We start from the raw sequence: 138,645 nt of genomic DNA on the forward strand, positions 1-138,645 counted from the left end.
GTGATGTTAGTGTTGAAGCAGGTTGCCCTGTGCGTGATGTTAGATCTGAAGCAGGTAGCTCTGTGTGTGATGTTAGATCTGAAGCAGGTAGCGCTGTGTGTGATGTTAGTATTGAAGCAGGTAGCTCTGTGTGTGATGTGAGATCTGAAGCAGGTAGCTCTGTGTGTGATGTTAGATCTGAAGCAGGTAGCTCTGTGTGTGATGTGAGATCTGAAGCAGGTAGCTCTGTGTGTGATGTTAGTGTTGAAGTAGGTAGCTGTGTGTGTGATGTAGCCAGGACACACACTGCACCCTTACATAAACCTGCAAGTCACACTTTTATATCCTGCTTTCAGGGAGGACACACACACACACACACACACACACACACACACACACACACACGCCCATGCCCACACACACACAGACACACGCACAGACAGACAGACAGACAGAACCAGGTGGATGCTAGAGAACGCTCACTGTTGGGTTTGGCATCACAGTGATAATGGTACGTGCGGTTTCTCTGTTGTTTTCCCCCACTGAAAAACAATGTCAGGCAGCGCAAGCTTCACTTGTGCATTCATGTAGCTCTTTTTTCATAAAGATAAAATACTGCTTTCAAATGAATATTTTATCGCTTGACAATATTTTTTATTATTCCAAATTTAACAACGCGGGACCTGACTGAAAGGGGGCATGTTTAAAGAATGCACTTTAACTGCCTCTTTCATCATAGAGGCGCTGTGTTCATTTACTGTTTGACTGCTTCTGGCCCCGAGGAAAGAAACCCATGAATGTTGACAAATGAAGGCTGGCCAATTATATGATTGCATTAAAAGCTGCACAGACGCTACATTTTGTTGACACACAATTTCGCCCCGATTCCATTTGGATGTAAATTATTGTAATTTTCCGTCAGCGAGCCTTTTTCCCGAAAGTCGAAAGGAACTCAATCTGAAGGTGTTTTATTTCATTATTTCTTACATATATTTTCCAGCAGTCATTTAAGAGCACATAATTTAGGTACTTTATATTGAAAACGTTCCTTAATAGAAAATCACAGTACTGCTGGCCTACAGTAAACAGCATCCTTGTGTTTCTCTGAAAGGTGTAAGAGCAATTATGTGCAATTTTACAGAAATGCAGGGTATTGTGAAGGGAGAGGTGACAAGAATAAGTGAGTGACGGAAAGAGAGCGAGAGCTGGAGAGAAAGGTATTACAGAAGATGAAAGCTTTTGAACAGATGTGGAAGCTTTTAGCCAGTCACTGGGTCCCTTAATCTTCTGCTCTCCCCTCCTCTTCTCTTCTCTCCTCTCCTCCCCTCCCCTCTCATTGTGTAGAAGTAACATCCATGTCTGTGATGATGCGACAGCTTCAGTGTCAGAGGTCAGAGGTCAGAGGTGTGTGTGACACTGAGACTCTCTCCCTGTTACAGCCTCCCAAGCAAGCCGGAGAGGTGCCTCTGGCCCAGCTGAGGCTGACTGACACGCCGGCCGGCCCCGCCCACACCGCCGTGCCCGCCTTCCTCTGGGAAAGGCCTGGGGGTGAGCGAGCTCTCTCACCTGCGTGCTTACAACTGCCATCTCAAACCTGTGCTCGCATACACACCTGGGAAAAGGGAAAAACTTTGTTCATTTGACTTGCTTGTAATATCTGTTCGGCAAAGCCATTGAAGGGATAATCAACTTTCTGGGTTTTTAATATTATTTTAGTTTGATGTTTTTGTGAGAGATGAGGGACATTTTAGATATTTACATGAATATCTATTCTTTTTTATTAGGCACAGCTAAACTGCTCACTCACTCAAGTTACTTATTTACATAATTACTAAATAACTCATTTTGAGACATACTCGCTTAATTGCTGATTTACATACTTCTTATACGGTCCTGTCTTGGTCCAGTTCCATTTGGCATAACTAATGGGCATCATGAAAACGTGCATGGACCAGATGACCATGAAAAGGACCTCTCTCCTTTTCCTCCCAGACAGTCAGGGTCTGATCCCCTGCATCCTCCCCTCCATCAGACTGATGCTTGAAAGACTGTTTATATACGCTTATCATACGATGCCTATCACTATACTCAGGACTACGATGGTACTGAACAATGGATTTTAATATGGTATGATGGATAAAAACATTGAAAGGGGATATGAGGCTGTATATACTAGTCACTGCTTTTCTCTGTCACAGCTGCAAGCTTTGAACACGTATGTGATTTTGGTCCGATCCTGTCTCTCTCCAGAGCGGAGCTGGCCCAGGAGCCAGGCTATGGCGGTCCCCCCCCACCCAGGCAGTCTCGGCACCCACTCCCCCGAGCACCCGGGAGTACGGACCCGGGTAAGCCACAGAGCGTTCCCCTGACCTCGGGCACATGAGAGACAGCGCTGCTGGCCATATCGCCTGTGTATCCATAAAGAGCACAGACTGTGCTGGAGGAGTCAGGGAATAAGCATGGGTGGGGGCGGGCGGGCGGGGGGGGGCGGGGGTGTGTGATTGAATCTTCCCAGCAGCAGAAGGGAGGATGGCCCTCTTCTCGCCTGATGTGCAGTGGTGATACAAAAATAGAAAAAAAGAGAAAATAGAGGACTGATACAGGAACTCAATGTTTCTATTTTCTCTCTTTGATGTTAAAAAGAGAGCAGTGTGTCTTTCTGCACATGCTCTTACGCCCACATGCTCTTATCAATCTGCATCTTGGACACAGGTCATCAGTTCATCTGCTTCACCATCACCACTCTAAAGGGGCTCCAGTGATAACAGTTGCTGTGTAGATACATAATGAAGCACATGATGCAAGCCCAGTTTAACGCACAGCACCATCATGTGATGCACCTACATTTTTTAATACAGCAGCATCATGTGACCTGAACTTATTTTAACAATTAGCTACCTCGTGTGAAATAAGGGCATTTGAACACCCAGCTGCATCATCTACACTAAACATATCACGTAATTTTAATGCATTTAACACGCGTGTGTTCTATAGGCCCGTCCTCCACTCCTAATAGTCGGAGAGCTCTAATGCCGCATTCAGACGCTGTTCGGTAGGCGGTGGATGGAAAACCGGCAACTTGTTGTTCTTGACGGGAGAACGACGGCTAACACCGCCAACGCTGCGGTGAGTGGGGCTTGTCGCGGTAGCAGACTGAGCCTCTCGCGGTGGCAGAAGGAGATTCCTGCGGTGGCAGATGGAGTTTGCCGCCCCTATTGGAAATTTCTCAACTTCTCCCGTATGCCACTGCCGTGGACGACAAACCGGACGTGGATTTATCTGTTTGCAAAACGAAGTCCGAGCAACATGCGGAGCTTCTGGAGCGCAGCTGGAGGGTGTATTTGATTTAGTCACCATAGCAACCAGTAGGCATATACCATCACGTTTTTTTTTCGGTCTACTGTAGAAGTTGCCTTTAAAACCGTTGCGGTTGACTGTCATCCAGTAATACCTACACGTATGGATTTTTACTTTGTTGTTTGAATGCTGAATAAGAGCCCAGAACCTATATGTCCTGTGGTTCAAAACGTCACATATGCGTACAGACTGTAATAATGCACACATGCACTCAGAACGGGGTGATTACGGTGATAGATTTACTATGCATATATGTTTATTGTATATATGAAATGTGTCATGTGAAAGTACATTGGCTGTTTATCTTGATTTCTCCAGACCCAGAGTGAAACCTCACATCCTGAATTTTAATATGTCTCTACTGTTTGGCACTTCTGCTTAATGAGCGTGAATGCTGTCCAATGTGGCTCTGAGTTTGCTGCAGTGTCAACACTGCATAGGTCTTACAGGGCATCATTTGTCTGTATGTGGCATTTGCGTGATGTCTGTGGGTTGGTCTTTAGCTGTAGTATTGAACTCGAGTCCTAGAGGGCAACGTTGCCTCGCAGGTTTTTTTTGTGGCTTCCTTTCAATCAGAAGCTAAATTAGACATCGTACACAAAGTGTGTGGACACACTCGGTGCCATTAATGTAATCACCGAAGTGCTGAAACGCACTAAAAAGCAGCAGATGCTGCAGATCTCCAGTACTGGAGTCTGACACCCCTGCTCCTCCAGCTAATTGTGAGACACTAGGTACAGATGAAGCCGTTGCAGTTGTACGCAGCTTAATGTTGATTCTCTGTCTTCAGCTCCTCCCTGTCCGTGCTCATTGCTATTGCTGTCCGCGTTGCTTCTTTAATGCACTCAATAACTTATTTTAATAAATTCCCTAATGTCGTCTGCTGTATGAATTAAGTCATTAATGAATGCTGCCCGTAGAGCTGAAACACAGAGGAGTTTGCGGTATTATTTGAATGCCCTTCGTTTCCTTTGATTGTATTTTAAATCACTCTGGCAGACCCGAACACTAACGCACAGCTTCTGTGGGCTGTGCAGATTAAAGACCTTTCTACTGTGGGCATGAATCAGTTTTTTTTTTGTCACACAAAAATTGCTTTTTCACTTCATGGCGGCCCTCTTAGTAGTCTGGTCATTAGTCTGGGCATTATAATTGTTGTTATTAATAATAAAGCGTGCACACCATTAAAAAAGTATACTGCAACACATTTCCCCATAATGGCTTGGGATGACCAGATTTATTTTTTTCCATTAGACAGAGGGTGAGGAACACTGTATTTCATTTTGTTAAAACGTGAGACGCAGCAGAATTTCAGTTACAGTTCATTAGCTTCCCATATTGGCTTCCTCCTCTGCATCGGAGGTGTCTGAATGCGTTCCATTTGTCTCGTCTCACCGGAATGAGTGAAATGAGGTCACAGGGGGAGGGGCAAGGGGGAGTGGTTATGGCGGTTTTACTCTGCTCACCCTGAGGAGCTCCGAGTGTTGCACAGTCCTCCAGAGGGGGCCCTGTGTACTGTCATTGAGAGGGAAGCTCTGATTGGTGCACTCTCCAAGACAAACTCTTCTGATTGGTTGTGCTTTTTCTCCACTTCCCCTGCCTCCTTTCTTCTCCTGCCTTCTGTACCTCTGGCATAAATAAACCACCTCATCAGATGGAAAAAAAAAGTCAATTATGCTGTTATTGGGTGCTGGTAACTCCCTAAATAAGTAGCCATTAAGAACACTTGCTAATTATTTATATTGCTCAGAGTACAGTCCAGAAACCTTGGCACCATATTCTAATGAAACTACAAATTTCGGAAATGCTAAAAGCTCCTCTTTAATGGTTTGCTTTATCAGGCTAAAACACCCACGTGAGTAAAAAGGCAAAATAAGCATCGGGGACTGCACTTCTGCCTGGTTTCTGAAGGGTTATGTCTGCACGCTGGAATACTGAACATGAGTACTGTTTTTACGTACACATATTATACTGTGCGTCTGTGGATGTGATTTCATTTAGTACATTGGGCATTTGCAATTTGCAGCTATAAAGCAGATTTGTATCTGAGTTTTATGTAACAGTGCAACAATGTCAGAGGTCAAGATTCATTTTGGTTTTAAAAGGGGAAGCTTCAAATCCCATCGCATGTTTTTCTGGCTTTTATTGATGTAATAAAAACAAATGAAAAATCTATCGCCGTGTGTCTCTGCCTATCTCTTTTTCAAATCCAAACTCCAAGCTCAAACTCATTTGAATCATTCTGCTTTATGTGCTTCTTGTATCATATTGCCAAAGCAGCGATACCATGTGAGAAAAACATTAATTTAGCCTCTTATTTACGCATGAATATTAATATTCCTTATCTTGCCTTCTCTTTTTCTCTCATATTTCTCATCTATCTGCTGTTAAAATGGATGGCATAGGGAAAGAAAGTATTTTAAAGAAATTGCAGCTTAATGAAAAGCTGTTATTGCATCGGTGTGGCCGATGCCAATTCCTTGCTGTTCCTGTGTATCTATATCAGCTACATTAGCATGCAGCAACACTCCAACATGTACCAAAATGTGCGAAGCACTTTCAGTCTCATTAAAATTACTGGACAGATGATGACAATGTGACGTCCATGTTCTGCAGCACAGCAAAGACGAGAACAGCAACGTACGGTGTCAATACAGAAATGGAAACCGTGTAGATGTGGGCTGCATGTTAGACAGGGAATTGTGATGCCATAGGATTTGGTGCAGGATGGTACCAGGCCTCTGCAGGTGTGAATGGAGTGTGTGTTGTTCCTCATTCTCTGCCCGGTTTCCTGATCAATCTCCAGCGGCTGATTTTGTATTAGAGTTTTTGCTCCTCACCTGACCCCCTTCCCCCCCCCTTTCTCTCTTTTGCGCTCTTTCTCGCTCTCTCTCTTACCATCTCCCCCTCCCTCCCTCTCCCCCTCCTTCTCCCCAGATGAAAATGGCATGGGACCTCTGGAGGAGCCAGGTGAGTCCCTTTCTGCACACACACACACACACACACACACACACACACGCACACGCACGTGAATATGCACCACCCCAGTAGAGTGCTGGGTTCGCAGGGGAAAGGGGGGCTTATTCATTCTTATGGCTAATGTTAGATCAGTTAGATTAGTTTGATGAATGGTTTTTATTTCCTCTCCTTTATATCAGCATATCATGCACACATGATCACGTGAGATTTCTATAGTTATTATCTCTACTGTATGTTTGTTTTGATTGGTAGATTAAATTAGCGTTGAATCTCAAGGACGGCCTTGCTTTTGAAATTATTCAGCGCATGAATGATGTGGATTGAACACAGACATACACACTCTCTGTTTCACACACACACACACACGCAGATACAGAAACCATGACTAAATGAAGCTTTGGTCCCCTGAACTGCAGAGACCAAAATAAGCTGAGACCTGAAAGGATTTTCTGTCGGACGGTGTGATTCGGTCTCCGTAATGTGAAATCTGGGTGTTAATGTGTTTCATAAAGGGGTCCATTTTCCTGAGGTTTTCGCCGGAGGGGCTAATGGTTATTGCCAGGCTGACAAACACTTTACTTGACGCTGTGAGTTCAGCAGGGCCAAACTCCTTTAAGGTTACTTTAACAGCATGTTCTTAAGAGCTGCCGCTGTGAAACCTCTCTGAAAGTGTACGCACACGACTCGCGTCTCTCCTCTCCCTCCCGCTCCAACTACGTACTGCCACCCTCCCTCCTTTTCTCTCTACACCACTCCGCTTCCACGCTCCCTTACTCTCTAGTTACCCACCTCCCGCCGCTCCCAGGAGCACTTTACAAACCATCCTCTGCCTCTCCTCCTCCTCTCTTTCTCTCTCCTCCTCCTTTTTTTCTCTCTCCTCTCTTTCTCCTCTCCTCCTTTTCTCTCTCTCTCACCTATCCTCCCCGATTCGCTCACATCGCTCGGTTTTGCGCTCGCTCTGCTTGGCGCTTTAGTTCAGTTCCTCCTGCAGCGCCTGCTCAGTGCCGCTCCCATAATGCACTCTGCGCGCAGGCTGCAAATAGCAATGCACTGGACCCAGGCCCCAGCAGAGTGCCGGGCTGATTGTTGTCGCGTCTTGTTCCCCCCCCGTGCAGTTTTGACTTCGAAGGCAAGGCGGTCGGCTCTCAGCCAAAAAGCAGGGCCATTGAAGCCGCTTTCCTCTGTCTCACTTTGGGAGTGAGAAGGAGCTCGTGTTTGATTGGAGCTGAAAGCAGGCATGCTGGGGTGATTTGGAATGATGGATTCTTCTGCTTCAGGGAGAACCATCTGCGCCCTGTGTTTGGTCCTCAGGAGGAGCTTAGGGTGCAGCACAGTGTTGGTGTCTGGAAGCTCAAGGTGTCCCCACCAGGCAACCACCCCTCGTGTGACTGAACATGCACTGAACATTCACATGAACCTGTAGCACACACAATGTTAGTCCTGCGGTCTGACCAATCACAGTGTTAGTCCTTCAATCTGTCCAATCAAGCTGTTATGCTGGCATTCCATCCAATCACATTGTTTGTTCTGTGGTCTTTCCAGTCACAATGTAAGTCCCACTTATGTGTGCGTGAAAAGATATGTACTATGTATGTGAGTATGGAATGGAGAAACGCATTCACATTGTGTTAACGGATACATTTGAAGTCTAACAGACTAACTGAAGTCCTTAAGTTAAATCAGTACCTGAGGTAAATCTGTTTTTATGAATGTGTTCGTAAATAGAAACGTGACAACTGATATATGAAATATCGATATGATATGAAATAAGATTTAATATACCATACGTCTGATTGTGCAGCCTGTGATCTGGATAGAGACATGGAGACAGCCTGACAGTAACCAGCCTGTCGCTGGCTGCTATCCTTTTAAATCCTCTTCCTCTGGAGGAATGGTAAATGGTAAATGGACTGATTATAAGCGCTTTATCCAAAGCACTTTACAATTGATGCCTCTCATTCGCCAGAGCAGTTAGGGGTTAGATGTCTTGCTCAAGGACACTTCGATACGCCCAGGGCGGGGTTTGAACCGGCAACCCTCCGACTGCCAGACAATCGCTCTTACCTCCTGAGCTATGTCGCCCCACGGAAGACTGCGCAAAACGGGCACTCGCTCTACACATCATGAGGCCCCCACTGACACAAACACAGACGCCCACACGCAGTTTACACGCTACCGGGAGCACATTGATTTGTTTTACATTTGTCCTTTCGTGATATTCCATGTTTCTCACATGCATGTGGAATCTGCGTGACCATTTACCAAGGTAATCCAGAGCTAATCCTTTCTCTGAACACACACACACACACACACACACTACACTTTCTCTCAGGGCTGCACTGGGGAACCAGTGCCAGGTGTAACTGCAGGAGCCAGTCCAGTTTTGTGAATTCGCTCAGTTTGGGTGTGAGAGAGACATATGCACGCACTCTAGAACTCCACAGTGTGGAACTCCTAAAAGCTGTTTAGCTCCGTCTGCCTGCAGTGGGACGGCAGCAATTACATTCATGACACAAATCCCGTTTATCCAAGCTAGCATTTCTGCGGCAGAACTGCTGAAGCCTCTCCCTGCTATTTATAACTCTTAATAAATCCCATTTTCACAACTTAATGTTTACCACTTGCCAGCTCTGCATGCATCGCTAAGCAACTTACAGATTGATGTTCTTAACATATGTTGCACTGGTCTCTTAAAAAGCATCAATATTTTATCATCACTGTGAATATTGATATCATAGAACTTGGTTTATTTAGTTAGAGCCTGAAGTCAGCGTCAGGTTTCCTGTGGTTGAGGTTCAGTGAGGATTTACTAAACTTTTTTTTTTTTTTTAGAACATAATTTTGCTATAGCATTTTGCTTTGAGTTTTCAAACACTGTTACAGTGTGCACGTGTGAGGCAGAGAGAGAGGGAGACTTTTTGGCATTGATATAGTTAGTAGTAGCAGTAGACTGGCGCTGTCTTGATTGATTGGGGATTGAGAGGCAATTTCTAAGTGACTGATTGTAGGTGATTTGTAGGTGATCTATAGCTGATCAGGCCGCAGCTCGGTGGTCATAACTATCACTCCCAGTGTATTTAAGAAGTCTTCCTGGGCCAAGTTACCCCTCCCTCTATCCTGCACATTTCTCATGCAGTTGATCACCCTCCTTTCCCTACCCAGGGAGATGTGCCTTCCCCTACATCAAACGGACAATTAGTGTATTTCAACTGCACATAAAAAAGCTCAATATCCTTCTGGAATGGCTTCAAAATGAGTCTGCCAAGCGTCATCATTAAATAGATCCTTTTGTCAGAGTTTTTCAGGAGTAATAGAGGTTTGTTAAAGAACCCCCCCCCCCTTTTCAAAGTGTCTGAGGGAAAACCTCCATCGGTTGCCTTGTTGGGCCATAAGTCCTCCCTGTGAGGCTCTGCTTTAATGCACCGGAGCAGAAACTCTGGCTGGCTCCAGAGCCTGATGAATGACCTCCGCGGTTTCCCTCGGAAGGAAAATTTATGTCTAATAAAACTGTATCGATCACTGAGGGCAAGTGTTCAACTGGCCTTTCCTGTTTGTGTATGCTCAATGCATTTCTGTTTCTCAACTTTCTTTCTCCTCTCCTCTCCTCAGCCTTTTTTGATTTCTCCTTCCTTCATCTCTTCTCTTATTTCATCCTCACACTTGTCTTTCTTCACCGTCTTCCTTCATCTCCTTTGCATTCTCCCTGTTGCTTTCCTTCAACTTCCTCTTTCTTCTCTTCTTCTTTTGTTCTTCCTCAATAGCCCGCTCCTCTTTTCTTTGGTCCTTCCTGGCTTTTAAAAAAATCTCCTCCAGTGCAGTGACCATCCCTTCTCCCATCACCCCCCCCCCCCCCCCTCCAACTGCAGTGAAAGATCATGGGAAGGAGTCAGACCCAGTGTTGGAGATTCAGGAGCCCAGCTCTGTGGAGAGCCAGCAAACTGGTGTGTCCGAGGTGAGGAAGAGCGAGCTGCTCTTCCTCCTCCTCCCGCGGGCCCGCATGGCGCGAGGGCGTGGCTGCAACCAGAGCTTCCGGGCGGCCGTGGACAAGTCCTGCGCTGGCCCTCTGGAGCACGGTGAGGGTGAGGCCTGAGACTCCTACGCTGGCCCTCTGGAGCACGGTGAGGGTAAGGCCTGAGGCGTTAGTTAGCCTTCTGTTTAGTTAGCGTGCACACAACACATTTCCCCTGTGGGCTGCATACGTGAGGCAGACTTCATTAAATCCCTCATGTACCTATTTGTAAAAGGGTCCACATTTCCAAATAGGATGGCAGCCATACTAATTTTGAATGGGATTTAGCACGTCGGTAGGAGAAATGCGCTCGTGTTTGTGCAGCCAAAGTCTTTCCTGGGACATTTTCTACACACAGATAAGCATATTGTGGCACAAAGCAGCACCAGAACTGGGCTTTCAGTTAACAAGACAGTGGGTCTCTCTTCCAATGACCTTGCCTCCTGTATGTTGGACTGTGCGTCTCAGTGGTGTTGGGCACACCCCACATCCGCACTGGATTAACACTGATGGGTGTAAACGGCCGGAGTTACACTGAAGAGAGTAAATGCTTGCATTTGTTCAGAAAAGAAGAGTGTAAAAAAAAAAATAACCATATCCCTCTGGCAGTCCTCAACAGCGCACAGAGTGATCATATTAGGGAGGGTTTAATCCCGATTCCCAGTTTCCCATAGCGAAAAAATATTAATAATAGCATACGGATAAAAGGAAAGTGCAAGATGAATGGCTGGAATCTATTTACATTAGACGACAATAAGACAAGTCCTTGTGGGCAGTCTTCTTGTTTTGTTTTTCTATTTTCACGCAGCGTTGTCTTTGCCTGTGAGGCTCTTGCTCAGTAAAATGTCGGGTGCTACTCCAGCTCTAACAGAGTACGTACAGTGTGAGTCCGGTAGGGACCATATGTACTCTGTAAGAGTTGATTTAACACTGAACATTTTACCCGTGCGATGGTTGTGTGAGCGCGGTGTATTCTGCGATGAACGCGGTGTTCTCTGCCATTCCAGCTGACCTGTGATGCAAATTCACGCCAGCACACGCACACAGAGGAATTGCTGCACACCCATGCTGCCCTTTATAGAGCTAGGATTAATAAGGAAACTAAGCATTGTTAAGCGCTTGTTGGAACAAAGGCGCTTCTGATGAATATTAGTCTGAATCGACCCTCGGAGGACATGGTGAATGTCTGAATAATACCCGGGAACTGAAGGCATGAGAGCCGCACAGGTTTCCTCTCGCATTAAAAACTTCAGGTCTGCTTTTGTTTTCTGTTTGCGTTTCATCTCCTTGTGCGAATTGCCTTGGGGAGTCAGCGTTCAATTGAAGTCTGCCTTGTAGTGTGTTCTGAGGGATAGATAGAAAGTGGGGGGGGGGATAAAGGAATAGAAAAGGGGGTAGGGGAGAGAGAGAGGGAGGGCAGGAATGAAAGAAAGACTGGTCAGTAACAGATGGTTCTGTCAGCAAGGCTGTCTTCCTGTCCATCTGCATGCTATTAGTCTGTGAAAAAGTGCTTAAAAAGAAGTCCTGATTGTGAGGTTTGAAATTGCCATGGTTTAATTTTTTCCAGAATAAATTCAGTTTCCCTCTAACTGCGCAGTTATAATCCCTGGTTTACGATGCATTAGCAAGGCCCCTAGTTTAACATTTAGTGAACAGCGTGTGATGCTGGCTTTCAAGGGCTTCAATTGCAGTTGCAGGTGAATTGTGAAGATTTTAATATATTTGTGGATGACTTGTATTTGTGCGTGTGTGTGTGTTTGTGTGTGTGTGCGTGCGTGTGTGTGTGTGTGTGTGCATGCGTGTGTGTGTGTGTGTGTGTGTGCGTGCGTGCGTGCGTGCGTGCGTGTGTGCGTGTGTGCGTGTGTGCGTGTGTGTGTGTGTGTGTGTGTGTGTGTGCGTGCGTGTGTGTTTGTGTGTGTGTGCATTATAGATGACCTCTCAGATGGAAGCTCTGGACAGGGCAGCCCCACTAGCGCCACCTCTAGGCAGGTAAAGAAGAAGACAAAGGAGAAGAAGAGAGAGAAGTGGAAATTCAAAGGGCTGGGGAAAGATGGGAAAATGGAGAGCACAGAGGAGAAAGACCAGAGGATGAGGAAGAAAGGATTTGCATTCTTAAGGTAGGGAGTTATCCGCGTTTCCTGGATGCAACTCTGTGTCTGTGTCCTTTAATGTCAGTTCTACCAATGGGGTGCCGGCTCCACATTACTAGTAGTGTGTTCTATGAAGAATGAATGAAGTACCTACTCAACTGACCACCAGGTAGATCTTAACCTGCCACTCCCATCCAATACTTATACATGCAGACATTACCGGTGACAGCACTGGAAGGGAGAGGATGACAAAGGGATTTTATTCATGTAATAAAGAGATCACTCTCTTTTTTCTGTTGTTTGGTTGCTCCATAATTTCCTGTCTTTCCTGCTGAATTTCCTTTCCCGCTGAATTTAATTGCTTTTTGCAACATAACATTTTCTGATTGTCACCCCTATAAAGCTCCATTATGAATATGGATTAGAATATGAATTATAATTTCAGAGAGAGGGTGATGCAGACAGCACTATTATCTTTGCTAAAGCTTAGAACTGCTTTACACCTTTGCTATATGTACAAATATACTTGAATATTTGCATTTTGAATTTGGAGAGAGGGGGAAAGAAAGAGAGTGACTACCATGAAGGTGTGGTGCAGTTTGAGCATGGGTGTGTGTGTGTGTGTGTGTGTGTGCATGAGAAAGCGAATGCGTGTGTTTGTGTGTGTAGTTGTACTAGCGTAGTATAGCGCAGAACACAGTCTTCCCTGTGAATCTCTGTGGGCGAGTGTGCTGTCAGACGAGTGGAAGTTTTCCTTCATCCTGAGTTCCAGCTGGAGAGCTTCCTGTTTCCTGAGCAGCCTGAAGGAGTCCTCTCTTATTCTTAAAACATCTTTTTTTTCCCCCTGTGAAGTGTTTCTTCATGCGCTGCGCCATAGACTTATGCTAATTTCATCTGCGCGCTTTAATATTCATTAATGTAAACATCTCATGGCCAGTGTGTAAATTATAGATGAAAATGTGAAATGTATGTTTTCAAACATTTAAGCAATGATGGTTCAGCAGAGAGTTCCACAACATTCCACGACATTGCCTTGTAAATGCCTTGGAAAAAATGCTTATTAAAAATAGGAATGGCACTATTGAAAGTGATTTTAAAAAGGATAAAACTAACTCTATCTATCAAGAATATGCAGTAAAAATAATTGATCAGTGTAGTCCAGTGGTAAAATAAAGAATTTTGTTCAAAAGTAGTTAAAGGCACAGTACATAGAAGAGCGTACGGTTTGTATTAACAATAGTTTGTGTTAAATCAAACTTTTCATTTAACTGGGAAGACATGAATGAAGATGGTTGTGGAATGGTTTTACTGGTCATGGTTAAAGAAATGGTAAATGGACTGCATTTATATAGCGCTTTTATCCAAAGCGCTTCACAATTGATGCCTCTCATTCGCCAGAGCAGTTAGGGGTTAGGTGTCTTGCTCAAGGACACTTCGACACGCCCAGGGCGGGGTTTGAACCGGCAACCCTCCGACTGCCAGACAATCGGTCTTACCTCCTGAGCTATGTCGCCCCCTGAGAAAGGTCACACAAAACGAAAAAAGTCAAATGAAATGTGATGATTTATAGAAGACTGCAGGCATCAAGATTTGAAGGGTGTATGATGAGTGCTGCTGGTGTAAGCTCTGCCCTGTAGGAACCTACTCCAGAAATGCTGTTTCCCTGCTGAAGGTAACAGGAGGGAGTTTCTCTGGCTGTCCAGATCTCTCAGGAGACTAATGCAGTTAAACTCTCCCAGCAGTATGTCTGTAGCTCTGCTGGCTGTGTGTGTGTGTGTGTGTAATGTGCGTGTGTGTGTGTGTGTGTGTGTGTGTGTGTGTGTGTGTGTAATGTGCTGTGTGTGTGTGTGTGTGTGTGTGTGTAATGTGCGTGCCTGTGTGTGTGTGTGTGTGTGTGTGTGTGTAATGTGCGTGCCTGTGTGTGATGCGCGTGTGCATGTCTGCGTGTTTGTGTGTGTGTGCCCACGCACGTGTGTTTACAGTATGTGTGTGTGTACGTGCGTGTGCATGTATGTGTATTCATAGTATGTGTGCGTACTCTGTGCTTGTTTGTGTATAGTATGTTTCTGTGTTTGCCTGTGTGACTGCAGTGCATGTGTGTGCATGTGTACATGCATGTGTTTTCTCAGAAACTGACCTTCCATCGCACACAACTCTCCCTGTGCGTGTTGGTGCAGTGTGTAATGGGCAGTTAGTGTCTTGCTCCTACTCTGGTTTTTAATATGCTTGTACACATGAAGTACTTACTGGAGCACAGGCACATTTAAGCTCACTGTAAGAACGGTAAGCGTGCACTGTGACACCACGCTTTTGCTTTTCCAGCTTTGCTCTGTCCTGCTCTTTCTCTTAGCTCTGGTGCAGTATGAAAGTCTGTACTGCGATTACCACGAGGATTCAAAGCCCTCGATGTGATTCACTCCCCCTGCCAAACTTAAATCCTCTAACAGAACACTGCAACTGTGCCAAGGTTTAAGCACTTCCAGATTTTCTACAAGACTGTTTTTTCCCCCCTCTTATCAAGACTATTATTTCTTGGACTGGACTTCAAATATAATTTAATTAAGCTGAATTTTTTTTTTTTGCGATTTGGTGCAATCGTAGCTCCTCAGTTTGACGCTATACTGTCAGCAAGAAATGGGACTCAGTTATAAACCTTCCCATTATGCAATATGTTTTTGAAGGACAAAATTGGAGCCAGAGATATGGTTTTCCTATTACGTGTATTGTTTTTCATTGGTTGAAGGACATTTTTGAAGATGTCTTGTGGTTGGTTCTGGTTGTAATTACTGGGCCCATTGTGAATCCTTACAGAGGCTATTTTTAATATGAGAAAAAGTGAGCACTGGATATTTTTAATGAGATACTTGGCATGCATCTCTCTCTCTCTCTCTCTCTCTGTGCTATAAAGAGCCAGCACTGCCTTAATCCTGTGTGAATGTTCTTTCCCTCTCTCCCTCTCCATCCCTCTCTCTTTTTACATCTCGCTCTCTCTCTCTCTTTCTCTCTTTTGCTCTCTCATTGCTAGATCAGGATGATCCACTGAAGTAGCTACCTCGAGCTCCGGGCGGCATTATTCTATGCTGCGTGATGCGGTATTGCTCTATCACAGAGTGTATTGTATTCATCTGAGTTTATTCCCTGGCCCAGTGGCTGGTGCAGTACCTATATGAACTTGATCTAGTTTTATTGGGCTGCCCCTTATGTAGATATAGCAGCTGGGATGTGTCTGTACCTTAATGCTCAGCCCTAGGCATGAGTTCCTCAGACTGATGTTTCCCTGTGTCACCAGGCTCTCTGCCCCTCCTCCTCCTCCTCCTCCTCACCAGTGAAGGGAGAGGATGATCTGATTCTCTCCTCGCTGTTTGTGTGTCTATTTCCCCAGGCTGTGCTTATCCAGCCGCCAAATAGCGCGCGCTTCTTTCCACTTCTTCCTCTATATCGTGTGCTCATATATTTGCGGTATATTGCGGTGTGACCTGTGGGATGTACAGTGTGCATTTGAGAGAAAGAGGCGAAATGTGCTACAGCAGAGATTGCAGAGTGCGGAGTCATAAGGGAGGGCTAAGCTGTCTAGACAGACTACCATTTATTTTCTGTATATACCATACATATCGCATATTATCATATACACCTTGAAGAAGGGAACAAAAAAAAAAGGATAAAAGGCACCATATGCAGTAGCACTGCTCCTCCCGTATATGACCAAAAACATCATAAAAGGCTTCCTTTAGAATTAGGCCTTTTATGATGTCATTTGGAATGAAGCTTTTTACGATGTCAGTTGGAATGAAGGCCTTTGTGATATTCACAGTGTAGGCCTTTATGATGTCATTCAGAATAAAACCCTTTGTGATGTCATTCAAAAGGCAGAAATAGTACGGGATCGTGTGCTTTCTAGTATTGGTTGCAGGGGGTTCAAAGTAATAGAAGAGGTGTACCTTAGCAACTTCATGACTTTGTACTTTACTTGAGATGAAAGTCTCTTGCAGCTGGAAAAATACAATAAGAAAAAAAATAAATAAATAAGCTGGAAATAATTTATCACACAGAAAAGCTTTTTTAAAAAAACAATTATCTTTGTTCAGGCTGCCCCGGCCTTAATGGCTGAGAGTAGTTTATATTTGTGCAGTTTTATATCAGCCATTTCTGGACGGGGGGGGGGCTAAAATGTCATTTTCCTCTGGAAATGAACCGTTTGAACTTGGAATGAAAATATGATGTGAGCGAACAAGAGTTGTGAACTGCAATGATTGGTTGGGCCCTAAGGCCCAGTTCCAGGTTGTGACTGAACAACACGCACGCGCACACACACACACACACACAAACAAACATACACGTACGCACGCACCCACACACACACACGCACGCGCATGCACCCACACACACACACACACGCACGCGCATGCACACACACACACACACACAGCAAGAGTCTTTCTGAAAATAACCCAGTTGAGAGGTGCACAAGAGGAAAGAATGTACCTGTTTTATAAAAGGGGGTTAAACCAGTGGTACCCCCCCCCCTGTGTCTGCTGGTTTTTATTTGTAACAACAACTGCAGTCCCAGTTTTTTTAACAAGCTGACATTCTGTTCACATTCTGCTTTCTGTGCTATATGGCAAAGAATTACATAAAAAAAGAGGTATCAAAATAATTTAACTGGTCAAATTAAAGATTGAAGTGAATCAATAGGCTCCTACCTGGTGAAAGTGTGAACACGTGGCCAAAAAAAACGAACCATTTGGTGGAAAATGAAGAATTCAGAGACAAAGCAACTGATAGAAGGCAATAAGCAACAGCAGTGCCCTTTAACGATCAGCTTCAGCTGTGTGTGCCTGTGAGACTGATGCTGTCCGTGGTCCTGAAGTCTGCCCTGGCTTCTGCAGGGGCAAAATTACTCGTTTGGAATCTGTCTGTCCTGACCCCATCCTGTTTCTGCACGAACGATTAGAGGACCCCTACCCAGTCTGCTCAACCCTCGTGTCTTCAACATTCGTCTTTTCATAGCGGATCACAGCCGCACCCTCCACTGTCTCTGTCCACTGCCTGCATTTTACCTGCTCTGATTGCAGACGACAACACAGATCCTGGACTCTTTCCGTTATGCTTTCTTTACTTTTGAATCTGCATCAAGCAGGGTTTTTTTTTTTCCCCCCCTGTGTGTGCTTCACTGAACAACAAAATGTTCTCAGCAGGTATTTTAATGTAGATTAGCTGAAGTGATAGACCACTGTAACTTCACACACACACAGGGGAGAAAGTTAAACAAAAACTTACAGGGAAATCCACAAAAGCATGGTGATGCTTTTGCACGTGTTAAGCTGTGACAGGTACCAGAAAACTAAATCACAGCAGATTTGCAACGTACCCGCAGTGGGTCGAAAGCACATAAACCTACACTACCAGGGAAATGGTGCTAACACTAAAATAGGTGTGTGGTCAGGGTAGTGCCTAATTAACTTGTTACATCTGCATACATTTTAGACCAAAATGGCACGTTTAATGCAAACAGAATCAGTACAGGTTATGGACAGTGCCCTCAAAATAATGGTAATGTCAGAGTGAATTTGTTATTTTTGCTACAGGATATACTTAAGGCCGTTGGATTTGAGATCAAAAGACGTATATGAAACAAAAACGCAGACAGTCAGCTTTTATTTCATGGTATTTACACGCACATGCGTTTTTTAAAATTGTTTTTAGGGAAACAGTTTTTTGTGTTGAGTCGCCCCATTTTCAGCTGTGCAAAATTAAGATAACAGATGATTGACAGGTGCTAACCGTTGCTCAGGTGTTTACTTTTGTACGGATTGTTCACACTAAAGAGCAGTGAGTGTCTAGTATTGGGTTTGGCCTTTGTTTTAAACTGTGGATATTGGAGTCAGCAGGCATACTCAGCTGAGTTCAAGTTCAGTTGGTGGATTGTTCATTTTAGATTGACTGTTACCACATGTTATGTGTCACCCCAAAAGGCGCATACACAGTAGCTGGCATTATTGTTGTGGGGGTTACCAGAGAATTTATAGAAATCCATATTGTTGCTTATTTTGAACAAATTGCACATTTTTCTTATTGTCAGCAATACGAGCAACACATTTCTGAGCAGATTTTGCATGCAGGAAGACTATTTTTATGAAACGGGTAATTTGTATTAAAAAGAGTGGAAATAATTGTAAAGATAACAAAAAGTAAACATTTCAGCATGACCAGTTTTAAGAAATCTGTATCTTCACTTAGCCTATATGTCGATACTACTACCCCCTCAGGTTTTGGAAATATTTGATTTTGCTGTACTGTTTCCATAGAGAAGTTTTGAAATGACAATATGAATTGCTTCCGTAGGTCTTGAGTCGGACAGTAATTTAATTAATAAATATTAAATCGCAAATGTTTAAATTATAGCCTATGCATGCAGCGATGGGGTGAGAATGGTGTTTGGGATGCCGGGTACGGTCAGGGATGGGGACAGAATTTCGCCCCCGTTCAGCCCTCTGGTTTATTTAAGAACACAACACCCTAGCCAGCAAAGACTGCCGCCAGTCATATTGGGCACTTTGGAGGTCGCATTCAGATTCACATTTTGACATAATTTGGGACTAGCGAACGTTATAAACTTGTTATCGTAGGCTATTTGTTAGCCTTGCACCATTATTATCAAAATTAATCCCTTGTAAAGCGACAGACACATTTCCATAATATCACTGAAGCAGCGCTTGCTGAATTGACTGCATTTGTGCGTTCGGAGATAACACTAGGACGTGCTTTTGAGAGAAAATAATTTTTGCTCAGACATCTGTAACGGGATACAGCCTAAAACGTAAACTACCGCAGCACAGAAAACGAAACTTTGGCGTGATCGTCGGTTTACTGTAAAAACACCCAATGAACCTGATGGCCGCACCGTCGTGTTTTGCACAAACGACGTGAAACATTATTGTACTTCTGGGCTGACCTCGCGGGCAGTTTGGGCGTGGATCCTCGGTTACTTGCTGTGCATCAGTAGATAGGCTACTTTCACGAATCAGGTGTTAATGTGGCGCGGGTGTAATGTGTTCGCAATAAGCGGCAGTGTTTGCTTATGGGATTTTTTCCAAGTCTATTTACCCTTGTAGTCTGAATAACCGTAAGTAGCCTATATCAGTGCTTGAAAGTTTTTTTTTTTTCGCAGTATGAAAATGTGTTCGGGTAAAGTCGGCCTGAGGGACATGTCCCAGGGGAATATGTGTATTATTGAGCTACAGCCAGATGCGTCTGCATTGGTAAATAATATCCTGGCTTACTGCAGCGGTGACCAGAACTGTGCAATTTATTATTCTGGATGTAGTTATGACGAGTGATTTTTACCGGGGTTCCAGCGCACTAAAATGGCCAGCGGGGTATCTGTGATTTGTATTTACTATACAGGACAAAATACTGTGGAATATTTATGTTTACTATTATTGACCGAAATCTTTTTTGTTTTAGAAATCTACAAGTCTATTTAAATCTAGTGCTTCTGATCACCTCCGCCATTTGCACTTTTCTGCATTTTTATTATATATTTTAAAATATACAGTATATACAGCATATATAATATAACTATATTTTAAGTACATATTTATTTTATAGGAAGTGGAAAGTTCTGTTAATTTATTCTCCTGGCCGCTTGGTCTGTTTAATTTATCAGCCTCTGAATTCAGAGAGAAGCCTGCTACAGAAAACTTAATTAAAAATTCAAATTGGGCCATTTCTTGAAACGATTTACTGATTTATTTGCGCCAACATGCTCTGTCATTCACGTTTTTGAGGGTGAGAAAGTGTCGCGAGTCAAAGAAACATAAAGCATGTTCACGCATATTTACCCAGCGATGAAAGTTCATCCGTCATGGCGGGTTTTCCTGGTATTGCATCAGTCATGGCCGTAGTGTGAGAGGCCCTCTCCTCCCATCGTTTCCTGACAGAAGCAATTTTCTGCCTGGTGTGAGCCTGCGTACAGTGAATCACTTATTACCTCTTTGATGGGCGATACCGCTATACGCTATATCACTTTATGGTGTGAACCTGTCGTACAGTGAAACACTTAATAGCAGTATGGTGTGAACGTCCTGTACAGTAAAGCACTGATTAACTCTATGGCAATGAAACCACCGTGCAGTGAAATACATAGTAGCCGTTTGGCGAGTGCCCTCCCATTCAGTGAAATACTGATTATATCTATGGTGTGAGCCTGACACACAGTTGAAGCATTGATATGGTATTTTCTGCCAGTTATTAGCTCTGGGTGTCAGCCTAACACTGAAATGTTTTGTTAGCTCTATGGTATGAGCCTGCTGTGTAGTTATATAATGCTTCATAATGCTTTTTTAGCTCTGTGTTGTGTGAGCCAACTGTACACCCCCCAAACTACACGACTGCCCAAACTGCTTCACCCTGGCCTCCATCTTTGGCTGTTTCTCCAGTCCATGCTGACACCAGCTCGTCTCCCTCAAAGTCCCCGCCGATGCAGATGAAAGGTGTATCTAGCAGTAGTTTTAAAAAAGGGCATTTAACACACGAACATTAGCCTTCTGGCCCCTCTTAGCGCCCAGCAGCTCACCTCTGCAGGGCTGCGGGGATGCGGAGGCGAGGCCTGCTGCGGGCTCCTCACGCGTGAGACCGCCCCGCGATCGCAGAGGTGCTGACGGGGTGCTGACACCTTCGCCATGCGCGGGAGGGGCGGCCTGACACGCCGGCGTGGGGCTACTTTAACGGCCCGCCTGTTCCCTTCTCGGGGCGCTGGGGTTCGGGGGGGGAGTGGGTGCCTTTCTGCAGCTCTCTCACCCTGGCGGAGGGGCCCTGCTCCACACCCGAGCCCAGAACCTGAAGCACAGTGATTACAGCTATCTCAGAGAGCACAGGAGTACCTTTGCATCTCTCTCTCTTTCTGTCTGTGTCTGTCTCTCTCTCTCTCAATTTCATTCTCTCTCTCTCTCTGTCTCTCTCTCATTCTGTATATGTCTGTCTCTCTCTTTCTCTGTCTGTGTCTCTCACTTTCATTCTCACTCTCTTTTGCTCTCTCTCTCTCTCTCTCTCTCTCTCTCTCTCTGTGTATGACTGTAGACCCCCCTGTGCTGATAAGCCTGGCGTCTCTCCCTAATTACACAGGCAGAGGCAGTGGGACAGTGTGCAGTGGCCGTTCCCCCTGCCAGCCCTGCATTATTAAGGCCCTTTCATTAATCAGTGCGCCTCTGCCCAGGGAACCCTCCCACACCCCCTCTCAGTCACACAACATCTCTTTCCAGAACCTGCGCCCAAATAAGCTGTTCCTGTGACAGGGTGTGGAACGTGTGTAGAGGCAAAGGTGTGTGTGGCCTGTAGGTAGCTGTGAAATGTGTGGGGTGTGAGTATAGGTACCGGTGCTTGGCCCTGTTCTGCTTGTTTGTTTACCTCCCACAGGCTTGGCCTGGAGAGCCACGCTGCTCCTTCTCCTCTTGAAATATTCAGCGTTTTCCTGCCCGTTCCTCCTAATTACTGGAGACGGGGGAATTAATTTGTCAGACCCGAGCCCTTAATCACTCCAGCTGTGCAGCCCCACTCTGCTCTCGGCCAATAGGTGTCCCTCGCCTGGACCTCCCTCAGCCAATCAGAGCGCCTCGGCATTTCACTCTAAATGGGTTCTTTGTTTTGTTATTAAATTGAGAAAATCGTCCCCCCACAATAACTGTAAAACATGTAAAGGGAGAAGATCAAATGGCCTGTGATTGTAAACTGAGTGCTTTAACTCCAGTGGGTGGTGGGCTGGGGCTTTGATATATCAGGGTTGTGATGACTACTAATTGCAAGTGAGGGAATATTTAGCTTCAACTGCAGACTGTGTCACTTCTGCTTATTTTGGGTTTTATTTATTCAGTTTGTTCAGTTTCATTATGCGCCTGGAGTTTCCACGGAAACGGCGTCGGGCATTCGCGTGGCAGGGGGGGGGCGAGGCGGTGACATCACCCCCCCTGCATTAGCGTGGGTGTGGCTTGGAGCCCGCTCCGTCTAAGCCGGGGAACCTGGGCCACGGGAACAACTGGATAAGCGTCTGCTCCTGAGCCACAGGAGAGCGAGGGGGAGACTCTGATTAATACGGAATGGCTTCTGGGGAAGATTATTACTGCAGTGAGGCTGTGCTCCAGACCGCAGGTGTCCTGTAAGGGAACATCTCCACCTCACGCCTCTCCTGTCTCCTCTCAGCTTTATTTTAATGCTTTACTTGGTTCACTCAGACTCCTCTCAGAAGGCGGAGTTGGGTGCATTCCCGCCTGGATCCTCTACTGGGGAACTCTCTGTATGACTGACTGTTGCTCTGCGCCCGAGCACAGGGGGCAAATGCACATTTGTTCACTCTCACCCTTTGTGTTTGTGCTACAGGTCTGTGCGTGGGGGTTGGGCACGTGTAAAGTACAGGTTGTATGTGTGGGTGAAGTGTTGCGTGTGTGTGTCTGAGTGAGATGATGGTTGTTTTAAAGGTGTATGTGTGTGTGTGTATGAGAGAGGCAGTGAAAGAGAGAGGGAGAGTGTGTGAGAGAGGTGTTGGATGGGGTATATATATGCATTCGGGCCTCAGTGTAGCAAGCTTTAATGAGGACAGAATCAATGTGCAGCATTAATGAGCTAAATGCAGTCATCAAGTCACATGACACCTGTGATTTAAATGCAAATGATGCACCGGTGATGGAGCTCTGACTTAAGGTATGTGATTGGGGGTGTGATCATGCATTCACCTGTGTGTGTGTGTGTGTGTGTGTGATTCTTTGTATCTGGCGTGACTGTTCTTGCATGTGTTTTCCTGCAACTCAAACATGCTTGAAGTAAGTGGAAAAACAATGTGCCTTCAAATGCATGATTTATGTTTCGAAGCTTACAAACACAGCCAAGCAAAAATGATGACCAATGGTCCCAAAAGTCGTGAGGAGACTGCCCCTTAGTGAGCTGTAACCAAAGAGTCTTGTACCCTGCGCTCTGATCCCCAAAAAAAGGCAAACTGACACTGCGGAGCGAATTCAAAATGAAGATTGCGCACAAGAGAATATTGAAAGTCGGCGGCGGAGATTAGAAAGTCTATTAAATGGACTGAACGCCTCACCTGGGGAATGGAGGCGAGGGGGGAATTTAATCACACAGAAAATGAAGACTTTGTCATAAGATTTTCAATGGGAACTGTGGAGAAAAAATGGCTAGATGCCAAGAGGCAGATAAAAAGAAAAAGAGGGGGGGGGGGGATTTTTTCGAAAGCCCCTAGCTCTCTGGTACCACCTGAGCAACGGCTGTTAGCGGGGCATCGCTGGCTGGCGGCTAGGCGGGCGATGGGAGCTGTTGGCATAGAAACGGCCGAGCCTGTTACATTTAATAATTTGTTTTTCAGTGAGATGGAAAAAAAGCGAAGCTATTGTCGGCAGTACCCATCTTATATATCTAACTTGCTTATGGTGTTTTTGTCCTGGAGCAACTACAGTTTGCCGTAATTGCATTCCGCATTGTATTAGCTTCACGAAGGACCACCAACTCTGCGCTGCATTACCGACAGCTTTCTCGAGTTCTTTTCTTTCTTTTTTTTGTTTTTCCGTTTTACAGCACCGCATAATTAGCACAGACGTTTGCTGTGAATTATTCTGAATACTTAACGAACCTCATTTTCACAATCTGCTGGCTTTGCACGACCATCTCTGGAATCCATATGCATATAGAGATTTAGATACCTCTGAACTATAAAACAAACTGCCTTGTTGTCATCAGAGTGTGGTTGTTAATTGTGAATTTGACCCTTTCTGAGTTTTTTTTAATTTTATGAATCCCTTCTTAATGATTTCCAGGTGTCTGCAGCTGTTCTGCAATCACAAAGAAACATGCGGAGGGCCTGTGTTACTCAGAAAAGCCAAAGAGTCGAAGCAAGCTTCCCCTGCTGTGCTCCTTACAGTGTGCAGTGAGAACAGCAGAGGCCAGCTCCCTTTGTAAGGAACGATGTGTTATTCTCAACCCTGAGGTGAAAAAAAAACAGACTCCGCCGCTGATGATGTGTGTATTTATTGTTCCGGCTTTCCCTCTCGGCGTGAAGTTCTGTGCGACGGTGAAAAACCCGCTCCTCTCCTCACCTGATAGACTTCGCTGCCGCGGACGTCACCCGCCACTGCGGCGCTGACACCATTAGTGCCATCGCGGCTCAGTGCCGGCTTTGCGATAAAGACTTTTCCACCTTCTTCGCTAATGGAGGCCAGAGGCCATAGATGTAGCCGGGTAGCCGATATGGAACCTCTGTGCCATTTCAAATGCGTTTGTGTTAATGTTCCAAGCCAAAGTACAGATTTTCTTTTCCATTTCGTTTGTTTTGCGAGGCCTTATTTTCCTGTTACCTGTACATGCAGTGTCAGATATGTATGTATACACAGGACAATTAGAAGAATGCTGTGATGATGAATGTGAGAGTGGTTATACATCTAATGTAAAAATGTTTGTGAATAAATTGCAGGCTGTGCGCTTGAAGTTGAGGCTGAATCTTGCTGAATCTATGCTGATCATGGTTCTCAAGCCATTTATTGTTCATCTGAAAAGGGGGCCATAATTGTAGGAAAGTAATTCAGGGTAATCGCTACAGTTGCTATGGGGTAATAATCTGGGTAGGGTAATCTCCGGCGTTACGGTAGGGAAATGTTAGCAGGGTAATCTCCATAGTGACGGTACAATAATGTTGGTGTGGTAATCTTCTAAATTACCTACTGACTAATTGTGTCACCGGGGAGTGTAATAAAACAACGCGTTCAACATTTTCCTTCTAATTTTCGTCAGATCCCTCTGCTCCTGTGCTTTTAAAGCCTTACATCATTCCTCCGTATATTTTCACTCTCTCTCACCGCTATCAGGTTTGGGAGGAAGAAAGAGGCGGAGTTGAAGGTTTTATCGCTGAAAAAAAAACAATGCAGGAGAAAAGGTCAGCGGTGCCACGTGAGGAGAAGCAGGAGAGGCCGAAGGAGGAGCGGGAGAGGTGAGACTGCTTCCTGCTTCCTGTTTCCTGTTTCCTGTTTACTGTGTGTGTGTGTGGGCTGACCCAAGGTTCTGACTGACTCACTCAGATGCACGGGGGGGCCAGAGAGATCTCGGCTTCACTCCTGCATATTAAACATGCCAGTGAGAATATTTTAATCTGTCCTGCTCGGAGTGATGATGGCAGTGCGGATGAATTACATGTAGGATGTGAGTCACAGATAACGCTGGGACGATCTGTCAACACCCTCCCCTGTGCGGGCTGTGTGGATGCACGTGGGGGGGGAAGGGGAGGGGGGGGGTTATGGGGTGGAGCTTTGAGAGCTGAGAAGATTGAGAGAGAGGCTGAGGAAGAGAAAGATTGAGTGATTGAGAGAGGGAATGAAGGAGAGAGGGAGAGACTAAGTTTTTGCTTTAGAGGTTATTTGTTATTTTCTGTTTAATTGGCAGAGGCTGGTCTGTAGCTTGAGACAGGAGTGGGAGGCAGGCTTTTCTCAGTGTTTTTTTGTTATCATTAAACATTTGTGAACAAAACGAAATGGCCTGAGGTGTTTTTCTGTTTGCAGTGTTGAAGGCAGGCATGTGGCTCGTGAGGCCTCGGGCCTAGAGAGAGAGAGAGAGATGGGGAACGCAGTGGGAGGAGGACCTGTTTGGGGCGACATAGCTCAGGAGGTAAGGCCGATTGTCTGGCAGTCAAGGCTGCGGTTCAACCGCCCTGGGCATGTCAAGTGTCCTTGAGCAAGACACCTAACCCCAATCCTAACTGCTCTGGCGAATGAGAGGCATCAATTGTAAAGAGCTTTGGATAAAAGCGCTATATAAATGCAGTCCATTTACCATTTACCTGTTTGCTGCGCTGTGTCACTAACCAGCCTAACCGTGCTGTTCAGCAAAGCTGCTTCAGTATGCACGATCAGCAGCTTGGTCAGTTAGGCCTGGCCAGTAGTCCTGGGAAGTCATGGGTAGTTCTGCTCAGGCCTGGGCGTTGCTGGTCAGTCCTGATCTATTCTGACCGGGTCTTGGCAGTTTGGGTCTTAATCTACCCGGCCTGTGAGTAATTCTGTTTATGACAGGGAGCCAAGCACCATGACCCTGCCTATGTATGTATCAACAACTTCCATGACCCTTCACCCCCAGGCCACGCCCAGCACAGGCCCCGCCTCCTGCCTGCACAGCAGTCAGCTCGCCCCCTCTCTCACAGGCCTGAGCTGTCTGCGGAGGAGCCCAATGTCAAGGTCACCAAGCACAGAGCTCCGCCCCTACACCTGTTCAACAGGTGAGCCACCGGTTAATGGCAGCAACACAGGCATGCATGATCCACACTGCGTACACACACACACACACACACACACACACACACACATCAGCCCATAATACAAGCAATTTCAGGGCAGGTCTGAGTGCACTGACGTATTTGTATGAAACGCCACATGGTGCATTAGAAGTCGTACCGAGATAATACCATGCCTTTAAGAGTTATGGGATGTGCTTTTATTTGTCTGAAATCCAGTTAAAGGTGTCTGTTAGAGATACTGTTTAACCGGTTCACCACGAGGGCCTGGAGGTCCCAGATTTCCAGTGAAAGTGCCAGCGGGTTTGATTTATCAGATTAATTATCCTCCACCTTGGACACGTACTGCACAGACTCACGAGGGGTCATTTTTATTTTTAAATTCATTGGCGTATTGATTCATTAATGTTCATATTCACGCAGAAACACCGGGGGGGGGTTGTTTAGCTGCCTTTTTATGAACGTATGCTCACTGACACGCACGCACGCACGCACAAAGACATGGTAAAAACCCAATTTTAGTGTTGGAATTGACACGTTAGATATCATACTGTGGAATACAGGGCAGTGAATTTTTACCATATATTTATCTCCAGTGTGGTTCCTTAGTATACATTCAAGCCTCTTTTAATGTGTTCTCAGATGCTGTTGCGGTAGCTTTGGGTTTTGAGCAGTGGGTGTGAGTGCTGGGCGACGCGGAGTCGCCGGTGTTAGCTCTCCGCTGCGGAGTGTGGTGCGTGTGAGATACGCTCTGCTGGTTTAAAGCGTGCTGCGGAATCCCTGGGAGCAGGCCATGCTTATTTAGGCAGAGAGCAAAAGAGGCTTTGGGGGGGGATGGAGGGCGGGGGGGGGGGTGGTTCTGAAGTGAAGCATTTGCTCTTCACTGCTGCTGGTTTAGCCAGTGATTATTCTGTATACACACCTGTGTGTATTTGCAGAGGACTGTACCCGTGTGTGTGTGTGTGTATGCATGTGCCCAGTGCATGTATGGGGCTGGCTAAATGGAAAGCAAAGCAACTTGCTAAATATTATTCAGTTTCCTTCTTTATTTGCAGTCACTGTATGTGGAGGAGAAGATGTTTTTGTATCCATAGCTCTCCCTGTGACAGTGCTAATGACTGAGGTGCAGATTTTTAAAAATGTATATCTCTGTTGGTGTTTCTGTTATATCTATTGTGCTGCTACACAAGTGAAGGACATCAGACAGCAACTGAAATATATTTGGGCCTTCTAATGTATTTTATGGATATTTCTGTAGGAAACCGTGAAAAGTGGAAAACTCTTGGCGCTGTATAGGCATGGGGCACGCCACCCTGCCAAGGCATAACTTGGCGGAATGGCATACCTGCAATCCCAATAAATGCCAATCTAAATAAATAATTCTAAATTTGTTTGTGAATGAGAGAGAGAATGGGCTTGTTACTTAAACTAAATGAGTTACTTAACCTAAATTATATAATTGCTTACAGTTTTAATGCTCCTGATTTGGGTATCTGTTGAATACATACATCATATAAAGTAATGGGTGTGAGTTAGGATGGTCACTGCAGGTAGGTGGCGCTGTGTACACTTTCCTGAAACGAACACATTTTATGCATACCTCAAAGCCTGTTGAGAAGGAAACAGACGGGCTGTCTAAATAATGTCATCTCGGCCAAAATCATTTTCATTATTAATCACTTCCTCAATTACAAATGGCATTTGAAAGGGGGTGTCACATTTGTTTAGGAAGGCTGAGCACAAGCTTATCTCACCAGCCCGCTTTCTGATGTCATTTTTCATTTGAGAAAACGTCACATATCTGGAGATGAGATGAACAGCGAAGAGAGGACATAATTCAGAGAAAGGTATGGGGCCAGAGAACAGAGGTGTGTGCGTGTGTGTGTGTGTGTGTGTGTGATTGAGAGAGAGTGTGTGTGTGTGTGTGAGAGAGAGTGTGTGCGTGTGTTTGTGTGTGTGTGTGTGTGTGTGAGTGAGAGAGAGAGTGTGTGTGTGTGTGAGAGAGAGATAGAGTGTGTGCATGTGTTTGTGTGTGTGTGAGTGAGAGATAGAGAGTGTGTGTGTGAGAGAGAGAGAGTGTGTGCGTGTGTTTGTGTGTGTGTGTGTGAGTGAGAGAGAGTGTGTGTGTTTGTGTGTTCGTGTGAGTGTCAGTGTGTGTGTGTGTGTGTGTGAGAGAGAGAGTTTGTGTGAGTGTCTGTGTGTGTGTGTGTGTATGTGTGTGCGTGTGTGAGAGAGAGTGTGTGTGTATGTATATCAAGAGAAGAGAGTGTTTATGTATGAGAGACAGTGAGTCACTGTTATGCAGGGTGTGTTTCTGTGTGATCAATGGGACAGCGCTCAGAGCTGTGTTTCTCACAGACCTTATAAGGTTTTCTGACCCCTGACCTTTTTCCCAGGATGAAACTGTTCTAAGTAAAATGGCCTCTAAACTGTGAGGTGACAGCTGCTGATTGCACAAGCTTGGAGCTGAAACCGTGTGTGCCGGTTACATCGGCCCTTATCGATCCCCACACCCCGCTTCCTCATTACGTGCAAATCCTGCAGAGTCCCCCAAAGGTGTGGCTCTGCTCCTGGAGTTGGGAAATTATGGGCAAACACGTGTAGATTAATTGAGCTCATGTAGCCTACTGGTTGTACACTGATTTTGGTTTGGCAGAGTTTGACAAACGTCTCTCTTAGTGAGGGAAATCGATAGTGGTCTCTAGTGTGTATGGGCCTGTCTGACTGCTTGGTGAGGGGATAGATATCTGTGGCCTTCGCTGAGCTCTCTTTAAATCATCTTGCGACTGCAATTTCTGGAAGCCAGTGGATTTTGGGTAAAGTCCTTGTCAAGTCCTTCAGCATTTGTGGCATGCCCCTCTGCCACACACACACACACACACACACATATGCATTCACACACACAAACACACACACATACACATTCACAAACATTGTTTTTTATTTCTTGTGGAAGATGTAATATGTTGGCCGGTCATACACAAACTAACCAGTGTCCTTTAGAAGTTATGACACTCTGGTATTGCTTCATTGTATCACTGACTGCTGTATTGCATGGGTGTGCTACTGTGTCACTGCAGTCATCGTTATGCTGCTGTGTCATGGTGATGTAGCGTCACTGCGTCGGTGTGACAGCTTCATTGTGATACTGCATTGCCTGTGTAGTTTTGATTGAAGGAACGGTTTGAATGGGCATACATAGCTTTAGGATCCCTCGATTATTCTCTCTGAAAATAATCGAGGGATCTGCGTTGTGCTTGGCTTCGGTTAATGTGTGTGCAAATGAAGGCGTACCGCGGTGGACAGTATTGGCATGTGCGATGGCTTTCCGTTCCTCTGGGGTTTGCGAGAGGAGGAAAGAGAGTCTGAATTTAAATGAAGGCAAGAAGTCGTGTGTGTGAGACGGGCTGCAGCGCTGCCCGCGCCGTCTTGTCACAGGGATGAAATATAGCGCGCTCAGATCAGCTAATGGCGGTGCCGGGCATTGCCATTAATTACTGCTGGATCATTAAAAATGAATGGCTGGAAATCGTGCTATGATGGAGCACTGTTGCCATCCTTAGTCAATAGTTGTTTGCTAGGCAATTACTTAAGTGTGTGCATGTTTGTATGGGTCCATCTGTACATCTGTGTGTGCTTTGTGTGTGTAATCATATATATATATGTATACATATGTATGTATATATCTATATATGTGTATATGTATATATATGAGAAAAAATATATATATGGTTAACACAAGACTGTTGAAAGCCTACAGGTGGACAGGGATAAGTTCACCAGGGAGAAGATGAATGGATGGATGGATGTTAGGAGAGATCGTTCCTTCCGGCCTGGATGAGGACAGTGTGGGTGGAATTTAGGGAGCTGGTATTTGAACGGTGGTGCAGCAGAAGTGGAGAGAGGTCAGTGTCTGTGATGGGAGAGACTGTGGGGTGGTAGGGGTAAGAGTAGGGAGAGGGGAAGGGTCGCCTGGGAAGAGGACAAACTGAAGTGTTGATGTACTCCAGAGAGAAGGGCGAGGTAGGTGGTCAGCTCAGCAGGCTCTCTGTATTTTGATATGATTTAAATGTTATATTCTTTGAGAGGGTAGGTAGGGATACAAGGCATGGAAGTAAGGAAGTGAAGAGACGCAGAATTAAGCTTGTTAAATGAAATTGATCACATACTTGAATGCTTGATCACAATAAGGGTTTTGTAAAACCAGAAAATATATAAGGACTTTCTGCCTTCTGCCACACATTTGCAGTAAAGGACTAAGTTAACCTGGTAATCTAGTACGCCACATTTGAATATAAAATAAAACCCACGATAATGGAGAATAAATATAGTTTATATATGAATGTACTGATTAAAAAGGTTTCATTAATTTGGTGATTTGTTGCTGTGTACACATTTGCTATCGAGGCATTTTGGCAGTGTAATCATCACACGCTTTGAATAAAGAGAGCAGCTTAAGTGTGAGTAGGCCTGAACAAGTGACAACCAGAACAAAAAAAGTACTGGTGAGAATAAGAGAAGATTAAATAAGAGAAAATTTAAATAAACTGTATTTGTGTGTAAAGAATTGGAATCCGCTGTAGTCCCCTAGTGACAGCAGAGGAACGGTCGACCATGCAGTTCAGGAACGCCAGCGGTCTGGCTGCCGTTTCCAGTGACGTTCTGCAGCGCTGTAGCCTGCCTCCAGTTGGTGTAGGTGCGGCTAAGCTGTTTATTCAGGTTCTGAGTGTCCCCTGATGTCTGCAGCTGAAGGACTGATGTCATACATTTTTTAAGAGAGCAAACAAATATTACCTCAACAGCTCCAAAGACGTGTGTGCAAACTAATCTGGTCTTATGAAGGCTTGCTGACACTCTTAATGAGTCCAATGTCTTGAGTAAAATTCTAATTTGATTCCTGCCAAAACTTCATTCCACAGTGTACCCTATTTCCAACCTACTTGCCGTCATAGAAAAACATGAAAAAAAGAAAATATTTGCCCATTTTCATTTATCACTTTAGTTAAGTGTTATTTCGGCTTTTTCATTTCTTTTATTGCGGAATATTGTATTGTGTTTTTTTCTGCAGTGTGCATATGCTTTAGCAATATGAATGTCATTCCAGAAAAGATAATTAAAGCTGAAAAATGTGTGGCCTTCAGACAATGTGAAGCACTTTGGCTTCCCTAATGAGATTTTTTTTTTTAAGTGTCTTTGTGTAATCATTTGTTAATCGTAGTGTTTCCTACGCACTTAATAGCTGAATCTGCCAAAGATAAAAGAATGAAAATGCAGTGCTCTACCGTTGGAGGGAAATGGGTGGGTGGCGGTGCTGGGACGTTCTTTTCTAAAAGTGAGCTTAGTGTCTCTTACGCTCATGTAAAAGGTAAATACATAAAATGTATTTTTTAAAAGAGAGAAGTATAAAAAGAAAATATTTCCTGTGTTCCGCCCTGTGCTCTAAGTTTACTTAAGCGCTCGCTGTAAGGCAAAGCCACATATTGTTTTTTAAAATGATACTGTATGTAATGCCAGAAAATGTGTTTGCAAGTTGCGAGAACCTTTTCCAGTGAACACCCATGTGAAAAATTGCGTACCTGAGCATACTAAGAGTATAATTATATAAACTTTAATTATACTTCAAGCATACTAAATTATAAAACAGTGTATTTTAAGTGTATTTCAGCATCCTATTTTTTCACATGGGCAGTTCTCTATGTGTTTAGGCTTTTTTTGGAAGGGATTCGCGATTCCAGCCAGTGGACTTCAGTTCCACAACTCACATTTCTCACGATTGGCATATGGATGGCATTTAACTTTACAGTAATGCGTGACAAGGCTATTTGTTAGAAGGGAAAAGTTTTCTCTTTTTCCCTCTCTCTCGGTCTCTCCCTCATACTTGTATGGTTTACCTTTTTTCTGACCCCTCCTCATAGCACGAATCTGTACAAATAAAACCCACACGGTTTCTTTCTCCGGATTTCCTGACTGACAAGCCATGAAATGAGTGTTTTGTGTCTGGAACGGCTCTGAGTCTGACTCTGGCTCTCAAAGCTGCAGTCTGTACTGACAGACGATATGCAGTGATATGGAGACGGAGGGTGTCTGTCTGTCTGTGTCCGTGTGCTGTGGGAAGGATGTTTCTGTCTTTCCCCGTGTCTCTCTTTCACCGAATCTTGGTGAGTTTCTCTGTCTTTGTGTTTCTCCGTGCATTTTGCTTCTGTGGAGGGGCTGCCTTGGGTCAATCCAAAAAAAATACTGAGTATCTGGAGAAATGATTAAAACATCCCTGGTATTTATGAGAGTCCTCATAAACAAGGTAAAGGTGCCACTAGTAAAGTAGTTTCACTGGGCATGCTGATGATTGGGGGGGGGCAGGGCAGTGTCAGAGGTGTGTGTATGCTCAGATTTCTTAAGCTGGGTGCCCGTCGTTGTCTTCGCAGAAACGCTTACTTCTGTTGGAATATATTACTGTCATTTTATATGCAACTGCCTGACAGGGTCTAGTAAACATTGTTCATCTTCCTGTCACGCCATCTCCCAGCAGCCTTCAGTCCCTGCATCAAGTCTGGAGATAAAGGCGCTCTGCGAGAACCGAAAACATTTCCTGCTCAACTTTTGTAATATTCGGAGCTCACGCTGCTGTCACAGGAACCGGCTCGTAGCCGGCCATCTCTGATCTGAGAGCAGCAGGGAGTGACTTAAAAAAGATTCATCGCAGGGTTCGCGTTTGAAGTCGGGTTTACACTTCTCTGCTTTGACCCTAATACAGTATTCGGTATTCAGTACAGTAACGGATCACAAGTTACAAATGATGTATCTGATCTGGAGCTTGTCTGAAATCAAACCCGGTTCTTGGTTGTCACCAGTGTGGAGCTGCTTGTCTAAGTCTTACACCGGAGTGAAGTGTGAATAAGGAGCTCTTACTGTTTGATTAAAAGGGAACAACTTTTCAAACACAAAATTATATTTTCAGTGGGTGCTAAAAAACACAGCTTCAGAATAGCCCTTGTGAATAGTTTGCGATTATGACAGCTATGATAAAGTTATGGTTCAAAAGATTATAATATTGTTATTACTATAACAACTGTGTTGTAATAGCTGTCTATTTTAACTATTAAATTGTAAAATACACAAAGCTGTGAAAGGGTTGATTATTACAGCTGTAATAATGGTTTTATTTACAACCGATGTAATAGCATTAACAATTTGATTAAATTAGTCTTGGTCAGAAGCTGTGACCAAATCACTCTTGAATTCTCAAATTCTGTTATTTTACTGCATGTACTTACCTTATTTGAACACAGGGGGTGCTGTGGATTCAGGTTTTGGTGTCCTGGTATTGGGTGGGCCTGTATTGTTCTGACTGTCTTTCCCTGCCCATGGTGCAGTTGCAGGGCGGGGCTGGTCCAGCTGGAGCTCCAGGAAGGAAGCAGTGGCGTGCCTGCCTATGAGGAACTGGAGGATGGGTGCAGGGACCAATGGGAGGAGCCATAGTGCTTAAGTTTGACCTTCAAGCTCTGACTCCCCTTGTGCTGCACGGCAACAGACCAGGGCCATGTTCAAAACAGCTTACTTGCCTACCATTGAGTGTACAAGTTGTATGCAACTTGTATCCTTAATAGTAGGCAGATGAGCTGTTTTGGACATGGATCCAGGCTTCATGATGTGAGTGATTTCACGTTATAAGAGACTCAGAGCGCCCCATATTTGTATGAGCCTGGCACGTGATAACAATCGCACCCGCACAACCGATCGAAAGCATTAGTTAGGATATCCAAGGAGTATCATTTAAAACAGGAAGCCAGTATCATTCATTACAAGCTAATAATAAAATCTGTAATGTAACCGCCCACAACAACAGTGTGCATGCATGTGTGGAAAGGACAGGTAATTGCTAGAACTTCTCCTGAACGGTCCTCCACATGTTTAGGCTTTTCGTTACAGGAGTGTTCTAGATGAAATGTTACTTTTTAAAATTCGGATAATGTGAGGTTAGGACAAGGAAGACGTGGACATGCTCTGTGTGGACTGTTTAAGTTGGGCACGGAAACTGCACATTTAGAGTGCTTGGTGTGGTCGGGGCTGTTTAGTGTACGTGATGTACGGTGCGTTTAGTTTGTTTGGTGTGGCTTTGGCTGGTCGGCCCTTGTGTTGTTGCCATGGTTTCTTGCTGGATTCATTTCTATATTTATTTCTTCGGAGCGGCTCGTCGAGGTTTCGAAGCCCGCTGCTGTAAACACCAGGCCACCGAGTGCGCCGAGCCCAGGCTAATCTGTCCCTTTTTCTTTTCTCTGTTCCCCGTTCGCGCGAAGGTGCGTTTCGAGCGCTCTCCCGCTACGCGGTCGCGCAAACGCTCGCCTTTCAGAGGGGGAACGCGAGCTTTTCAGCGGCGGGCACGGATCCTCAGAGCCGCAGCGAGTCGCACAAAAAGGGCTCCTACACCTGACGGATTTGCGAAGGTACCGCGCGTAAGGGATTGACCCAGATGCATAAAGCCGCGGACTAATTTTGTGTTTTTGCGATATTTTCAGATGCGCTCGAAAAAGGCGAGGATGAGAGAGAGCCCCCCTCTGCCTCCGCCCGGTGCGTTTTGGATAAATACCTGTCTGCCGGGGCGAGCGCTGAGAGAGGAAGGCTGCGCGCGCGCGGGATTAGCGGCGCCGCGAGGCTAACGAACCGAATCGTTCAGCGCCGCTCGGCTTCGGGGTGATTCGATTCTTCGTCCGTATCTGCAGCCGAGCGCCTGGATGAGAGGCGTCCGTTCGGGGCAGCGTGAAGCATTCCGGTGAACATTTAATACTGTAAATACGTCGCCCGCGGCGGCTGTGTTTTTTCAATCGGTCGTATTCAAGTTTATCACGACAATAGCGTCACCCACATCAGAAAACAAATGTAGATTTTGATGTGAATGAGTTTATTTTTTCTGTTTGGTTTAAAATGCCAACAGAACTGCTAAGACTGGGTAAACTATTATTAATTATTTAAAAATTGAATGGCAATTCTTGTCACAAAACAAATACGGTAACTGGCCCTGTTTTACCTCGTACTGCTACTTCTTGTGCTGGTGCTGCAACTCTTGTTGCTGCTGCTGATAATAATAATAATAATAATAATAATAATAATAATAATAATAATAATAGTAAGAACAATCATCATCACCATGATCAGAGATATGTTATACTTTTCAGTCAAATATATCCGTATAAAAACTAACAATTAGCAGATAACACAGCCGAGCACACAGATCAGACATTTTGAAAATCGGGATAAAGCCATCCCTGGAAGGAAGGGGGGGGGAGAGGGGCGGAACGTCCCAGGTCTGCTCAGCGCATTACTGCGGCCCTTCTGCCAGATCCACTCTCACGCTCATTAGCAGAGTTTCTCAGAAACACGACCCTGCGTCTATAAATACCTCTCCACACAGGCGCAACGCTCTGCTCCCCCCCCCCCCTCCCCCCACCACCTGCCCATTCACCCGGTTCCTCCGAACCACGCCTGCCTCCCCAGCTCTGCTTTGCTGCACTCTTTCGGTTCACTTTCCCCTTTAATTTCATTTTTTAAATATTTCATAAATTTGGTGACTCTCCCCGGCCAGCTCTACGACGGAGGTGGGGGTTAGCCATCGATTTATCAGTGTGTCATCTCAACTTTGTGTTGACACTTTAAATGGTACTCTAATCCTGTGTCGTATATATTCAATAATGAAGAATCAGATTATGTATCGAAATTGAGACGTTTTTTATACTTTGGTAAACTCAACTTAAAAAATATATCTCCTGTTAAAACCATTAGGTTGGTTTTAATGACAGGTATGACCCTCCAGAGTCGTAGTGTTACATTTAAGGTTAGGGCGAAGTCCTGAGACAGTGTTCGGATACTGGGACCTGTAGAAAGGACGCAGTCACCGGACTGTGTCCCGCCCAAACTCTTTCACAACGTGATACCTGCTCTCACCTCCGGGGGCTGTAGCAGTTCAAGCATCTCTTCTACGCGCTTATCACCCCCCCCAATCCCATCCCCTCGTGCTCTGTGTTAGATCATGTACCCTGTGATTTACCCCATGCTCTAGTGGGTAGTGGGGCAGTGTGTGAGACAGAAACAGGGTCCAGTACACACGCGTGGAGACGCAGGCGAGCACACGCTACATGTATGTCAGTAAGTTTTAGTTCACGGGCACTGGGATCGTGAGAGTAGCATGTGTGATGCAAATCCAGGATAAACTCATTTCTGTCTTGGCAAGGGACGCTTTTTGTAGGGATTAAGGGTTTCCAAGCAGTATATGTGTAGTTCTGTACAGGCTGTCACGTGTCACAATTGCCATATGCATAGCATTCATCATTACAGTAATTCTCTCTCACACACTCTGACTCTCACTCGTATGTGTAGGATAATAATCCTTTGCTTGGAATCTATTTGGCAACAGAAAATCATTTCCAGTGGACATGTACTTGTTGTAACATGAAAGTGAAGGAGTTGTGCGTGGGGGCACGACCCCTGCTTGACCTCCGACCCTCAGGGAACCCCTGTGCTCCTGAGAGGTGTCCCCCTCCAGCATGATGGATGGGGGGAGGGGGGGGAGGTGAGGCTGTTGACGCCATTACCAAAAGGGAATGTTTGGCTGGCTGATACTGGATTCAAACAAGAGCTCTTTGCCCTTTGACTCCCTCCACTAAGGCCACAGCTAGGAAATCGGCGCACACAAACAACCTAAAAAGATTTTACGTACTTATATCATTACAACAAAATGAGCTATTTGTTCCAATGTGAATATGAAATATGTTTGCCTTTTCATAAACATTAGACATTTTTTGGAACGCTACCATGTAGTTTCCACATAATTATGCTTTTACTACTTTCAGAACGTTTGGGTTGGACACATTTATTAGTTTAATAATAATAATAATAATGGCTTCACTAGTGGAAAATGTGACAATCGCATGTAATGTAGCCATGCTTATTATAATACCAGCTGCAATAAAGCTGTATTTATGAGAAGAAAAAACAACAAATCATGGCTCTATGGAGCCTCATGCCTGAATCAGGGCATGGTTGCCTCACCTTCGAGGAAAAAAAGGCCATATTTGGAATCACAAAGGCTTGCCCTAAGCAGCGCAATCTCTGCCCTCCACCACCGTCAGGCTGCAGTGAGATTAAAGGCCTGGAGAATTCATTTGTAGCCTTGAATCTTCCCGTTAATTGACTCAAATTGCCCGTTCCGTGTGCATGGTGGAATTGCGGCCAGCCTGCTGAATGGGATGGTATTTTTAGATGATTGCTCATTCAGTGTGTTCTTTGATTTGGAGAAGAAAGTCTTTTGTCTGAGCTTGTTGATGTGGTATGATGTGTAGTGTAATATAGTAGAGGGGGAATAAACCAAAAACCAAATCAGAGATTCAGACAGAATGAAGGGAAATGTGTAATTGTTAGCATTGTAGACTACTGTAAAACCATAGCATCTGTTGTGTAGTGACACTGGACATGTTTCTTATCTTGCCCTGAAGATGATAAGGAAGGAAGAATGTGCCTTTGTAATGTATACATTTAAACCCTCGCAATAGAAAATGAGCTTGTTGAAAGATGAGGAGGAGGGAAACGGAACTTTCTGAATTTTTACTCCGATCCGGAATGTTCTCTCAGTGGCCGTGGCCTGCGATCACGAAGCCGCACGTCCCGTTTTCTTCGTGAGCGCGGGTTTCTCGCCGTTCGTTTTTTAATCCCGGAGCTGTCGCGGTCGATGATCGTGTCCTCTTAACGGTGGAATCCCGCCGAGCTCTGCCTGTGTGTAATTATCAGGTCTAAATGGTAAACGGACTGCATTTATATAGCGCTTTTATCCAAAGCGCTTTACAATCGATGCCTCTCATTCGCCAGAGCAGTTAGGTGGTCAGGCGTCTTGCTCAAGGACACTTCGACACGCCCAGGGCGGGGTTTGAACCAGCAACCCTCCGACTGCCAGACAATCGGTCTTACCTCCTGAGCTATGTCTGTGTGTAATTATCAGGTGTGTGTTTGTCTGTCTTGCTCTCAGAGTTTTTCGCGGGGGAGGCGCGCACCGTGAAGCCTGTCGCCGCGGCTCCGAGAGAGAGCTTCCTGTCGTGCGGCGGCGCCGGTCTGGGCTCGCGGCGAGGCGGCGGATCCGAAGCGGGAGATTTTGGCTACTGCCGGGTCACACGTGGACGTAGATAAAGCCGGACCTTTTGAGCCTGCACATGAAGGTTATAACTATAATGCACAAGCTAGCACTACAAGGTAAACGAGAAACTGGCTTATAGTTTACTGGCCGTCATGGGTAAGGTATAGTGTTTCTAATTGCATTTTCATGAGTATTATGGCCAAACCTGACGCTGGCCAGTTAAAACACTTTAAGCCATTCTAGTACCTTTGGTATTACTGCACTTGCTTTTAGGCTAAGCGCTGGTCCTCTACCGCTGTCCTGCGATGGCTGTGATGCGTAAGCAGTCATTCGGGGGCCCGCGTGTGCCGTTCCCTTGGCGATTTTCCATTTTGGAACGACAGGACCAGGAATTGTGACACCCAGCACTTCACATGTACGCAGGCCATCCGCTGTGCTTTTTAAAAAAAATTTCTTTCTTTATTTATTTTTAAATGTTTTTTTTTTTTTCCCCCAGAAATGCACTCTCTGGCCTCTGAGGTCATACTGTACCCTGCCCAGGGAGAACCTGAACACGGAACACGGAGAACCTGAACCTGATTTAATGACGAAGTGCGCGCTGACCGTGGACCTGCAGTAAAAATACGAACGCGTCAGAGCTGAACGCGGACTTGGAAGCACTTCCCGTGGTTTATGACGCGTCTTTTGTGACAGACAGCGTGATATTTATGCAGATCCGCAAATAGCCGGCTAGTAAATCAGGAATATCCATTATGTCCTCGGATGATGGACGAGTCTTGGCCTGGGGGAGGGGGAGATTACCAGAATAAAAAAATATGTAGCTGCCAACAGTTACGACCGCAGGCTAAGCAGAAAGAGGGGCCGGCTAAAATTCACAACAGGTGTGTGCTACAGTAAGTGCGGTGAGCTGAACGTGTCGTTAAATTTAATAGTACGGCGCAGTTAATATTGCAAGAATACAGCCTCTCACAGTTTGACAGGCTTGCCAGTCCCTGATAGGTCGGAGAGAAATAGGGGCTGGGCTTTATAAATCTGTTAAAGAATGCAGACATGGCATAATGCTGGCCTGCTAATTCCACCCTTAAACCCCCTCGCCTCCTAGTGTGACACTTACAGCCCTCGAGATGAGATCAGGGAAACGTGAGAGGACTGTGCTTTGGGTTTAAGACTGCTCTGGTGGGGGGGGGTGGGCCTGACGGTATATTCTGCATTTTAATTGGCCGGAGGAGAAAGGGCTGCGGAGGAGGAGGAGGGGGTTGGGTGGGTCCACAAAAAATTCTCAGGAGTGCATCTTGGGATTGTGAGCCCAGCAGCAAAGCAGTAGCAGCCCAAGCTCCTGCCCCCCCCCCACTTTGAAGGGGTTACCTCTGGTTCTCCCGCCCAGAACACTGCTGTAAAAAGAGTGTTTTTAGTCAGGGACATTAAATGCAAACACATTGTGTGGGATTCCTTAAGATTGCAAATGTGCTCTTTCTTACAGTACACATAATTATGGGTAATGTTCCGACATGGAGCCTTTTGGGGCTTATGTCTCATGGAAGCCACTGTGCTATTATACCAGGGGAAAAAAAATGCAGTGTAATTTCACCAGCAAAAAAAAAGGAGAGACATTTGGCTTCCAACCGCTAAAATGGGCGTTCTGAGCGGACGGCTAAAAATGGACGTACTTGGGAGGCGGCGTGGCGCTGTCCGCAGGGCGGCCAGCTCACTCCGTATCTGAATCCCCCCCCCCCCCCTACGGGCGGAGGCTTGATTCCCTTCCACGGCAATTTCTGCACCGCCACCGCGATCCCGTCAGTAAGTGTAACCCCTCTCCGCTTTCCCCCCCTGTGTAAATAAAGTGGGGGAAAAATTACACAGGGACGGATGACTGTCTGCCGTCCTTTGAGGGTAAATAAATGAATAAATGAACGTGTATTTGGCGCTTCCGTGACTGGGGCTGCAGGGGATGTGTAGCACAGCGGGTAAGGAACTGGGCTTGAAATCGAAAGGTCGCAGGTTCGATTCCCGGGTAAGGACACTGCCGTTGTACCCTTGAGCAAGGTACGTAACCTGAATTGATTCCGTACATATCCAGCTGGATAAATGGATGCAATGCAAATGCTGTGTAAGTTGCTCTGGATAAGAGCGTCTGCTAAATGCCTGTAATGTAATGTGATGGATGTACTGAGTTAAGCTCAGCCGTGTGGTCGTTAGCACTGAGCCTGAAACACGATCAGAGCCGCTCAGCTGAGACCCTCTCCACAGGCTGGCCCCGGACCCAAGCTCAGGGCGGACTGGTCAGTACTTACTGTGCACTGCTCAGGTCTCTGCGGTCGGTGGGTGGGTGGGGCGTTTGTTTATGAACGTAGGAAATGACTCCGCTCAGACGCAGAAGCTATCATTTGAGACTGCAGGGAAGCCTAAATTTAAGGTCTGGGCTAAATCCGAAGTGCACCTTCCGCAATTACACATCAGGGTGTGCGTTTATATGCTGGAGATTATACGGTGGAAACAGACGTGGTTTTTGTTTTCCCTAAAGAAGCAGAATGTCCGTGAACATGGATCGGCTGCATTTCCACCATGGAAAAATGCCTGAGCAAAAGGGGGGAAAGAAAAATCTTTTTTTTTTTTGGGAAATGCCCCACTTTTGTGGAACCCCTGAAGCTGACTCTGATGGAACAATGTGGACGCATCATTATCAGTGGATGGGGAAGGCAGACTGTGGGGGGTGGGGGGGGGTGAATCAGAGTTTAGTGCGGCTCAGGAGGCGATGGAACGGATCAGACTGCTGTAACTGGATCACATGTCTGTGCCCAGAGGGGGGGGGGGGGGAGGAGGGGGGAGCAGTGGGGATAGAGGCATGCATTCAGTAATAATCAAGTGATTGTAATTGGATTATGGCTCAGGATGACCCCGTGTGTCTGCTGCCTCTTTGATGGCCTATGCATCCGATGAGCTCAGCGCACTGAGCGCTCTCTCTCTCTCTCTCTCTCTCCCTGAGGTGGAGGGGAGAACTCGCCCCCCCTCCCTAACAGAAGCCGGGGAGCGTCCTACTAGCGCCTGAAGTTACGCGTCAGGCTTGAAATAACTACAGCGTTTCCACAAACAAACACGGGGGAAAATAGAGCCTCTCTTTATTTCTGTGAAGTTCAAAGCCGCTGTTTGTCTCCAGAAGAGGAGAAAAAACCCCCCATAAAACAGACATTTGTCCCCCCGGCATGTCCTGCAGCGCTTCAGATCTCAATCAGCGCATTAGACAGGGTGTCGCTGATAGGCCTGGGGTCAGCCCTTTCTCCCCGGCCCGCCACAGGGCAGGCGTTCAGGAGAGCCCGGTCAGGCGGAGTTCATTTCATTAACGAGTTCCGCATTCCCCCCAAGTGTGGGACCTGGTCTTTTCATTCCGTCCACTTTTTTTTTAGTTTCTAAGTTCCATCCCGTGTGTGTTCTGGCTGTGTGCCCTGCTCAGTGTGCTACGCGCGCTGCTCCTGGCCTCGAACCCAAACCTCCTCTCACCGCTTCGGTGTGAGGGTTGTCCAAGGACCCTCATTGGCCCGGAGGAGCGGGAGCTGGACGCTGATGACACGCGCAGCCAGCGCTGGCGCCGTGGCGTATGCTGGGGCCCCTGGGGCCCTCTCTCTCTCTCTCTCTCTCTCTCTCTCTCTCTCTCTCTCTCTCTCGCTTCTGAGAGTTACGCAGGGAGAGTCCAGGCATGAAGGTGCTCTGTTCTGTCCTGTACATTACTGAACATAAGGCTCTCCGTCCTGTTTAACGTGGGGGCCGTTCTGTTTCGACGACTGTGCCAGCCACCCCCCCCCCCACCACCCCCCACCCCCCGCCTGCTTTACCGTCAACAGCAGCTTCGCGCATCGATTCACTGCAGCACTGGCCATCTCTCGCACAACGTGTGCGATGTGTGCGCGGTGCAATGCGAATGTGAACCTCTGCCATCTTAGTGAAATCTCCCCTTCCTCATTTATTGTTTTGGCTGGTTATCATGACAATACATGATTTATACCCAGAATCCATTGTGTATTATACAGGTGTTTCTGAAATAATGCGGGTATTCTTAAAAAAAAAAAAAAAAAAAAGAAAATTTTGTCTAGACCTCTGCTTCATATCTACGTGCTCTATCTGTTAAACAGTTTTTTTTTTTCCCTGTGTGACTCAATTTTGTCATTCTGTGTGTATGTGTGTGTGTGTGTGTGTGTGTAAAGAAGGGCTGTGTGTTTGTGTCTTTACAGCATTGTGGTGTGTGTGTCTCTGTGTGTGTGTGTGTGTGTGTGTGTGTTTGTGTTTTACAGCGTTGTGGTGTGTATGTCTCTGTGTGTGTCTAATAGCCATTATCAGCACAGGGCCCCAGCACGTGTTCAGAGCTGATAAGGTGCCCGGTGTGATGGCCGGTCCTGAAAGCAGACGTTGTCATTTTTCCCAGCTCAGCCATGCAGAGCGTGTTTGATTAATGCGCACAGCATTGTGGGTATAAGGCCATGCTTGAGCAGAGGACATTAGGAGCTGCGTTAAAGCACGAGTCCATAAGACCTTTGGTGCTGATCTATGACATCAAACCTCTGTTGTACTGAGTAAAGTGGGGAAGAAACTACACCACAGACAGCTGAGTCATTCTTTCAGTATACTCCAAGGCTTCCTTAGGGGATTCAGTCTGTGTCAATGACTAGTGGCATATAGCCTTATTTCCACCAGGCTTTGGCCTATCAGGTCACGTAGAAAGCTCTGAGCCAGAGGATTACATTGGTTTCTTTATCATAGTAGTGTTTTCTGGCAGCAGAAAAGGCCCCACCTGGGAGGGGGGGGGACCAGCTGGCCTACCCTAATTAGCCCAATGAGGACCACCTGAAGATCCAGACTGTTCATAGGTCACTGGTACAGAGCCACAGCAGACGGTTGTACTGATGTGAATGACAGCCACCCCTGCACCTCCACCCCCCCCCCCCCCCCCCCACACACACCCACGACACACGACACACACACACACCCACACCCACTCACACTCACTCACTCACTCACACACACACACACACACACACACACTCACACTCACTCACACACACACACACACTCACTCACACACTCACACACACTCACACCACACCCACTCACACACACTCACACACACACACACACACACACACACACACACACACACACCACACACACTCACGCACTCACTCACACACACACTCACACACACCACACACTCTCTCACACACACACACACTCACTCACACACTCACACACACTCACACACACACACACACACACACACACTCACTCACACACACACTCACTCACACACCCACTCACACACACTCACACACACACACACACTCACACACACTCACACACACACTCACACACACCCACACAGGCGTGTTGTCTCCTGTGCCTAACGAGCGCTGGGAGCTGAGGGATTAGGTCTGGGGCTCGTTAGGGGAAATTAGGGGCGCACATTAAAACAGTGGATTACAGCAGCAGCGCTTGAAAGGGCTGGTGCCACCCAGAGAGCTCATTTGCAGGAAATGCTCCACATTCAGTTGGGACGTGTGGGATTTCCCTGCCCCCCCCACCCCCCATGTGTTGACCTCAGTCCTAAACTGGACCCCTGCACGCAGTCTCATTCCCTGGCTCCCCTCTCTCACCGAGGACCGTAAGCAGATGGAGAAACACTACACTCGCATGAACAAGATCAGAATGCAAATTTGCAGGGTTAAAGCCAAAGGTGTTTAAAATGCCCCTTTATCAGCTGTGTTCTCACCAGGTTATTGTGGCCGCAAAAAGCTAATTACAAGTCAATTAAATTCATTAGGTGGACTGTATCCTTTTCATAATGGATTGTTAAAGCACTGCCACTTGTGCAACGTATTTGTATATCTGCAATAGATCTTTTAATGGATCTTGGTGAAGAGGAAAATTGAACCACAAGCCTTGCTCGTGTGGTCACAGCTGTGTGGTCACAACGCCAATTGTTGACATTCCAACTATTTTAATTGCAGGAATGGTAGGACACATTTGGAACCGTTTGAATGGTTTTAGAGTCCCATAGGATATTAAGTGCTTGCCCTTGACTTCATGTTTGACCTCAGGCCTACTCTCCGGAGACCGCCTTGTTCAGAACATACACACACAGCTACACTCCCTGAAGGGTTAACTATGGTACAAAACTACATATTTTCACACGGTGGTTTCAAAATCTTTGATGTTTTTTTTTTTGGTTTTTTTAAAAAATGTGACATTGTCTGTGGTTATATAACACAGGACAAAGGTTCAAAGTGTAGGACTGTCCTTATGAATTTACGTTCGTCCACCTCATTGCTAAGCTAAGCAATGCAGATCAAGAAAGGGAGAGTGGGACAGCGATTTGGCTGGGGAGGGGAGGCACCGATATCACTACAGATGCAGACTCCTCCAGAATCAGGTAGAAAAGTGTACTTTAATTAATTTAACCTGAGAAAATTTGATTAAATTACATTAACAAGCAGTTTAATTTCCCAGTACAATTATAGTTGCTGTAGTTTTTCTGCAGATCAGGTTCAATCTCATCACTTCTGTTCTTACTGCTTAAAAATTCTGAAAAGCGGGGTGATGAAGTGAAAATAGGGGAGGGATGACGGAAACCAGAGAAAGGCGAAGGAAACGTGGAGCTAAGATGGAGGGAGCATAGGGGAGGGATGAAGGGGAAAGGAAAGGGATGAAGAGAACAGGGAAGAGATCTTGGAAACGAGGAAGAAATCAAGAGAGCACGAGGGAGGAGTGCAGTGAACTGCAGTGGCTGAGGATGAATGGAACAGGAGGAACGAAGAGAACAAGATGGAGGGATGAACAGAACGGTGGAGAGTGCAAGCCAATCAGGCTCCGCGGAGTAAGCGTGAGATTAATTTTTGCCTTCTCTGTCGGTTATAAGCGCTCGTGCGCTAGATTAGGGGCGTGAAGTTGCATCTCCCCCCCCCCCGTCAGGTTTAAATTTGTGTCCTGTAGATTTTTTATAAAGCCGTTGATTTGTCCTTGAAGGTCCTCAAGGCACCTGGCTGATGAAAGGAGAGTGTGAGCGGGGAGATAATTTCTCTGAGCCCCTGCTGCTTTCATCACATCCTTCCCCCCTGCTCAGGAGTTCCTCTGGGGGATTAGGAGAACAAGGAAGAAGGTGAGTTCCTCGGAAGAGAGGGAAGTCATCCACTCTGAGAGCGACGCTGCCCCAGAAAGGAGTGCCATGCGAAGTTTTATTTATTAAAATAGTGAATATCGCGGGAGCTTTAACGTAAGAACATAAGCGCGGGAGAGGTCGTGGGGGTTGCAGACTACTGCTGCTGCACTTCAGAGAAATTTTAATCCTCTAAATGGCGGCCATTTTTTTTTTTTTTTGAAAAAACAGGTTGAGGTAGATGAAGAGGATATTTGGGGGAAGAGGTTGGAGATTTTCATTTGTGGCGAATCCAAAGTGAAGCAGTGAGTAATGTATGCGTGTCAGTCGGGGCTGCGGGTTGCTGATTACCTGCGTGCAGTTGACACGGGGCATTCGTTTCCACTGCGTTTGGTGTCGCTGCGCTAATGGCTAATACTTAACATTTGGAAATGAGCATTATCGTTCTTCTCCGCGGAGCGCTAATGAAGACGTCCCAGTGCAGAGTGGTTAGAGAGGCTAGCGCACAGCTAGCGGCTCGGCCAGTGCAGAGTGGTTAGAGAGGCTAGCGCACAGCTAGCGGCTCGGCAGTGCAGAGTAGTTGGAGAGGCTAGCGCACAGCTAGCGGCTCGGCCAGTGCAGAGTGGTTAGAGAGGCTAGCGTACAGCTAGCGGCTCGGCCAGTGCAGAGTCGTTGGAGAGGCTAGCGCACAGCTAGCGGCTCGGCCAGTGCAGAGTGGTTAGAGAGGCTAGCGCACAGCTAGCGGCTCGGCCAGTGCAGAGTGGTTAGAGAGGCTAGCGCACAGCTAGCGGCTCCCCAGTGCAGAGTCGGTAGAGAGGCTAGCGCACAGCTAGCGGCTCGGCCAGTGCAGAGTCGGTAGAGAGGCTAGCGCACAGCTAGCGGCTCCCCAGTGCAGAGTCGTTAGAGAGGCTAGCGCACAGCTAGCGGCTCGGCCAGTGCAGAGTCGGTAGAGAGGCTAGCGCACAGCTAGCGGCTCCCCAGTGCAGAGTCGTTAGAGAGGCTAGCGCACAGCTAGCGGCTCGGCCAGTGCAGAGTGGTTAGAGAGGCTGTCGCACAGCTAGCGGCTCGGCCAGTGCAGAGTCGTTGGAGAGGCTAGCGCACAGCTAGCGGCTCCCCAGTGCAGAGTCGTTAGAGAGGCTAGCGCACAGCTAGCGGCTCGGCCAGGGACCAGAAGCCTGGCCACTGCCTCGGTCCTCTGAAGAGTTCAGGTTTCACATTTCAGTCCCAGACCGGTGGATAGAGGAGCAAACAGAATGGCGGCATGTTGAGAAAGAGGAAGACCCTTCCTTGCACCTGTGCACTGGGAAAAAAAAAACTTCCTGAGGCCACAATGCACTCTGGAAGCAGAAAGACTGACACCACACCTGGTGCATTGCAAGCTGGGAAACTTATGCACCGAGTCTTGCAGGGTGCACTGCATGCTGGGAAAAACACACCGAGTCTTGCAGGGTGCACTGCATGCTGGGAAGAGCCTGGGCTCTGCCAGCTGCCGCCTCTAAGCCAGCCCTTCCCCGGTCGCCACCAAATGGAACATCATTATAGGAAATTATGAAAAATGAAAACTATCTGCCAAATCTTGCTCCTGCTTGCCAAGCGTCTGTCGGCCGCCAGCGGCGGCTGCCAGTAGGGGAGGGGACCCGAGAGCCGGTGGGAGGGGCTGGGTCTGGGGCTAGCCGTCGCTAATTAGCGCCGCAGAGTCATTGCTTTCAGGGGCGGCGGAGGTAGCCGCCGCGGAGCGGGTCTGCTCGGACGAGGTTTGGCGCTTCGCGGCCTCCTTTTCCGGGCGCTCTGCGTTTGCCGGGTCCAGTGAGCGTCAGGTCGTGTGTTTGTGTGTGTGTGTGTGTGTGTGTGTGTGTGTGTGTGGGGCTGAGAGAAAGTGAGAGAAACTGAGTCCCCTGGAACGCGGCGTGTGCGTTAGCAGGACGCAGCTGTGCTGTGATTGCGGTCTGAATTGATCTGATTGGGCTTTTGAGGCGGCGCAGCAGACGCTGAGCGTTGGCGCGTTGGTGTGTCCGATGTTCCTGGGACAGCGTCATCTGGAGGTGTGCGCGCCCGTCGGGGGTTAGAGGTGGGCGGCTGGGTGTTATTGAGGTGCGGGTGAGATTTAATTTAAAACACACTGCTTATTAGATGACTTCTATGACTGCAGCTGGTTTTATTGCCTCTACCTCACAGGAATGTACACTACAGCTGGCAGTAGTTTTCATGGGGTTTGGTTTGTTCTGAAGCTCGCACGTAAGTGTACCCCAGAATTCAGATGAGAGACAGTGTGGAATTTGTGGGTGTGGTCAGCCCAACTCTGTGTTCTGGACTGTGGGTGTAGTCGCCCCCCCCCCCCCCCCCCCGGCTGCAGTATTTGACCCACTGAAGCTTGCGCTTTTGCTCTCTCACCCCCGGCCTAATGGCCAGTGGAGGGTTAAGGACCCCTCCTCCTCACCTTAATGCTTAATGCTTGGCTCTGTTAATTGAATTGGAGAGCTGCTGTGCTCCATGCGCCACTCTCAGCCTCCTGCCCGCCCCCCTCTCAGCCTCCTGCCCGCACCCCTCCCACGCTCAGTTCTATCCCCTGACCCCCCCCAGCGTTCAGCTCTTTCCCCTGCCCCCCTCCCAGCGCTCAGCTCTTCCCCTGCCCCCCCCCCTCAGCAGTCAGTTCTTCCCCTGCCCCCCCTCCCAGCGCTCAGCCCCCCCCCCATCGGTCAGTTCTATCCCCTGCCCCCCCCCAGCGCTCAGCACTTCATCCCCTGCCCCCCCCCCCCATCGGTCAGGTCTATCCTCTGCCCCCCCCCTTCCAACGCTCAGCTCTTTCCTCTATGAAAAATCAATGGCACTGCAAATGCCTCTTATAATCCATAACTCATATCACTTCTGCAATGCCAGCACTTTGGCTAAACTCAATTAAGTGGCAGACGGGGGGTGGGCGGATGTGGGGGCGTGTGCGCTTGTGACTGCAGTCTTTCATATTTATTCTCCTGTCTGTTTTTTTTTTTTTGTTGGGGGGGGGGGGGTGTTGGGGAGGAGCAGAGAAACACCCAGGGGACCAGTTAGAGTCCGAAAGGAGCCCATCACCCCTGCTTTCAGATTCACCTCTTCAGTCCTCCCTCCATTCCTGGGGTGTGCTGGGAAATCCTGACACAATGAGACATGATGTATTCCTCGTTTGTTACAACTGGAGAAACAATTGTATTCTCCTAATTGCTCTTTATCGGAAGACAGGAAGGTTCTCTCTGTAATGTTGATTAAGATCCTACAGTGGCAAGCTCATGGATGAACGGTTGATCTCTTACATTCCCAAACATTACATTTCATTCACTGAAAATATATCATTTGTGGAGTACCACACTTGCATTATCCCCACTTACATGGGGAAGTTTGGGTTTTTTTACCCTTATTTTCTTCAGATGGCTTTTTTTAACACCCATCCTAGATCAGACTGTGGTAACGTGCAGAAAAGCAAAGATTCATAATCAGGACGAATGCATCTGAGGACGGTGTTGTTGCGTTTGTGTCACACCTGTAGCCCTTGTTGGCTGTGCTGCGATCTCACCTGTGCCACCGCAGAGCCTGACTCCTTTGACCAATGCGCTTGTTCTCCAGCCGTGAGCCTGAGTCAGAAAGTACACATGCTGACACCCCCGTGCATTAATCTGCTGATTATGCCCAGAGCGCCCCCAAACTGCAAGGAGGGGTATTGCTTCGTAATAGCTTCTTCCTAAAGCGCTATGGAATGAGACAGAGACAGAGAGAGACAGTCAGAGTCAGAGACCAAGACCTGATTGGCTGAGTGAGTTCTCCAGAGGCACAGGCAGTGTCAGAGTCTGAGGCTCCTGTTCTTCCCCAGACCTGAAACTGGGGCCTTAAAGACAGGCTGTTTAAGATCTTAATATGCAATTGGCACTATGCCCTTATGAGTGTGTGTGTGTGTGTGAGTGAGAGAGCGAGAGAGTGGGGGAGAGAGAGAGAGAGAGCATGAGAGAGCGAGAGAGTGGGGGGAGAGAGAGAGAGCGTGAGTGAGTGAGAAAGTGGGGAGAGAGAGAGAGAGCATGAGAGAGTGGGGGGAGAGAGAGAGAGAGCGTGAGTGAGTGAGAAAGTGGGGAGAGAGAGAGAGAGCGTGAGAGAGAGCGAGCGCACACATCTGCAGCAGGGAGCCAATATTTCTCTCATATCGCTCACCTTGCCAGTTTTCCATAATTATTTTAACTTCCATCTGTCAGGAACTGCTAAGTCGGCTTGTGTAACTTTTTCCACAGATAGGGTGCACCATGAGAGTTGGAATCCTCAAAGAAATGTTCAGTTCTTCAGGGTTTTAACTAATAAATGTAATTTCTGAACCATACTGTTCATAACTTGTATATAAGATCTTTCCTCTGTATTACAGTGACAGAAAAAAACAGTTACCATAGCAAAGTTCCTGACACATGACTTTGTGAATGTAGGTGTAGTCATCCTGGTTGTCTGTCTGTCTGTCTGTCTGTCTGTCTGTCTGCCTGCCTGCCTGTCTGTCTGTCTGTCTGCCTGCCTGCCTGCCTGCCTGCCTGCCTGTCTGCCTGTCTGCCTGTCTGCCTGTCTGTCTGTCTGTCTGTGCTGACTCATGTCTCTCTTTGCTAACAGGTGGCAATAAGGGGAAATAAGGCCGGACAGCCCCAGGTCTCTGAGGACATGCACCTGTAACCAGGTAAGCCAGTTTTCGGCCATGCCCGTGCCTGCTACCGTCACTAAACACTTCAGGTTGATGTGAAGTGACACACTCTTAACACTTACAGCAGACAGTATGGAGGAGAGTAACCTGCTCCACCTTTATCTCCTCTTTGAACGGACTTCATTCCAGCGAAAGCTTTTTAAAATTCCTCAGCACAGAACTTGGGGGATTGGCTTTTAAATACTGCACACCAAATACCGTTCCCCTGCTTTCAATCTCCTTTACCCCACCGTATAGTGCGACAGCCTCTCTCTCTTATAACTGCGTGTGTGCGTCAGGTCTCCCTGGAGAAAGGCGTGTCAATCTCCGTGGGCCTTTCCTGGTGAAATGAATCACAGAGAACAATAAAACTTCCCCGCTGCTCGCTGCTCTCGCTGCTCGCTGCTCGCTGCTCGAGCGACTGAAGTGTGGTGCAATAAGCCACGTGCCTGCGGGCGTTCTCCTCTTCCTCGCTCCGCTCCGCCGCTCTGCTCAAATATGCGGTCAGACAGACAGACAGGCAGGCAGAAAGACAGACAGACAGGCAGGCAGGCAGGCAGACAGGCAGGCAGGCAGGCAGGCAGGCAGACAGACAGAAAGGCAGACAGGCAGGCAGGCAGGCAGGCAGGCAGGCAGGCAGACAGACAGACAGACAGACAGACAGACAGACAGACAGACAGGCAGGCAGGCAGACCTCAGTCTGCTGCAGGACGAACAGGTTTCACGTGAAGGCGCCCTACGCATTTCAAACCGCGGGCTGCAGCCCTGACGCTACAGCACATCCGTAGCGCTCGGGTTGGCTGATGTCACAGGTTCCTGGTTCCTGGCAGACGTGAGCGTTGCGGTGGTTTGGAAGGATGCCGGTTCTGCCATAAAGAGGGAGAGGAGGGTTCCGGAACACAGACTCTGAAATAACTCCGCCTAAAATAGCTGCAGTGCGTTGAGGGGGTTTGTCTTGTTTTGATGTTTTGGTGTAATAAAAACATGACTCTGCTGTTTGCGCTCCTCTTGTCCCCTGAAGCATCAGCACCACACCGCGCTGAGGCCGCTGCGAATTCATTTCTAGCGAACGCGGGCGATTCTGCGGTCAGCTTTGCGTAAAACCACCGGGGCCTCCCTTCTGAGCCGCGTCCCTTTCAAATGACTACAGCGCTCCGTTTCAGCTCCCTTACTGGCGTGGGTTCTGCAGTGCGACTGCAGGGAGGAGAAACCCGGCTGAGGGGGAGAGAGTGCCAGTGTGACTGCGCAGAGAGGAGTGTGACTGCGCAGAGAGGAGTGTGACTGCGCAGAGGGGGCAGTGTGACTGCGCAGAGGGGGCAGTGTGACTGCGCCGAGAGGAGTGTGACTGTGCAGAGGGGGCAGTGTGACTGCGCAGAGAGGAGTGTGACTGCGCAGAGAGGAGTGTGACTGTGCAGAGGGGGCAGTGTGACTGTGCAGAGGGGGCAGTGTGACTGTGCAGAGAGGAGTGTGGCTGTGCAGAGAGGAGTGTGACTGTGCAGAGAGGAGTGTGACTGCGCAGAGAGGAGTGTGACTGCGCAGAGAGGAGCGTGACTGCGCAGAGGGGGCAGTGTGACTGCGCAGAGAGGAGTGTGACTGCGCAGAGGGGGGAGTGTGACTGCGCAGAGAGGAGTGTGACTGCGCAGAGGGGGCAGTGTGACTGCGCAGAGAGGAGTGTGACTGCGCAGAGAGGAGTGTGACTGTGCAGAGGGGGCAGTGTGACTGTGCAGAGGGGGCAGTGTGACTGTGCAGAGGGGGCAGTGTGACTGTGCAGAGAGGAGTGTGGCTGTGCAGAGAGGAGTGTGACTGTGCAGAGAGGAGTGTGACTGCGCAGTGAGGAGTGTGACTGCGCAGAGAGGAGCGTGACTGCGCAGAGGGGGCAGTGTGACTGCGCAGAGAGGAGTGTGACTGCGCAGAGGGGGCAGTGTGACTGCGCAGAGAGGAGTGTGACTGTGCAGAGGGGGGAGTGTGACTGCGCAGAGAGGAGTGTGACTGCGCAGAGGGGGCAGTGTGACTGCGCAGAGAGGAGTGTGACTGCGCAGAGAGGAGTGTGACTGTGCAGAGGGGGCAGTGTGACTGTGCAGAGGGGGCAGTGTGACTGTGCAGAGAGGAGTGTGGCTGTGCAGAGAGGAGTGTGACTGTGCAGAGAGGAGTGTGACTGCGCAGAGAGGAGTGTGACTGCGCAGAGAGGAGCGTGACTGCGCAGAGGGGGCAGTGTGACTGCGCAGAGAGGAGTGTGACTGCGCAGAGGGGGCAGTGTGACTGCGCAGAGAGGAGTGTGACTGTGCAGAGGGGGAGTGTGACTGCGCAGAGAGGAGTGTGACTGCGCAGAGGGGGCAGTGTGACTGCGCCGAGAGGAGTGTGACTGCGCAGAGGGGGCAGTGTGACTGCGCAGAGAGGAGTGTGACTGTGCAGAGGGGGCAGTGTGACTGCGCAGAGAGGAGTGTGACTGCGCAGAGGGGGCAGTGTGACTGCGCAGAGGGGGCAGTGTGACTGCGCCGAGAGGAGTGTGACTGTGCAGAGGGGGCAGTGTGACTGCGCAGAGAGGAGTGTGACTGCGCAGAGAGGAGTGTGACTGTGCAGAGGGGGCAGTGTGACTGCGCAGAGAGGAGTGTGACTGTGCAGAGAGGAGTGTGACTGTGCAGAGAGGAGTGTGACTGTGCAGAGAGGAGTGTGACTGCGCAGAGAGGAGTGTGACTGCGCAGAGAGGAGCGTGACTGCGCAGAGGGGGCAGTGTGACTGCGCAGAGAGGAGTGTGACTGCGCAGAGGGGGCAGTGTGACTGCGCAGAGAGGAGTGTGACTGTGCAGAGGGGGAGTGTGACTGCGCAGAGAGGAGTGTGACTGTGCAGAGGGGGCAGTGTGACTGCGCCGAGAGGAGTGTGACTGCGCAGAGGGGGCAGTGTGACTGCGCCGAGAGGAGTGTGACTGCGCAGAGGGGGCAGTGTGACTGTGCGGGTGGGGGGGGGGTTACTGTGACTGTGCAGGGTAACAGAGTGGATTGGGGTTCTCTCTCTGAGTGCAGGCTCAGCGCAGCTGTGCTGGGATACAGTCAGACCTCCCTCTAGCCTTCCTGTAGTTTACTGTATTATCCCACTGAGCCATTAGGCACTGTTTGACAGAGCCTTAATTGGCTGAATGAGGTGATACGGTAGTTTAATGATTAATCCGCAGCTGGTGACGCCATACATGAGTTCAGGCGAAGCTCACTATCTCTGTCGCTCACTTAGGCCCGATCAGAATCCAAGCTGGTTTCCTTTAACCCAATTGGAACTGACCAGAACCAGAACCGGAACCGGAACCAGAACCAGAACCAGAACCAGAACCAGAACATACTTTTTTTTTTGTCCAATCAGAATTCAAACTTCCCCCTTTAGCTCTACCACATGATGTCATAACCCGAACGTTATCGTTTTAGCCCTTCACTTGAATTACCCAGAATGCTTCTGTCTCCAACGGGCAACTCTCATCAATTTTTTCAGCGGATGTTTTCTGTTGTCATTAAACCGTGGTTATAAAAGGCTTGTTCGCTTCTGCATGATTTAATTAGCAGCTACGCTTATTCCCCTTGTGCTAATAAACAGATTCGCATAGATTTACATGCTCATTGATTGTGGTTTTGTGTGCTGTACAGCAGCCATCCAAGCTTAGTAGGGTAGCTAAAGCGCACACTTGTACATCTGAAAAGAACATACTGCACTGCATACTGCAAGACTAAGTTCTTTACTGCTGGCTTTGCGAATGGCAATCTAACATTTCCACTAGCAATGAATAAACAGAGGAAGTGAGAGAATAGCCAGAAGAGAGAGAAGGAGTGGTTAAGACGTGTTTGATGGGATATCAGCCCCCCATGATTCCGCAGTTGTGTTTTCTGTGTTGCTATGGTATCCCTCACTCTAAGACTTGTGTTGTACACACACCCGCACATCCACATGTGTGTATACCTTCTCAAACCCGGATTAATACATCTGCTCTTTCAGAACTTTTCCAGATCCGTCTTGAGAGTGCACCTCAAACAACCTGATGTTTATTCTCCAGGAATGCACTCCTCTGTGTAGTCTGCTGTTTATTCTCCCCGAATGCACTCGTCTGTGTAGTCTGCTGTTTATGCTCCCAGAATGCACTTCTCTCTGTAGCTTGCGGTTTATTCTCCCTGTGTCCCGCTGACCTGTGTGCTTGCGCACGCATTTTGGGCGTCATTATCTGCGGAATGTGAAGTCACTGACGCGATGTGCAGCCTTCTGTAAACTTTGCATGAGCAGAACCTACAGGGAAACCTGAGCCGCTGTAACCTTTGGAAAGATTTTTGTAACTTTGTTTGGGTTTGAAGGATGCAGTTTGTTTGCTTTTGTGTTTTTGTTTGGGTTTAGTCCCACAAGTCAAGGCATGGGTAGAAGTAAGATGAATGAAACATCCAGCTTTGTAAGAAAATGGATGAAGTCACTAGGGGGCGCTCTGTCTGTCTCCATCTGTCCTGCTGTCAGCTCAATTTCAAAAGCTGTAGGGAAATGCCAGCGCAGTGTGTGTATCCCACAATGCTCAGGTTGGGGGCGATGCAGTGAGGTCACGTGACCCTTCCCATGGGGTCAGCTGAGGGTGTCTGGGGGCCGATTTCCACGGGACAGCTGAGAAAACACGTTTCTGCGGACCGGGCCCCGTGCTAACAGCCCCCCTGTGGCTAAATTCAGGGAGCAGAGTGTAACAGACACAGCATGCCTCTCCCTACCTGCGCTGTGTGCGACTCTCCTGCGCTGTGTGACTCTCCTGCGCTGCGTGTGACTCTCCTGCGCTGTGTGTGACTCTCCTGCGCTGTGTGACTCTCCTGCGCTGTGTGCGACTCTCCTGGCTGTGTGTGACTTTCCTGCGCTGTGTGTGACTCTCCTGGCTGTGTGTGACTCTCCTGGCTGCATGCGACTGTCCCTGCGCTGCGTGTGACTCTCCTGGCTGCGTGTGACTCTCCCTGCGCTGTATGCGACTCTCCTGGCTGCGTGTGACTCTCCTGGCTGCATGCGACTCTCCCTGCTCTGCGTGTGACTCTCCTGCGCTGCGTGTGACTCTCCTGGCTGCGTGTGACTCTCCCTGCGCTGTGTGTGACTCTCCTGGCTGCGTGTGACTCTCCCTGCGCTGTGTGTGACTCTCCTGGCTGCGTGTGACTCTCCTGCGTTGCGTGTGACTCTCCTGCGCTGCATGCGACTCTCCCTGGCTGCGTGTGACTCTCCTGCGTTGCGTGTGACTCTCCTGCACTGCATCTGACTCTCCTGCACTGCATCTGACTCTCCTGTGCTGCATCTGACTCTCCTGTGCTGCATGTGACTCTCCCTGCGCTGCGTGTGACTCTCCCTGCGCTGTGTGTGACTCTCCTGGCTGCGTGCGACTCTCCTGCGCTGCATGCGGGAAAACCGCCTCCCCGGCTCTGCGTTTGCGGGAGCGGTTTTGATCCGCACGGTTAAAGCAGCTCAGATGTTTCATGTTCTTTGGGGTTTCAGTGGGAAGGTGGTGATGAAATCGATGCTTATAAATGAAACTTGATTGGAGTGCAGATTCATTGAGTGCTGCTTCAACAGAGCCGGCCACAAAAACGCTACTGTCTGTTATTACTACAGAGTTCACAAAGCAGTTTATAAGAAACAAGCTTCTATGACATTATATACAATGATTCAACAACATTTATTTTCTTCTACAATGCTTTATGGCTGGATTTGAATGTATTTCTACTTAAGACGCTGTGAAACTTTGATTCAGATTCTTTCATGGCTGATTTTAACCTGGATTTCCCAAACTGGGAAAGCAGGGGATTGCTGCAGCTGTCCTAGTGACATCCCTGTGCTTCTTTGCAGGGGCCCTAATGGATCCACGTGATCACTCTCCACCAGCAAGGGAATCTGGCTCACTACATTCCTGAGGAAGGGAGTCATTCAGCCCTGAGACTACAGTAGTGTACGGTCTAGACCCATTTGGACATCAACTCTAATACCTGCAGCAAAAAACTAATACCTTTCACTTGGTTTTTACATGTGCCTGTAAGTTATTAGCATGTATTTCTTCTTTGCCAGGTGTGTTCTATATGCTTGAGATACTTGAGTGTTTTGCTTGCCCTTCACTGAACTGTACCCTGGTGTGGGGTGCTGTCTGGGGCGCAGGGAGGGTACCCTGGGTGGGGCACTGGGGCATGGTGAGGGTACCCTGGGTGGGGCGCTGTCTCAGGCGCAGTGAGGGTACCCTGGGTGGGGCGCTGTCCCGGGCGCAAGGAGGGTACCCTGGGTGGGGCGCTGTCTTGGGTGCAGTGAGGGTACCCTGGGTGGGGTGCTGTCTCGGGTGCAGTGAGGGTACCCTGGGTGGGGCGCTGTCCCGGGCGCAAGGAGGGTACCCTGGGTGGGGCGCTGTCTTGGGTGCAGTGAGGGTACCCTGGGTGGGGTGCTGTCTCGGGCACAGTGAGGGTACCATTGGGTGGGGTGCTGTCTCGGGCACAGTGAGGGTACCATTGGGTGGGGTGCTGTCTCGGGCACAGTGAGGGGTTTGCTCCATCCAGGGGGTTCATAGATAAGTGAATCTGCTTATGGGTTTATGCAGGCCTGGGCCGGGATGCATTCGTCAGTGTCTGGGCCCCACACAGGTGAACAGCAGTGCTGTCTGTCAGCAGTGTAGACTGCCAGTCCTGGCTCTGCAGTCAGCGGTGTTCCCACCTCTCACCTCCCTGCCCCGCCCCTCGGTTTGGGCTCAGCTAACCGGAGAGGCACGTTCTGCGGTGCTGACGAAGGCTGCTGAAGCCATCTTTCTATTTTGATAATGCCAATATTCAGTCGTGAGATGATAATGATGCACCGTTTGATGAACAGTATGCTGTAAACTTTTCTGTCCTTGTACTGTTGGAGCGCAGATGTCTCTCCGTTCAGCCTGCCAAGCAGCTCGAACCTTCTGCTCTCGCATCCTCTCTCGCTCTCTCGCTCTCTGTCTCGCTCCCTCTCTCTCACCCCCCCCACCCCCCTCTCTCTCTCTCTCTGGAGGATAAAACTGTGAGGGTGTGGGAGGCAAGTTCCTGAAAGGGCAGGTCTTCTTCAGGCGTTATTTGGAGAAATGAATCTGATCAATGTTTATTTCTTAAACTCGTGTCAGCTGGGTGTGAGGTGTTTTCACCATTCTCACTTTGTCTTCTTGTGCTAAGTAGAAGGAAGCTGAACTGTTGACCCGTGTCCATGCTGAACAGAAATGTTCTCAGTCGAGTTCTCTTCCTGTTATAAACAAACAATATGACATAAATTGCTATATACTGCTGCTATACCCTCTGGATATTAAGATACATGTCTTGTTCCCAGTGCCATGATTAAACCAGCTTGCTATTATGTAACATGAAAAACAATATAGATATTTTTCATGCATATGAATGATTTTATATCATATTTTACATTGACAGTAGCCTACATAGCCTACATATGCAGTTGCCTTTGGCACCTTGTTTCAAAGGTTAAATCGTATTATTAATCCTGTAATCATATGCTGTGGAGTACGGAGGCTTTCAGACTTGATGTATGAACACTTTCAACCCAATTACTCTATCACACTAAGATTAATTGTACCTCTCTGAAAACAGATACGGCCTGAGCTAAAAATTCTGATAATTACTAAATCATCTTTAAGAAGCTGAGATGCGTTGATGAGCTCTGAAGTGATTACGGTCTAATTTCTCGAGTGAGAATTATGTTTTTTTTTTTTTCCTGATCAGTAAATGACAGCAGAAGCTCAGATAATTAGAATGGGCAGCAAGCATTTCTGTTCGCTGTTTAATGTTTAATTACCAGATCAGTCTTCCGGTCACACGGGATCTCTGAAGGGAGGGGAGGAAAGGTGCACGTAGACATCGTCCTTCCTTCTTAAAGAGAAAGGCCGCTTCCTGGATTTTATTATTATTATTATTATTTATTTTGTATTGTTTCAATTTTAGTGTTTGGTCTCAATTGGCTCAGACAGTTTTTGTTTGTGATAAAAGATATTTTAGATATGCGCAGATGTTTCTCCAGACCTGCTGATTAGTGTAGTTGGGGGTTTATGGTTTATGGTCTAAAGCAAGAAAATACCCCCACAGCAGCTTGTACAGCAATGTTATGTTTCCAGAAGCTGTGCACATCAACAGATTAATTTTATAGCATTTATTCATAATAATAAACATAAACGGGTTTATTTCATGTGGACAGTTCTTTTATTGAGTACAGATGCCTTAGGTTGCATGCACTATAAGAAATGGTTCCAACCAAATATAATATTAAACTCAATATTGTTTGAAGAACTATCAGATAATATACATTTTACAAGCTTTGGAGGCATAACACTGTACAATTGGCTTTGGAGTTACTCAAAGTGTATTTTCTTTGATGTTTTAGAAACTATATGTTAAAAGTAATAAACTAGCTTACAACAACTCTGGAAGTTAATAAAAAGTGATTGCCTTCCATAGAATTGGGTAAACATCTGCTTTCTCAGTTCACTTGAGCAGTTGAATTTGTTGATCCTACATTTAACCATCCCGATTTGATCTAAGTCCGTTTTGACAGACGCTGCGAGCTGTGATTGGTCTCTTTGAAAATGCGCTTAACTGAATACTGCGTGCATCTGCGTCTGTGTCCAACGGAGGAAGGAAGGGATTAACCCATCTACTGCAACTCTGAAATAATTTAGAGTGTGATGTTCCGGAAGCATCCGTACATATTTCACTGAACCTTGTCTTGAGCATTGGGGAGGTAGTGCTCTCCAGTGTAATTATTGAGTGGGTCAGAGCTGGCTCAGAGCTCCCAACAGAATACTTTTTGAAGTTAGTTATTACCAGTTTTCGTTCTTTTTTAAAATTTATTTCCCTTTAGTGTTAGAGTCATTTGCGGACAGGTTGGAACCAAAGATTCCGCAGTGTTGTCCACTGCAGTGACGACAATGTCATCTGTATGGCAGTATGGCGGTTCTGCTGAGTGAACTTATGACCAACATCTCCTGGTCACTGTTCTGCACAGTGAGCTTGTGACCAACATCTCCTTTATTACCCTGCTGCACAGTGAACTTCTGACCCGTAGTTCCTGCGTTGATCTGTTTTTTTTTCCCACATGATAGCTGGGCTATTGGGTAGATCCCTGTTGGGATAACAGGCCCTGATTGGCTGCGTTCTGCTTGATTAAGATTGCTGGAGAGATTGCAGCGATTGTCCACACTGTGTTAAGAGCTCACTTGATACTGGGCTGAGTTATGTCTTCATCCATGAAACCATTGGCTTCTGGGAACTCTGTCTCACCCTGTCTGTGGTTCCCTCCCCCCCCCCCTCCTCCCCCTCAACCTGCAGCTCTCATTAGGAAGCTGTGAAACTCCGGGCACCCCCCCCCTGGTGTTCGGTTGACCCCACCCTCGGGGGAGACACAAGCCCGCCTTTGTTTCCTGCGGTTGCTCCCGCATTCCTGAGCGCGGCTGCCCCTGCTTCCTGTGGCCTGGGCCATTCGCCACGGTCTCATGACTCGGAGTCAGAGAGAGAGAGGATCTTCAGGTCAGAAGCCCCGAACCGCGGTCTCTCCCCCTTTCTCAGAAACGCATGGCTATTATCGCATGACCGGCTTTTTCGCGCGGGCGTTCGTCCCTCCGCAATTTCGTCTCCCGCGGTCGGGACAGAACCTCCTCCGTATTTTGTGCGGGACGCGTTTCAAAAAGTTACGGGCCGTTCTTTTCTTTGTCTGAATGATTTTTCTTCGAAAAGGCAGGGCTGTGTCCTCTCCCCGAATTCAAGTGCTGCGGATTTGCCCTTCCTCTGAGTGTCCCGTGGGGGATTCTGGGAGAAGCAGTGCCAGGATGTGGACACGCCATTTTAATTTCAAATCCATCCTTATTTTAAAACAATAATCCTGTTGTTACACATGAAAATCGTACAGACAAGCAATTGGATGAAGCATTTGTCTTTGTTATTACATGGCAGACTGCAGTACAAGGATCTACAGCCCTGTCATTGTCAGGGTTTGTTGTGCTTGCCATGGTTCTTACTCCATTTTAACAGTTGACCAGTTAAAATGGTTGGTTCGTAGATCAACTCACCTCACCTGTCTGAATTGGTTGCAGTTTTTTTGGGTGAAAATAAAAAAAACAGCGCACTCTGTGTTTAGAACTTCTGCTGTAGTATATTTTTAGTGTACGTTCTGTGACTAATTTCCCTCACCCACCGAGAACAGAGCACTGTAGTTCATTCCAGTTTCATTTCAGCTGCATCTCTGTCTTCTTTATTGACACCTTGCCACTAAACGGTCCTGTTTTAGTGAATTGGTTTAATTATAGTGTTTGACTCTTATTTTGAGGTGGCATGGTGGTGCATTGGATAGCACCGTCAGCTCCCAGCAGTTCCAGCTGGGGCCTTTCTGTGTGGAGTTTGCATGTTCTCCCCATGCTCCTGTGGGCTTCCTCCTTCCAGGCTAAGCTAGTTGGACAATTGGAGACTGAATTGAATGCTGTGTGTGCCCTGCAATGGATTGGCAACCTGTCCAGAGTATATTCCTGCCTCTCACCCAATGCATACTGGAACAGGCACCAGCAACCCTGACCAGGAATAAGTGGGTAAGAAAACAGATGGATGGATTCTTATTTTGTTGCTAAAATGGTTGGATTTGTATGGCGAGGGGAGTTGGAACTGACAGTTGGAAAAGTTTATGGGATCATTCTGTAGCCATGGGATGTAAGGATGTGGACACATGTTTATGGGAGGTTTCAGAATGATCTTTCCATCAATTTTCTTTTCTAATCTCTCGGTGTTCCAGAGTACGAATTAACACCCCCGTTTTTAGCTCAGGGTAATAGGAATCAGACTCACTCACAGCCGAGGGTGGAAGGGCCTTGGGGACGGCATTCTTCTCTATTTCAGTCTGTGACTTGCCCTGATGAAATGGCTTCATCCTGGCCAGTGAAGCCTCAGCTCAGTGACATGCCAATCTCTCTGGGCCAGTCAGCCCTGCGCTTTTCAGAGCACGCCCGCGTGAGCCAAACACTGTCAAGATTCAAAGAAGCCATTTCATTCCATGTGGAATACTTTGTCATATTAATGGCAAATGTGGACATGTGTGTAAATGCTCCAGGCTTAGGATACATATCCAAAACCACTGAAATCATTTCAAACGGAGACAATTTGAGTTAGCGTGAGAAAGATCACACAAAACAGCTCCACGGCCACAGAACCAAGATTCCCTGAATTGTTACTGGGGTGAGAAACATTCAAAAATCTGCATACAGTTTTATTTGCAGCTCTTGAGTACCACATCTGTTGTTTTTTGGCAAAGCTTGATAATGAAGGACGTGGGAATGACTTGCGAAAAAACGAATCGTGAAAAAATCTGATGTTGCGCAAGAGAAGGTTTTTTCTTTTGTTCGTAAGGTGGATCGGAGTTCAGGAACGGGCGAAACGCTTCCTCCTGAAAGAAACGCCAGCGATGTAAAAGAGCCCCTTGCTGTAAGGTGAAGCCTCGAGTGCTCTTCAGCGGGGAGTCGTTCCGCGCTTTGCAACGGTGTAAATCTTAAAATCCTCTTCAGCTGCGGAGTGTGTGCGCGTGCTCCTCCGCCCGTCCCCCCCTGCCCCGTTCCCGCTCTCTCTGGGAGAGCCGCCCTCAAAACCCGTCTTTCAAAACCGCCGTTGTCAACGGTTAAATTATGGCTGCGAGTCCTGTTTTAGCAGAGCAGGTGTGTGTGTGTGTGTGGGTGTGTGTGCGCGATTGCTGCAGCGGGATGAGATGGGTTTGAATCCCACAGGCAGGACCAGCATGGGGGCCTGGAGACACACCCCTCCCGTCCACTGCATCAGTCACAGCATCTCTGTGGGGACCTCTCTCTGCAAAATAATGAGGGTGAAGCAACTGCATGACACACAAACATGTAGATTAACATGCAGGTGGATGAGTCATGCACCACACAGGGGCGGAGCTTCTCTTGACTTCTGTGGCAGGAAGTGGCGGATGTACGAAAGCCTGAACATGATTCCTCTTTAGCAGGGCTATTACCCACAATCCACCTGTTTTAATTTTCATGCCATTCAAGGAGGCTTTGGCAGTGCTACTTTCAAAGACTTGGTGTAAATGGTGATGTAACCCCAATATATCAACTGTGTAGCTAATGTTGTATGACATTATTGAATATAAAGATTAAACCTGTTAATTTATATGCATACACCTGCAGGAGATTTTTCATAAATCATTGACCAGTTACTTTCATATTCAAACATACTGTACATATTTCAAAAACTACAAACAATTTATATGAATAGTCAAACATATAAAGTACATAATCCAGATATAGTACCTGTTAAATTTATTTTCCAACATACAGAGTGCATATTTTACAAATGCAAACCAGGTACATTAATATTTACACATACAGTGAATAGTTCAAAAACCCTAAAACTGTTAAATTCACATACCCTCACATAGATAACAAAAAAAAAACAGATTTAGCAAAAACTAAAGCACCACTCAGATGTACACCAGCAGTCTGTTGTCACCCAGAGAATTCAACCAAACGGAACATTACCTAAAGCTAAACTAAGAGAGGTCATCATGTCTGGGGCTGTTAAGGGAGGTGACAGGTTGTTAGGTGATGGGGTTAAGTGAGATGTAAGGGGGAGTGGTTGTTTGGTTAGTTGCCGGGAAAAAGGGGGGTCGCTAGGTTACGGGCTCTCCGGTTACGAGGTTGTTAAGCGAGCTTTATTCTTAACGGCCCCATACGAGAGCCGTCCGAATGACGCTAACGGCGCTAGCGGGAGCTCGCGCGGGAAGCTGGAGACGAGGGCGTCGACGGCGCCGCGCCACGATTTTAATTTTTTTTTTTTTCTGCGCGCACGGGCCAGAGCGAGCGTGCGGCGGTGCGGACGTTATCAGATTAATGGCGTTCCTGCGAAACGGCGGGAATGGAGGTTAAATGGCTGCTTTAATGGGCCCCGCTTCTACACTCAGCCCCCCCCCCCCCCTTCCATTCATCAAATTAATGTTCCCCGTTTTAGAAGGCATGGCTTTCCCGGGGAAAACGCAACCGTGGCTCGGCGACGCTCCATCACCATTCGTCTTTTTTTCGGGGCATAAATTGCGTAATGTACGGTTTATACCGTCTCACCGATCTGCTCTTCTTATGTCATGGGGAAAGGCTACCGACTGGCCCTGGTCAGAACCGTGGCTGGCCTTCGGTGCATTCCGGTCCAGACAGGCTCACGCCCAGACTTGGTCTCTGTTTTTTTCCCAGTGTCGGTTCTGGGTGTGTTTGATTATTCGTAATCGCTTAGCGGAAATGGAATGGGAAATTCCAGACTGACTCTGGCGGAAGAAAGATGCCCGGATTTCACGCTGCAGACGAGCTCACACTCATCACCATCATCACCTTTCGCACACTCTGTAAAGTCCTGTATTAATGCCCCCTAAACAGAGAGTTTGGTGCAACTCAAAGAAAAAATATACTCTCTGGGTCATGTTTGTTATTCTAAGTCCAGGAGCACGCATTTAGGTCTTGGTCTTTCTGCTTAGTCTCCATTCTCCAGTGGAACGAACCATGTGGGTAACAGTCTTAAACACAGATAAAAAAGGCGGAGTTGTCAGTGCCCTTGAAAAACAGTAGAGGATTTGATTTTTCCGGTGGGGTGTCTACCTTAAAAACTATGTTTAGAGGTAGATACCAAAATACATCCCCCCCTTCCTGTCCAAAGTAATTCTTCTCTTCTCTCTTCTCCATCCCTCCGTCCTGTGCCCCTCTCACCTGAGACTGCTGTGGCCTGCCCCTTCAGGTACAAGCTGTTGACCCAGGAAGAGTTACCTGGAAACACAGCTGCCCTCCGAAGTTTGGGAAGTGAAGGCTCTCTCACTTGTCACTTGTACCAGTATCACCAAGCTGTCAATCCAGAGCCTGAGTGGGTGAGGGTGAAGACATAAAGAGCAGAACCTGCATATAACAGACTACTATATTTAAAATATTAAGATGAATGAGGTTCCGCATGAAGAAGATTTTGACCACAGGGTTTCCCTGCGCTGATTTGAGTAAGTGGTGATGCTATTAGAGTAGAGTTTTGGGCAAGCTGGCTGCTGTTGCATCTAAATATTCCTGTACCTGTTTGTCCACCGAGGGTTAAATACAAGCGCGTCACACGCGACGGCGAGCGGACGCGACGCAGACGTCGAGCGCGTACGCGATGCTAACGGTAGCGCCGCCGCGTCCCCCAGTCAGGGGGCCGTGCTGGTTAATAAGCTGAGTTAGCGGAGCGGCGGCGGCGGCGGGCCGCGCTTCCCTCTCCCGATACCGCCGTTCAGGAGCTCCGCACGCGGCCTCGATTATTTAATAAGCGGGAGATTTCCGCCGCGTATCTCGTCCGAACATCTGCGTGCGGCCGCGCGCGCGCTAATCCGCGCGAGCTCCGCGCTTCTAATCTGACGTGCTGAGGAGGGAGGGGTTATCTCTGCCACCCCGACTTTTAATTCCAGTCTGGCCGGCTGAGTCATGAATATCTTCGGGAGTGTGTAGGTCTGATAGGGCCAGCTGTGGAACCCGGAGTCGACCACACGGGGAGAAGGGTCTGCGGGAGGAAGTAGCTGTGAGGGGAGAGGGTGGGGGTGGGTGGTGTTCCTGCATTTCGCTGTTTCAGTGATTACAAAATTCATTGAGGGTTCTCGGGTCGGTCTAGTGTTGTTTTTGTTAAAGAGAAGAACCGGTGAGGGCTCGTCAGTCTGCTAGCGTTTGTGTTAAATGGCGGAACCAATGAGGGATCAGCGTTACCTGATCTCAGATCTCTTTGGCTGAGCCGTTGCAACTGCAGCAGAATAGTAATAAACCCAGAGACAAGCTACTCAGGCACAGCCTTCATTTTAATGAGAAACGCTCTCCACCCAGGCACACTTAGCTGCTGCCAGTCTTACCGTCTTTAAACAACCTTGAAAATGCTAAGCAACGTCTGCCCGTAGCACAACAGGTCTGCATCTACTGGGGATATTTAGTCCCGTTTAACCAAACGTACAGTCTGTGCTAACGATTTACTGTGATAAGTGTTCCTGGTCTGCCAGTGATTTCCCCCCAACTCAACAGTTGAGCCCCATCAGATGGCCCATACAGCTGCATTTCATTATGAGCACTCTGGTCTACTTTGATTTCTAACTGAAACAACTAGCCTACCAGGAAGGCGTTTTGATTGGTCCAGTCCTGATGGGGTCTTCATTGTGTCTGTGTAGTTTCCTCCTGGATGTAAATTAAAGTCACTTATAGACATTCCCTCACATACCTGTTCTCTCAGTGGCACATGGGAGTTGGAGTTTATCAGATCAGGGTCTGTATTAGACTAGGAGTGTTGATCTAAGATGGGGTTTCCTAGTCTTACCCATTATGGGCCGAAGGCTGAACTGATCCTTCTGATTCAGAGACGCTGTTCAGATTTCCACCCTGCCGTCCACATGCACCAGCACATGCTCCCTCTCCTCTTTTCTCGCCCGGTTTGGAATTTCCCATAATAACTGTAGGCCTGTTCCATCACAACATCCTCTGTCAGCTGAGGAGGATGCGCGCTGGCTGGCACATTGATCAGATAGCAGGCGTCCGTCTCTCCTTCGGACTGTCCTGCTCAGCAGCTGAGATGCACCTGTGCCGGATGGCCGCGCAGCTGCTAGCAGGACGCTAGCCGTCCCGTCCGAGCCGACGTTGGGAGAACTTATCTATATTTATCTGGGGGTGCAGGAACTTGCATATCATCTGAACTGAAGTGGGCACCCTCGGTGCTCCATGTGGAGGAGCAGATCGCTATAACGGTGTGATGGGAAGAGGAGAGGTTGTCCGTTGCTCTGCATGCTCCGTGTGTGAACAGATTAGCATCTGATTTTTCCCCTGTATTATTTGGTAAAATAAATGGACTGCATTTATATAGCGCTTTTATCCAAAGCGCTTTACAATTGATGCCTCTCATTCGCCAGAGCGGTTACGGGTTAGGTGTCTTGCTCAAGGACACTTCGACACGCCCAGGGCGGGGTTTGAACCGGCAACCCTCCGACTGCCAGCCAATCGGTCTTACCTCCTGAGCTACGTCGCCTCCTGCACGATAAACCCTCAGCGAGTGCAATGGGCTCTCTGAACCCCATAGGCTAAAGCAGTGACACGTGACCGGTGGGCAGCCCAGCGGGCACGCAGAACGTGCTCTTTATCGGCCTCCTCGCGGTGCCCTCCTGCCTCTCACCTGTGAGCGCGGGACGCGGTGCACGGGGCGCGCGGTCTGATAGCAGCCGTCGAGCCCCGCCCCGCGGTCTCACCGCCTCTTATTGTTCAGGTTCAGTGCGGCGGCTTCCAGCACCATGCCCATAAAGCACCCCATGAAAGAGCTTGGGAGTGTGGTGCAGAACCTGTGTGTGTGTGTGTGTGTGCGCCTGTGTCCATCTGTGTGAATGAATGTGTGGGCGTGCGCGTGCGTACGCATACGTGTGTGAAAATGTGTTTGTGTATGTGAGAGTGTACATGCATGTGTGTGTGTGTTTTGCTGCATATGTACATTTGTGTTGGTTTGTGTGTGTGCATACGTGTGTGTACCTGCTGTTGTCAGTTTGTATTTTACACTGTGACACTGATCTCTGTGGTGCTGCTGCTTTGGCAGTGAATAAGCTGATTATTCTGTGCATCCGAATGAAGGTGGTTCCAGTGGCACATTCGCACGCAGGGCAGTCCTCCCCAGATTTCACCTCTCCTTTCTTCTCTCTTTCTTCTGTAGCGTGCAGTCCCAAATCTGCTTACTGGAGTGGCTGCTAATCAATTTATTTTCTGAAGAAGAGCGATAGAATAGCACATCGGCGAGCCTCCTTTCAAAAACTGGTTTCCCCTCTGTGTCTGCTGAATATCCGTGCTTCCTCCCAGACCCGTGTGTGTGAGGTCACAGAGTCGTATGTCTCCGCTTGTGCTTCTGTGTGTCTGTAACGCAGAGCACCGTGCCTGTCTGGTCTGCCACATGTCATCCGCATGTTGCTGTGGATGGGATGCTGCTGTGTCCGGGCCCAGTGTGGAGTTCATACAAGAAATGTGACACAACTGGGGCTATGACTGGCTCCTTTCTGACATTTACACCAGCAGTCAATTGTGTAGGTCATATTAAGAGGCTTTAGCTGACAGCCTAGAAGCCCTGTGGCTCACACACACACACACACACACACACACGCATGCACACGCACGCACACACGCACACAAGCATGCACACACACACATGCACACACATGCATGCACACGCACACACACAGCTCTGTGTGTCAATGGCTGGTGTTATCATAGTGTATGATGTGAAGGGGGGTGGGGGGGGGCACTTATCTAACTGGTCGCAGCTCAGAAGAGAGCAGCCTAAACTGTTTTCTTTTCCGGGGAGCGGGGGGTGGTGGTGGGGGCTGCTCTCCAAATGTTTGCCCTTGTGTTCAACTCCCCCCCTCCACCCCCTCCCCCTGCTTTGAGGGGTGTGTGTTGGTATCAGAGAACAGAGGAGAACAGGGATCTCTTACACAGCTCTGTCTGTGTGTCTGAGAGTGTGTGTGTGTGCGCATACATATATGTACATGTCTATGGGTGTGTCTGTGCGCACACATGGGTGTGTGTGTTTAACTCCTTTTGCATTTTCGTGTGTTAAAATAGTGTCCTCACCCGCCATACCCCCTGTGGCTCGGGCCAGATTTACAGACAGCCATTTGTCCCGTCTGTGTTTTTACTTAAGCGTTATAAACCTTGAGGTGTCGCTTGTGTTGTAAAGTCTGCCGTTTTGTGTGTTGAACGGCTTCATTAAATCCATTCTGTTGAGTCCTTAGACTCCTAGTGCCCCTGTCATAAACCTGGGAGAGAAGAGAGGGTTTTACTAGTTCATCATCTACCCATTTCCTTCCTCAAATAAATCTTTCTCTTTCAGTAACAGGATCGCTTTCTCTCTGTTGATCCGTCTCCAAGGAGTGCCCTTTCAGACGATCTTCATTTCATTTCAACGGCACATTACCTCATTTTTCATAAACGGGGCTGTTTAGACAGCAGCGAAGATTAGTTGGACAAAAATTTCATTAAGGGAACCAGAATGGCGGAGGCCGGTCGAGCGTGAAAGTGGACACACTGACCCGAATACAGTCATTAACTGCCGTGTCCTGGGAACACTGATGGTGTACACTGACCTGGGAACAGTGATGAAAAACTCGGAGCACTGGAGACGGCAGTATGTTTCTTCCACACACGTTAACAAAGTGCACACACAAAATTCACATTCCCTGTGGTTCCGTTGGCACTAATTTACCCAGAATTCCCTGTATAGGAAGGTCAAGGGTCCAGAGCCTCACCTCCTCATGCCTGGAAACAAAACACAACTTTTAGTGTCTCTTTCATGTAAACTACTTTCTAGATCTCTTGTTCTCGGTGAATGGGGAGCAATCACACCCCTCTCAATGGAAACAATAGCATCTGGTGATTCATTGACTTGAATGGCTGTAGGTTTAACTGTTTCTGATTAACCAGTGCCTGTTATTGACCGTCTGCCCATAGTTGGTTGAGGACCTATTTAGAACAGAGAAAGGGACACAACAGGTGTGGAGTCTTTGAATTTCCCCATATTAAATTCACTAATTAAATTTACGCTCTCGTCATGACATTGATGATTGCAGGCAATTGTAACCAGAGCTGTTTATATGCAGGCTTACCCCAGCCTTTTTGCATCTTATCTTCTGATATGATAGTGACTGTGGTCAAAGAGTTAAAGTACCTGATGTGATGTTCACCATGGTTAAAACTATCAGTTTGATGTGATCCTAAACATGATGAAAGCACGGTTAAAGTTCCTGACATTGTGTAAAACTTGTGTCCTGGTAAAAAGCGATTCGGGCCGGACAGTTTATGGCATAAATAAACAGCTGAGCAGGGCCAGGTACATGTTGTGTTTTATTTGGTTATGAAACGCAGGGAGGTCACAGAACTCCTGCAGCAACTTCCCTTCCCTCCAGTCTCAATGCTTCTGTACATTACAAGCCAGCCTCCACAGGAATGACTGCAAAGATTATGTACGGATGAAACAAACAATTGGCCTGCAACCCCAATGGGATGGATCTGGAGCCAGTATACTTCTGGTGTTCTGTGAAAAGGCAAGTGGCCATTTTAAACCTTGATCCTTCTGTCTGCACCTGTACGTATGATGGTTCCCGGTACTCTGCATGTTCACTCTGCTACGGGTGGTTAGTCTGGTCCAGAGGTAAAAAAAAAAAAAAAATACAAAACATACTTAGAAAGTCAAAGTCCTCCCCAGTATTTTGGCTCAATCACCTGGATTTGCTAATTAGCACAGTTATTGAGCCAGGAGGGAGAACTAATTGGTGAAATGAGCTGGCTGAGTTCATGGGTGGAGGAACACGAGGCAGGACTTTTACTTTCTGACCCCTGGACTTTCCACCTCTGGTTTGCACACTTGAAGAGTGCTTTACCTGTTCACTCTACAAGTGTACTACAAATATGTGTGTTTTGTGTGTTTCACTCTACAGTCTGCTAAAATTAGGTGTGCGTGGTGTGTTTCACTCTATAGTGTGCTACAGATAGGGGTGCTTTGTGTGTTTCACTACAGATAGGGGTGTTTTGTGTGTTTCACTACAGATAGGGGTGTTTTGTGTGTGTTATCTGCCATGTGTCCCAGGTTTCATCCTTTCTGTGGCCTAGGAGCTCCGATTGGCCTCTCGGTAGCAGTCCACCATCACCAGAGGGACTAATCAGACGCAGTGAAGCAAACAGAGGCCGAAGTCCCCGCTGTCCCCTGCCCCAGTCCCTCTGCTCACGCGTGAGTTATTCTGAAGCGTGTCCCGTTGGGAGCTTCTTCACGGACGGGACCTTTCTCTCCAGTCAGAGGCAGGCGGCTGTGAAATGAGGGGAAGAAACAACCCCCACCTCCTTGCGATATTAAAATTTTACAGGTGGCTGAAGTTTATGGTAAATAGGGGTGCATTCCTGAGGGGTCCGACCCTTATTCTGTAATTAGGAGTGGGAACAACAACAACAACAACCACAGCAACACCCACGAGAGAGACACGGGACAGATAAGACCGTCCGGTGGCGTTAAGGGTGGTGCAGTAAAGATCTTTCTGGTCAGATAGCCTACACATGCGGCAGGACAGCAGGGGAGGGGGGGGGGGAGGGGTCAGGGGGGGAGGGTGGTGTCATCCAAGGAGGCTTTGATCAGCTCTGTATCTCCCCTGATCCTAATCAATGCCCTAACTCCCCACTCTCTCATACAAACAAACACACACACACACACACAGACACACACACACACACACGCGCACGCTTGCAAGGACAGGAATGCTGAAAGCTCCAGGGTGTAGGGTCGCCCTATCTGTGTTAGTATCCCTTATCACTGATCAGAGCTGGGGAGGTATGGTGTGAGGGAGGGAAAGCAGCATGTTTGTTTTTGTTTTTGCAGTGCTTTGTGTCAACACTTTAAGAGAAAAACATAGTTAAAATAAGATATTTTAACTGTAAACCCCAGAAAAGGTACAGTAGGTTCACTTGCACAAAAAATGGCACACAATTGATACAGGAAATAAAAGAGAACTCAGAAAATAAACTTTTTAAAACAAGTACACAGAAAATAGTTCTAAATAACAGCTTGCTATGATTAACAGATTTATCTTACTGTTTTAGAAATAAATATATATATAGGCCTATACAAATTCATCAACTACTGGTCGCTTCTTATAGGCAACTACCACAGCACCCTGATTCGGATTTGTGTCTGCACAAAATCAATAACTGACCTCAGGTCTGTGCCCTCAGCCGTCTTCACCTTTTCAGCGATCAAAGCACTCGTATCGTATGCGAAAAAAAGGTCCAGTTGAAAGCCGTCAGATATCTGCTCCTTCGCCCTATAAATTCCACGTGTTCTTTTATCATGATTTCGCTTTTTACAGTAGATTATTTCGTGGGCTCCTTTGCGTAATTTGTCTAGTTCTTGTATTTATTCACCCTAATTGAAATTTCCTGGCCGTTTCCCTTGGCGTAGACCTGCCCCCTGACGGCATAAACGCGAATTGCCATGAAGATTAGCCACGCGCTTGAATAATAATAATAATAATAATAATAATAATAATGATAATAATAACCCCCCTACTAGTTTCTGGAAATTATGTTCACAAACACGACGTTCTACTGCATGTTCACTGAATAATTTCGATGGACAGAAAACAAGTTTGAAAGCTCATGTACAGTATAGAGTGAGCTCTGACCGCGCATGTAGGATATGAGAATCAGCGCGGCGAAGTTACGGGTTGCTAGTGGTGCTATTGGAGATCGGTCAAAACTGGCATGCACGATGGACCGCCGCAATCAAGGGTTTTACATTGAGACGGGTCTAAAACGTTATTACACGGAGGCTTCATTAGGTTTTCTGTGGAAATTACTGTTTATGAGCAACACAGGGGCACATGTTCATTAGAGATTGTCCATTCAAGAGTTCCTTTTATCTCAGTGTACATGTATTAAAAAAAAAAAAAGGTTTTGACGTATTGCAGCAATTAAAAAAACATATAAATATGATGTTCTATTAAAATGGATTTTACTCCTGGTTTGATGCAGAAACTTTAAATGACGTAAATGCCAATTAAATTTCCCTGAGCGCAGATCAAGATGTCAGACAATTAAAATGGAAAATTAAAAATGGAAAAGAAAAAGATAAAGTTGTTGTAAGTAATTAGTGCTGTAAAAATTCGGATGGCTCTATGTACGGGTCACTTAAATGACGTATGTTGAGTATTGTTCATTTACCGGCGTGTGGTTCATTAGACTGCTTGGTTTTTAATTATCTAAATGCAATTCTTTATGGGGGTTTGGTTGGCGGCATATTACAAGGAATTCTGGGAAATGTGTGAGCTAATTTCTAGAGTATTGCACGTTCACCCAACAGATTACAGGATACAAATGAAAAATTTTTTTTGGAAATTGGGGTAGATGGTTAAAAAAAAAAGTGTTCGGGTGGGGGAGAATTCGATTGAAAAGGATCTAGGAAAAGGCAGTGAGATTCGGATGGAAGGAGCGACCGTCTATCCACACGGGGAGCGGTAAATCTCGCTGCCGCTAGCGCTCAGCAGCTGTGGGCATACTCGTTTATTGTTCCTGTATAGTGAGGCCGGGATGATTTAATGAAGAGATCTGCAGTGTGTGTCTGTATGCGGGTGTGTTTGTGTGTGTATGTGCGTGCATACACCAACATGTTAAAGTAATTAGCAAAGTTCTAAAGGACACTGGCTGTGGGTATGAATGAAAGGCTTGTGGTTGCAGATTGCCACTGGTTTCAATTTCGCAAAAGAAAATAAATAAATGAACCTGTATGATCAGTAACTTTGTAAGATCTAAACACTGGTAATCATAATGTTCACAGATGGCGTAAAGGCAGTTACATTCTAACCAGGAACGGTCATTTCAGCAATCACAATGCCAGTAATGACAGTAAAATCAATAACAATAATACTGTTAAGCGTACTGCCAATAACATCAGTTATGCTGGAAACAGTAATTCAATGACAGTACCAACACTGGTAACACTAATGTCAACAACAGCAATACTGATAACAGTAATGTCAGTAACCATAGCAATGCTGGTTACAGCAACGTTAGTAACTGCAGCAATGCTGCTAACTATTATGTCAGCAACAATATTGTGAGGAACAGCAGTGATGTAAGTGAGGCTAGGTCTGTGTTTTTCCAGGAAGCAAATGAAGACTGTGAAAGAGTAAGTGCTGTGATTCCCTCTTCCCAGACCATAGGTACTATCACATCGTAAAAGATCCACTACAGGACTGGCTATGCTAATCCCACTCCGTGCTGTCCCACTCAAGGCTAGGCTACACCCCCCCCTCACAACGTGGCACTATTCGAGTGTGGGGAGCAGACCAGCCCTGCTTAGGCATGGACGACCGTCAGTGTTAATCTGTGCAACGCCTCAGGAAATGAGCACTGGCGGCACTTTTGAGTGTTTTCCATTTTGGGGGTGCGGGGGGTACAGGGGCGCCTCACACAGTTAGATGGTTGGTGTCAGGTGACGTGGCTAAGCTGCAGGAAATTGGATTGCAATTGAGAACCTCGGATAAGCTACGTATTCATCTTGAGACTGAAGCCCGGACTGAGAACAGTGATCACAGAGCGCATTCATACACACACACACACACACACACACGTGCGCACACACACACACACACACCATGGGCTATGGAGGACGGATGGGACCCTAGTTAACGCAGATGTTGGCAGTGCCAGGTATAGACAGTAGGTTCCAGCAGATGTTTGCGCTTTCAGGCCCAGAAATGTTTACTTTTTCTGGCAATCTGATGCACACAGCTTGCAATATTCCACTCTATATGTAACCAGGCTGTAACACAATTACAATAACGGGCAGGGCTGAAATTACCTGATCACATTCAATTAATCTTAGAACTTCTGGAGTACGCAGAAAGAAAAAAACTGTACTCACCCGTCCACATGCATACTCCCACCCGCCTACCCACTGACGCATAAACACAGACTTTTAAGAGCTTTAGTATGACCGCGGTACCTGTCTGTGACTGAACGTGTGTGTTCCAAAGGGGACCGCAAACCAATTTTGCACTGTATATACAACGCAGGCAGCGCCAGGACATTTCTGAGCAGATTTTATTTTTGGAGCCGGGAGTTTCTGCATCATTATAACTCCCGTCTCTGTACTTAAGAGTGGCTGATTGGAAGCTGGCCTTGGGTTGCTGGGTGGGTTCGGGGTGGGTTCAGAAATTAGGTCTGTGTTTCCTTTCTGGATGCAGGGAGACCAGCTTTGATGTGTGTTGTGCGGTGAGAGAGAGAGAGAAAAAACCATCCCGTTTACGGCTTCCCACACCAATGGCCTCGCTCTCTCTCTCTGCTCAGAGTTCAGAGTAAATCAGAGATTTTGGTGAAAATATTTCTCACAGCCCAGATTAAATTTGTGCTCTTCTGGAATTGCAGCTTCTGTCGTTGCTAAATCGGGGAAACTGAACAGTGCAATTAGAGGCACAAGTGGTTGCAACTGTAGCTCTGGCCCTCTCCGTACTTGCAGCTGGAGCCACTTTCTCACCAGCTTTCCAGTAAAAGCAGCGTAGGTCCACATTCAACATGGGACAGTTTGCAATGCGGGACTGTATGCAGTGTAGAACACATAGGCAGAGCAGGACTTGTGGGACAATATGTAAGATATGTAGGGTAATGTACAGAAATACCCACAGGGTCTATGTTATGTGGAATGCCTGCACTCAGGGTTAGTTAGGACCTGACTTTCTTGATTCATTTTCGATCAGAAGTCTCAGAACAGTGCGCTATGGTCAGGCTTTCCGCTACACAATGGGCACATTGTCAATATCGGATTTTCCAGTGGTCAGTCCGTTTAGAAAATGCGGTATAAAAGTGCGGTGATTACCACTCAGTAAATACTGTATTACTGTCTGCGTATTCTTATTTGAGAATGAGAACTGCGGTAGTCTGTCACCTCGTAAATGTACACACACACACGCACTCAGGGCGTCCTAAAAAGCTAAAAGCGGCCTGTGGTTCAATACTGCACCGGTCAATCTCCACGACACGAGTGCGTTGGCTGGGCGCATGCATGTTCTTTTTCAAATGTTTTTTTCTTTTTTTTTTTTTTAAATACATTTTTTGACAAATTTACAGAAAAGCCTCTGCCAGTGCGCGCGCTCCTCTTTAATCGAAGGGGGTGGTAGGCGGGCCGAGGCACCAACTGTAATGCGATAGCAGCGGCGCTCTAATGCTATTACACACGCACGGCTCGCACCCGCGCAGAAACGGAGGTGCGACCAGACAGATGCGAGAGAGCGCACGGACACCGCGGAGTGGCAGAGTGCAATCGAATGCTTATGAGTAATATTTAAACCAAGAGGATCTTGATTTTGGATTCGCCACATGGGAGATCAGGTCCGACGCTTTACCAGCTTACAAAATCGCGCTCTAATCTGCATTCTATTTAGATTTATGTGAATGGGTGTGCTCAAGGGAAAGAAAATCACTCGTGGCGTTGGATTTGGTTTGGGGAAATTCACACTTCAGATTTTAGCTTGAGGTAATCGTAAATCCAGTGGACGAACAACTGATCGCTGGTGGAGTGCGCATTTAATTGAATACATAATTATGAAGTGAATAACCACGTAGTATAGACACGATCGATTAATATTCAAAGGAATACTTTCTGTCGATGTATCAGTATGGCTTGTTTGGATATTGCGGAATGCTCAAAAGAACTGGACTGTAACTAAGTCTGTTTTAGAGAGGGGAATGCGAAGAGACGGAGGATCGTGACTCTTCTGGATCAAAGTCTCAAACAGTTTCGGTGTACAGACGGATAAATACACCAGGGGTTAACGTAACATAGAGGAGACTTGGACCACAAGTTCTCTTCAGAAACGGAACGGTGAAATACACCCAACAAGATGGATATATTCATGTCGATGTTTGGATTGTTACTGGCATTTTGTTTAACACGCAGAGTGCACGGAGATGACGGTAAGTTTTATGAAGTTGTTTGCCCTTTCCCAGCCACGGTTGTTCTTCAGATCTAGTCCAGACCAAAATATTCGCAAACATTCCCTCTTATTAATTGTAAACAGATTTAGTTGGCTGGTTGTCATTTTTTGAATAGCCTGTATTACATTACCGGTAGAGTCTCTGACCAATATAAAGTAATCAGATCTCACTGGAAGCTTGCTTGTTTTTCTCGGTGTGAATAAATCACTTAAAAATCGAATACGTGACAGATATACAGCAGGAACTGTGATACAATGGACATTCGTTTAATGGTATTTTACATTGAAGCCAAATCAAACAGTGCCGCTGTTGGCTATCGGCTGGAAGTAGAGTAGGCATAGCGTAGTAGAAGGCTATCGCCCGCGGTACACTGGTAAGCTGTCGCCAAGTATCAGGTGCTGCGAACTTGTCTTTATTCCTCCGCTTAGACAATTTCCATGCGTGCATGGGGTGGGGTTATGATTATACCCCCCCTCCCCCCCGTGGTGTTACGTTGTGACAATTTAGACTTCAAGGTTGGTATTGAATTCCTCATTTAATAATCCATATGTTCCTCAAAAGTGGGGCATTTGTAATATCATAATAGCATACTTATGAAGCTTTAGATTTTTTGAATGGACCAATTTGTTTAAATACCTAAATTTTATTTTGGAATGCATTTTTGCATTAACAAAATTTTGTTTACACATGTAATGCTTCCCAACGCGCTTTTTAAAACAAAAACGTTAGGAAAACTGTTCAAACATAACATTAAGTTGGCATATAAACAGTGGCTTTTTGCAAATAATAATAATAATAATCTATGTTTTACATTGTTCCTGTGTCCCAGTGTGCCAAGGCAAAATACAGCGTAGAATTCGTCTCGATGGACGGTGGCATCTGTCCTTAACTCCAGCCGTAATCAGCGCGTGTCATTCGTCAAAACCTTTTGCAACTTCTTCGAACGTTCCTTTCTCTTTCTTTACCTATTTAATAATTTCGCTAATACAGACGAAGACGTCTGCTCGTTCCGAAGGAATTGCACTACCCCTTCACCATTACCGATTTTGTGAAACAAACAATCACGGGAAAGCGGGCGAAAAACAACAATTAAACTTTTGCAATTGATGTGGTGTGAGGGCTTGCTTGATCTCGTGCTGAATGTTGCACTTAAGTTTATTGATTCTGTCACTTGAGGTCCGCGCAGGGTATTTCCGTTCGCGGGACTGACGCCCACTGCTTTCGTATTATTTTCCCCAGCATCTTCTGTTAATCTACGCGAGTGGGGAACTTATATATTTCAGCTTTGTTTCCAACCTGAAAAACAAACAAACAGCTATGTAAAGCACTGAGAATAATAAACGACGAAAGCTTTTGTTGATAAGTTGATGGTACACTTATGCTGTAATATTATTGCCTTGTGCTTATTTTAGAAATGGATTATGTGGAGTCTGTATGGACTATAGCTCCCTTTTGAATTAATTAGTGTTAAATTCAATAATTGATATAAATTGTTTAGAAGAACAACATCTGTACGTTCATAGAACATGAATCATTGAAAATAACAACATCTCTACATTCATAGTAAACGGTACACACACTGTCATTCAGTTGCAGCACCCAAACCGAAATTTTTCCCTTTCTTTTTTCTGCTGGGAATAGTCTAATCTAATATTGTTTACTAAGTCTAAAAGCCTGACCAGGTAGGCCTGTAGGCCTGTCCTATCAGTGACGTAATTATGTTGATACTTTTTCATGTGACAGGAAGGGAATACATTTTGACTCCAGTAGTTCAGTGCAGCCTTAAAACAGCTTACACAATGAATGAGTCACGCTCATAAAACATGAATCCGCTGCACTTGCCCATGTTGCCCTGTCCATGTGCAGCTGTCTGCCCACCAGGTTATGTGCGATCAGCATATATGAACGTTCAGCAGGGTAGGCGGATGAGGGACTTCTGTTTCTGAACATCAGAAGGTTTTCTGGGTTCACACAAATGCTAAATTTGTGAAGGTTTCCTTGTTGTCCCATAAGTTGTTTTTCATTCTAATCCAGGGTTTTGTCCATTTGTGCCTTGTTAGTTTATACTGCCCCCTCCTCCTCTGTAGTGCTGCACCCCCCAATCCCCTCTGCTGTTCCTCTTCCTTTGTGTTTTTCCACTGAGTTTTAATGTAAGTCACCTGCTGGAGTCTGGGACTCTTCCTCTGTGCAGTTGCGTGTGTGCGTTTCATGTGTGTGTGTAGGGCAGAGGAGAAGCTTGGCCTGCTCGCTCTCTCTGCTGATGAATGGCAGATGTGGGTCGTTTGTTTATAGACTCTCAGTGCTCTGTGTTTGTATCATGCACAGGCACATGCAGCACTGTGCTTCTCTTCTTCACTGACACAGGCCACACTGTGCTTCTCTTCTTCACTGACACAGGCCACACTGTGCTTCTCTTCTTCACTGACACAGGCCACACTGTGCTTCTCTTCTTCACAGGCAACACTGTGCCTCTCTCCTGCACAGATAGGCAACATGGTACTTCCCTCCTGTTCAGACACAGACAAAAGTGCGCATGTCTCCTGCACAGGCAACACTGTGCTTCTAGATCAATGACATGCACAGTGGCAGTTTGAGAGATGGATGTAAGAACTGTATGTGTCCAATGCTTTACTATGCAGACTGTATTTTCTGTGTGTAACCACATAAACAACTGAACATGTCCTCCTGCCCAAGCAGGTGATCAACAGAGTAGTGCAAAAAAATCCAAGCGGAGGCAGACACAGTAAAGTTGGTGCAAACCCAGAGGGTATGTGTTAACCAAAGACTAGAATCCGTCTTCTCACAAATTCTTGTGAAAAGAACTGCCTTTGTGTTTCGACAGTATCCATTTTAAACACGCACCTTTTTGAAAAAAAAAAATTTCTATTGAAAAAAAAGTTGTATTTCCACTCCAGAAAGAAATGTAATCCCTATATATGTAGCAAACAAAACAAGGTGTCATTTCAGGCTTGAACAGGAGGAGGAGGACTTTATTTTTGTGAGGTGCAGAGGACAGTAAGAGCTTGAAGTGATTACACTCTGAAAGACTACATTGCAGTGCATTTAGGCATTTAGTGGAGACTCCAGAGCGAATTTAACGGGCCTATCAGGAGGAAATTCCTCACAAATGAAACACATTCACTGGATGTGCAGCTGCATCCTCTTAGCTGTGCTACTTAGAGGTGGCAGGGAAGATAGAACAGCATTTAGACTTATTTAATGAAGTGGGGGGTTGTTCAGGGTGCGTTGATGTATGGAAAGCACTAAGCTGTGGAACACCACATGGGACAGTATCAGCATAGATACTGAGTACATCGTGTAGCTGTCAGGTCTGAATGAGGTTGAAACCCATGCCGGTGGGGTACACCAGCCTGCCAGTCGATTGCACAGCTGTTGCGTGAGCTTGGACACGCCCCTCTCCCCTGATTGGCAGCTGAATGATGTTTCTCTTTTGAAGGAAGCGAAATGGTGGTTAGTGGATGTGCTGAAAGGTGAAGAGACCTGGCAGAGTTGCTTTGACGGACCCTGGGGTGCCAGTCAATGTTCAGTTCCTCTGAACACCTTCCTGCCAATCACTGTTCACTTCCAGTGAAGCCTTTCCTCCGGTTGCTGCTCACTTCCTCTGAGCCCTTTCTGCAAATGGCTGCTCACTTCCTCTGAATCCCTTGCGGGCAACCAATCCTCTTCCCTGTACTCCCTGCTCAGCCACTATACACAGGCTCTGAATGTTTGTGGGGTGTGTTTGTGTGTGTGTGTGTGTGTGTGTATATGTATGTACATGTGTATGAATGCACACTCAAGCTGCTTAGATCTTGGTATGGAATGGATGATTTCTTAGATAAAATCCAACAACAGTGTTGGTGTCATTCCTGACCCCTCAGATAGGAAGTCACATAATATATGTCACTTCCTGTCCCAGTTACAGAGCCGTCTGATGGGGAAGATATTATTCCATGGAGGGGAATATAAGATCTTTGAATGTATCCTAATGTTTGTGCATTGTTCACAAGCCCATGAACTACTTGGCCTAGACCTATCCCTCTGGGCCATGTGCGTGTGGTTCTTGACGCAGGGTTGTGTGGAGAGCTGTTTGTTTCATCGTGTGGGTGTGTCAGTCATCATGTCTGAACTCTGATTCTGTCTTTGCTCAGAGGTGGTTTGTGGGGGACGCGTGGATGCCAGAGACGCGGGGTACATTACCTCCCCAGGGTACCCTCACGAGTACCCCCCTCACCAGAACTGCGAGTGGGTGATCACTGCCCCCGAGCCGTCCCAGCGCATCGTCCTCAACTTCAACCCCCACTTCGAGCTGGAGAAGCTGGACTGCAGGTGAGGAGAGAAGGGGCTGTGCTCTGGGGGGGCTGGGGTTTAGTGGGGTTTAGTGGCAGGAGATGGGGGCTGGGGTTTAGTGGGGTTTAGTGGCAGGAGATGGGGGCTGGGGTTTAGTGGGGTTTAGTGGCAGGAGATCAGGGCTGGGGTTTAGTGGGGTTTAGTGGCAGGAGATGGGGGCTGGGGTTTAGTGGGGTTTAGTGGCAGGAGATGGGGGCTGGGGTTTAGTGGGGTTTAGTGGCAGGAGATGGGGGCTGGGGTTTAGTGGGGTTTCGTGGCAGGAGATGGGGGCTGGACTCTGGGTGTTAGAGACAGGACAGGGGGCTTGACTCTGGGATTTAGTGGCAGGAGATTGCGAGGGGCTGGACTCAGTACACTGTGCTATGGGCTTCTTTATTTTCTCTGGGACTCATTTATCACTGACAGCAATCCCTTAACCGGTCATTAAAAGTGTTCAGATTTGCGCATCTTACTAGATTTACCAGGCTTTCTACTGCACTCTGCTGATCAGTGAAGGAAGTGCAAGCTGACCAACCAGAGCATCCTTATATCTCCGGACGTTAGCACTGGGCTCGCACACAAAGCAGTGCACAGTTTACCTACAGTATATGAGTGACTTTCACTGAGTCTGGATTCTGGGTCATGCCCAAAAAAAAAAAATAATAATAACGAACTAAATTTGATACAAATATAAAAAATGTATCAATGTGTAGCGAAGAGATCAGACCATTCAGCCTGTCTAGGCTTGTAATTTAGATAGTCTGAGTGTGATCCTGTGACCTGAACAGTTCTTCTTCCTGCTGAGCCTGTGAGCGCCACTGTGCTATGGCAATCGGCTGTAGCTGGAACATCAAGCTCAGAACAAAGAGCCTGTATTTTTATTTGTACGCTCTAATGGAAAGCACGGGCTAGCAAGCTGCACTGACCCAGCCCACCGCCAGATGTGATGCGGAATCATTCCGGGGCTGATATGAATTATGGTTTCAGAGGGGATCGCGATGACAGTTGAGGAAGAGATGGAGAGGAAATCGGAGCGGGGAAAAGGGGGAGGGGTTATGTGGAGTTGACGGTCTCCGTGGGGAAGTGCACCCTGTGTTAGTGGCTCCTAGCCGTGGTGACAGCTTGCCTCCGGGATACAGTGAGTAAAGGAAAGTAAGAGCCTGCTGCTGTGACCGCACTCCCAGTGCACTCCCAGCATGCTCGGGAAGGCTGTGACTGCTTGTCAGGAAGGCACCTTCCTCTACCCAGCCTTTCAACAGACAGTCCATGGACCCCTGGGAGGTCTTTGAAAGTACTAGACGTGGTACGTGGCCAAAACTGATATGCAATGACTATATGTATATATTTCGGAAAATATTTAAAAATATAAAACCTTTGTTTAAATATAACATTTTTTTATGTATGATGGATGCCTTTGACCCTGTTTGGGGGTCTTGGGTGGGGGATCAAAAAAGGTTAAAAAAAACAAAAAAACCCTGCTCTGCAGGAACCTTTCAAATAAGTATCCATCAATCAGCATCAGAATTGTTCTTTTTGTCATTACCAGTGTACCATGTGATTGGTGGAGCTCCTCTCTGCGTGCTGGCTGAAAGATGGTGAACAAAGTGTGTCCTGTGTGGATGACACTAAAGTCTCATCCCCATTTTGTTACCCCTTCACAAATCAGGGAAGTCGTATACATGATTCTGCCGGTCTTAATTGTCCTCAAATATTATTATATTCTTTATTACCTCTATGTACAGATCAAAAGTAATGCTTAATTTGGAGAAAAAAAATTACATGGGGCTTCCTGAAAAAGTAAAAACAGAATTTGACAGCAAATCTATGAGATTCCATGACCAGAATCTGTGTCTGCCAATGATAGGTTATTTTGATCTGTGGAAACAATAAGTACAATACTACCCATTGAATAAAGTCAAGTGATCAGGGGAGGCTATAATACCCACTAACCATTGCACTTATTTTGTGTCTCATGATGCGAATAAAAATACGGTGGCTGGAATTTTTAACCTGGTCTCCCCAGCTGTGCCACGAGCAAGCACCTAATTGAGCGGCCTTGGTTCCAGCGTTTTACAGGTTGGCACAAAATGGCCTTCCAGTGGCCGGGCCATTTGCCAGTTAGCATTTTTAAATGGCTGATGCCTATCTCAACTGCCTTGCCTCAGTTGTGATCTATCGAAGCACTTGCAGTGCAGATTTTCGAAATGCTGGCTGTCCTAAAGCTGTGCTCATGGTGGACAGCTGGTGGGCAAATGTATTTATTTGTTGGGTGGGTTGGTCCACGGTCCAGAAATAGGCTCTACTTAGACGTCCGCCTTTGCTCCATTTTCTGAGGGGTTTTGTTGACCTTTCAGTTTTATCATTTGTTTGCACATTATGTGACTGACATGAAGCAACAGGGGGTCCATAGCTGAAAATGTTTTGGTAACTTAGTCTTTTAATATACCTTTGTTGAAGTGGGAATATAAATTCTGAAAGTTTTCGTTGTCGTTGAAATGGCTCTCCTATGGGATTTTGGACAAAAGGAAAAGTTTGAACAGGGAAGTCTGTGAAAGTGTGATTGGCAACCGGCTGTGTGTTCTACTGGGCCTGCTCTGCCACTCTACCCGCTGTGAGGCATGATTGCTGATGGAGACAATCTTGCGTCCTCCAAAAACAACCCTCCCAAGAGAAACAAACCTGTTCTACAGCTCCATTAGTAAACAGAAATTCACGCTGAACACGAACGCAAACATACTCATTTATTTATTGCGTGAGACGCATTGTTTTGTGCTTTCCCAGACTGGCTTGTGGCCATGTTTTGAGGTCCTGGAGAATAATTGGGAAAAGAAGCTGGGTTGTATCATTTTGTTTTGCGTCTGCTGTTCAGCGCAACTGTCTGTGGTAGCTCTGCCATGGCAGAAGAGAGTAACGCGGCCGTTCGATGGCCTGTGATAGATGGCAGACTTGATATGGATATCCTGTAACAGAGGGTAACACTGGTGTTTGTTACCCTGTAACTAAAGGTAACATTGGCATTTGATTTCATTTGACAGGTTAACTCTGGTGTTTGATGTGTTGTAGCAGAAGGTAACACTGGTGTTTGATGTGTTGTAGCAGAAGGTAACACTGATGTTTGATATTTTGTAGTGGAAAGTAACACCGGGGTTTGATATTCTGTAGCAGAAGGTAACAACGGGGTTTGAAATTCTGTAGCAGAAGGTAACAACGGGGTTTGATATTCTGTAGCAGAAGGTAACAACGGGGTTTGATATTCTGTAGATGAAGGTAACCCTGGGGTTTGATATTCTGTAGCAGAAGGTAACAACAGGGTTTGATATTCTGTAGCAGAAGCTAACAACAGGGTTTGATATTCTGCAGCAGAAGGTAACACTGGTGTTTGATATTCTGTAGCAGAAGCTAACACTGGGGTTTGATATTCTGTAGCAGAAAGTAACACTGGGGTTTGGTATTCTATAGCAGAAGGTAACAATAGCGGATATGTCCTCTCAGAGACAGGCAGTGGTGAGGACTGTAGAGAGGTCCTCTCTGGAAACTGGTCTGAAACGGGGCTGTGTGACTGTGGGTGGCTGCAGCCATGTGTCCGCTGCAGATCAGTGTAAACTGAGCGGCTGACCTTCCTTCAGACCCTACATACCTCTCTCTGAACTCTGGCTCCAGACGACCCTGGAACTGCCCCGGGAAGAGTAGCTCTCAGTGGGGAGGAGAATGTGGGTGTCAGGGGGGTGATGATCAGATAAGTATGGTTGTATCTGAGGGTTGATGTTTTAGGGACCTCCGCTGGTCCAGAGGCACGGGCTGGGGAAGGAATGTCAGAGCTGCCTGACTGGGTGTTGGTGACATGGAGAATGTGTGATTGTAAATGATTGCGAGGTGTGAAGTGTATCTGGGTGTAGGTGACTTTGAGAATGTGTGGTTGTAGATGGCTGCGAGGATATCAGGATGTAGGAAACAGGATATCAGGGTTTAGGTGACTAAGGATATCTAACTGCGATTCCCATCATTAGGCCATGATTCATTTCGGACCCACCCCCCACCCTCGGTCCAGCTGACATCTTGGACAAATACGTGACCTGCTCCATAATTTTGAGTCACTTTGACCTAGAAACTCATTTTGGGTTTTGTGTAGCCTATGGCTGTGGAGAGGAGAACGTTAGCTTTCTTGTCATAGTAATAATATGTTCTATTCCAAATGTTCAGGGTGATATGCTCATTTAAATCATGACTCTCATCAATCTGTGTTTATTGGAGAAAAGCCTCCATAGTTCATTTGTCTATGTCTGATTTGACAAAAATGACATTTCTGTACAAACAAGCACTTGCCGTCACAAAATGATACAACACATTTCCTAATGATAAGGCTGAAATATCATAAACATTGGCATCACTGCTTGAAGAACACGGCAGTATTTTGTCTGTCTTTGCCTTCTCCTGGCACATTCCTTCACTGCTCTGATTAGTTGGTGGCAACACCAACAAGCCTAGCGTCCCAGCACGTGATAGTCCCACCCACAGAGCCCACGAGCACGCTGGCTTGCTGACGTGTTTCTCTTTTTCTCTCTCTCTTTCTCTCTCACTCACTCTCTGCTTTTCTCTGATTATCAGAGAGCTGCATTTTGGCACCACGTAAATAAAATTTGAACTGTAGTTTAATCATTTGTTCACACTTTTTCTGCTTTGGTGCTTGCACATTTTTACTTTTGCGCACAGCGAAGATTTCTCTATGCAGGAAAAACCTTGATATCTAGATGTAGGTGACTGAGGATGTGTGGGCGTAAGGAGCTGAGAGGATATCAGGTTATAGGTGACTGAGGATATCTAGGTGTAGGTGGCCATACATCCATGCATATACCTATTGTCAATCTGGCGTACTTCTCTATCTTTGTTTTATTTAAAAAATGTAACATCTAAGCATTGTGCTGTGGGGAATTGGGGTGAATGGTCGTTTATGCATAGCTGTGTAAATATGTCTGGGTTTCCCCTCTCAGCCAGCAATGCATCATTGTGCTACCACTTTCAAGCTTAGAGTTAATGCCTGTGGATAATTACGTTGACGACCGCTGGCTCGTGCCATGAATGGTGACAGAGTTGGCCGTTGTGTTCAAATCTTGGGCTCGCAGATATGGCAAAGTGGTTGCTTGTTGTCCTAATGGTAACAAAGTGTGTCTAAAGGGTGAAAATGCCGCCCAACTCTTAATCCTTCACAGGGGTGTCTTTGTTGGGCTGGGAGATTCTGTGAGCGTGACTGAGAGTCTCGGCCCATAGATGGACAGCAGGGTGAGGTTACAGGGTGGGGTATTTAGAGAAGCCCCAGGCTACAGACCAGCGTCTGTATGCGGTGCCATTTAGTCGCATGGTTGCAATTGCTTTCCACACTTTGTAGAATGTTGTTAAGCAGTCTGTCTGTAATTTCACAGTGGCTTCACAGTATCAGTATTGCAGATATCAGTATTCTGAATAAGGGCGGAGCCTGGACTGGGCATGAATAAGGGCGGAGCTTGCACTGGGCATAAATGAGGGCGGAGCCTGGACTGAGCGTGAATGAGGGCGGAGCCTGGACTGGCATGAATAGGCGGACTGATGGAAATGAGGGCGGAGCCTGGACTGGGAATAAATGAGGGCGGAGCCTGTGTGGGGGCAGAACTTCAAGGATACATAGAGATCGTGGGGCAGAGAACCTTGTCCCTGTTTCTCAGCTCCTTCCCCCTGCCTGTTGATTGGTCCAGCCCTGTGTGCCTGTAGATGATGTCATGTAAGTGCAGGTTTCTACCCCTCAAAGGGTTGTGCCTCCAAGCCATGTTGTCACATACACTGAAAATAAATTATATATGTTTATGTATCTGAAATGCAATCTGCACTCCCTTGCTCTGTAAAGGGCATGAATATGAACTTGCTCCTATCTTGCTTCAGTTCAGTTTTCGGTCTTGGTTTATCTCTCCCTATCTCTCTCTCTCTCTCTCCCTATCTCTCTCTCTTCCCTTCCCCCAGCTCTCTCCTTATGGAAATATGTGTAAGGTTTTATCCTCTTCTCTTTTCAGAAAGATTAATCCTGTCTGAGTATTTTATCCGCGCAGTTTTAATAAGCCCGCAGAGTTAGTGTAATATCCTCCCTGTCGCCCGTAGACATAGTGAAGGAAGCTGCTCGTCTGTGAGTCAGGCCTTTATTATTGTTCTATAATGAGTGTGGCTCTTTTTTTCCCCCCTCTCATTATTAATATTTGGGAGTAGAGATGGAAACCAGTGAGAATAGCGCGCTGTGCTGCATTTCTGCAGTGGTCTGGCTGGACCCCTGTGTCCAGGACGAGGACCGTAAGGTGCAGACACGACTCGTGTGGTGCATGCATGCATTTCTCACACTGTGAAAGGGAGCGGTTTAGGAGTTAGCGTGTCCCCGAGCCAACAGGAGGAGGCACATTTGACCCGTGTAAAATGCGGTTTCTGCAAAGCTGATTGCTTGCGGTGTCACCATCTTGTTCAAATGCCAATGGCTGCCCTCCCATAGCATTGTATATGCAAGATCCACATGTGATAAGCAGAATTTGCTGGGATACAATTGCTGCAGTCATCTAAGCTGTGTGGTACGGTTTCAGTTTTGGTGCACATTGGAAGGAAATGACAATAATTATACTCATTTTGACCAGAGACCAGCTTCTTTACACTGGCATTATAAAGATAACATTCAAATATAGCCAGAAATCATGCTGAATGTGAAAGCTTTTATTTAAGCACTAATCTTGTTTGAGGTTTAGACTCACTGGTTCACACAAAGAGAAAGTGTCCAGAGTTTACACCCTTTACAGAGTTCATTCACACCCTGATCTAGGCTGGTGAGAGAATGTGTGTGCAGACTTCACACCCTGATCCCAGCTGATCGGAGAACGTGTGTGTGACAGATTGAAGGTGTCCTCAGAGTGCGGTGGTCAGTGTTAAAAGTGTAAGGGCAACTGTACTGCGGTCACGTCAGATTTAATACCTTGGCGCTAGCCTGCCAGAAGTTTGTCAGACTATCCACACCAGTCAGACCTCTCCTTTCACCCTCTTCGGGGCGTACTGCACTTTGAACCCTGATTTTTGCACTGTAATTTTTTGCATTGTAAGTTGCTCTGAGTCAGAGCACCTGCTAAATACCTGTAAAATAGGCCTGTGTCTGCACAGAACAGAGGGAAATAACCTGTCATATTTAAACTCCTCTGGGTTTTCCCTATGAAAGAGACCTGCTGCTTTTATGTGTAAGGCTATAACATCAGTGCTTGCTTTGCGCTATACGCTACTCCACCAGTACGGGCCTGTTTCACTGGGTGGACTGGGGTTTGGTGTGATGCTGCCGTGTTGGTTTCACCAGAGTACTGGGACTCCGACGTGCTCTGTGCCGATTGGACCAGAGAAGCTGGGGCACGAGCGGCCTGGTGCAGGTGTGAAAAAAACACAGGGTGTGAAAGGCAATTAACAGGCAGGGTGTGGGAGTGCACACACAGACACACTGCCCTGGCCATGACAGACATGGCCCTTAGAGAGCATTCTCTCACACACACCTGGAGAATCACTGCCTCCTGTTTACAGAGGTATAGACAGTGAGAGAGGGAGAGGAAGAGAGAGGAGGAAGCCTTTAAGCAATGATTATTTCATTACACAAACTAATAACAACAATTATCTTTTCTTTTTGTGGTTGAGTTTTTTAATGAAATACTCATTGCATAAAGGTTCATTAAAATAAGTATGAGCATCCCTGATGTATTTGATGTCTCTGTTATTGTCGATTTATGTTTTACATAAATGCTTTGTCAATACTATATCTGTATGTGCTCAAGCCAAAAAAACATTTTTGAATTTGAGAGAAAACTGAAACACAGGGGCCCAAAAATGGCAAGAGCTGAGCCCAAAAAAAAGCAGGAAAAAGGGAGGTAAACACTTGGCTTTCATAAAACAGGGATAAAAGAGTCGCGTGTACACAGAGCTCAACGGCACCGATTATGAGATTGCTGATAAGTGTCCGAGCAAAGTAAAGCAAAAACATATTTGCGCAACTGACTAAGCTGATAAGAGTTATTTAATAAATTCTTAGTGTGTGTGTGGATTTTGAAATGTCCAGCATGTACACAAATCCCATAATTGGTGCTGGTGAGCTCTGAAAGACTGCAATCTGTATATGTTCAGAATAGTTTAATTGTTATCAAAATACCCATGATAAACCCAAAATTCTAGAGGACAGAAAAATACCGACAACCCAAGGTTCAATTAATTATGGTCTTTTTAAAAATAGAAGGACGGTGAATGTGATGCACACATGCACACAAAGCACCTTAAATAACTGCAGCCATCCATGGCCAGCTGGTTAAGCACATAATTGAACCCAAACAGTGCCAGCTTTGTGATCAGCACCACTGTCCAGAAGGAAGTAGATGAGAGCAGGTTTAATGTGGATACCACGGAGAACAGCTACAGGGGCTCATTTTACAGCTAATCCACCACCATGAACCACAATAAAAAAGTAAAGAGAAAAAAAAAACAGTGTTGATTGCATATCAGTGCAGTTTGGTGCATGCTCTGCGTTTCCTTAGCGTGTGTGGGAAGCAGCCGTGGCCATGCAGACGGTTCCTCCTGAAGCTGGTCTCCAGGTCCATGGAGGACTATCGCCGTGGCGATATCCAAACTAACTGGGGCGAGCGGGGATGAATCTAAGGCCTGTGGGTGATTTTTTTTTTTATCCGGCCCAAAGTTCCCTGCTGCTCTCCTGGACGTAAAACAAGAGGACACGAGCGCTGTCCTCCGTCCGTGGCAGAGTCACACGGGGGCTAGCAGGGTCTGATATTAGCCTGCAAGGTTCTGAGAGACGTTGCTGTCTCAGGCCAGAAGCGTGCGATGTGGTGACCATGTGACCACATTGAGGCATGCTGGGGGATTTAGAGTGAGATCGCACACTCGCCGTGGAGCACGGTACGAAGCTCGTTGCTGCTTTTTGTTTCGCTAACTTGTTCATGCATTAACGCGGTTTCGGCGCCGCTGATAAAAAAAAACCAGTTTTGTCCAGTTCCAAAAGTTGAGGAACGCTAATGAACATGGTATTAGGGGCCTGCCCACTAATGGAATCAGCTGTGCCAGTTACCATAGCAAGCCAGTGGGCCTTGGAAGCGAGGTGCGCGGATTTTTCAGCCAACGAATTACTTGCGTGAAGCGTGTAAGCCAAAATCTGCGGCCCTCCGGGGCTGTAGTTTTGAAAGCCCTGTGCTACGCGATCGTGGCGTTGAGATGCTACATTAATCGTGGCCATAGTGCGGTCGTTAGTCATTGTAAATGAATTTTTACAGGAGCGTTGTGGTTTGGCCCACTGTACTGGGGTTGGTTTACTGCAGGAGAGAAAGGACAGGCTTCATTCAGGCTGGCTTCATTGAAATCTGCCTCATTAGCATGACAGGGGAGCGAGAACGATGCTACCGTGCGTTCAATTGTCTGTTTTATTTGGTCCAATAGACTTTCACCATTTGTGCTTTTGGCCACGTGCTTTGACTAGTGCTTTCATTTTTGTCTTTCGAAGGGGGAGGGGGAAACCACAATGGACTGTCATTGGCTCTACTCTGTGAACAGAGACACTGGGCTTAACGGTCCTTATCATCACTGTACAGAGTGCTCCTTTGTTTTAATTCATCCAGGCAGCCCCCCCTCCGTTACACTCTGGCACAAACTGTTAGATGTTTATTACTTGCGTTCGTTTCACTCTTGGCGTTGGTGACGTCTGTGGTCCACGTGAGAGCAAGAGGATAGAGAGCTTATTGCTGCAGTGTTTTCCAAGTGTACGGTATGAAGCAAGGGTTCCTAGTTCACAGGAGGTACTGCGAGCTCCTAACAGCCAAAGGGATTTTCACAACCATGCAGGCCTAATCCCATGAATACAGGGCAGATCTGTCTGAGTCCTCCACTTGTAACAGCTGTAATTAGTTCTGCATTGTTAGTGCTAGTTTTACTGTTTTTTCGAGAATTGAATTGACACAATTGACACGTTTTAGCTGCTGCCCCCCAGTGGAAGGCCTGGTACTGTACCTTGCGTTCCTTTGTGTATAAAATTTGCTTGTTTTTCATGGTGAAGTTACCAGGCTTAATCGTTCATGGAAAAGATGTGCGTGGAGCAGACATTGTCCAATACATACCTGAAAACTGTAACTGGTTCAATGCTGTTAGAATGTTTTTAAGTTAAATCTTTGTCCTCTGTATGGTGTTTAAATTCACTTGTAACATTCTGTGATCTATCCCTCCCCCTTCTCTCTCCCACCCTCTGTGTCTCTCTGGGGCAGGTACGACTTCATTGAAATCCGGGATGGGAACTCTGGCGTCGCCGATCTTTTGGGGAAGCACTGCAGCAACATTGCCCCGCCTGCCATCATTTCCTCGGGCCCCGCCCTCTTCATCAAGTTTGCCTCAGACTACGCCCATCAGGGGGCCGGGTTCTCTCTGCGCTACGAGATCTTCAAGACGGGCAAGTGTCTCTCTGCAGAATCTTTGGGGTTCTGAACTGTGGGAAATGTAGTCTCCTGATCTACAGTCAGCAGATCTTTGTTTTCCAAAACCAACAGTGGCTCAGACACACCGAGGTGTCAGTCAGGTTCTGCTCTAGTGCACGTCTTCTGGACTTCAGCTGCAACATCATCACATTTTGACAGTGAGTGATTTGGTGAAGTGGGTGTGTCTTTAGGAGAGCGTTGGCGGATTTGTAGGGGAGGAGCTTCCTCTTCTGCACAGCAGCCTGACAGGGGAGGGGGCAGCATGCACTTCCTCATATTACTCTTATTTGTCTCTTACTAACTGTGTGTTTGTGCAAAAAAACCTTCCTGGAAATGTGGTGATTGGCTGTTGAAAGTGGGGAGTCCCATCTCATTGGTTGCCAGTGAACCCAGTGTCTGTGACGCTGCCTTTGCCCAGTTGTTTGAGTGGTGTTGTGTGATGTTGCAAACGTGTGACCCCACATGATCCCCCCTCCCGTGGCCCTGGCCTGCTGGTTCAGGGTGCCCCAGGATCTGTCTTCCCTCCATGGGGCCACTTCAAACTGCCCTAAAATCATTAACATCAAGGGACCCAGCCAAGAAAATAAACGGCTTTCTAGGGGGGGAAAAAAAATCTGTTTTCAGCCCAGGGAAGCATTCCTGGAATGTCTGTTTAATTGGGTTCTGATCTCACTTCCCTGGGGTTGGGGGGGGGAGGGGGGTGGGGGGTGGGGTGGGGGGGTTTTCATGAGAGTGTTGGGGCATGAATGAGCAGGGGAAGAGGGGAGGGGTTAGGTTATATGTGTTTTTATGCGTGAAAACATCTTATTCTGAGATCAATTTGACAACTACATTATTGCAGCATCTAAATGTAATTCTTAAACTAGTAATAATGATGAACCTGGCAGGGCCTTGGCTGTCATTTCAATGGAACAAACTCAATCTGGTTGTGCTTCAGTATAAGAAATAAAACTGCGTGTGGTGTGTGTGTGTGTGTTGAGTGCGTTTGTGTGTATGCTTGTGGGAGAGTGTCATTTTGGAAATTTGATTTCCTCTTTGTCAGTGTCTGTGGGATAGAGAATCTTACCGCTTCAAAGAGTTATAGTCTCCTATAATTCTTTTAACAAGTTAGGCTCTTGCCAGATATCTCTAAGGGCCGATGTTTAGGAGGTTAGGAAAGAGGAGTGAGCTAGGGGTGTGCGGAGAGCACCTCCGGTGAGAGGCTGTGTATTTATGCTGTTGCGAAGGCCTCTCTCTAGACTCTTGGATAGACGCACGGCTCTCCCATCTCTGGATGAAAGACTGCATCTCCTCCATCCTCTCCTCTCTTGGTAGGAAAACAAAATCAGTTTTTTCCCCCCAACGCTGCTGCACCACCGAATGTCTTTGAAATGATTTTTTTTATTGCTACTTGGCCGTAGCGCAGCATTTTATAATTTACCATATTTGGCTGTGAGCAACCTTTCATTTTCTGAGGACTGGCAACATTGCGGAGTGAAATTACCTCTCAGCGAGAGGATTCTGTTCCCCCTCCTGAAGGATGGCGTATTTATTCCAGTTTGGGAGAACATTGTGATGCTATTATTATCATTATTTATTTATTTATTTATTTTTATTTTTTTACAAATATTTATTGTCTCCCGTGTTTCCTTCCATTTCAGCTCTCTGACTCAGTCAAGACGTGTTAATAATTGGTTTCAGAATTGTTTTGTCAGTGTCAGTATGGTGTCAGTGAATCTGTCAGCCGCAGAGTCCGGTGGCCCCGGGGGGGGGGGTCTGTGTCAGGGGAGATCTGGCTCATAACGGAGGGCCCCTGCAGCGGGAGCAGCTCCTGGTCACCCGGTGCCCGCGGACCCGGAGACGCTGTTTTCTGACGGAATGCTCCAGAAGGCGGGCTCAGTCTGCAGGCGCTGCTGCGGGCATTTTTATGAACCTGCAGAATGTTTTTTTTTTTTTTTTAACAGAGTTCAATTCATTTTCTTTTGGGCTTTTGTCCCAGTTTTGTAATTCAGGGTGTGTTAGCGGGCCCATATTTCACTTCTATAGTTCAGGGTTGGAAATAAACCATAGGTAGATTTTTTTTTTTTATTGGGCCTTTGGTTTTTTGCTGAATTGGTTTTTCTGTGGCGTAGACGGCCTCTGCATCTGTTTAAGAGTATTGATAGACAGTCTGAAGCCCCCTGAAGCACTTGTTTCCGGCCCAGAGCGGGCTGAAGTTGGTGCAATGCAGTGTACCGTTTTGTCTGTGGTAAAGCCTCGGATTCCTCTTGACCGTCGTAATTCTGCTCTCGTCTAGACTGACTGACGGAGCCCGTTTCTGACAGCACTGCTGTAAAAGCTGTCTGGGTTCTGCTTTTGTCTCAGCTGTGTGCCAGACACTAGGCTGCCTCACCTGCAAATATTTGTGCATGTATTCAATAACGTCAAACCATTTTTCTCGAACCTTATTAGCTGTTGATTCATGCATTGTGTATATAAAACTATGTTGTACTCAAGGTACAAATACCACTGCTCTATGAAGAAGACAGCTCTGTAATTTCTAGCATTCATTCAGCATTTTTTAGTAGGTAAATATTATAACCATATTCTTGTCATATACAATACCCCGACCACCACTCTGGTCTGAGTGAAAAGGAATAATATGCCTTTTTATTGGCCACCTTTATTAAATTGAGTGTTTTATTATTGGGTTCGGACTATGGTCTCTCTCTTTGTCTCCCTCTCCCTCTTTCTATAGAGCTGGAAATATGACAATTAAAAGCATGAAGAAGTTTTCCCTTTGGACAATCCCCCTTCCCCCTCCCTGCCAGATCACCTCCCCGTGCCCTGCCCTCAGCAGGAGAGCGAATGACGACTCCACCCGCTGACACCCTTTCCCGTCGTTGTCCCACCTGCATGTAAACAAAACTTTAGCCCCACCCAGCCACAGTCTGCTGCAATCATGTGATTCTGTTGCTATGGTGACTGCAGGAGGACAGTCCCATCCCTTCTCAGTACCCTGGCGCTCTACTCCCATCTCAGAGTGGCGGGTGCCAAGAGCCAATCATGATCTTGCTTCCTAACTGCCCCCACCGCCGCCGCTGGTGCTGCTACTGCCCCGGCTCTCCCATTACTACCTCAGGCAGACACAGGTTCTCCCCAAACTGCCCCTGATGCAGGACTCTTGAGTGGACAGCAGGATGTCCCATTGGGAAGGACCCCCTCTCTGTGTGTGGTGTGTCTGATTCCCTCCGGGAGAGCAGAGCGTCCCCCCCCGTTCTGCCTGAAATCTGAATTCTTGAATTGTGAGGCCCTTCGGTACTGAAGTGTGGAGGCAAGGTGCAGATTGAGAGAGAGAGAGAGAGAGAGAGCATAGCAAACCGCACACAAACCCCCTCCAGCCAAACGCTCGACTGCTCGGGTCGACTGAAGACTCACCTCTTCAGGCTGCACCTCTCCTCATCCCTCCCTACCCCCCTGTAAATGACTGTAAGCTTAGGGTTGTAACTAGGCAGCTGTTTTGTAGGTGACTTAGGTGCATTAACTGTCTTAACTACTGCTTGTACATAGACTGCGTTGTTGCCGTTCTCGTTGTGTTAGTGTTAACCAGTTTAACCTTCAGGGTCCAAGTAGAACTATGCGGTTGTTCCCTGCACTTGGACCGGTACTTCTCTCTAGGGGTTTTGTCATACTTGTTCCTGGTTATGGTTATACACTTTGTTGTACGTCGCTCTGGATAAGAGCGTCTGCCAAATGCCTGTAATGTAATGTAATGTAATGTAATGTAATGTAATGTAATGTCCCTCGCACCCAGACATTAGCTGGTCGCACTGTGGCCTTCGGTGAGATATGCGGCAGGCATGTGACTGTTGGGCAGCTTGTCTGTCTGCGCTGTGGGGGGAGGGGCAGCTGTTTTTGGTATGTTCATAGCCATGAAGTAATGTGAAGGAACAGCATGCTGAAAGCAGCAGTCAGGGTCAGTGTGTGTGTGTGTGTGTGCATGTATGTGAGGGAGGTCTGCACACACACACACATTACAGCTCTGTAATGAAGATGTGAGCTGTCATTGGGGTGGAAGGTACAGCAGGGGCCTGTCTTGCTGTGAGAACCAGGCAGGGGTTGGGGGAGGAGGGGGGGGTATTGTTTGGGATTTTGTGTGCAGGAGACTGGTGATGCCTCAAGTTAAACCTCTCCTCCGCTTCCTTCACCTGCAGCATGCCTCTGGTTAACTCCACAGAACGAGGTCACAGTCTCTCACGCCAAACTGGTCACAGTTTGTACACACGATATAGTGTTATTCGAACTCTGAGTTTTTCATAGGTGCAGGGGCTTCGCTTTGTGTAATAGCAGCACAGTGGGGTTTTAGCACTGCGGAGCCATTGGAGTTATGGCTTTATTACACGTTTATTAAACCCTTCTCACTTCTTCATGTGTTTATTACATATTTATTACACCCTCACTTCCTGCTATGTGTTTATTACAGATTTATTACGCCCTCACTTCCTGCTATGTGTTTATTACATGTGTGCTTCTGCTTATTACAGGTTCAGACTTCTGCTCCCGGAACTTCACCAGCCGGTCGGGCGTGATCGAGTCCCCGGGGTTCCCTGACAAGTACCCCCACAACCTGGAGTGCACGTTCATCATCGTTGTGCAGCCGCGCATGGACGTCACCCTCACCTTCCTGACCTTCGACCTGGAGAACGACCCCCTGCAGGTGGGGGAGGGGGACTGCAAGTACGACTGGCTGGAGGTGTGGGACGGTCTGCCGCAGGGTGAGTCCCCCCCCCCCCCCCCCCAGGATGTCTGACGGAATAACCTGCATTTCCTAGATGCTACACACAGGAGGGGGGTTAGTCTCTGTGCTGGGGATCAAGGGGTATTAACGTGTTTGCCACCAACAACACCCCCCCCCCCCACCCAATACGGGGAAATTAATCCCCATTCAGCCCCCCTCCCTCCCGGGGGGGCTGCCCCTTATCAGCAGCCAGGCAATGTGTCATTCCTGTGAGGAGCCTGGAGGAGGGGGGATGGGGGGGGGCAGCATTAACCTTTATCACGGGTGAGCAACAAGGGCATGAATAATACCAAAAAGGGATTTAATCAGGGAAAAGAGGCTCAATGACACTCCAGCATTGAGCGTGCCATCCTCCCCTTTCCCCATGCGAGACAGCTTCTCTGTGTCAGTAGCCAGAGCTCCAGTACCCCCTGTACCCCTCTGAACCCAGAGCCCCAGTACCCCCCTGTACCCCTCTAAACCCAGAGCCCCAGTACCCCCTGTACCCCTCTAAACCCAGAGCCCCAGTACCCCCTGTACCCCTCTAAACCCAGAGCCCCAGTACCCCCTGTATCCCTCTGAACCCACAGCACCTATATCCCTCTAAACCCAGAGCTCCAGTACCCCCCTGTACCCCTCTAAACCCAGAGCCCCAGTACCCCCCTGTACCCCTCTAAACCCAGAGCCCCAGTACCCCCTGTACCCCTCTAAATCCAGAGCTCCAGTACCCATCTGTACTCCTCTAAATCCAGAGCCTCTCTCTCACAGATGACAACCTCTGAGCTGAGCTGTTCCTCCCCTGCCATCGGCCCCCTTCTAGGGAAAGAGGCGTGGAGTTCTGTGCACAAACAAGCCCTGTCTGTCCTGTCATAAATAACAAAAAGGCTACAGTATCAAAGGCATTTCATTTCATTGCTGCATGAATCAGGGAACTGGATTGTTCTGAATGGGGAAACACACAGGCTTTCATTAAAAACCGAATCATGTGAGGTTGGACAGAAACACGGCACCCAAACTCATGTGCGGTTAGAGAGAAACAGGCCATCCACCACAGACCCATATCTTCAGTGAAGTCTCACATCTCAGCTGCACCCTGCCGCTAATGCTAATGCACACAGAGACACGTGTAGACAGGCGTGCGCATACACGCATGTACACGCACATACACGCACGTACACGCACATACACGCACGTACACGCATGTACACGCACATACACGCACGTACACGCACATACACGCACATACACACACGTACACGCATGTACACGCACATACACGCACGTACACGCACATACACGCACATACACGCACGTACACGCACATACACGCACGTACACGCACGTACACGCACATACACGCATGTACACGCACGCACGTACGCACGCATACGCATGCACAGACACACACACAGCATGCTGGAAGAGTCACTCTGTGAATTGGAGCATATGTTTGTAATATGTGACATTTTTTTGCCATGATCTGATTTGTAAAGTATGGGTTCTTACGGTGTGTGTGTGTGTGTGTGTGTGTTTTGGCAGTGGGACCCCTGATTGGACGTTTCTGTGGCACTAAGGTTCCTCCTGAGATCCAGTCCTCCACCGGCCTGCTCTCTCTCTCCTTCCACACGGACACGGCTGTAGCTAAAGATGGCTTCTCCGCCCGCTACAACATGACCCTAAAGGAAGTCAGTGACAGTGAGTGCCAGCCGTTTCCCCCCCCCCACCCCCTCTCCCGCCCGCCGCTGGCTCTGCCCACGTCTATCTCCATGGTGATGCTGACCCCGCCCCTCTCCCTCTCTCCCAGCGTTTCACTGCAGCAGTCCCTTTGGGATGGAGTCCGGAAAGATCTCTGACGACCAGATCACGGCGTCCTCTTCCTTCGAAGATGGCCGCTGGTCTCCTCGCCAGGCACGGCTCAATAACCATGACAACGGGTGGACTCCTCGTGAGGACAGCACCAAGGAGCACATCCAGGTGCGGGGTGCCCCCTGTTTCCGACCACCAGCCTCCCCCGATGCACCCCTATACACACCCGCAAGCAGTGCAGCCAGAAGGGTCTCCACACTCAATGGGGTTCACACTCAATACCCATCCTCACTACTCAGTACTCTCCCTTTCGTACTCAGTACTCACAGTCAGCATTCACACACAGTCCTCAGTGCTCAATTCTGTCCTCAGTGCTCAATTCAGTCCTCAGGGCTCAATTCAGTCCTCAGTGCTCAATTCAGTCCTCAGGGCTCAATTCAGTCCTCAGGGCTCAATTCAGTCCTCAGGGCTCAATTCAGTCCTCAGTGCTCAATTCAGTCCTCAGTGCTCAATTCAGTCCTCAGTGCTCAATTCTGTCCTCAGTGCTCAATTCAGTCCTCAGGGCTCAATTCAGTCCTCAGTGCTCAATTCAGTCCTCAGCATTCACACTCAGAACTCCAAACTCTCAGCGCTTAGTACTCACACGATTTAAAGTGCTCAGTGCAGTACTCAGTATTCACACAGAGTACTCGCATTCACTAATCAATGCTCGCGCTCCGCCCCGTCCCCCAGCTGTCAGTCAGTAATGATATGCTGCATGAGGGGGAGGGAGCAGACTGCGGGTCCTGAATCTTAACTCCCTGGCTCAGGGCAGACTTGACAGGTGAGCATCTCCTGCAGCGGGTCGCCCGTTGCTCCCCATCTGTAGCCGCTCGGGCGTGACTCTCCACAGGACCGTGCGAGGATCTCATTAGAGCCGCGCGCTCCAGAGAGCGCTGCCAAGGGCTTGGGTCGGACAGGAAGTGCCTTTCCGCGCGGTCCCCGCCCGCCAGCGGCCGCAACAAAGACGTTAGCCGCCGCGCAGCCGTCCCGCTGAAATGCCAGCGGGCCTCCTGGGGGCTCAGCTGTTGGCCTGTGTTAACACCTCTGAAAGGGGCCCCCCCTCGCCCGCGTCCCCCCACCCCCCCCCCACCCCCGCCGCGGCTAGGACAGTCAGGGCCGGCTTCATTCACTGACAGCTGCTGTAAATGCCAGCATGCCTCCCTAGCATATGCTCCAGTATACCTCCCCTCTAAACATAGCTGTGTGTGTGTGTTTGTTTGTTTGTTCGCCTGTGAGTGAGTAGATGTGTGTGTATGTGAATGAAAATGTATGTGTGTGTGTGAAGTCGTTAATGCTTAATGTGTGTGTGTTTGTGTATGTGTGTGTGTGTGTGTGTGTGTGTGTGTGTGTGCATGTGTATGTATGTATGCATGTATGTGTGTGTGTGTGTTATGGCTGTGGGGTTTGTGTCTTGCTGTTTGCTGGGGCCTGTGGTATTCCTGTCTCGCTGCATTGATCTGATCCCCGCTTACTGGCTGAGAGAGATGCTCAGGAAGGCTCTATATTCTCGCGCAGACGGAGGAGCTCGTTCGCTGGCTCTGTGCTGCGGGAGCACGCCTATGGTGCAATGCAGCCGCTCGGAGGGGGGAACTGCCTCCAGATTGATGAGGGTCCTTTCCGGGAAATAAATAGTTAGCGGTGTCTCTATTGATCTTCCTGTCGAGGTGTGTTTCAGCAGCTGAGGGGGGGGGGGGGGGTGGGGGGAGACGGGGTGCGAACGCTGACTCTTTCTCCCTGACAGGGCAGCAAGCGCTGTGGTTTACTGTCTTTCATACGGATATGACACATCTGGCAACCATGACGGGAAGTGTGGGCGGTGGTGGTGGTGGGGCGGGGGTGTTTGGTAGAAGCCTGCCCACAGTCCCACGGGGGAGATCATAGCCCTCACAGAGGAAAGTAGATCGGGCGTTGTCCTCGTTGAAACGCGCAGATGAATCAGGAAGCAGTTTGTGCTGTAAATATTGTGGCACGGGAAATTGGATTGAGCTCTGGGGGATGGTGCTATCAATCTAACAGCGGGAAGATCGATATTTCAGCGGCCAATATTAAAGCAGCTGAAGTCTGACCCCGCCTCTTTCAGGTGGACCTGCACTTCCTCAGGGTCCTGACGGGCATCGCCACCCAAGGCGCGGTCTCCAAGGAGACGCAGAAGTCCTATTATGTCACCACCTTCAAGCTGGAGGTCAGCACCAATGGGGAGGACTGGATGGTCTACCGGCATGGAAAGAATCACAAGGTACCATTACATCATGTTACATTGTTACATACTACAGAATACAGCATTACATTACGCAACATCATATAACGTTAAATTGCAATGCATTGTAGTACAGTGCATTACAGTACTGTACAGCACATTGTAACACTATATTAATTACACTATAACTTCATTTGGTGTTACACAAAGAACTACAACAGACATACAGAATTCTTTTTCTCACAATCATCCTTTCCTCACTGCTCTCCAGAGGATGATGGGATTAAGGAAGGGGTGCAGGAGAAACGAGTTTGTGGAAAAGAATCCGTAATGGGGACAGAACTCCACGGGAGGTAGACAGTGCCACAGCCATTTAATTATTATTTTTTTTATTATCACCAAAATACAATCCTGTTCTGAGCCGACTGCTTTGGAGGTGATTTTGGAAATCCTGGAGAAACCTGGGGATTAAAAGAAAAAAAAAACCAACTGGAAATTTAGACCCCCAGACAACTGGTTAGTTTGTGAGGTCTGGTTGGTCTTGATGATGGATTTGTCCACGTCCAGCTGCCAGTTAATCTGAGTGAAGTCATAATCAGTGTAGGCTCAACCACAAGGTGCTTATGCAGGCCCCTCCCATATTGTGTTCCCTGAGTTTGAGCTGCTTCCTATTGGTCCCAGGTACGGGGTCCCCAAGCTCAGGGTGGCTAGAGCGCAAAGCCCCTAAGGCTATTGCTGCAGCCAGTAGTATTTATGCAAAATGTATTTAACGTGCATTCATTTAATAACCTCCTGTCACATTTGTAATGCCCTTTTACCTGAATCCTGTGATTAAATGGGATAGATTTTCCATCCTGTGATTAGAATTTCAGATGTATGCTTGTTCCCGTATCTGATCGGACCGGAATTTACTACACGGAATGCTGTTTCTAGTACAGGTGAAGGGTCATCAATAAGGTGGATTCAGTGGAGGTATGGGGTTTGTGTGCATTAAGCACACTCAGGGGAAGAGGTGGAAGCGGAGAGCGAGTTAGAGTAACGCAGGCTTCAGCTGTGAGGGTACATGCGTGATGTTGTCCTCCCCCCGCCCATCACCCCTGAGCCAGACTCACTAATGAGCTCCTACCCTGGGACTGCAACCCTGGAAATCCCCCGAAACACTGCACCCCCCACAGGCTGTAAGCCGTGTGTCATGTGCGTGCCCGCGTGTGTGTTTGTTCAGTAATGAGCAAACCTGACCGCTGAAGGGGCGGGGCGGGGGAGGGGGTGTGGGGGGGGGGAAATCCTGTTTTCTGGTCCTTTAAAAGGTGTGATTCACGGTGGAACTCTGTTCCTGTGTCCCAAATAAAAATGAATGTATGCTTTATTGTATATGTATGCAGTGGCCACGCATCAACATCATATAGTCAAAACAAAACACACCTACAGGTAAATAATGATAATAATAATAATCATATTAATAACAGTAATAATAATAATAATAATAACAATAATATTCAATATTTAACTGCTATTCACTGTCCCAGCCTATGCCATGCAATCACATATTGAACAATGAGAGGTGCTGTGTGCCTCTCCTAAAAGAATTGAAATTCTCTTCCTTTGTTTACTTGTGAATGCTGAGTATTAAGTTTTTAAACTTTGTCAAAAATAACATTCTGGTTTTTAGAAGTTTACAGGAGGTGCACTTCCATCCGTACCTCACCTGTCATGCAGTGACCGCATATTTATTATTCATTTCTCATCTCTCTTTTCCGTCTGTCTCCCGGCCCAGGTTTTCCACGCCAACACGGACCCCTCCGAGGTGGTCCTGAACCGCGTCCCCCAGCCCGTTCTGGCCCGCTTCGTCCGGATCCGGCCGCAGACCTGGAAGAACGGGATCGCCCTGCGCTTCGAGCTCTACGGCTGTCAGATCACCAGTACGTGCGCGGGTTTGAACGCGTCACCGTGGGGTGACTCTAGCTCAGGAAGGGGAGCGGATTGATCCCCGCTCTCCTCTGTGGAAGTGTCCTTGAGCGAGACACCTAACCCCCAAATTGCTCCCAACGAGCTGGCTGGCGCCTTGCGTGGCTGCCTCGCTGTGGGTGTGTGAGTGTATGGGTGTGTGTGTGTGTGTGTGTGTGAGTGTGTGTGTGTGTGTGTGTGTGTGTGTGTGTTTGAGTGTTTGAGTGTTTGAGTGTTTGAGTGTGTGTGTGTGTGTGAGTGTGTGAGTGTGAACAAGAGGCATTCATTGCAAAGCACATTGTGCAATTGTTGCTGGACAATGTGCTATATACATGCAGACCATTTACCATTACATTACAGTCAGCTCTCATACCAAGCAAGAACAGCGACAGACAGGTAGAGCACTGCATGAACAAACACGATCACAGTTGTTATAACCGCATAATTACGGTGTTATTACTGTAGGTTTACTTAGTCGGGTATATTGGGATATTGCTTCTCTCAGAAGGAGGAAATAAACAGCACGTTGTGTGTGCCTGTGTTCATGCATGCATGCGTGTGTGTTGCAGGGGCGCTTGCATCAGTTATGCACAGGCACGTGCTCATACGTGTGCGCACACACACACCCACACGCACGTGCGCACATGCGTCCGCACGCGCTGGTGCCTCTTATTTTGTTTAATTCATGATTGTATTAAGCAGGTACTTGTGTCTGCGTGTCTACAGCTCTGAAAAACATGAACGTGCTTTTAGCAACCGTAGCGACAGCAGCAGTCTCGCCTGAGAGACAAAAGAGACATAAATCATACAACACTACTGCAGCGACTTCCCCCTACTGTAGCAGAATGGAGACAGGGGATACAAGATGGTAGCTTTGGTGAAATTGAGGGGAGGGGAGGAGTTTTGGTATTTTTTTGGGGGAGGATATATGGTGGTAGTTTGGAGTCAATGCCAGCTGCACTGCGAGCTCTATAACTCCACTCTTACACCCCCCAGCTCATAAAATCTCACCCACTCCACAGCTCTGAGAGAATTGGCTTCATCAAAGTTTTATGCTCCTCTCTCTCTGACTCCATGGCTGTCCCTTGTCTCTCCTTGTCTCTGTCTCTCTCTGTTTGTTTATCTCAGCTGAAGTTCGGTGCCGTTCTCTGGCCTTGAATGTCTCTGGTTCAAGGACACATTTCCTAGCTCACCCACCTCTGGAAAATCAGCAGACGTGTATACACACACAGGTTCACGCACACACACGCGCAGGTTCGTGCATACACACATACACAGACACCCTCACACACACACAGGTTCACACACATACGCACACACGCGGATGCACACCCGAGTGTATTCTTTGCTGAGGCTGTTTGTGTATTATTTATGCATTGAGCCGGCGTGCTGTGACTGAGCACAATGAAACATTGATCTCCGTAGCCTTAAAATGTCAATCTGCTTCGCACTCATCCTCCCCCTCTCTCTCCCCCTCTCTCCCCCTCCCTCCCCCAGACGCTCCGTGCTCGGAGATGCAGGGGATGCTCTCGGGGCTGCTGCCCGACTCCCAGATTTCGGCCTCCTCCGTTCGGGACCTGCACTGGCCCCCCGGGGCGGCCCGGCTGGTGGCCAGCAGGTCGGGGTGGTTCCCCGCCCCCGCCCAGCCCGTGGCCGGCGAGGAGTGGCTCCAGGTGGACCTGGGGGTCCTCAAAACGGTGCGGGGCGTGATCACCCAGGGGGCGCACAGCGGGGAGGGCGGCACCAGCGCGGAGAACCGGGCCTTCGTCAGGAAGTACCGCCTGGCCCACAGCGCCACCGGCAGGGACTGGAACTTCCTCATGGACAGCAAGACCAGCCTGCCCAAGGTGACTTCTTATATCTGCCTAAGGCACACTTCTAATATTTACTCTCACATGTACAAAGAAGCCTTTTCTGGTTGACTTTACATTACACGACATGACTCTACATTTATTTGGCAGGCACTTTTATCCAAAGGGATGTAAAAAAGACAAAAACAATAACATACTAACCGAAGAATGAGGAGCGCAGGAGAGATTCTGTTGTAAGCAGGGTTATTGTAGAAGCCGAGAACAGTGGTGTGTCAGTGTCTGTGATGCTCATTTCCATCACTGATGCTGTCATAGGCACTGACAGAAGCGACTGCCACTGGCTGATGTGCCACCACAGTCTGCGGGGTTGTGTGTTTCCTAGTGTGGAACCTCGCTGTGCTGTGTGTAAGTGTGGCAGCCCTTTTCAGAAGTTGTTGAAAAACAATGCTCTGCTTGTCTTTTCTCAGGTTTTTGAGGGGAACACACACTTCGACACCCCGGAGATCCGTCGGTTCGAGGAGACCCCGGCCCAGTTCATCCGGATCTACCCGGAGCGGTGGTCCCCAGCGGGCATCGGCATGAGGCTGGAGGTGTTGGGCTGTGACCTGCCAGGTAAGACTGCGGCTGGCCGGGGGTGTTCAGGTGTGAGTTCAATTTTTGAGGGCTTTTCTGTAACCACGGAAACTTGCGCGTAATCACAAACACTTTGGCGCACCAGCGAAGCTACTCTTAACACAGAAAACAACCTTATGCGTGGGAGGTGACTCCCCCAGTCACCTGGTCTCTACAGAACCCTTCTGCCCCGCCCAGGCTGATCCTGTCCATATACAGGAAGTGTTCGGGCTGAAAGGCGGGTGAGAGGCTGGATTAAAAGAGTCGTCCCCAGCAGGCTCCAAGACTCTGCTGGACAAGGTCGAGAAATTGAGAGAGAGCGAGAGTGACGGAGACTGAGGGAGGAACTCAGCTGCTCGGGATTGACCGCGCTGCTAACTGCGTGCTCGACAACTAACGACTATCTCTCAAAAGCTCTCGTTTGGTAATTGTGCGGAAAAAGGAGTGAAAGTGCTTTATCAACACATCTGCCTGTGTCTCGTCTTAGACGGGCACATTTTGCATATATCTTTTCAAAGTGCAGCGGGCCTACAATCAAACCTTTCACAGATTGTGAGGGAAAGAGAGAGAGAGATTGAAGAGAGTTCTGGCGATAGAGAGAGTTACAGCTGTGTGAAACATTGCTAGTCGTCTGAGCCAATGTGCAGTAATCCAGCTCTGGTCTGGTCTGTGCAGCAGATGTGATGGAAGTAGGGGGGTGGGGGTGTGGATTGGGAGGGGAGGGGGGGGGGTGTTGGGTAAGGCAGCCTTTAAATTTTTAACCACATCTGTGGACAACTGTGCTCCCTCAGCTCCCAGTGCAGAAAGCCGGTCCAGCGGAGTGGCCTACCCTTAATCTGTGCACACAACCCCCCAGGGCAGGGTTTGGGGAGGGGGGGGGGGGGCTTTTCTAGGACTCGCCCTCACAGCCGGTTCAGGAAACCAGGGCAGTCCCACCCACACTGTCCTCTCCTGAGCTGGGCTAAAATGAACCATATTCCCCCTCTGCTGTACGTTAACCTGCCAAAGCTGGGGAAGGACTGGAAGCCGTGGAGACAGAGGGGTTGGGCAGGTATTATTATTATTCAGCGTTTTTATTCTGGGGGGATTTTTTTATTTGGGGGTGGGGGGGGGTTGTTAAATATTCAGAGGACTGCGTCAGCGCTACTCCAGTGAATAGGTCTGTGTTTAACACAGCATCTGCTCGGCCACTGCCCTGCTACCTGTAACAGACGTTACCCGGCAACACACAATGACAGCACTGTGTAGCACCAGCAGTGTGCCGTAGTGCCAACAGTGTGTAGTATCAGCAGTGTGTAAAAAGGCAATATGTATGTGGCAAGAACGGTAAATTATACCCAACCCAGAACACCCCCATCAGAAACGATAAAAGGTGTAGCATGGTGCACAAATACTCAGAGCTATGTGCCACACACACGCACAGAGCTATGTGCCACACACGCACACACAAACACAGAGCTATGTACCGCACTGCTGCACTGTGCTGCACGCACAATGGGGTGTTTATTTAACCTGTCCCCCCTCCTGCCAGGCCCTTTTCTGTTCCACTCCTGACTACAGCTCTGCTCTATCCTCTGCTTATCCTCTCTGAGTTTTCTGTTCACAGCCCCAGGGTCTGTAAACACTGTTCTGGGCATACCTTTAAAGTCTGTTAGCGACTGCCACATAGGGTGTGTGTGTGTGTGTGTGTGTGTGTGTGTGTGTGTACATGGGTGATGGTTGGTAGTGAGGGAGTGGAGGAAAGGGTGTTGAGGGGTGAAAAGTAATGGGATGCACCCACAGAGTACAGAGAGTAGCCATGCTACTCTATGCATATCCCACAATGCACTTTACCTGATAACAGAATATTAATTAGTATATATCATAATAGATATGCAATATTGCTGGTGTTTTTTCCATACACGAATGTAATTATATGCATGTATACATGAATGTACGTACAGTATATGCATACGTTTAGTATATGCATCTATATAACTTAACAAAGTTTTCAAAGAAGGAGAGAAGGTAGAGAGAGGACGAGAGCAGAACCATGAGGTAGTGGAGGGAGGGGTGTGTGGTGAGTGTTTACTAAACCCGCAGTGATTCATGCCCTTTGAGGGAAGCTAACGTAGCCGGTTGAAGTGCATGTTATTAATTCCATTTAATTTCAGAAATATTACCGACTGGAGACCGTCTTTCATTTTGTGGATTTATATGTCGGCGAATTTATATAGTTAATTATGCCGCTTTCACTTTCCGTCTCCCGTGTGAAATGGATGTGCGCTTAGCTCTCTCAGTCACGCTCAGGCCAATTAAGTGCAGAATTATAAAGAGTAATGACACTAATTATTCCGAGGACTCGTTATCAGTGCCGAGCGGTTTCGTACGCGTGAACCTGTGTGACGGCCTTTGGGGGGAATAACCCGGGCACGTTCAGAGACACGGGTGTGGTGTTTGTGCCTGTGACAGCGGCGTCTACTGTGTACTGACTGTCGGCGTGTGTTGATAACTGGGCTCTGTCTGCATGTGTGTTATAAATTATTACTGTGTGCACATGTGTTGATGATTGATTCCTTTATGCACATGTATTATAATTTATTACTGTGTGCACATATGTTGTAATGTATTACTCTGTGGTTGTGTTGATAATTAATTACTGAGAGCACATGCTAAAACTGAGTACTGTGTACAGCATATATGCTCATAACTGAGCACTGTATGCACACGTAATAAACGATTACTGTGTACATGTGTTGATAGCAGATTGCTAGGGGTTCCACTGTTGATAACTGATTCGTTTCTGAATGGGTTTGATAGCTGTTACTGGTCCTGAGTGGGCGGGGTCTGCAATGACTCTGATGTGAGTTCACCCACTACCACAATTAGCAATACTCCTCGTGATCCCTGTAAATGAATACTATTGGATGTATACACTCTGAGTGTATAGTGAGTTCAGGCAGGGCCCCTGTGCTGATGTATCAGTTTATATTGATTAGAATTCTACATTTTCTTCCGCAGAGACGACCTCGCGCACCAACATGGCCACAGCCACCGCCCCCCTGCTCCACCCAGGAGAGGGCAGCGCCACCCGGAGGGCGGGGCCAGGTGAGTCACGCCCACATGCTAAAATCCCCGAAGGCTGCAGATTTCAACAGTAATGCCTTTACTTTACTGCCACTTGGCAGATGCTCTTATCCACACAAGTGCAAAGTAAAACTTCAGCAATTCCCAACAGGGGAACCATAAATTACAAAAGAAAAAAAATTCTCTGTTGATATCGTGCATGTGTGCGTGTGTGTTTGTGTACGTGTGTGTGTGTGTGTGTGTGTGCGTTGCATGTATGCAATTGTGATTAATGAGGATACAAAATGTCATGAGTCTCTGTGCCCTTCTCTGCAGTTCCTGTGACCACGCCCTCCTCTCTGATTGGCCTGTGTGATTTTGAGCGGGGCTTGTGTGGGTGGAGCCGGGACCCCACCGCTGAGCTCCACTGGTCCCTGCACAGCAGGGGCGGGTCTCCGGGTGAGGGGCGGGGCCAGGAAGCTCCTCAGGTTTCTAAGGGTGAGTCACTGGCAGCTGTCGTATCACACACCTAGTCGTGCAAACAGAGACTGCACATCACTGGGCTTGGTTCCAATGCTGTTGCCCAAATGCCCCTGAAAAGGGGGACCATAAGTCTTCCCCCTTAGCTCTTTTGTCATTGAGAGAGGCTGAGAACGTTCTCCCCTCATTCGTACATGTACCGCTCCCCTCCTGCCCCCTCCGCACTCTGTCTGCCCCACTGTAATAACCTGCAATTAATGTAATAACTACTGGAAGCAGAGTAGTTATTTCTCCTCCCACGGGCTTCTGGGTAATTGTTCACCACAGCCTCCCCAAGCAGTTAAAGCTTGTATGTCTTGGTTGTAACTGTAATGGAGGGAGTGTGTGTGTGTGTGTGTGTGACTGTGTGTTTCAGGGAGTGTGTGTTTGTGTGTGTGCGTGTGTGTGTGTGTGTGTGTAAGACTGCATTTCAGGGAGTGCGTGTGTGTGTATGTCTGTGACTGTGTGTTCCAGGGAGTGTGTGTGTGTGTGTGTGTGTGTGTGTGCACTTCAGGGAGTGTGTGTGTGTGTGTGTCTGTGACTGTGCATTTCAGAGAGTGTGTGTGTGTGTAAGACTGCATTTCAGGGAGTGTGTGTGTGTGTGTGTGTCTGTAACTGTATGTTTCAGGGAGTGTGTGAGTGTGTGTGTGTGTGTGTGTGTGTGTGTGTGTAAGTCTGCATTTCAGGGAGTGTGTGTGTGTGAGTGTGTGTGAGTGATGCATTTCAGGGAGTGTGTGAGTGTGTGGTGTGTGCTTCAGGAGTGTGTGGTGGTGTGTGTGTAAGTCTGCATTTCTAGGGAGTGTGTGTGTGTGGGGTGTGTTGAGTGACTGTGATTTCAGGGAGTGTGTGAGTGGTGTGTGTGTAGTGATTCGGGTGTGTGAGTGCGTGTGTGTGTAAGTCTGCATTTTAGGGAGTGTGTGTGTGTGTGAGTGTGTGTGAGTGACTGTGCATTTCAGGGAGTGTGTGAGTGCGTGTGTGTGTAAGTCTGCATTTCAGGGAGTGTGTGAGTGCGTGTGTGTGTAAGTCTGCATTTTAGGGAGTGTGTGTGTGTGTGAGTGTGTGTGAGTGACTGTGCATTTCAGGGAGTGTGTGTGTGTGTGAGTGTGTGTGAGTGACTGTGCATTTCAGGGAGTGTGTGTGTGTGTGAGTGTGTGTGAGTGACTGTGCATTTCAGGGAGTGTGTGTGTGTGAGTGTGTGTGAGTGACTGTGCATTTCAGGAGTGTGTGTGTGTGTGAGTGTGTGGAGTGACTGTGCATTCAGGAGTGTGTGTGTGTGTGTGAGTGTGGTGAGTGACTGTGCATTTCAGGAGTGTGTGTGTGTGTGAGTGTGTGTGAGTGACTGTGCATTCAGGAGTGTGTGCGTGTGTGAGTGTGTGTGAGTGACTGTGCATTTCAGGGAGTGTGTGCGTGTGTGAGTGTGTGTGAGTGACTGTGCATTTCAGGGAGTGTGTGTGTGTGTGAGTGTGTGTGAGTGACTGTGCATTTCAGGGAGTGTGTGCGTGTGTGAGTGTGTGTGAGTGACTGTGCATTTCAGGGAGTGTGTGCGTGTGTGCCATGTCCGGCCCTCATGGAGTTCACAGTCTGTTTTCTGGGACTTGGGGGTTGAAGGGGATCCCCTATGAGCTGACGGGCCCTCCTCTCTGCCCTGTGTGTCACATGACCAGCGAGTGCAGCTGGACTGGACTCTGGCAGCTCCGTTTCCCTAAAGACCCCGGGGACATGCGGCGTAACCGCAGCAGGCCGCTCGCTCCCTGATGCTGAGGGAATGATTTATGGCCGGCCTCCAGTACTTACTCACGTCATTATCGCGGTGCCTTCCACACTCGCTGAATTGAGAAGCGATGCGTGAGCAGATGGGAATACGTGCCACTTGCTTATATCTGTGGCCTGAAGTTCCCTGTTACCTGAAGGACAGACCTGCGCGTGGTTTGTGCCGCCTGCTCTCCTTGCCCGTCTGCTCCGGCAAGCTTAGACATGGCGACGTTCTGCGAGTGACAGTAAACCCGGCTAATCCAGGGGCTCTGTGTGGAGTCCTGAGAGAATGGGGTTTGGGCCTTTGCTTGGCCTCGCTGGTGCTGCAGTAATCCTGAAGGGGAGCTCCAGGAAAGGGAAGGGGTTAACGTGCAGTGGCTCTAATGAACTTTATCTGGAAACGTTTTTTTTCTCTGCAGCGCCTGCAGCATGCTTGGCTACCTGCGGGCTGATATGTCTCTGCCAAGTGCGGTGCCCTGTACTTTCAACCCCCTCGGAAGAAATGGTTATTAATTTCCTTTTATGCACGCAGGGCGGCGCGGTCCACACGATCAAAAAGGAATCTTTCCCGCATTAATAAAAGATATGACTTTATTTTGCAGTTTTGGGTCAAGGAATTATTATCCGAACCATTAAAATTCATTAGTTCTGATACATTCTAAATGCGGCTTATGAAAGATTGAACAGCCCGTGGAAGCGACATCTCAGCAGTTTTTTTTTTTATTTGTTCCCGGAGGAGCGGGAGATCCGTGGCGGCAGATTGGTTTGAGGCCGAGGCGGTGATCTCTCTCGGTGATCGCTCTGGAAGTCTGGATCGGGCCGGCCGTTTACTCGCACGGATGCTTCCGGAGCCCCCCCACACGAGCGATCGCCCCATATTCGAGCGCTGAAGTGTCAGAGATAATAGCAACAATAAAAAGAGCATTTAAGCCAGCGAAGCACTATTCCCAACCAGCAGGAATATTTATGGCTGCGTTTTGAAAGCAGGCCTTCTATTTTGCAGGTGGTAGGCAAGACTGGAACTGATGAATAATGTATTAATCGCTTACGAAAATACAAACACGGCTCCCTCTGCCGTGTTCTCCGCTGAGCGAGCTTTAGACGAGGGCGGCGTCCGGAGTGAGTCAGCATTCGGGCTGGCCCCAGCTCCGAGCTGTCGGACCTTTTGAGTGCTTTAGGATGAAGGATTAAGTGCCTCCCATTATCAGGGTGAGCATGCGGCAGCACACGTCGAGCAGCACAGCCACACAGATAGCACGCCATAAGCACAGCCCAAATTCAGCAGCCCCAGTCCAACACAGCACATCTCAGCACAGCACGCCCATAGCACAGTCAAAACGCACTCAGCACGCACGAGCTACGCATAGCACCCCACAGCACAGTAAAAGCTGAAACCACCATCGCACACAGAGCCAGCCCATACAACCAGCCAACACACATCGCACAGCACTCAGGAGCACAGGCAGCACAGCAACCGGCACGTATCCTATAGTGCAGCACAACGCTCACCCACAGCTAGCTCCTTAACAGAAGCAGCATCACCAAGAACAGCATCAAGCACAACCCACCACAGCAACGCATGCCTACCGATGTAGCAAACGCATGCAGTAGGAGAGGCCGCTGAATTTATCAGTGAAATCAGTGCAATATTTATACTGTCCATCAGCCCACTGAGACCACTTAACCCACCCACCCCCCCCATCTGCCCCTTCATCCTTCTTCTGCTGTGTCAGATTCCTGTAGAGAAATCCCCCCCAGGATCAATTCCCCGGCCACGAGCTCACAGACTAAACGTCTGCTTTTTCTGCATCTCGGAATAATGATGATGATGTCTTCAGCACATTGGACCTCTCTGTGCCGGATAGTAAAGGAGTTTCAGTGAGCTCAGACCTCATGCTGGGCGGCAGTGTAGTATAATGGGCAAGGAACCTCAAGGTCGCAGGTTCGAATTCCCGGGTAGAACACTGCTGTTGTACGCTTGAGCAAGGTACTTAAGCAGTGCAGATTGCTTCAGTATATATCCAGCTGTATAAATGGATGCAGTGTAAATGCTATATAAATTAATTGTATGGTATAAAACGAGAATGAACTATTTTTTCTTGATAGAATCATTGTTTTCATAGAATTAACAACCAGAGTTTCTGCATAACGATGGTCCAAATAGAACTACCAACCAGAGTTTTGCTTGACAACGGTAAAATAATATGCCCAAACGCTCACAGAAGAATATTTCACTTTCAGTTGATTAAATCAATTCATTTTCATTGAGTTTTGAACTGCCTACGAGTCAGCTTCCTGATGGAGCTCTGTCTCGCTAAAATAGCATCGGCCTCACGTTATCTAGCCTATATGAAAAATTTTTTTCTTCCAGTCCAGTTTTTTTTCCTTCCAGTCCAGGTTTTTTTTTCTTCCAGTCCAGGTTTTTTTCTCTTCCAGTCCAGGTTTTTTTTCTTCCAGTCCAGTTTTTTTTATAATTCCAGTCCAGGTTTTTTAATTTAAAAAATCTTTTTTTACCTCGCAACAAGTTATTTCTCAGTAAAGGGACACCTCTGCGTTTTAACAGTTCTAAAATCAATGCTCTACAAAATCCAGCATTCTAAAGCAGTTCAAGGGGAGGCACCACTGTCAAAAACAATGATTTTGGTTCCATATGTTAATTTTGATATTTTTTGATATTTTGCTTCTATAACTTCTATAGTTTCAGATACAGATACAGGTAATGACGTCTCTGCACCCCCCTAGTAAATTCTATGTAAAATGTTGTGTACGTTGCTCTGGATAAGAGTGTCTGCTAAATGCCTGTAATGTAATGTAGTGCTGCTGTGTGCTGGGCGCAGATTTCGGGAGCTACCTGTACGCGGAGGCGAGCCCCAAGGCGGAGCGGGAGCGGGCGCGGCTGCTGAGCCCGGAGGTAGAGGAGGAGAGGGGCCCCATCTGCCTGCTGTTCTCCTACCAGCTCCGCACCGAGGGCGGGGCCAGCCTGAGGGTGCTGCTCCGAGGCTCAGACCACCAGGAGACCCTGCTGTGGGCTCTGCGGGGCGACCAGGGGCCCCTCTGGAGCGAGGGCCGAACCATCCTGCCCCGCTCCCCAAAAACGTACCAGGTACTGTACCCACCCCCTCCCTAAACAATACGAGCTACCCTAACCCCCTCACATGGGAAGTGGTGTCAGGTGTTACAATATAGACAGCTGTGGGAGTAGCAGTAATTTGTTAATAGTTGTGGTGTTATTATAATTAGCACGATTTACATGTTGTTATATGACACACAGTGACAGTAATAAACATGAACACCCTGACCCAGTGACTTGTCTACTTGTCTTTCAAAGCTGTGAGGTCGCAGTAGACTTTGTTTATCTCGCAGAGACAAAGCTGTGAGCTCACGGGCCCACACCTGACTGTTTGCTCTGAATAAGGGAAGTCTCAGTCTCGGATGGAGAATGGGTGTGAACTTTCTTTCTCACTCCCCTCCTCTTCCTGTTCCTCCGGCAGGTTGTCATGGAGGCGCTCTTTCACCGTGGCGACAGGGGACACATCCGGATTGACAACATCCACCTCAGCTCCAGCACGCCGCTGGAAGAGTGCATACGTGAGTGCCACGCCCGACTTTCTGCCCCCCCCACTGCCCTTAGCCTCGCCCTGAGACCCCAAAGTGCTGTGCCTTTTAAAAAATAAAAACAAGTATATTCCCATCAATTTAAAAAAAATAAAGGGTGAGAATATAGCCTTTTCCCATATTTCATCTGTCAGAAAATAACAGTCGATGTACAAACTCCTGTGGGAAAGTGATGTATCACCATTGCAATGGCCTCCTGGCCAACGTGGGCGGTGCCACTGCATGGCTCACGCTGAGAGGCCTGCGTGTCATTAGCCGCGGCCTGTACACTCTGGCAGGTTTTCTAAAGGGACGTGGTACAATTAGGCCTCATCGGCTCCTTGCGTGGCGGTTTTCTGGGCCGCGGAGGCGAGGTCGCGGTCAGAACTCTGGGAGCCGACGTGCTCGCGCCGTCTTCTTTCCGAGCGCCCCGAGCTACGTGTTCTGTCCTATCGGCGAGCTCCAGCCTCTCTCTCGGCAGGGGGGCTGCGGCCAGTCACCGTGCTTCATTCGTTGCCAAGTCACACGCGCACCAATAACATGAGAGGAGGGTTCCGGGAGGTCAGCCCTCAGACTCGTACTGGGGTGTCTGAACAGCGTTCAAAGGGACTGATCAAAAGAAAACGCAACAGAAAAAACTGTTTAGGAACACTTTGTTGTTCTCTGTTCTTGCTCTGAATCTTCTCTGTGTCCTCCTTCAGAGCCGTTTGCCGCCTTCCCTCCTGACATGACTGGTGAGTCTTGACATCTTTGTTGGCTTTCACTTCCTGTGGGAATGCTTGTATTTCCTGGTTGCAGCTTGTGGTGTGGTTAATGGATGGAGCAGCTGTGCTGTCCTGCAGCCCAGACTAAGCGCACGCACAGGGGGGACGGGCTGAACCAGACTCAGAGAGACTGAGGAATACACACTGAATGACTGATACAACCGTGGAATTAACCATCAGCATCGTCATTCCCAGCATGCAATTCAGCATACATGTCTGAAGTCCTGCCTTGTTGTTGTTGTTGTTGTTGCTGTGTTTGTGTAAATATGCAATCTGTACTGCAGACAGTGAACTGAGAGGGGTTTTTTTTTTATCAGGATGGGAACAGCATGAGTTAGAAAACAGTTGTGTGGGCCGTATGGTTCTGTATTGTTCACACATGCATCACAGGCGGGACCTTGGGAGTTTGTGTTTATGAGGTGTGAGAATTTCTCTTTCTGACAAACGTTTCGACATTTTCTTTTTTGGGGAATTGCAGCAGCAACGGGATCTTAAAATGTGTGTTGTCAGTCGAAACAGTTGAACATCACATGTCTAGTAACGTGCCTGCACGTGTCAATAATCCTGATCGCGGTGCTCCATTTTTGCCGCTCCTGCAGATTCTTAGGCCTCGTTAGATATTCCGCTGTGTGTTCTTAACACCGAAAGTTTTATCTCCCTACCGTTGAAGCTGGAACGTTCCAGTTTTATGTGTCTTCGTCAAGGGACGCGACAGTACGATACCGTGCGGGTGGACATTCCGCGCTGTAGTTCAGCGCTGGAAACTCTTGTTAATTACCCGCTCCTCCGGTAGTTAAGAAGCAGAGAGTGGTTTGAAGGGACGCGGGGACTGAGCGCGTCTGGTGAGTCTGAAGAATCGGGGGCCGCTTCTGTGCCGCCCCCGCGCGCGTGTTCCAGGGGCCTGTGCCCGCTCCAGCGGGCTGGAGGAGAGGGACCCCCCGTGCCCAGTGCAGGGGCCAGAGGCTGCAGCCGAGCTGGCAGCTTGGATTCGGGTCCTCTGGAGGGGATGAAAGGACACACATGGCCTCATTATCCCCTGCGGGATGCTACATCTGAGCAACGTTCATAAAACAACAGGAATGAAAGGGAAGGGCTGAGATTATAGCATGCTTATGGGGTTTTTTTGGGCCATTTTAAGGGGGAGCTTTGAGACTTGAAAGGGAAATGGGGCCGTGGTGTGCGCGCGTGTGTGTGTGTGTGTGTGTGTGTGTGTGTGTGTGTGTGCGTGTGTGTATGTGCGCGTGTGTGCGTGTGTGCGTGTGTGTGTGTGTGTGTGTGTGTGGCGTGTGTGTGTGTGTTGTGGTGTGTGTGTGGTGTGGTTGTGTGTGCGTGTGTGTGTGCGTGTGTGTGTGTGTGTGTGTGTGTGTGTGTGCGTTTTGTGTGTTGTGTGGTGCGTGTGTGTGGCTTGGCTGTGTGTATGTGCGCGTGTGTGCGTGTGTGCGTGTGTGTGTGTGTGTGTGTGTGTGTGTGTGTGTGTGTGTGTGTGTGTGTGTTTTCCGAAGCGTGTTTACTGCCGAGCAGCCAGCCCGCAGACAGAGTGCCAGCTCCCCTGCAGATAGGCCCTTTCTGTGGGCCTTTAATCCTACAGTCGTGACAAATCCCACTGGAAAGAGTCAGGACTTCCCTGCCCAGCGAAAAGGGAGAGACTGAAGCCTCACCTGTCACCGTTAGGAATAATCCCCCCCCCTATTGATGGAGGAAGGATTGCTTTGTGCCTCTGCTTGTTTGAGGAGGGAGGACAGCAGGCTGTGGGACTCGTGCCTTTCTCTCTCAGCCTGCAAGCGAACACGAGAACATGGGGGGATTTGTATAGTGTGTTTGTTTAGAATGAATGTGGAGGGATTCTGGGTAGAGCTCTGGTGTTAATGCCGCCGCCTCCTCCTCGTTTTCCTGGAAACGAAAACAACTTCTGGGCAGGTAGACAGCTTTCCCACATGAAGGGAACCCCAGCCTGGGGTATGTGCTTGTGTCTCGTATCGCACGAACAAGACCTGTGTGAACACAGGCAGGAGAACATGTACATCTCCTCATGTCAGTGTACGTTATGGGAGGGGCATGGAAAGAAGCAGTCTGGCCTTAATCTGGAAAGGGGCAGGGGATTATGGAGTAGTGTGTTCTCCCCTGTGCCTTTGTGAGGTTGAATGTAATTGGACTGGATTCTTGGTGGGATTTTTGGAGTTTTTTTTTTCTGCTGGTTGTAATGTGCAAGTTCAGCTGAACGGAGATGGATATCAGTCGATAATGGAGTCCTTTCAGTCACGGAGTCTTGGCAAACCGTCTTCTTATCTCTACCAGCTTGTGTTTGTTCTTTCATTTTTAATGGGGCCAAGTCAAGTGGCTCCAAACCTACAGGTTTCAGAGACACAGTAAGACTTCATAAGATCTTGCAGTTCAGGATCTCCTCTAAACTTGTAAAGGAAACTTTGAGTGCAAGGTTGTGTGAGGTTTTTTTATCAATCTGACCCAGTTCAGTTTGTTATTGATCCTGCAGCTTCTCCCGTCACGTTCCCCAAGTTAAATCCGCATGTTCCGTCGATGGGCATTTTCAGTTTGTGACTGCTCTGGACAGATTACTCCGAAAGGAGTAAATAAATCTGAATAGCTTGTTATCTCTAGATGATAATCCTTGTTGTGGTGAGAATTATGCTGTTTATCTGCTGTTCACAGATAAGATGGCAAAGATTACATGCACTTTCTATTAATAGTCTGTCTCTCAGAGGCATGGATTTTAGGTGACAAAATGAAAGATCTCCTGGCAGTTGGTCTTACCTTGCCTGGAGTTGGATGTTTAGGTTTAAACTGGAGATTGCAAATGCTGCACCCTTTCAGTAATATACCAAGGTCTTATTATTTACCACTTCATATCAGTGAGTGTTTGGAATTTCAGATATCAGTTGATACGCAGTTTGGAAATCTGTTTTTCTTTGTCTCTATGGAGGAGTCCAGGGTTATTATTTGCATTTTGTGTCCTCTGGGCTGGGACTGTAGGACCCCTACATGTCTATACATGCACATAAAATATACACGTTCTCAATTTCAAACCAGCAAATATTTTGTACTTACACTGTATGTGTTCATAAACATATATTTACGCGTACACTACGCAAAAATATTCACAACATAGCACAAACACAATACACAATGTTGTCCTTGGCTTGTATTTACGAAAGACAAGTCTAATTTTGGACATGTTAAATATAAATGATCATAGATAACCTACACCTGGATTCAGTAAGCATTTTTCTTCAACTCAGAATTACATTTCCCCAATAGGAAAGCACGCTTTTTCTTCCATTAACCATTTTGTCAGTTAAGCAATAATAAAAGTGAATTAAATGGCCTCTATTATGACTAGACAAAAGTGTCAGTTGTACTCAATTTTATGTCGAAAGAAAAGGCAAATCTTGATTAAATTCAGAGCCTCACTGAAGCCAGTCAACACAGTGTAGTGTAGTATTAGATTGCCGATTAGTGCTTTTGTAGAGTATACTTCCAGTCTAGCAAGGTGGGTTTCTCATGGCTGCTTAGAAAAAAAAAAAGTGTTCCTGTCCAGTGTACCTGTGACACCTTTAAACGGTTGCTGTATCCAGACTGTGCTCGAGTCACTGACCTCCCTGTTTGTTTGTCCCTCACAGATCCAAGACCAGCAGACTTTGGTGATGAACTTCTGTCCAACGGCAGAGGCCAGACAGACAGAGGTAAGATCCTACCTGCGGCTTAGCGTAGCGCTCCTACACAGGTTCCTGTTTCCCTGGGGCTGCAAGACTAGGCCAAGCCTGTCCTGCTACATTACCATCATCTTTCTCTTCCTGGATAAATATAAGGCAAGCCACTCATCTTTGGCCCGAGGTTTGAATCCATCGCATGCTGGTCTGGGTCTTCTCTTGTCTCTACAGTTCTGTCTTCATGCCTCGACAGCGCAGGCTGCAGCCCTACACCCAGTTCATAAAGCTCATCCTTGCCCCAGGAATTCAAAAAAAGATGAAGTAATTACAGGGCTGGAACTGAATCTTTTTCTCACCTTGTCTTTCATTACCACCTCTCTGCTCTACCTCTTTCATAAAGTAATGAAATGATCAGGAGACCCTGCTTCCTCCTCGCTCTCAGTCGCCAGTCTCAGGATGCGAAATTAATAACCCCGGCTAAATGAATCAGGGTCACGTGCCGCAGTCATTTTATTAGCTCTGTCCAGATAACGCCGGCTGTGTGAAAGGCTTTGGGATTCTGGGATTGGAGACGCTCGCCGTGACACCTGGCCCTCCCCCGAGAGAGAGAGAGAGGGGGGGGGAGGAGGAAGCAGTCTGGGCTGAGTGGAGCTTATTCAGAGGGGAAACCAGCTGTGACTGGATGAAGGGAGAGGCCGTGCTCCAGTGTAAAACAGTAGCATTGGCGGGAGATGTAGTCTGATGTGAATTAAGGGAGATGTTATATACCAGTGTAAAACAGTAACAGCAGTGTAGTAGTAATGGTGGATTTGTAGTCAGTTGTGATGAAGTGAGATCTTACAGTAGTGTAAACCAGCAGCACTGGAGTGGCAGTTAAATGTGGCGAGAGACCTTACACTGGTGTATAGCGGTAGTATTAGCAGTGGAGTTAGCGGTAAGTCATCCCCTCCACTAAAATGTCTGTCGCTTTCCTCTGCCAGGAGTCCCCCACCTGGAGAGGAGCACCCCCGCGCCGTCCTCCGACCCCCCGGTGACCCCCGAGTCTGAGAAGGACAACTCCTGGCTGTACACGCTGGACCCCATCCTGGTGACCATCATCGTGATGAGTTCCCTGGGCGTCCTGCTGGGGGCGGTGTGCGCCGGGCTGCTCCTCTACTGCACCTGCTCCTACGGCGGCCTCTCCACCCGCAGCTCCACCACCCTGGAGAACTACAACTTCGAGCTGTACGACGGCATCAAGCACAAGGTCAAGATCAACCAGCAGAGGTGCTGCTCCGAGGCCTGAGGGGGGGGCGCCAGGGTCCCCCCCCCTCTCTCTCCCCCTCTCTCTCTCTCTCTCTCGCGCCTGTGGGACAGAGCCTGAACAGACCGTATCTCTCAATCACTGACCGCCCTGCTCCTGAAAAGGAGGCAAGACAGCTGAGAACTGCTCCTACTGCACTGTTCTGCAAGTGCCAAAACCTTTAAAACATATCAGCAATGCCTAGCCCCAAAAACATTTCGTACAGACTTCTGCATCTTCCGCATTTTAATCAGCTTGCATTTCAGCCGAGTGACACCTTGACGACATAGACACGGGACTGAGTGACACCTCAGATGTTGATGGGCAAGTACTTGTGAAACTTCAGGCTTCGTTGTGGCCTGGGAATTTTTTTGTTGTTGTTGTTGGATGGTCTCCACAGAATTGCGGCTTCAGTTTTTCTCCTTTTTTCATCTGGGCTATTTTTATAGATAATTATTTTTGTCTGTTGACTGTCAGTCTTACGCTTCCTCGGTTCTTAAGTGTGTATGATATTAATATTTGAAGTTTTTGCTTTGGAATGTTGCCAAGCTGTGTAAAAAAAAAAAAAAAAAGAAGACGTAATTAGGCAAGAAAATTTTTTTACAAAATGTTCAGTTACACACTTTAGCTGGACAAGAAGGATCGTCTTTGAATTTTTATTTCTGAAAGGATACACAAAAACAGACAGAGAGACACACGCAGACAGACTGACACACACACACACATACACACACACAGTGATGCTCTGTGACCCCAAAGGTTATTTCATTGCATCCTATGGATAGCAGAGTTTGAGCCATGGACATGTTGGTCACAGATCTACACGTGTATCAGAGCAAGGAGAGAGGCAACACACACACACACACACACACACGCGCACACTTCAGAGAACGGAGGAGAGGGAGGGGTTTTTGTCTGTCCTCACCTTCCCCGAGTGCCATATGAAAGCGCTTAAAGGAGGCCCAGACGAAGGGTTCTGGAAACGGACGCTTTGTTGGGAGTGCTGTTGAGCCTTAAGCCCAGTTTTTGGAGGAGAGCCATCGAGGCAGAGATGTCCAGGACACAAACCGTTGAGGCCTTGGGAGGGTTGTGTCATCGTCGTTTCGACATCGCTTTTTCCACAGCGAAGCAGAGAGGTAAACAGGACGCAGGTTTTGTGTTTATATGAATCTGACTGCAGTACTTGTGTAACGTTCCTGGATGTTTCTACGTTGTAAGAGAAAGAACCGCAAATCTTTTCCTGCATAGAATGAGGTCTTACCTGTACACACATGCACACGCTCGCATGCACACACACGCACACACACACACACACACACGCTCACAGGCAGTGTGCGAGTGTCTTGATCCGTGGGTGCTGATTGGACGCTGGCAAATGAGCCAATGGTGGTTCAGCTGTGGGGCGGAGATGGTGCATCGAGCTCCTGGAACTCTGTTCACTCTTTTCCAAGTGCCTTGGAGCTCGCCCCAGTGAATCTTCCTGTGGAGAGGAGAGAGCATGTGGTCTCCTGTCTGGGACAGGAGGCTGAGATCATCCTGGCCACTCCTCAGATACAAATGTTATTTGTAGACTTTGTACAGAAATTTTTTTTATTGTTATTATTATTTAATAAACGATTGAGAATATAGAAGAGGCTCTGTTAAAACTTGATCCTTACCACACCTGTTTTAGTACCGTTCAGTTGTGAAGCGGATTTTTTTGGTCACTGTTTTGTTACGTGAACACACGATCTCAAATGTACACATTCACACAAAATTTTATTTTTCAGTTGAGACCGGGGATAAACCTTTGATAAAGGAGCAATGGGTCATTTGAAACCCCATGTCCACAAGGGAGGGTTGCAATCTTTAGAGTTTACACAGCCACTAGGAATGATGGGGGTTGGGTGGGACCACACAGGATTTTGGTAAACAGACGAGACTGTCAAAGGGTTTGTGGTCACACACAATTGTTTTCCCCTCACGGAAAGCAAGGTTAAGCTGTAAAAATAATTACTTTGTAGGTTTAATCATATTGACTGACCTCCCGGTTACCCCCTGGGGGTAACGCATCGTGCCACATGCTCAGTGCCTGACGCATATTTGGGGAGAGCTGTGCGATGGAACCATGCAACTCAATAAATATTGGAAAATGTATAAGCGATGCAACAGCAACTGTTGTAGTTTACAAGAGCCGCCTCAGAGAACTCCTAAAATGGTTCCCATGAGCCACCAACAGTATGCAGGGAAAAGTAGTTTGCTGGAGATCACAGGTATTTACCACAGGTATTTTCTCCACTGTGAAACGATGCCTTGAAGGGATGAACTAGTTTAATCAAATAAGTTGCGGTTTCGTAGCATGTACACAAATGGAGTTAGAAGTGCATACAAATACATGATGATAATGACAAGAATAGACTTCAACCCATCTAGGCTTGTCATTTGATATGTAACCGTAATCAGTGGTCATGCTAGCCTATGGAATGCTGCGTCTTTGGAACACAGGACATTTCAAAATCAGTGTTTTTACACTACTTCACCTGTGTTATGATAAAAATATGTGTGTCTTTCATAATTTCATTATGACACTTGTAATAGAAGCAGATGGAAGTGGCTGGATTAGTGGAATGAAATAAGCTGCAAATAATGTTTTGGCATTCTGATCAAAATTAATTTCACACGGGCTAATAATATTTTTAAAAATCCAAGGAACACTTTCTGTTTTAATTTACTCATGTTAAGCAAGCTGGCTAGAGTGTGACCGCTCCTTTTCTACTTCATTCAAATGAAGCATTTTCTTTTTGAATCTAGCAATGCTACCAACGGCTGTGTAAATATTATTACCAATAAACAACACAAATGTCAGACACTTAAAGACGACTGGCTCAAAGAAACAACAGTGAATATTTGAATATTTTATTGTGGTTCAAGTCTGGGTCATCGCCTGTTGTAATCTTGCTTTTTTTTAAAAAATGAAAAACTTAATATCTGCGTTCATACAAACTAGCATATGTTCTCTGCATTTTGGCTCTTTCTCTGCATGAACAAAATGCAGCATCCTGCATTACAACCACCTACAATGAAATAGGTTGAGGGTGAAGGGGGTATGTACACAGACAATCAAGTACAGTATGTCATAAAACATATTCAGAGACACCTAAGGATGAGCAATATGTTGCTATGGAAATCTTACAGGGTTGCAGGCAATCTGTTTGATATAGTAGTCTGTTGACATGGATACTAATGCAGCACTAGTTGAACAATACCACACTGACAAGCATATTTCACCAAGAAATTGATTAACAGACAAGCATTGTGCCCCATTAGACAAATCCTTTTAAAACAAATTACACATTTTGCAATTCAGTGATATTAATGGACTGTTCCTTTGATTCTCATTTGAAAAGCAGTTGGTTGAGAGAATGATGTGCAACAGTATATTCTCCAGTGCATCTACATTGCTAATAACGCTTCGCTTGTTTGTACCTCAAACCTGTTCTACTGTGGGATAATTCTCTGTTGCCCTCTAGTGCATTACCTGGGAAATGTACCTGGGAATGCCTGGGAGAAAATGGCACAATTTGATACTGGATTCTTGTGAAGTCCCTTCGCGTCACAATTCTCAAACTCACCGGTGAGCTTCTGGGGGTACTGAGGCAGGTGCTGAGATGCATATGTCGAAAAACGTACTCTATTCATCCCTTCCAGAGACATTGACTCTAATCACACAGCACTGAAACTGGCTCATTTTCAGAGCAAAATGTCCAGTAATCAACCTGGATAGAGTTGATTTTAACCCTGAACGCATGGACTGTCATAGAGTATATTTGTTCTCTCCTGGACTCATATAAAGAGCATATCTTTCTATGTAAATACATTTATAGTAATGTATATTCAACCACTAAATGTTCCAAATTTAGCTACTTGCGTGTGGCATTGGCCGCACAGACAACATCAAAAAATTTCCTGTGGATCCCAATTGCAGACGTTGGCTGGCGAACCAGCTTTACAGTCCAGCACAGCAGTCCACCACAGGCTTACAGGCTGAATGACGCTGCTGTGCCTTTGGGTCCACAGACAGCACGCCTGAGTAAGCTGACTAATGCCGCATCGATATGCCGATGCTGGCTAACCTTACGCAGGAACGAAGGCCGCATTCTGCGCAGCTGATGGATGTGCCCTTTGAGTAAGCGCTGTGAGTAGGCCGGTGACACTTGAAAAATGTGTTTTGGTGGCCTCATCGGGCGCTGCTAAAGACCTGGGAAAAATTATGATTATTTATCACTTGATAAATCGCTAGACATGTCTGCCAGGATCTCCCCTGTGTAGCGAACGCACATATGCCTGTTGACCAGTCTCATTAGCATCCTCATGTTTTATGTTAAATAATTGTCCTGCACATAAAATGGTGGTGGCGACGGGGTTGACCTTGGTATCGGCATTGCGTGGGACTGACCCTGTAGCACAGACGGAAGCTTACACCTGAGAGAGCGCTGGAGCGTCAAAGAGACACTCTCTTCGGAGTTCTGCGCTGTGCTGTTGTGTTGCACTGCATTGACAGCTGTGCTGTGCTGATTTGTGCTGTGTTAGGTAGCTGTGTTGTGCTGTGCAGTGCTGTGCCGTGCCGTATTTAACTGCCAGTGCCTCTCTGTTGTGTTTGGTTTGTGAGCCCTGTCATGGCGTCCCGCTGACTGTGTGGGGTTATTTATGTTTTTGAGGTGGGGTGGGTGGTGGGGGCGGTGTGACGGTGGTGCTGTGGGAGCTGGAACAGCCTGTCATGCATTAAACATGGTCTCTCTGTGCAGCAGGGCTGTTTGTGGAGGAGTGCCAGGCGGGTTCGTTATTGATTCCTGAATGGAAGCTGATAGGCCGATGTTTGTGCCAGCTCAGATGTTCCCCGCCCCCCCTCCTGGCTGCCTCTCTGCCACAGAGAGTTTACTACCCTTACACCCAAAATCTGCCCCACCCAAGTCCTACCCCCGGTCTCCCAAATCTACCCCGCCCATAACTTACCCCCGCTCTCCCTAATTTACCCGGCCCATTTTACCCCTCTCCCAAATCTGTCCCAACCACGTGTTACCCCCACTCTCCCAAATATATCCCACCCACATTACCCTCACTCCCAAATCTACCCTAACCCACATCCTACCTGTCTCTTCACAAATCTATCCAAGCTATCCATATTACTCCGTTTCCCAAAGCAACCTTCAAAAATGTTGGTTTTTATGATTTGGTGAGAAAGGGGAAAGACAGATTGAGTGTGTGTGCATATCCGTGCGTGTGTGCATATCCGTGCGTGTGTGCATATCCGTGCGTACGTGTGTGCGTGCGTGCGTATCCGTGCGTGCGTGCGTGTGTGTGTATCCATGCGTGCGTGCGTGCGTGTGTGTGTATCCATGCGTGCGTGCGTGCGTGTGTATATAAGCATGCCTGTTTGTGTTTGAGTGTGATAGGAAAGATTGTGTGAATGCATGTCATTTTCAGATTTCCCCCCCCTGTTATTTTGTGTACCGCAGAGCTCTCACAAATGTCATATGCAAAGTACCCATCACTCCCTGTCAGTGAGTCACAGGTGGCACTATTACGCTGTCTGAACAGCAATGGGAGTATCTTTAACAGGCAGTGGCACCTGCGTGACACCCGCTGCCAAAATGAACTGAGTCAGAGCCTTCTCAGTATTTAATCCTGCACCCAGAGCCACCTCTGAGTGGGTGACTCAACACAACCCTGCACCAGCAGGTCCTTTCTCACCGCCGTTTGTGTGCTAGCTCCATTCAGGGAGACTGACAGAGCTTATCATTTGGGGGGAAAAATCCCTTTATGTGGTTGGATGATACTTTGTGACACGACCGCAGATTTGAAGCGTGGAGAGGGTTTGATTGTGGTGTTCTGTAAAGCATTCACTTTTCGTTTAATCCTGACAGAGTTCATTTCCAGAAGTCAAGGAGCAATCGAAATGTACCTTATCAGAGCAAGATCTATCTCTGTCAGAGTCGATTTAACTTGTATGAGTAGTCTGTGTTTGGAGGAGAGCTAAAGCAGATTTGTGTCTCGGAGGGGTGTTGCTGGCTCCAGTCCTGCATCAGGCACAGCTGTTATTTCCCAGAAGGAGGTGCTTATCCTTGTTAATTCATCCCCTTTCACTGTGGTACTAATGTGTGTCAATGGGTTTAACCTTACCTTTACCTTAGGACTATTATATACAGTCACTCTTAGTTTCAGACCCACCTTGAATTTGTACTGGTATTAGGCTAACCTTATTAATGTTTTTGTCCTCAGTGTGACAGTGTGTAATTCAGTGTTACAGAACGTTAGTCAGACCAATCATGTTAGTGTGTTGCTAACATGAGGACAACATCTCGTGGAGCGGGAGGCTCACAGAGCTATTTTCTTGCATCGTGCCTGCCTTGGATTCATCGTGCTCTGTAAATCCACCATGATTAAAACACTCCGCGGCTGCTCTTAGCCGCGTAAGAGGCTGCCGGGTGTCTGCTCGCTCAGCCTGGCCGTCCATTAGCAGGGAAATCTGCGCTTCGTCTTCAGTAATCACAACTGACTGCTGGATTGATGAGAACGCACTTTGGCTCTTTAAATATTTATATCTGCACCTGAGGAGCATTGTGCTGGAGAAGGGAGAGAGAAAGAGGGAGAGAGGGAAAGAGAGAGAAAGAGGGAGGAGGTTAGCCTTGCTTGTGGGAATAACTGTGGCGTGATCTTTTTGTTCGGCTCTCCCGTTCTCTGCCCCTTCACTCTTCCTCTAACATATGAATGTCTGACTATTATTATTGTTATTATTATTTTAACAAACTTGTTTTGTGTGGGAGGGGGGGGGGGTGTTATGGCTGTGCTCCATTTATCCTCTCATCAAAAGGTATTTCACCACTTTGTTTATCTGCACGTCCTGCAAACCCTTCTCCTGACACACATCCTCTCTGACTCCCTCTCTGTCACGCCTAGCAACTTTCTGCTCTCCTCAGGCTTCTCTACTCCTTTCAACTCACTGTGTATGTACAGCTGCGCTCACATACACACACACACACACACACACACCACCTCACATTCACACACACACGCACAACACACACACACACACACTCACATTCACACTCTCACACACACACACTCACACACACACACACACACACACACACTCACGCACACACACACACACACACTCACGCACACACTCACACACACACACACACACACACACACACACACACGTACACACACACACACACACACACACACACAGACCCAAACACACACACACACACTCACACTCACACTCACACACACACACAGACAGACAGACACACACTCTCACACACACACACACACACACACACTCACACTCACACACACACACAGACAGATAGACACACACTCTCACACACACACACACACACACACTCACACACACAGACATTGCTGGTGATCCTTAATTGTTCAGGCTTCCAGCCTGGCCTCCACTGCGTGGCAGATTGCGTATAAAGTCACAGATTAGAGGTAAAAGCCAGCGCGGGGAGGTGTTTGTGTTTTGGCTCAGATTGGGTGATTTGATAGGCATATTTGATTAACAGCCACAGATGGGGAAGGCCAGGACATCCGCATGCCTCTCTCTTGGGGGAGAACAACAGAGCCGAAGACTGGATATTCCACACACACCCTGCACTTTAACTACATGCGTTCTCTCATTACGGTGTCTGTGCCGGACCTGCATCCAATTCATCGTTTGAAATATTTTAACATAGAATCGCTCGTGTGGATTCCAGGAACTTTCGGCTGAATGTTTCGCGAACCGAAACGTACATGTCAGGAGCACTGTGTCCTTAATAATGGTGACAATAGATATTTACTTTAAAACGATTGGCAAGTCCTCAGGAATTTCACTGGTGTCTGAAGGGCCACAGCGCTTCAAATTGCAATTTGATCGAAGTCGCACATGGTTTCACAAAGAACCAGAACGAGGGAAAATGTTGTTCGTGTTGTTCTTTGGGGTGAAAGATATCGTGTTTGATCAGCGGAGATTGAAACGGTTTTTTTGCATCCAGTGAAACAAAAGGCGGATGAGAGGAGCTGAATGGCTCGTCTGATATTCCTCACGAGCACAACGTCGTCTCACGCCGAGAACAGAAACAGAAATCAAGAGCAGAAATAGCAAAGGCTTCCTTTCACAGCTGGGATCGGAGATGAAGAATAATAAATGCCTTTTTCTATAAATAAGACCGAGACAACAAAAAAAAAAAAAACCCAGACAAACGCGAGGATCCGACAAAGACAAGGGAGCGTTAATATCCGCATTGTCTTTTACTTTTTTCTCCCTCTTTTCATCCTCCTTTTGTAAAAACCGTCGTTTGAGGCTCTAGAGGTCCCACTGCGTGGCCCACACAGCGCTCTGCAGCTGCGCTGGAGCAGCGCTCTGATACGGTCACACAGTACCCGCGATGGCCATGCGGTGCAGCGGTTCAGGGGACTGGGCTTCTAACGGAAAGGTTTTGCATTCCGTTTTTAGCTGGGGCTCTGGAAAAAACAATATCCGGCACCCACCTACACCCATAAAACCCAGAAATATACTAATGTTACTTGTTCAATCAAATGTACAAAGTGAAACTGTTCGATTGTGGTCAATGGCAGTATAAATTTCTGTCACATCCTCAATAAATGGCAAAGGTCCAGTAGAAGATAGAATACCTTGATATATTTTCATCTTTACCTACTTATTGATGATATATAATGTAATAGGTGTTACACCTTAAAAGGATATCTTACTACAGTGTACTTACATTGAATTCAGGACGGAGTGTAGCACAGTGGGTAAGGAACTGGACTTGTAACCGAAAGGTCGCAGGTTCGATTCCCGGGTAAGGACACTGCCGTTGTACCCTTGAGCTTGGTACTCAACCTGAACTGCTTCAGCTGAATATCCAGCTGTATAAATGGTTTCTATGAAAAAAAATCTATGTACGTTTTATTTACCGTACATACACACACATAGACACATGATGGCAGACATTGTGTTGCAGGCATACAATGACACACACAAGAGCACACATTGTATTCAGTACACCCACACACGCACACACACACCTTGACTCACCTGGATTCTTTGTCCTGAGTGTCTGAGTGTCTTCCTGCACTTCTTGTGCCTCCTCTGCTCCTGAGAAGCTTCTGTTTGTTAAAATCTGATGTAATTTTCAGAGCTGGATTTCCACAGTGACGGTATTATTCCCAAAGGGAGCGTGTCTGAGAACCAGAGTCAAAAAAATCAGTTCAAATGATGATTGACTTAACCATCCTGAGTCATAGCTTTGCAGAGCACCCAGTCCATAATGACTCACATGCCCTTACTGTAAGAACATAAAAGTCACGAGAGCGGTCCCAAACATCAGATCCACCATTTCAATTCCATTTTTAATTTTAAATTCATTAAATATCATTGAAAATTGTATTTTAAAAAAAAAATGTAATCTATCGACTGCAATTACAGATAAGCCGACTCTTTTCGTTTGAGGTTTCTCAATTCAGAAAGAAAGCGTTTGTATTTTCTTTCCTGCGCTGGCTGTAGAGTCAGTAATGTGCAGCGGGAGAGGAAGGGTGCTGAATGTCTGATAAGAGTGAGCGTTTCATACGTACCGTAGGAGATTGATGTCACTGCGACAGTGTGAGCTCGGGAAGCGCCGGGCAAACAGAGGGGTCTACTCCACACTTTTCACCTCATTATGGACTGCATGGTAAATGGACTGCATTTATATAGCGCTTTTATCCAAAGCGCTTTACAATTGATGCCTCTCATTCGCCAGAGCAGTTAGGGGTTAGGGGTTAGGTGTCTTTCTCAAGGACACTTCGACATGCCCAGGGCGGGGTTTGAACCGGCAACCCTCCGACTGCCAGACAATCGGCCTTACCTCCTGAGCTATGTCGCCCCTATTATACCTCTCCCGCCCAACAATTTACCCCGATAGAGCTCTACAGCCCCGCCCGTCTCTCCCCACTGCACCGCATTTTCACGGCATACCGCACGTGCCGTTTGGCGCGTACCTTTCTTAACCTCACGCCGCCCGTGCCGCTCGCCCGAAGGTGCTTTTCGGTTTTTTGCGGTTGTGTCGACAACCACGTTCCAGCCGTGCTTCCACCGCACAGGACACCAGCCGAGGACAGCAGCGATTCCCTCCAGCCAGACGGGCCTGCGAACAACGCCGCAGGGGCAGCATTAGGGACAAGGGACAGGGTGAGTGGGCTATGCTGATGCGCACCTGAGCTCTCGTTTGTCAGATGGCGGGGCGGAGAAAGGCCCTTTCGCGTGGCGAGATCCGCGGAGCTCCGCTGAGGGGCTAAATTGACACGTCTCGCAGCACGGTGACAAATCCTCGTCTGTCACACGCGTGCCATACTGATTCCAGATCTGTGCATCCATCTTTGACACCTCTGACACAGACCAGATGGGAGATGTCATAACTTTTCTTTTCTTCGGAAACACGCTGGGTGACAGCACAGAGTTATGCGGAGATGAGAATACGGTGGCCAGAGAGGAACACAATGGGTTGGGGGGGGGGAGGGTAAGGGGGGGGGAGAGACATGCGGGTCATGGTGGGAAAGCATATTTTTCTGTGGTTTTTCATTTCCAGTGATACTGGAGTACATTGATTTGTGTCATGCTTGAAATGAAATGTTGCCGTTCATACATTTAATTAAAATGAATATCACAACAACAGAACAACAAGGTCAACAACAGAATATTGGTCAAATGAATCCTTTCGCATCCCCGCTTGCCCAGAGAGCACTGCGGTGGGGCAATCTTAGGGACAGGAGAACAGTAGGAGTCAGAGGCAGTTATGGAAGGATGATCGCCCCAGGTGGAATTCGTTTTCAGTGAACTGAAAACTGCCGGCCTTAATTCATAAGAAATTCAGAAGAATTTTATTTGAGGTAAATAATTAGCTAATACAAATAGATAATTTTGCTTCTAAAACAAATTTTGGCTGGACAAAAGTAATGTCAACAATTATAAACAAACTCTAGATGTGCCCAGTCTAGCAAAATGTAAAAATGGGTCATTTGGAGGACTTGACCAATCTTAGGCCTAATTTATTTACGTCCTGGCTGGAGATCAGGCTGTCGGTGGGATTGGGCAGCATTTCCATCCTTTCTAGGGTAGCCATCTAGTGGCTAGTGGCCATCTAGTGGCTCCTCACTCCATGCTCCTCCAGGAGCACTTAAGGAACTGGAATGTCCTTAAAGACGGTGGATCGAGACTGATTTTCAGGTCATGCGAGGAGGGAGAAGACGAGGGCAGATGAAATAAGCAATTGGAATGAGCCCGTGGGCCCCATTTTCAAACAATACATCGCCCAATAGAGTACTCTCTCACAGAAACGTGATGTGTGTGTAAATGTAAATGCATTTTAAACAGGTTGAAACAGCAATTAAATGAGGTGATGTGCATGCACAGGTTTGACGAAGTCCGTGTTCACGGAGGAACAGATTTACCCCGTTACAACCACTATGAAAAAGTTTAATGGCCAGCTGAAGGCTGACGCAAAGCTAACTAAAGGCCTCTGTCTTCCTGTATTTCTGCTGTCCTTTCATCTGTGGGTCCCCATCCATTCTGGCCCCTGGCAGCTCCTGTGCTACTCTGCAAAGTGCCACGCGTTCCTCCGGTCTAACCTGATGACCTCATGCATCTTTCACAAACGCATGAAACAAATGACAGGTGTGTCCTTACACTTTGTGTTCTCTAATACCTGCTGGGAGCTCAAGACTCAGAGGAAGTACACATATAGCAACAGTGTGTGCTTCCTGTGAGACATTGCAAGTACACAGATCAGGAGAATGGTTTTTGTGTGCCTGAACTGAACACACACGCACGCACACACACACTCTGACAATGAAGGCTTTCTACATGTGGCATGAAGGGTAGGGAAATTTCTATTGCCCATATAGGGTATACCCGTGTGTTTTGTGAAGTAATTTCTGGCATAAGTTTGTGAAATGAAATGAGACAGGTCACTGTCACCAACAATTTACTGGATTGAATTTGATAGACAGTCAAATCAGGAAGTTCAAACAAACACAGGCTGAAATTGAACTAACATAATTACCGCCTCCCTTTTCACACACACACACGAGCACGTACACAAATCAGGTCTAAATCTGGCTACTACCGTTCCCGCTATTAGTAGAGGATGTAGTGGAGGAGGAGATGAAAATCCCTTACTGAAGTTCTGGAGACCTGGAGATCCCACTCTCAGTCACACCTGCCAGAGACAGGGACTAAATGTTTATCCAAAAACAAGGGGTCTCGGAAGTCCCACAGCTAAAGGATTAAACAGGATATTAATGAATAAGGATTAAATGGGGTATTAATGAATGAGGTTTAAACAGATATTGATGAATAATTATGAGAAACTCTGTCCCCAGCCTCCTCACCAGATGCCGTGCCATTTGTTCCACTCCAGAAACTTTTAAATTAAATTTCACAGGAACCTGCAGGGGGATTAATTTACCTGTGCACAATCTTGCACTGACACAACAGACACCATTCTCTCTTAGCAAGGCTAAAATTCACTACTGATCGTGTTCGAATATTACTATTTCGGGACTGCTCACAAACAGATAGTTTTTGCTCAAACGTTTACCAATTTGGGAATGTCAAAATTTACAATGCCTTCAGAAAGTATCGACCCTGTTTTTCACAACTTGCAGCACATGACATTTTTAATCAATTGAAATATGTTTCCCCGTTCATCAACATAATAGCTGAAATACACAATGCAAAAATATTTTAAACGAAACATTTTAATATTTCTTTTTCAAAAGCGAAAATCTTATATTGCTCACATGTAAAGGTATTCCCCCCACCTGAGATGATGCTTTGTAAACAGGCGTTTGGCAGGATTTACAGCTCTGAGTCTTCTTGGGTGCATCTGTACGACCTCTCTGCACATTCAGTAGATTTACCGCAGATCTTCGATGGGATTTAAGTCTGAGTTTCGGCTGGGCCGTTCCAGATGTTGTTTTAAAGCTATGCCTTCAGGGTTTTTGCTGCATGCTTTGTTCGTTGTCCTTTTGGAACGTGAATATCTGCCTTAAATGCAGAGCTCTTGTGGGCTGAAACAAGTTCTCCTCAAGGATTTACCTGCATTTGGCTCTGTACGCCCTGCTTGATGTTTGGTTTGGCTGGTGTTTGCGTTTAGTCTCATTGGACCACAAAATCATCGTCCAGATGTCTCACCATGAGTCAGGTGTGACTTAATGTTGGCCTTTCCAGTGTTCCGAACAAATCTGTGAAATGCTCCTTTCTGTACAGTTTTCTGTACGTGCCCATTTCAGCCAATGAGCTCTGGAAATCTCTTAATGTTCTATCTGGCCTCTTGGTAACCTCTCTGACAATTACCCCTCTAATCTGGTTGCATAATTTGGTAGGTATCTGATTGGGGGTATCTTGTTAGGGTAGAGTCATATTTTTCATTTTTTATCAGAATGCACTTAACAGGAGGAAAGTTTTCCAAACTTTATATAATTTGAAAACCTTTTCCAGGTTTCTGACAACCTAGTCCTAGGATTTTCACAGGCAGATCTTTGGACGTCACAAAAGCTTAACATATCTGATCTGCTGTTTCAGTTGAAACCTCAAAATTAATGATATTTTTCCCGCAATCCTGAAATTCGACTCAAGTGAATTCAAAATCAACATGGGTGGGCCTTGTTAACATATTTTGTGTGATCTCTCAAGAAAATGGAAAATACATGGTCCAATTTTGATTAATATTTAAGAGCAAATATTTATCAATTAAGTCCTTTTCTGGTTCTTCTTTTTTATATTATTCTGAAGACATCTAAATAATTTCATTTTGACATTATAGAGTTACCTATATGAGTTTTAAAAAAAAAAAAACTTTTTTTTGAAATTTAATTAGATTTTGCAACACAGCAAAACAAGAAATAATCAATGGAGTTGAGAACTTTGTGATGGCACAATATCACTGTTTTAGACTATCATAAGAGAGGAAATTAAGACTGGTTTCCGTGGTTATTCAACTTACTGTTTAACATTTCCCGATGGATTGGGGTATGATTTCACTGAGTTGGAGCAGACATTCAATGCCATTATGTAATTAGTATGGTTGCAATATTGATTTGGTCCCTTTGTAATTAGAGTGGTTGTAGTTGTGATTTACCCCTTTAGAAATGAGCATAAGGACTAATCCCTTTAGTAATTAGAATGGTTAATTATTTAATAACTAGTCCTGTGTTCTCTTCCTGTTCTTAACATTCACAATAGCCCTGTGCACTTCCGACAAGCTCACAAGACAGTCAAACAAAAACAAGAACAGGGTACAGACAGATTTTAAACGCAGTAAAACAGGCTAGGAGAGCTGACCTGATAGGAGCTGCAGGATGAGTCCTGTTAAGACGCTGTTCTAGCGCATAGATTAGCCTCACGGTTTGGTATTGAATGTGGACCATGTCAGTGCTGACTGGTTCTAGCAACAGGGCAAGGCACGGCTGCTGGCTCTAGCTTTGCCTAGGGACTGGAGGGTCTCAGACAGATGATACTGCCAGGATGATACTGTCTCATCACTCACCAGTGACCCCTGCTGGTTGATCGGGGACCCGCATATCTGCCTGCTAAGTTGGGCAAGAGTCGTCTTCCAACTCGTGTCAGTATGAGCCCGACTTGCAAAGTGTGGTATGATATGAAACAGCAGCTGACATCACATGCTTCATCAAATCAAGCGCACAGTATGCGGTAATGACTGCTGAAAAAATATGATTTTAGGCATTCGAGATTGAGGAGAGAAATGGGATTAAAAGCTTAAAAGAAGTCACCTGGATGAATTGCCTGTAGGATGCATTACAACAGCCTACTCAGCTTTAAAAGGAGTAAATCTCATGGAGTTGTACTGCCCCCTAGTGAGCAGTATGAGTTAAGGCTGGTCTTCTGAGTGCATCTACATTTGAAATACTCAGAACATATTAGAAACAGGATTTAGCATATTTACTTGTTGGTGGTGAGAATTTTAAATTGATTTGAGTAGAAAAAAGTACATAAAAGCTTGCTTATATTTTGCCCTTGTAAGCAATTGTCTTAGGTGTTTTGAGAGATTTCTATTGAAATGTTCTTCTCATGAGCATCAGCCACATTTTATGTGAATGTTTACTCAATAATTATGTAATGTTAGGGTTTTTAAATCAATACGAGAAATTATATTTATGTAGTCACAGTCTTACTTGTGCATTTTTCAGAAACTTTTTAACTCTTGTGTTGCCCTCGGGGTCAAAAATGACCGGATCCTGAGTTTAACAGCAGTGCATGCAACTTTAAGACTTTTCCCAGAGCGACCCATTGGAAAAAGTTAAAAGTTATATTTTATAAAAATGGTACACCATTGGGGTACAAAAGATAATCTTATGAATCTTTTTCAACCATTCAGTTACGAAATCAGAAGCTAAAGAAGTTAAGCACCACACACCTATTACAGCAAGAATGTGTGTTGTGTAATAAAAACAAGTGGTGTAGACTGAAGAAATAACATCTCTCTGGACTGTAAAATAAGAAATAATATTCAGTTCAACAAAAAATTCAATGAAGAGGCTTTATCACAGGGGTTCTGGCAAAGGTGAGTCATATTTGGCCCTGTACAAATAGGGTGCATGCATAATATTGAGACAGATGGTTTGTAATGACGGCATTGATATGTGTATAGTATATATACAGTAAGCACCATAATGTTTGGGACAGAGCCATATGTTTTCTTGATTTAGCTTTGTATTCCATAATTTTAGATTTATAATCTAACAATTTGTGTGTGTTTTTTAAAGTGCAGATTCTCAACTTTTATAAAAAGGTATTTTAAAACATTTTGGTTTCCCCATGTGGAAATAACAGCACGTTTTATACATTGCTTCTTATACATTGCTTCTTACCTGGCCATCCTGTTTCTACAGCTGACAGGTGGATTGCATCCTGCAGTGTAGCATGTGTAGCTCTGTTTATTAAGTATTCTGTAGACAGCAGTTACTGTCACAACCACATCTGCCTCCCCAAGAGTGTTTCTGGTTGTTTTTTTATTATGGTGAGAACTCTTCGGTCATAAACTGTACTGCCGTCCAAAGGCTAACCGCAGTAACTACATTTTGGTCGAAATTGAGTTATAACTAAAAATGAACTTCTTGATATCTGTTTTATCTTGTGACAAAGTTTCAGAGTTAAATTTTGCTTTGTTTTAGAGAAAAAACGGTATAAAAATTGCAGTAACTACAAAACCCGACTCAAAACCATGGCAGACCGCAGTAAGTGAAGTTACTGCGGTCTGCTTTGGGATTCTACCGGCCGATTTTGCGATCTACCCATCTAAGTTACCTCACGCGACTGCTTTGGGATTCTACCACCAGCCGATTTCACCCATCTAACCTCACACAACAAAGCTGTTTAAGATGGCACTATCCAGCGGAAAGAGGATAGTGGAACTGGTGTTGAAAAGAAAATACCCAGGTAGGCTAAGTAACGATGACATTAAGCGTTGAGAAACTAGCAATCACATTATAAAACACCTGTCAGCCTCGCTATATATGCTGACTGACAGGCGATGTTTAGTTAGCTAGCGTTATCTTACCTGCTCCCTGTAGCTGTAACATTATCATCTGTAACTTCACATCATCGCCGATGCCATGTCATGCACTTAAAGATTGTTTACAATCTAGCCTACGCATTGTAGGAATACGAGTGCGGAGAAAGAAGCGCATGTATCCGCAAATAATATAGATTAAAAATGTGCACAATTTCGTACTGCAAATGAAAATAAATGTAGGCTATAAGGCCTAGGCTACTCGCTAAAACTGCCTATTTGGGGAGAGCTGGCTATATATGATAGTATTGAGTAGCCTATTTTGTGGATTAATTGTATTGATACTAAGGAAAATCAGGGAAGTTTCTGCCACTGCTTAGTGATTAAAACGGATTTTTCTAAATCGCATTTATCATTTAATCTCCCTAACACAATGCGAAGAAGCTGTCTGTCACTTTCCAATTGATTAGTCAGATCGTTTGCATGCTTGTTAATCACTGAAAATTAATTAAAACAGTTTGAGATCAATTAGTTTAAAGGAAAGTTTTGCGCTCCACCAAAACACGCCGCTGTTTAAAACATGTAATATAATGAACACATTGTACTGTGATTCAGTGTAGCCTTGTATTTATTCATTGTGTTAAATAGTAAAGACAAGGATAATGAAAATTATTAATGTGATTGTCATCAAGGCAACAACAGTGGTGGTGATGACAACGATGATGAAATTGAAGATGATGATGCAAAGTTTAATTGATAGGAAAATAATTATCTAGATAGGTGAATAAGTAAAAAAGTGAAATGAAATGATATTAAGACTAAACGTCTAAAATTCTCAATTTGTCCAGACTTAATTAAACATGCACAAATCCATAAGTAGAGTTGTTAAATAGCCTACTGTTAAATACAATTATAACAAAATCAGTGTCAAAATAGTTTTTGTTCACTGACAACACAATATAAAAGCTGAGAACATTGTAGTTACTGCACTTTGCTTTTGCATTGCTCTTAGAACCATTTAAGGCAATGCAAAGGCAAAGTGCAGTAACTACATTTTTGGGGTTAAAGGTCAAATCAGCCATCATGGTTTTTGGGCATAAAATTTACCTCATGAATACATGTACAATTAGTGCAATATCACTGATATACCTATAACACATTTGGCTGGCCAGTTAAAATACTTAAAGCCATTTTTCTCAGTTTTACCCTTTGCGTAGTTACTGCAGTTAGGCTTTGTAGGGCAATATAGCCTTATGTATTTTTCTGATTTTCCACTGACATATTTCTTCCAAAAAAGTCTTCAAACACATTGTTGCTCATTTATTTCACCGGGGTTGTTCAATAAAGATGATTTCCCATGCATTGGAATTAATGAATTGCATTTTTAAAAATTTAGCATTATTTTCACATTTTGGACATAAGCCTATAGCCTTATGTATTTTTCTGATTTTCCACTGACATATATTTCTTCCAAAAAAGTCTTCAAACACATTGTTACTCATTTATTTCACCGGGGTTGTTCAATAAAGATGATTTCCTATTGATCAAATCAATTAATTGCATTTTTACATTATTGCATTATTTTCACATTTTGGACATAAGCCTATAGCCTTATGTATTTTTCTGATTTTCCACTGACATATATTTCTTCCAAAAAGTCTTCAAACACATTGTTGCTCATTTATTTCACGTGGTTGTTCAATAAAGGTGATTTCCATGCATTGGAATTAATAATTGCATTTTTAATTTATGCATTATTTTCACATTTTGGACATAAGCCTATAGCCTTATGTATTTTTCTGATTTTCCACTGACATATATTTCTTCCAAAAAAGTCTTCAAACACATTGTTGCTCATTTATTTCACGTGGTTGTTCAATAAAGATGATTTCCATGCATGAATCAATTAATTGCATTTTTAATTTATGCATTATTTTCACATTTTGGACATAAGCCTATAGCCTTATGTATTTTTCTGATTTTCCACTGACATATATTTCTCCAAAAAAGTCTTCAAACACATTGTTGCTCATTTATTTCACCGTGGTTGTTCAATAAAGTGATTTCCATGCATGGAATAATAATTGCATTTTTAAATTTTGCATTATTTTCACATTTTGGACATAAGCCTATAGCCTTATGTATTTTTCTGATTTTCCACTGACATATTTTCTTCCAAAAAAGTCTTCAAACACATTGTTGCTCATTTATTTCACCGGGGTTGTTCAATAAAGATGATTTCCATGCATTGGAATAATAATTGCATTTTTAAAATTTTGCATTATTTTCACATTTTGGACATAAGCCTATAGCCTTATGTATTTTTCTGATTTTCCACTGACATATTTTCTTCCAAAAAAGTCTTCAAACACATTGTTACTCATTTATTTCACGGGGTTGTTCAATAAAGATGATTTCCCATGCATTGGAATTAATGAATTGCATTTTTTAATTTATTGCATTTTTTTCACATTTTGGACATAAGCCTATAGCCTTATGTATTTTTCTGATTTTCCACTGACATATTTCTTCCAAAAAAGTCTTCAAACACATTGTTGCTCATTTATTTCACCGTGGTTGTTCAATAAAGATGATTTCCCATGCATTGGAATTAATGAATTGCTTTTTAAAAGATTTAGCATTATTTTCACATTTTGGACATAAGCCTATAGCCTTATGTATTTTTCTGATTTTCCACTGACATATATTTCTTCCAAAAAAGTCTTGAAACACATTGTTGCTCATTTATTTCACCGGGGTTGTTCAATAAAGATGATTTCCATGCGTTGGAATCAATTAATTGCATTTTTTAATTTATTGCATTATTTTCACATTTTGGACATAAGCCTATAGCCTTATGTATTTTTCTGATTTTCCACTGACACTGATTTTTCTCCAGAAAAGTCTTCAAACACATTGTTGCTCATTTATTTCACCCGGGTTGTTCAATAAAGATGATTTCCCATGCATTGGAATTAATGAATTGCATTTTTAAAAATTTAGCATTATTTTCACATTTTGGACATAAGCCTATAGCCTTATGTATTTTTCTGATTTTCCACTGACATATATTTCTTCCAAAAAAGTCTTCAAACACATTGTTACTCATTTATTTCACCGGGTTGTTCAATAAATGATTTCCATTGATCCAAATCAATTAATTGCATTTTTAATTTTTGCATTATTTTCACATTTTGGACATAAGCCTATAGCCTTATGTATTTTTTGATTTTCCACTGACAATATTTCTTCCAAAAAAGTCTTCAAACACATTGTTGCTCATTTATTTCACTGGGTTGTTCAATAAAGATGATTTCCCATGCATTGGAATTAATTAATTGCATTTTTAAAATTTAGCATTATTTTCACATT

The 138,645-nt window shown here is 46.8% G+C and overlaps 2 protein-coding genes across 3 annotated transcripts in view; both read left to right on the top strand.

Annotated features, from left to right (window-relative positions):
• LOC135241264 (partitioning defective 3 homolog B-like) overlaps positions 1–25,591 on the top strand; it is a 52,584-nt gene extending 26,993 nt beyond the window's left edge. The window contains exons 12-18 of the mRNA XM_064311499.1: positions 1,419–1,527; positions 1,887–2,017; positions 2,156–2,324; positions 6,274–6,306; positions 10,182–10,394; positions 12,255–12,441; positions 25,272–25,591. Of these exons, the coding sequence (XP_064167569.1) occupies positions 1,419–1,527; positions 1,887–2,017; positions 2,156–2,324; positions 6,274–6,306; positions 10,182–10,394; positions 12,255–12,441; positions 25,272–25,455 (1,026 nt within the window). The 3' untranslated portion in view covers positions 25,456–25,591. The remainder of the gene's footprint in view (positions 1–1,418; positions 1,528–1,886; positions 2,018–2,155; positions 2,325–6,273; positions 6,307–10,181; positions 10,395–12,254; positions 12,442–25,271) is intronic.
• Positions 25,592–75,348: 49,757 nt separating this feature from the next.
• On the top strand, positions 75,349–120,354 carry LOC135240514 (neuropilin-2-like). Of its 2 annotated transcripts, none has more exons than XM_064310062.1 (17): positions 75,349–76,112; positions 80,285–80,462; positions 90,749–90,936; positions 95,464–95,688; positions 97,230–97,385; positions 97,495–97,664; positions 99,619–99,774; positions 101,510–101,654; positions 103,177–103,526; positions 103,958–104,102; positions 107,103–107,189; positions 107,484–107,645; positions 112,256–112,521; positions 112,910–113,006; positions 113,714–113,746; positions 117,412–117,474; positions 118,422–120,354. In XM_064310062.1, exons 1-17 carry the CDS (start codon positions 76,040–76,042, stop codon positions 118,724–118,726), a joined length of 2,799 nt encoding a protein of 932 aa, XP_064166132.1. In that variant the 5' UTR covers positions 75,349–76,039; the 3' UTR covers positions 118,727–120,354. The 2 variants fall into 2 exon arrangements, with proteins under 2 accessions (XP_064166132.1, XP_064166131.1); XM_064310061.1 differs by having other exon boundaries at positions 75,351–76,112; positions 90,749–90,930; positions 95,458–95,688.
• Positions 120,355–138,645: the final 18,291 nt, after the last annotated feature.

The sequence above is a fragment of the Anguilla rostrata genome, chromosome 15 (assembly GCF_018555375.3).
Source record: "Anguilla rostrata isolate EN2019 chromosome 15, ASM1855537v3, whole genome shotgun sequence".
NCBI lineage: Eukaryota > Metazoa > Chordata > Actinopteri > Anguilliformes > Anguillidae > Anguilla > Anguilla rostrata.

Excerpts from the sequence above, each read along its gene's own strand:
- LOC135240514 (XM_064310062.1), top strand. The coding sequence starts at position 76,040 with ATGGATATATTCATGTCGATGTTTGGATTGTTACTGGCATTTTGTTTA. Across the intron at positions 80,463-90,748 it reads CTGGAGAAGCTGGACTGCAG|GTACGACTTCATTGAAATCC; the intron begins GTGAGGAGAGAA and ends TCTCTGGGGCAG. Across the intron at positions 97,665-99,618 it reads GCACCAAGGAGCACATCCAG|GTGGACCTGCACTTCCTCAG; the intron begins GTGCGGGGTGCC and ends CGCCTCTTTCAG.